The 121768-nt window shown below is 45.0% G+C and overlaps 1 protein-coding gene across 1 annotated transcript; it reads left to right on the plus strand.

Moving 5' to 3' along the window:
• Positions 1–1265: 1265 nt before the first annotated feature.
• AFG3L2 (AFG3 like matrix AAA peptidase subunit 2) lies at positions 1266–86067 on the plus strand. Its single transcript, XM_082258303.1, has 17 exons — positions 1266–1388; positions 9060–9150; positions 17727–17795; positions 33681–33787; positions 34092–34244; positions 38214–38288; positions 41065–41189; positions 42725–42995; positions 55690–55827; positions 57978–58131; positions 60333–60440; positions 60527–60652; positions 67857–67967; positions 77114–77229; positions 84145–84345; positions 84693–84887; positions 85595–86067. Exons 1-17 carry the CDS (start codon positions 1281–1283, stop codon positions 85835–85837), a joined length of 2391 nt encoding a protein of 796 aa, XP_082114429.1. The 5' UTR covers positions 1266–1280; the 3' UTR covers positions 85838–86067.
• The last annotated feature ends 35701 nt before the right edge of the window (positions 86068–121768 follow it).

Consider the following 121768-nt stretch of genomic DNA (forward strand, 5'->3'; position numbering starts at 1 on the left):
CAACGGGGCACCATTTCTCCCACTGACCAGCAACGGGGCACCATTTCTCCCACTGACCAGCAACGGGGCACCATTTCTCCCACTGACCAGCAACGGGGCACCATTTCCCCCACTGACCAACAACGGGGCACCATTTCTCCCACTGACCAGCAAAGGGGCACCATTTCCCCCACTGACCAGCAAAGGGGCACCATTTCTCCCACTGACCAGCAATGGGGCACCATTTCTCCCACTGACCAGCAACGGGGCACCATTTCTCCCACTGACCAGCAACGGGGCACCATTTCTCCCACTGACCAGCAACGGGGCACCATTTCTCCCACTGACCAGCAACGGGGCACCATTTTTCCCACTGACCAGCAACGGGGCACCATTTCTCCCACTGACCAGCAAAGGGGCACCATTTCCCCCACTGACCAGCAAAGGGGCACCATTTCTCCCACTGACCAACAACGGGGCACCATTTCTCCCACTGACCAGCAAAGGGGCACCATTTCCCCCACTGACCAGCAAAGGGGCACCATTTCTCCCACTGACCAGCAATGGGGCACCATTTCTCCCACTGACCAGCAATGGGGCACCATTTCTCCCACTGACCAGCAATGGGGCACCATTTCCCCCACTGACCAGCAACGGGGCACCATTTCTCCCACTAACAATGGGGCACCATTTCTCCCACTGACCAACCATCGGGAACCATTTCTCCCACTAACAATGGGGCACCACTGGGAACCATTTCTCCCACTGACCAACAATGGGAACCATTTCTCCCACTGATAAACAATGAGGCACCATTTCTCCCACGAAAACCAATGGTGAGGCATTGTTTACCCCCGATAACATTGGGCAATTTTCTAATCCCACTAGCCCCCCTAAAGCCCAAAGGACAGTAAAGTGTCTCTTTGTTTGGAGACCCCTGCCCTACATGATGGAGTATTATTCCCCTGTTGTACTCCAGTCATATTTCATCCCACCATCACATTCTCTCCTCAGCCTCCCTCTCTGTGACCCCTGCTCTTTGCTGGTGAAGCGATGTCATTGTGTAGAAGGCGCACAGTCACGGTGACTGATCAGTGTTACGGACACCTGATCACCGCACAGGAAACAGAGCTGTCACTGGGCCCCGCCCCCTGTCTGTCGTCACTAAGCAGGGACACGGAAAACGAGCCGGTGATTGGTGCGGCCGGTGACGTCATTGCTGTGTTCCTGTAGGCTCCTGTGGAGGTCGTGTTATATATAATAGATGGAAGTGTGAAGTCTGTGTAGTGAGTCCAGGCTTCATGGCTCACCGGTGCCTGCAGCTGTCAGGGCTCTGCCGGCCTCTGAGCGGCGCTTTCCTCCCTCTAGTGTCTCATAGCCGGCGCCCTGGGGTCTGCTGTGTGAGGAGGGTGAGTAACCGCAATGACCAGGGCTGGCCCTACTGACATATGAGCCTGACTGTACACAGGGCAACGTTCTATTCACATGTCATAGTCTGCTATGGCCATACAAGTGGGTGAAGCCACCTCACCACTAGACTCTGTTAGGGGTACATTGTGGCCTCATCTCTTCTGTCACATTGGTGCTCTGAGGATACAAAAGTGGCTGAAATCACAGAAAATATCCATGTGTCTGACAGGCATTAGGGACAAACTCCACCTGTGATTTACAGTAGAACTAAAGGCATTCCTTTATGGATAAAGTTAGGGAGGGTTATAACCCCTGTCAGATATTTTTTCCATCTATGTCCCATTGGGGATATTTCCATTCACTTCCTGTCCCATAACCAAAACAGGAAGTCGGAGGAAATTCTTCCAAAGTGAGGGAATCCCTGGTTGTCACTAGATCTAGTGTCCCCATTGGAAGATTTCCCCACATGTCCTGTCCTAGGGACAATTCAAAATTTGGGATTTTTCTTGGTGATGATGGTAAACAGGACTGATTAGTCGGAGGGTGTGACATCACTACTCAGCCTCACCCAATCACAGAATGTTCTGCGTTCATTGAGAAATCTCAATGTCTGAATGGTGCTCGTGCCAAGCAACCGACCTCCTGTGTTCACAATGCAGTAGGCCAACTGCTTGACACGTGACCCAGACGCAAGTGGACATCACTGGAGGAGTGTGATTTCCTATTTCTATGGGGGTCCAAGATGGAGCAATGGAACTATGTCAAAATACCCAGACCTGGAATTCAGTATTCAGTCACACCTGGACATAGGATCTGATGCCTGCCAGACACATGGACAAGTTCCACTTTAATAGTTTCAAAACACAAGATGAAGTCACAATGTATACTATAGAGTATAGTGGTGAGGTGTATTTACCCTCCAGTGCCCAACCCGTGGCCCAGAGGCCCTTTTTGTGTCATCCCTTGGGGCCCATGCAGACACTAATTTATGTTTCCCTATTGCTCTGTTATAGTAGTGGTATTTAGCCTCATGTTCTGTCTTCAGTATTTGACAGTCTCCTGAAGCATGTCCCCAGTCTCTAACAACTCCTATAGCATGTTCACAGTCTCTGACAGTTCCCTCTACATGTCTGCAGTCTCTGACCATCTCTTGTATTCTGTCTGCAGTCTCTGACCATCTCTTGTATTCTGTCTGCAGTCTCTGACCATCTCTTGTATTCTGTCTGCAGTCTCTGACCATCTCTTGTATTCTGTCTGCAGTCTCTGACCATCTCTTGTATTCTGTCTGCAGTCTCTGACCATCTCTTGTATTCTGTCTGCAGTCTCTGACCATCTCTTGTATTCTGTCTGCAGTGTCTGACCATCTCTTGTATTCTGTCTGCAGTCTCTGATCATCTCTTGTATACTGTCTGCAGTCTCTGATCATCTCTTGTATACTGTCTGCAGTCTCTGATCATCTCTTGTATACTGTCTGCAGTCTCTGACCGTCTCTTGTATTCTGTCTGCAGTCTCTGACCATCTCTTGTATTCTGTCTGCAGTCTCTGACCATCTCTTGTATTCTGTCTGCAGTCTCTGACCATCTCTTGTATTCTGTCTGCAGTCTCTGACCATCTCTTGTATTCTGTCTGCAGTCTCTGACCATCTCTTGTATTCTGTCTGCAGTCTCTGACCATCTCTTGTATTCTGTCTGCAGTCTCTGACCGTCTCTTGTATTCTGTCTGCAGTCTCTGACCGTCTCTTGTATTCTGTCTGCAGTCTCTGACCATCTCTTGTATTCTGTCTGCAGTCTCTGACCATCTCTTGTATTCTGTCTGCAGTCTCTGACCATCTCTTGTATTCTGTCTGCAGTCTCTGACCATCTCTTGTATTCCGGCTGCAGTCTCTGACCGTCTCCTCTGAACTCCAGCCGTGTCTTGTATCATGCTCATAGTTTTTGACTAATTCCTGTTGTGTGTCCACTGTCTCTGATAATGAATATTCATAGAATTTTATGTGCAGCCCTTTGGTGATGTCAGGGTCCATGCTTGAGACCCTCTCATATAAAGAAAGTTGACCAGCATTGGTTTAACCAATTACTATAGTGATTTCCAGCTTATAGAGGGATCATACTATGGAATATGCATAGTTACATTGGTTCAAGCTGGAGCAATGTAACTAGGTAAAAATGACTCTGCTTTAATCACAGCCTTTGCCTTCTGGGTCCATTCACACTTTTACAATTGTGTGTTGCACTTAGGTTTAGTTTATTCCAAGTGAACAGGATTTTTTTTTTTTTAATTTTTTAATTTATTTTTTTTTACACTGTGACTGCTTTTACAGCCATGACGGCGGTAAAAGCACTACTTTTTCAAGCTCTCCGCCTGTGTTCCTGCAGCAATTGAGAAATACTGTGATAGCTGTGATTGGCCACATCTATCGCATGGTACAGGGCTGCTGTGAATGGCCCTACACTATGTGATCTCTGCAACCAATCACAGGGATCCCACAATAGTAAACAATGATACCAGGAAATGACATATTGCTTACTACTGTCTAGCGCTGCACGATTCTAGCAAAAATGAGAATCACAATTTTTTTGCTTAGAATCAAGATCCTCTCACGATTCTCAAAATCTTTTTTATTTTAATTTTATATAATTTTTTTATTTTTTTTATTATAAACCATTTGCAATAAAGCTGTGACTAGGATTACCCCCCTCTGTCATGAATTACCCCTGGGTACTGCTGGCTGGTGGGTACTGCTGTGGGTGCTGCTGGCTGGCACTGTTGGTGGTGGGTACTGCTGTGGGTGCTGCTGGCTGGCACTGTTGGTGGTGGGTACTGCCGTGGGTACTGTTGGTGGTGGGTACTGCTGTGGTTGCTGTTGTTGGTGGGTACTGCTGGCGAAGTGTGAAGATCGGCGCAGAGCTGATGCTTCTTGTAGCTCGGCTTTCCTTGGTCTCCTCTCACAGGCGGAGTGCATTTGATATCACTCTGCTTGTGACAGCACAGAGCCGGAACTACACAGGAAGCATCGGCTCCGTTCTGTCAGCTGAGCTCTGACATAGACAGCCACAATATCGCCCGGGTGTCAGCCAGACATCCCAAGTCTCTGGCATGCGGGCTGCAGCTGTGTGTGTCATAGACACATATAACACTGAGAATCGTCAGCATTCTGGATTGAGATCGTAGGGGGGGAATCGAGATTGCGATTCTTATACAATTAATCGTGCAGCTCTATTACTATCCATGCGATCGCTTATTAGCTATAGCGATCACGAAGGACCAGGGCTGCCCACAGCAGCCTGGTACATTGATCAGTGTTTCGCCGAGTCTGGTGGACACAAGGGGCACAGATCGTGCCTCTGCACGCTCCCAGGGAGCAAGCACAAGCGGCTGGTGGAGGGGGTGTACAGGTGTGTCCTCCCACGTTGGCACTTTTCCCGCCTGGCTGTTTATGTACTATGGCCGGACAGGAAGGTCGGGGGCAGTAAAAATAAGAGGTTCAGATGTAATTTTACCACCCTGTAACCTCCCTTTTTAAACTGCAAAGACAGCTGGATGGGGTTGTACCGATGCAGGACAAATGATCCCCCGTTTCATTAGGTGGGCAGTAACACCGCCAAATGGGGCCATTCTATACCTGAACCAAACGCTAGGATCATGATAGCAGCATTGTATTTCCATTCAAAAATTAGAGTTAGCTATAAAAAATAAATAAATAAAATGAGTATTCAGTAGTCGGCATTATTGACTCCTGAAAGCCTATCAGCAGCACTTGTGAAATGCAATCACAATGCATCAATATAAATGTAGATGAGCTTTTAGCAGCCCATTCATTTTCAGTAGGCTGCTAACACACAGGAACGGACATGACGAACATGCTGCCTTTTATAATTAAGCTGCACAACACATGGCACTGCTTTCCTGTATGCTGATTACTGTGATAGCCAATCACTGGCTATCGCAGCAATCGTGTGATTGAGATCTGTAAGCATTTGTCAGGGAAGTGTTGCTTCTGTATTTCCTATTCTGACTGTGATTTCATGTTGAGACACTGTAAGCGTCTGATCTGCAGGAACAAAGGCCTCTAGGTGACTTGCATAATGCGTTGTGTAACTTGACTGCATGAGCTACATAACTTCAATCCTAGGATGATTTATAAGGTCACTCAGCTTAAAGCAGTGTAAAATATGTAAAGGATATCTAAAGGCAAAACTTGTCTTTAGTTTTGGACAAAGTGAAGTTGGGTTAAAATATCTGTCATGCTTTTATTGCTACCTCTGCCCCTTTAGGGAAATTTCACCCTCTCAAAGTGTCCTGTTTACAATTATCATGGAAAGTGAAAGTAAAAGAAAATCCTAAATTCTGGGTTGTCCCCAGTAGATTCCATTCATTTACAGAGATTCTCTCACTGGGGTAGTTAGGGAGGGTTATAACCCCTGTCAGTTTTTTCTTTGCCATCTGTATCCCATTGGAAAGTTACCTTCACTTTCTGTAACATGTCTAGGTAACTCTCTAATGGGATGCAGATGGAAAATAAAAAACTGACAGGGGTTTTAACCCTCCCTAACTACCCAAAATAAAAAAGGTAAAGAAGAAAACGGGCGAAGCGCCTCTAAGTGCAGTATTTTTATTGAAGTCTAAGCACACAAAAACATGGCAACTCACAGAAAAGTGGAATATAGTTGGCTCGATGCGAAGTCAAACGGTGAGATGTCCATAGCGCCGCTGCCAAGAGGGAGGATAAGATGGAGGAGTCCTATCGGGTTGATGGAAGCGGAGGACAGGGAGATGCCGGCTGCCGTCCTCCAGGACCGGCTCGTTCTCTCGTGGCAGGCTGGGACGCAGCGTCAACCGCATGACGTAAGCAGGGTCAGAGTGTACACGACGCGTTTCAGAGCATGCGCCAAGCTCATACGGAGCATGCGCGCTCTTTTCTCAAGTGTTCCATACAGGGACCGCTCTGAGCCAGGAGGTTATATACACATGATCTATCGGTGGGAGTGTACAAGGGACAGGCAACCAATACAAATACATGGCGGCCATTTTAAAAAACAAGCTCTAATAAGCTGCAATATAGTAATATAAACATGGTAAATACTCATGATATTAAAATAAAGAAATGATCTATATATATATATATATATCTAATATGGAAATATCACATTGGATGGAATAAAGGACTGTTGTGTATTACCTACTATAGCACTGATCGCTCAATGGGCTAGTGGGTAAAAATATATAATACATTAGGTCCATTCAAAATTAACAATTGGTTTAAATAAATTAAACTGAATGTATGTAGCCTTAACAAGAATATTATACCGAATATCAACAGATGGAAATATTCATGAAATACAGTCACACAGAATAATAAAAAAGAGGCATGCCAAATATTAGAATATTAAAAGGTTAAAACATATTTATGTACATATGATTAAAAAATATGATTAAAAATTATATATATATATATATATATATATATATATATATATATATATATATATGAGTTGAATAAAATTATAAAGATTATATATATATATATATATAGATGTAAAAACATAAACCACTAAATTAATAATAAAAATATATATATAAATAATAATATCATATCGAGCCAACTATATTCCACTTTTCTGTGAGTTGCCATGTTTTTGTGTGCTTAGACTTCAATAAAAATACTGCACTTAGAGGCGCTTCGCCCGTTTTTCTTCTTTCTCTTTGTTCACAGATTGACTTCCTGTGTGGAGGAGCTGATCCTTCGTGCAGATTTACATTTTTACCCCCCAGCCCACTATCTCCATGGTTCTTCTACTTATGGACTTCACCCATTTCTTGTAACTGTTACATAGGTAACCCCAGTGTCTTTTTATCATTCAATTGTACTATTGAGAGCTCGACACATCCCAACATTGACCCATTACACTAGACCAGAGCGTCAGCATATCCTCTTTTCCCAAAATAAAAAAGGTGTCCTGTTTAGTTCTACCTTATTGTGTTGCAGCTTTGCCATTCTTAGATGTACAGGTTGTACTGGATTTTAGCCTGTTTTTCCTTTATCTTCACTTGATAAACCAGCCAGTAAGTCTGTTGTTTTTAAACTTTAACAGACCAAGCTGTCCAGACAAAGTAGCAGTTAGTGTTGAGACAAACCATTTACTACTGACGGGTGTGTATAATGGTCAGCGTTTTTTTATTCAAGCAAAACCTTTTGCCCAAAAGGGGGGAAAAAAGTATGTTGCTGTAACTACCTAAGGCGTAACTAAACCCTTCTATCCTTTAGCCCTCATTCGCATTGACTGCGGCTTTGAAATTGTGTGACTTCATCTGAAACTGCATGATTTTAAAGCCGCATGTCAGTGCGACTTAGGATGCGACTTGGAAGATATCTGCGCGGCTTCATGCACAAATGTCTATGCAAGTCGCACCTAAAATTGCCAAAAGTAGTGCAGGAACTACTCTTTCAATTTGGTGCGGCACCGCAAAGCGGGCATTGCACTGATTTGAACAGTGCGATTACCGGCAGTAGGATGCAATTTGACCTGTGAAATCGCATGACAAGTCGCTCCAAGGTAAACGAGCGCTTACAACCATGGAAGCTACCACCTTAGCCTCTGTTTGATCTGCAGTTGCTATTGTGGTGCACATATGATCATTTATGACACCAGCCATTCGTTGGCTTGACAATTTGGTTGAGAGCGCAAGCAACTGTGACAGTTATCATTCAATGTATGCCTTAAATGTAACTCTTTTAGGAAATTGTTAAATTGATGGGTTTACTTCCATTTAAGTGGACATCTAGTGGTAGAAAAAAGTACTACAGGGGGCAGCTCTGAATTAAAGGTGGATAATACAGCAAAAGCTGGTTTTATTTTAGGCTATTGATTTTTTTTTTTTTTTTTTTTTTTTGGAATTCTGTTTTGACTCATAGCAGCCATCTTTTATTGTTCTGCAGATGTGTTTGTGGTTTAAATAAGAAAATACATGTCATTGCTCTTAGTGTCTTGTTACTGAGTGCCGGTTCACATTTCTGCGATCACAGAGATCGCATGTAATTCGGAGCGCGCTGCTCCTAAAATTGAATGCGATCTCTGTGCGGTGCAAATTCAGCCATACAGTTTGTATGGCTGAATTTGCACCACAATGGCACCCAACACCCATAGGACCCTTTTTTTGGTCTGCAGCAGAATCAGATTGCATGGTGACTCACACTAGTGCGATCCAAATTTGTGCGAACTTTCAGATCACACTACGATATGCGATCTGATCGGTGGGTGTCGTTAACTTTTAATTGACACCCCCAGCGTATCGCATATGGCAGTGTGAACTGCCAGGGGTGCGGATGCGATGCGGAAACACTCTGTATATTCGCAGCCTTCCCGCATCGCAGAAATGTGAACCGGCACTTAAGGTTATGATTGTTTCATTGCAGGTGGGCTAGTATTAGTGTTGCCAGTTTGTAATATTTACAGGAAATCGAAGGAGAAATATGTTTTTGTAAATTTGATGTACTGTAGTTAAATTTCCTAATTAATATACAGTATGTTGCTCTCTTGCATTCTGACTTTTTTATTTTTTTATTTACATTTGTGTTTTATTCACGATATACACATAGAGTATGTTTATGTATTTGTTTGAGTTTGCAGGATATTTTGTAATTCATAGTAAAATTGATTTATGTTTTTCAGATTCAAACTCAAGTCACAAGATTACACAGGAACTCCTTACTGGCTAATGTGATATCTGCGTACACAAGGTTTTGTGCCCAGCCTCCTAAAGGTAGGTGGTCAGTAGAGGCAAAGAGGTTTTATATATTTTTTTTATTTTCTTTTTTTTGACAGCTGTGAGTGACCAGAGAACAGCTCTGTAAGAATCGAGCAAATGTACAATATATAAAGTGTCGCGTAAATTGCTATTGCTTTTGAAATGCCTGTAATAAAAAAAATATAAGTAGAGCTGCACGAATAATCGTTAAAAAAAATTAATAAAAATCGCAATCTCGATTCACCCCCCTCACGATCTTAAAACTGCATTCACATCCATTCCTGCCTTCCTAACCACTTCTGGACCGGAAGGTTTTACCCCTTTATTGACCAGGCCATTTTTTTGCAATTTGGCACTGCGTGACTTAACTGGTAATTGCGCAGTCATGCAATGCTGTGTCCAAACATAATTTATGTTCTTTTTTTCCCCACAAATAGAGCTTTCTTTTGGTGGTATTTGATCACCTCTGCGATGCTTATTTTTTGTGATACAAGCAAAAAAAGACAGAAACCTTTGAGGGAAAAAGTTACATTTTCTTCTTTTTCCTATAAAAAAAATATCCAATAAACTAAATTTTTCTCATACATTTAGCATTTAGGCCAAAATGTATTTAGCTACATGTCTTTGATAAAAACATTTCAATAAGCATATATTTATAGGTTTGCGCAAAAAATTATAGCTTCTTCAAACTACGGTGTATATTCTGGAATTCATGCAGCTTTTACTTTCCGATTGCCTATCTCATTTCTTGAAGTGCTAAAATGGCAGGGCAGTGCAACCCCCCCCAAATTACCCCTTTTTGGAAAGTAGACCCCCCCAAGGAATTTCCTGAGAGGCATGTTGAGCCCATTGAATATTTAACTTTTTTGTCACAGGTGTTTGTGTAAAAAAATAATTCTCTTTTTTTGTCATTTTTCAAAGTTGTCATTGAAATGATATATTGCTCATGCATGCTATGGGTATATGTGGAATTACACCTCAAATTACATCCTGCTGCTTCTCCTGAGGATGGGGGTACCCCATGTGTGAGACTTTTTGGCTGTCTAGCAGCGTACAGGACCCCAAAAACCAATCACTGCTTTCAGGCTTTCTAAGGGCGTAAATTGTTTATTTCGCTCCTCACTACCTATCACAGTTTCGGAGGCCATGAAATGCCAAGATAGCACAAAACTTCCCCTCAAATGACCCTTTTTTGGAAAGTAGACACCCTAAGCTGTTTGCTGAGAAGCATGTTCAGTCCATGGAATATTTTATATTCTGCCACAAGTTTTGGGAAAATGACATTTTTTTTTTTTTATACACAAAGTTGTGCTTTAAATAATATATTACTCTTAACATGCCAGGGGTATATGTGAAATGACACCCAAATTCACATTCTGCTGCTTCTGAGTACAGAGATACCCCATGTGTGAGACTTTTCGGCAGCCTAGCCACACACAGGACCCTGAAATCCAAACACCGCCTTCAGGATTTCTAAGGGCGTAAATTGTTGATTTCACTCCTCACTACCTATCACAGTTTTGGAGGTCATGAAATGCCAAGACAGCCCAAAACCCCCCCTCCCCCCAAATTACCCCTTTTTTGGAGATCTCGCTTTTTGTCACAAAGTTTTGAAAAAAGATTTAAAAAAATGCATTTTATTTTCTTTCTTCATCTTCCAAAACAAATGAGAGCTGCAAAATACTCACTATGCCTCTTAGCAAATACCTTGGGGTGTCTACTTTCCGAAAAGGGGTAATTCGGGGGGTTTTGTGCTGTCTTGGCATTTCATGGCCTGCGAAACTGTGATAGGTAGTGAGGAGTGAAATCCACTGCCTAAAAGTCTCACATATGTGGTATCCCCATACTCAGGAGAAGCAGCAGGACGATTTTTGGGGTGTCATTATACATATACCCATGGCATGTTTGAGCAATATATCATTTAGTGCAGGCCTCGACAAATCCCTGGCGCCAGGTCGCATTTGCGACTAGAATTAGCGACCTGGCGCCTGGGGTGCCCTGCGGGACGTGTCCTGTCCCTTTTGCGCCCCCCACCTCCTCTTCGAGTTCACGGACTTCCCGCCGTCCAAAAATTGAGTCCCCGGCTTTTCGGCCTTCTTCTGTGAGATGAGAAGCTAGGGGAACTGGCGCCCTCTTGTGGTGGCCGGGAGTAATGCATGTTCTCAATGCCTTCCCTTCTCCTTCCAAAGAGGAGAAGAGAGGGAAGTTTTTTAAGGCTTCATCTCTCTGTCCAGTTACCTTTGCTTAAAGGTAAGTGGACAGGGAGTGTGGTTATTATTATTAATTTATTTTTTAAATGTAAAAAAAATAAATAATAATTTTTTTCTTTTTTTTAATTATTAAAAAATAAATAAAATGTTTTCTTTTTTTTTTTTTTCAATTCTTATTAAAAAAATAATATAATAATAATAATAATAAAAAAAAAAAAAGTATATGTGTATATATATATATATATATACTTTTTTTTTTTTTTTTTTTTTCCTCATCGCCGTGCCACAGCCGAAGGCCCCTTTCACACGGGCTGTCTGATCAGGTCCGCCTGTCAGTTTTTCAGGCAGACCTGACCAGACCGTTCAGTCTCCTCTATGGAGCGGTAATCTGCCGCCATCTGACCCTGCCCGCCAAAAACAGCTTGATTGTTAGTTTAAAAAAAAAAAAAACTGGCTCCTAACTTTTTTAGCTGGCTCCTAGATTTCAGGCAAATTTGTCAAGCCCTGATTTAGTGACAACTTTATGTATATATTAAAAAAAAAAATTGTAAATTTCCCGAAACTTGCGGCAAAATATAAAATATTCCATGGACTCAACATGCCTCTCAGCAAATAGCTTGGGATGTCTACTTTCCAAAAAGGGGTCATTTTGGGGGTGTTTGAACTGTCCTGGCATTTTATGCCCAATATTAGAAGCTTATGCCACAAATCACCCACTCTTCTAAGCACTTGAAGACCAAGCCTTTTCTGATAGTTTTTGTTTACATCAAAAAATATTTTTTTTTTTTACTAGAAAATTACTTTGAACCCCCAAACATTATATAGTTTTTTTTTTGTTTTTTTTTTAAGCCGAGGCCCTACAGAACAAAATGATGGGTGTTGCAATTTTTTTTTTTTTTTTTTGTCACACTGTATTTGCGCAGAGATTTTCGAAATGCAATTTTTTGAGGAAAAAAAAACCTTTTTTTTAATTTTAATGCATAATTACACTATATATTGCCCATTTGTTTGGTAAAATATAAAAGATAATCTTATGCCAAGTACATAGATACAAACATGATATGCTTTAAAAAATTGCACACACTCCTGTGCAGCAGCGACAAACTACGTACATTTTTAAAAGCCTTTACAGGTTACCACTTTAGATTTACGGAGGAGGTCCACTGCAAGAATTACTGCCCTCGATCTGACATCGGCGGCGATACCTCACATGCATGCTTCAGTTGCTGTTTACATATGGCACCAGACTGATGCTTGAGTTCAGAAAGGGAAAGAATCCGCGCTTAGAATAAAGATTTTGATATGAAGATTGGCTGCAGCCTACCTCTAAACTGTTCACAGAATGTACAGTAAAGGTATAAGGACAATAAGGAGGTAAGTGGCGCTGCCAAAAAAGCAAAACGGGGTAAGTGGCGCTGCCAAAAAAGCAGGGACAAAAAGAAGTACTAAAGTGTCCACAACATAGATAACCAATTCCGAGTAAACATACAGATATTAAAGTGACCTTTAGGTGACATACATAATTAAATATTCTATACATATTATGCAGAATAATCACAGGTCCTTATTGGGTTCCTCTGGTTCTGGTGTCAGTAGAAGTCATATCACCCTTGTTTGGTTGGAAATATAATTGGGGGTCTTTAAAGTGGATGCTCTCAAATGGCCACGTGTGTCCAGGGTATATGTATAAGGAAAGAGACTTGTATAGTGAAGTACCGTTTGAATAATACAAAGTTTAATAAAAAATGGTCTCACATATACACAGTTAAAATCAGGCAATGAAAACCGCATGAGCCCTGGGATATCAGCCGCGGTCTATCAGTTCTGGAACGATGTGCGTTCCACGCGGTCCAGAAGTGTGTTCCAAGTGTAAATATATATAATATATATATATATTTTTTTTATTGTTATCACAGGGAATTTAAATATCCCCTATGACAGCAATAAGTAGTGACAGGTACTGCACAGGTACAATTTGGAGTCTATTAGACTCTAGATCTCTCCTCTGCCCTTAAAGCATCTGACCACACCAAGATTGGTGTGATAAGATGCTTTCCCAATTTCCCAATGGCGCTCTTTGTATCTGACAAAACCGAAGTCATGAAATGCTCGTAGCTTCCGGTATCTTAGGCCATAGAGATGATTGGAGCCATTCTGGTCTTCAATCAGCTCTATGGTCTACTGACGGAACCACCGGCTGCAGTCTCGGGTTACCTGGTGGGACAGGGGAGCCCAAGAAAACCATGGAAGGCGTATATGGTAAGGTTATTTTTTTCATGCAGCCTGTGGGCTGAATGAAAAAAGAGAACCTAACAGATCCCTCCATTCACATTGATTAATGCAGATGAAGAAATGCCCAGCATTTGGCCCTCCAGCATCCACCCACTTCTAATGATGGGCATACATGCACTGTTTATTTTTCATTCAGCCCATGAAAAAGAACAGAAGAAGATTCCTCCATTCGCATTGATCGATGTGGATGAAGAAATCTCTGCCAAGAAAAGTGTTAAAAAATATTTGGCGAAGCATAGGGCAGACCCCCCCCCCCCCCACGTGTAACCCATCCCATCCCCTATGCTCTTCTCCTGCTCCTACAGCGCTGCAATCATTGATTTTCGTATATGCTGAGAGAAAACGCTGTTGCTGTCAGAATAAACAAATCAGTGCTGCAGCTGATGGACATACCTGCAAAGCAAACAGTGGTTAACAATAAAACACAGTAACAATAAAACATTACATAATAATAGTATACAGTACAGTAGAATGGTGGTATCTGCAAAGAAAACTATGGTTAACAATGAAAGACAGTAACAATAAAACCTTACAGTATAACAGTATATTATAAAGTACAGTAAAAGAGTAAGAACAGAAAATTAACTCAAAACGACTACCGTATTTTTCGCCGTATAAGACGCACCGGCATATAAGACGCACCCAATTTTAAAGGAGGAAAATCTAGAGAAAAAAAAAAATTCTGAACCAAATACTGCAGTAAAATATTTTATATCAACAGGTGATGGTACAGGCATGGTACAGGCATGGCACAGGTGAGGGTACAGGCATGGCACAGGTGAGGGTACAGGCATGGCACAGGTGAGGGTACAGGCATGGCACAGGTGATGGTATAGGCATGGCACAGGTGATGGTATAGGCATACAAATGATTAAAATGTGTAGTGCGCTAATTCTGTGAAACTTATAAACATAAATATGTGAACAATAGGAACACCAATGTCCTTAATAAATAGGATGAGATATAAAACATAAAAGTCCATGAAGTTCATAAAAGGTCCATATATGCAACAGTTCACATAAGTCCTTGAATGAAGAAATCCCAATACCAAACAAGTGATTTCAATGAAAACGAATGAGGGAAAGGTGTTTCAAGGTGCTTGTTAAAGTGCAGGTATTCCCCTTACCAGACGGGTGAAAAATTAAGTGCAATGTATCTCCAAACAAAAAGATGCGTGCAGTGATATAGATAGCCCAGCTCTGCCCACCTCGTGGCCGGTTTGAGAGTAGATAAACTCTTACCAGATGACATAAAACTTAAGGTGTATGGATAACTTCTGGATATCTTTCAGCTCAATGGTAATGACCGCCCCCCAAGCTTGCGGCTCCCTGTTGTCCCTTGGAAGTGAAACTTCATCCAGGTGTTCACAGGTGATTTCCCAAAAATAAACAAGGGGGGACTAATAGTGCATTATCCTTATAACTTTTATTGCTGATACTCAAAGATGCACTTACAGTTAAGACGATATAATAAGCTTGCTGGAACCCTGTAGATCCGTGGCCGCCTGCAGTGCGGACCGCGGATGTAGTTAGTGACGGCGTGCCTTCTTTCTGACGCGTTTCCTCCGAGCGGACTTCTACTGAGACAGGAGGGATCCCATAGAGCTATATTTACACTGCAGGCGGCCACGGATCTACATGTTTTGGTAAAAAAAAATCGCAAAAAGCGTATTTTGATTGGTTTGCGCAAAAGTTATTGCGTTTACTAACTAAGGGAAAGATTTTTGTTGTTTTTTTTTTTTTTTTAAAGCGTAATGGCGGCGATCTGCAAATTTTTTTTTTTTTTTTTGCGGTACTGCGACATTGCGGTGGACAGATCGGACCCTTGACTGACATTTTTTACCCTTTTGGGGGTACCAGTGACATTACTACAGTAATCAGTGCTATACATATGCACTGTTACTGTAAAATGACACTGGCAGTGAAGGGCTTAACTTTTTTTTGAGAGGCAGGGGTTATGCGTGTCCCTAGGGGCGTGATTCTAACTGTGATTGGCTGTGGCTTGAGGTGTAGGAACAGTGATCAACGGTCCTACATAGTAGAACCGTATGATCACCATTCATACACGGGGGAGAATGACAGGCGGCTTGTTTACATCAGCCGCCTGCCTTTCTCCCGCTCTAACGGACGATCGCGAGTGACCGGCGGACATCGGATCCGCCGGGCACACGCGTGGGGGGGGTGCCTCCGGCGGCGCGCGCTCGCTCCCTAGACCCTCACAAGCTAGCGACGTAGACCTACGTCTCTTTGCCTGTGAGGGGCTGACTGCCGACGTAAATAGTCGTGCGGCGGTCGGCAAGTGGTTAAGTAAATCAACCACACTGGCAAAAGTGTTAAGAAAACTTCAGCATCTTTTACAAAAATGGAGGAACAAAGGGGTTCATTTGTTTTTTTTTTTTTTATGTGTAAACAAGGTCATGTTTAAAGCTAAACCTTAAGGCTACATTCACACCTGAGCGTAGCGTTTTCGCGCGTTTTTTACCGCGATTTTTACCGCAATTTACAGGCGTTTTTACAAGCGTTTTTTGTACAGGCGTTTTTAGATTGAATAGAAACCAATGGAAAACGCCTGTAATCTGCCCAAAAAGAAGCTCATGTACTTTTTTGAGCGTTGGGAGTTTTGCTTACAGCGTCAAAACGCTCAGATGTGAACAGGGGCCATTGAAATGAATAGGATTTGTCTTGTTGGGCGTTTTGAGAGCTGATCATAGAGCAGAAAAACTCCCCAAAACGCCTAGATGTGAACGGAGCCTAAAGTAGAACTATAAGCAAAACATTTTTTTTTTTTTTGTTTTGAATACAGCAAGGGAGGGTTATAATGACCCCTGTTCGATTTTTTTTTTTTTTTTCCCGCCATCTGTGTCCCTTTTTTTGAAGATTTCACTTCCTGTCCCACAGCCTAACAGGAAGTGAGAGGAAATCCCTGCAAATTAAGGGAATTTTGTGGGAACCCCCAGGTCACCAAAACTAGTGTCCCCATTGAAGATTTCCCCTCTATTACTTTTCTGGGAACAACCCAAATTTTTTTTTTTTTTTTTTTTTACTTCCAATGATAATGGTGAATGGACAAATCAAGAGGGTGATCTCCTCTTTAATGGGGGCACAAATAGCAATGAAAACAGGTGTTCTAATCCATCTGCACGCTATCCAAAACCCCCAAAAATGTTTTGCCTTTAGTTATACTTTAAAGCATTCTGTAAGTGGAACTTCACTCTCCCAAACAACATTGATTCTTTTTAATCTTCCTGCTGCTAGCATTCCTGAATAGATGGTAAAGTATATTATTATTTACTTGTGTTTTAAACTTTTTTCTTTAGTTCCTTTCTGGTTTCTTGCCTAGGAAAATGTCATACATCCCAGGAGTCTTCAGGAGGGGAGGAGAGAAGGAGGGGTTTTCTCAGCTAAGCACCCACTGCATCCATACTTGAGCTCTGCCTTTACTCAAGATGGCCATGGCTAGAAATGCTAGGGGGTTGAATTTTAAAGTGATTTCTCAACAAAATAAAGCATGATACCTGGATGGATGGGGGGAATTTGCTTTAAATATTAAAAATGAATGTAATAGCGTTTTTGGTTTTTGTGCTGAGATGCAGTGAAGATCCGCTTTATTACCACCCCTGCCCCACCCACCCCACTTTGCTTCAGCTAATAAAGAATTCAATGCTTGTTTTATCTAAGGGATAAGATAATAAAGTAATTTTGATGTGATCCAGAATTGTGCACCAGTCAGTGCTCTGGTCCTTTTCTCTTCAACACCAGAATGTGGTTGGGCACTTCTGCGTCGCCATGCACAATGCAGGCCAAGCATTCCATTGTACATGATGATCTTGAGGGGGGCAGCGGCAAGACTGTTTGAAGACCAGCAAAAAGATCAGTTTTGGGGGACTGTTTATTTCAAGTGGAACTGGTGGCGAGCAAGGTTTAAGGTTGGCAATGCTCTGTTTTTATATCATCCCCTAGAAAATAAATGGCTGGGGGCATTCTAGGCTATAATGTTGGGTGAATTTATATTGCTGCACCTTTCAATGACCTAAATAGTTAAAATGTAAAATTGAATGCCCACTTTAAACAAGACATGTTAATTTTTCAGGTTTTGAAAAATACTTTCCAAATAGGAAGAATAGCAAGAAAGCAAATGATTCCAAAGTGGAGCTAAAAGGTAAACTTTTTTTCTCTAAAAATAATGCATGAACTAGGTTTTATGAATCCGGTGGCAACTTTCATTCTTTGACTGGCTGGCCGCAGCTTGGTTGCCAGCTAGAAATGCTGATCTCCAATTTATTACAAGTAAAGGCAATGTTTTATAAGTAAAATGGCAGCTTCCCCTTATCCCAAGTGCATACAGCGGGTGGGCTGGATTAAGAGTTACTGCCTGCACGCTTTGGGCCCAGAATGACACCAAGTTCTTTAATACAAACATGTTAAGTATATATTTAAAAATCATCTTCTTTCAGGCTGATATGCAACTATGTGCAAACAATTATTGCTAACTAGCAACAGGTCACTAACGTCATTGGATATAAAACAGTATCTTGGAGAGTCAGAGTGTTTGAGAAGTAAAGATGGGCAGAGGTTCACCAATCTGTAAAAATTGTCAAACAATTTCAGAATACTGTTCCTCAATGTAAACTTGCAAAGATTTTAACTATATCATCATCTACAGTACATAATATTATAAGTTTCAGAGAATTTGGAGAAATCTCTGTGCACAAAGGACAAGGGCGAAACACAACATTGGATGCCTCAGATCTTTGGGCTCTCAGATGACACTGCAATAAAAATAGGCATGATTCTGTGAGACTTCATTGCATGGGCTCAGGGAGACTTTTAAAACACAGTTCACCGTGCCATCAAAAAATGAAAGGTAAAGCTCTATCACTCAAAAAAAGAAGCCACATCTGAACATGATCCAGAACTTCCCCTGTTTACTCTGGGCCAAAGCTCATTTAAAATGTACTGTTGCAATACTGCATGGTGACGACACTAAACTGTCATATATGCTGTGTTGGGAGGAGGACCTAGATGAGAGCCTAGACCGAGCTGATTGGAACACTCTAGCACAGTTTAATTCTAAATCCATCCTTAACACCTCCCCAATAGAAGCTAACTACAAGGTATTCCTGAGATGGTACATGGTCCCGGTCAGGCTGGCAGCAGCGGTTCGCACTGCATCCCCCAACTGTTTTCGGGGATGTGGACTAGCAGGCACTGTCCTCCATACTTGGTGGACCTGCTCGAAGGTGCGCCGATTTTGGATCCGTGTCTATAACTTCATTTATTCATTGACGCAAGTTAACTTGACCAAAGATCCCCAACAAGCTCTCCTGGGTAAACCGATAGCGGGGATACCTAAGCATAACAAACGTCTTATAGCTTTTGTGTTTATAGCAGCTAAGATTACAATCGCACGATCCTGGCGCACCCCAGTAGTGCCATTCGAACTGCTTAAAACCAAGCTGACTTGGATTATGATAAATGAATGGATGGTAGCCTTATTGATGCCTTATTGATGAATGATAAGATGAAATTATTTGACAAGACCTGGGACCCATGGATCCGCTACTTGGCCGGTCCCTCTTAGGAGAGGTCTTTCGGTGCCTTGATACTTTCGGACCGCACGCTCCGGGGACTCATCCCCTAGGGGGGTGCTGGACCTGGATGTCGACCTCTTCCCTTTTTACCCAGTCGCTGTTGCTCTCCTTCCCCATCCCCCGTCCCCTCCCTGATACCTCTCTTTGCTCTTTGGATCTTTTGATCCCGTCTTGCCTTCCCTTCCTTTCTTATTTTCCCTTCTTCTATACCTTTTCTTTTCTCTCACAGTGCATTGATAGCGGGATGTCGCATTTCACAGTCAGGTTCGCTAGAATGGGGGTGGGGGTCGGGGTCCGCTTCCCCCTGGGGGCGCAGTGTGTTCCCGTAGGGGGCGCCCGGGGGGGGGACCTGGACAATCCGCTCCTTCGTGTATTGAAGAGAGCAATCAGTACCTGCTCTAACTTGGTTCGGCTGCCAATGTTCCTATTGTTTTGTTTTTCCGACTCCTGCTGTTAACGATATTTCTCTATCGCTCATTGACAGACGTAGTCCTCGGTGATACAGCACCTTCGGGTTATGTTGCCTCCACAGGAGTAGGACTAGACAGGAAATTAAAATGCTCTGGCCACACCCTAGGGGCAGTCCCAGAGGGTATATCCTCTCTCTCTCTGCCTCAGCAAATCAGTTATTTTCTGTCTAGTTAGGAGTAAGGACCTAGATACCTTGCTGGGATCTTCGGTCCTGGCAAGATTTTTTTCTTAAAAAGATTTTTTAGACAGCTTTTTTCTCCAGTGTTCCTGTGAGATCTTCAAGCAAGAAAGCTGAACTGGGCGACGGGCTGGATGTTGAGATCCGGTGGTCACCCCAGTTCAGCCTACGAGCGCGTGCAGGCCATAGCTCCGCGCTGGGTCGGCCGCGACAAAGTCCCATTAAGGGACTGACCCCGCGAGTTAAACGTCTCGCTGAAACGCCAAAGACCATGAGTCACGGCGTCCGTATTGGTCGACAGCCCTCCCGCCCCGGTGGAGAGGGGTACTGTCAGGAGTTGGTGCCCGCCTGGTTCCGGTATGGTGAGTAGTATGTTCCCCCTTTTCCCCCTGACGGGTCTTGTGGTGAACGCGGGCCCCTCTCTGTATGGTAAGATATGGTAGAGTCCCCCTCTATCCTATAACATGGCACAGATCCCCCTACTTTGAGTCTAATTTTATGTGCAAAAAGCCAGGAGGCTTGGTTTGGGAGCTAACAATCTAATTGTATACATGTTTAAAAGATTGTAATCAGTGGCAGTCTGGGAATCTTACTGTGATAAGAATAAGGTACCTACCAGTCAGAAGCCACGGACATGTAGACTGCCTTCCTAGTCAAATCTCCAGCTATAGCAGGCCTTCCGAAGGCCATGAGGTCCGCCAGGGCCGTTACCCCCAACCACGCCAAAAATCCCCATGCAGAGATAGTGTTGTGTGCCCTGCAGCACACCGCTATTCGGTACAGGCCGCCGCCATTTTTTTGCTGGATTGCACGAGCCGCCATTTTGGCGTAGCCTCGTGTCTCCAGCATGGGGGCGGCCATGTTTGAGGTGATCCAAACACCTCGTGGAGCTAGGGGAGGCGCCGGAAGGCGTGCAGAGGGGCGGAGCCGCCTCCTTTCTTCCTGGGCAGCCAGCCAAAAGACTTCCTGTTTGTCAAGACAGCGCTGTAACCTGTTAAACTCTGAGCATCAAGTGGTGAGCCTGGGGGTCTATCTCTCTCTCTCTCTCTCTCGATCGATAGGGATCCCTAGCAGGTAACACTAAGGGGCTTTTGTGGCGCTGGGGGTCTGTGAAAAAAAAAAAAAAAAGTTTTTTATTTTTGAATTATATTATCCGGGAAGTTACTGGAATAATCATGGACCCTGCCACACAAATTCCCCCACCTGTTTCCCTCGAGGGGGCCACGGGACCCGCCGGTGCAGTGTAGAGGCATTTACAGCAATTTTGGAGTCTATGGTGGCTCGGGTGGAGGCGGCCTGTCAGGGACGAGGGTCAAGGAAGCGACCCCCGCCTACCCCTATATTATCTGACACCTCTGACTCAGATTCAGAGATGGTCACTGCAGTTGCAGGTCCCTCTGCAAGGGCTGTTACCTCAGGTAAAGCTCCCTCAGACAGTGAGGAGGACGTTTCTTCTCCCGCTATAATTCAGGAAGAAGCATTGGTGGACGCACTAGTTGTGGCAGTGCAGGAAACCTTAAAACTTGAGGTTTTACCGGCAAAAGCAACTGATACAGAGATTCCTTTTGGTACTAACAAGCCCATCAAAACGGTGAAGGTTTTTCCTGTACCCAAGTGTTTTGGTAATAAGATTAAAGGAGAATGGGAGCATTCTAAACGTACCTTTACTATTTCCAAGCGTATTGCTAGACGCTATCCGTTTGAGGAATCCATCATTAAGAAATGGACGGTACCACCAGTGGTGGATCCACCTATTTCCAGGCTGAATAAAGCCACGGTTATCCCAGTGGAGGACACTTCGTCCTTTAAGGATCTGGTGGATCGAAAGATGGAAGCAGAGTCCCGCACCATCTTCTCTCTGATAGGGTCAGCATTTAGACCAGTAATTGTTGTTGGTCTAGTTTCCCAGACACTTACGGAATGGGCGAGATTGGTACGCCAAGACCTTAGGGGAAAAGATATTCCCCAGGAAACATCTGATTTGATGGAACAGATTATACAAGGGCTACAGTTTATCTGTGACGCAGCCTTGGACACTACTCCCCTATTAGGGCATGCATCTATGTCAGCGGTAATCCTCAGACGTGTGCTGTGGTTAAAATGCTGGTCAGCTGACCTAGGTTCCAAAAAGACCTTGACGAATCTCCCCTTTCAGGGGAATCGTCTATTTGGGGCCACCCTAGATGAAATCATTAAGGATGCCACTGGGGGCAAGAGCACTTTTTTGCCACAGGCTGCTAAAGCTAAGGGACCTCGCAACAAGCGAGGACCTTTCTTTACCGCCCATAAAGGGTTCGCACGCCCGGCTGGAACAAGCGGGAAAGGCAAGACTCCTCCAGGAGGGTTCAAGAAAGGCTGGTCGGACAAACAGAGGACCAACTCAGCCAAACCCGAAGCAAAGGAGTACACAGCCTGAAGGTGCGCCCCCACCCGGTTTGAGGGTGGGGGAACGTTTTCACCGGTATTCAGGACATTAGATCGAGCATCAACTACTACTACCGGTGCGATTCTTCCCTTCCAACATTTAAGTACTACAGGGAGCGGTAGTCACGGTTCCCTGAATAGATCTTTTCCTTTACCTTTTCCTAAGATTAGTCTCAATTCCCCACAGGAATCGGATCTGGTTGACCAGACAGGCCAAGAAGCCTCTAGCCGGGTGACTTCTGTCCCTGAGGTTCAACCAGAAAAGATCACCCTTCCTTATAGCAATCAGGTATCTGATAAATGTGTGGGAACAGAAAACGACCAGACTTTCTCGGATGGTCGGGGCCAGATAGCTCTAGGGACGCCTGGTTCAGATCCAGTCAGCACCAGTGGTCCTAGAAATTCTAGGCTGGCCTCGTCAAGCCGGCCTGGACGACTTGGACAGGCTAGTCGCAGACGTTCTGTGGGAACTTCGTCTCAGGGAGTGTCTGTGGTCTCAAGGACCAATTTACCATCGTGCTTTACAGTCGCTGGTTTTAATGGCCTGGCCATTGAGACCCAAGTACTGAAGGACAGAGGGTTGTCAGCTTCAGTCATTCCTACCCTTATTAAAGCAAGGAAAGCGACTTCCAGCAAGGTCTATTATCACACATGGAAGACTTATATTGCGTGGTGCGAATCTTTAGGATTTCCTCCACGTACCTATTCGGTGACTCGAATATTGGCTTTTTTGCAACAAGGGGTTGAGCAGAAGCTAGCCTTGAGCACCATCAAGGGTCAAGTTTCAGCTTTAGCAATCTTCTTTCAGAAACCTTTAGCTACCAAGTCCTTGGTGCGGAATTTCATCCAGGGGGTGCGGCACCTGGCTCCACCAGTCCGCGCGCCCTTACCGCCCTGGGATCTTAATTTAGTTTTGTTGGTTCTACAGAAACCTCCCTTTGAAAACATCAGGGAGATTCCCTTGTTTACTTTATCCCAGAAGGTGGCCTTCTTGGTGGCTATCACTTCTGCTCGCAGGGTGTCAGAACTGGCTGCATTATCATGCCAGTCCCCATACCTAGTGATTCAGAGGGATAAGGTAGTACTTCATCCTAAGCCATCCTTTCTTCCTAAGGTGGTTTCAGATTTTCATCTGAATGAAGATATTGTACTACCTTCCTTGTGTCCTCAGCCCAAGCATCATCGGGAACATGCGTTGCATTCCTTGGATGTGGTTCGGGCAATCAGAGTATACCTGAAAGCTACGGAATCATTCCGTAAGACGGATTCACTTTTTGTGATCACGGATGGCCCCAGAAAGGGTTTGCCTGCATCTGCCGCGAACATTGCCAAATGGATTAGACAGACGGTGGTACAGGCTTATTCTATTAAGATCAGAGTCCTCCGTTCCCTGTTAGGGCGCACTCCACTCGAGCGCTCAGTACTTCCTGGGCCTTTCGCCATCAGGCGTCAGTGGTCCAGGTATGTAAGGCGGCCACCTGGTCGTCGGTACATACCTTTACAAAATTCTATAAAATTGATGTGACGGCATCGGCGGATGCTTCATTTGGCCGCAAGGTTTTGCAGGCCGCAATTTGAGGAGACCGGTGGTCTACCTCAAGAGTTTTTTTCTGTTTGAAAAATTTCTTTTTCTCTTACGTCCTCCGACAGTCGCCGCCTCTTCATATTCGTCACATATGGGGTATTAGACTTTGCTCCGAAGGAGTAGCTAGGCAACAGAATATGTTAACATTAAAGCTTTTAACATATCCCACCCTCAAGGGGTGGTCCCCTCAGTCAATACCCTCCTACTTCCTGCAACCATATCTCAGTTTTAATGTCTAGCTTGTCAGGAGTGGCTGGCTTTTCCTGTGCTGGGGCTTTCTGCCCCAGACTCTTTCTTCTTTTTGATATTTTGTTTGAGTTTTCTCTCTACCTTTACTTAGCTGTTATTTTTGTCAGCGTTAGTTAGTTCTTCTGATGAAGAGGATCATGCGGGCTGGGTCTCGGGCTGATCCCCCTGGTCGCAGGTCGTGGGTCAGTGGCTTCCCAGCCTGCCATCGAGCGTTCAGCCAGGTAACGCTCCTGGCACAGTGAACGACCCATCCCTGTTCGGTGCAGGGATGATTGGTGAGGTGGCTACCTCACTGGACGCTGTGCGGTTTCTTAACCCCCATTTTGTGCGTCTTGAATTGCGACTCTCCCTGCCTCATGTGCAGCGGCTTGTTCGCCTGTGCGGGTCCCCCACGCCATTAAGAGGTAAGTGTATCTATGTGGGGACCTTTCTGTCTGGGGGGGTGTCAGTCTGGGACTGTGTAACCTGCCTCTATTCACACTGCTTGTCTCCCTATCTCTCGGCTGCATGCTGTGGGCTGCAAGGGGGGGGGGGGGGAGCTGTGTGACACTGTGTGTGTCAGTCTGGTCAGTGTGAAAAGCTGTGTGCTGTGGGGCATGTTTTTTTGGCATGTTTGGGCATTTACAGCGATCGCTGCGGCGATCTGACATGTGTTCTTATACATGGATGACATGTGTGAATTACTACACTGTGGAGCGGCGTTTTCGGCGCCAAACGGCGCCATTTTGCCTACACTCGCTCCGGCCGCATGTTTTACATGCATGGCGGCCATTTTCTTGTAGCCTCCATAGGCTTTCATAGAGCGCCCTGGCAGCATCACTTCCTCTTTCCAGGAACACCGATCGAGGCAGCAGCAGCGGCGAGGGTCTCCTCAGGTTTTATCCTTCTGTTCTTGCTATCCATTGCCTGTGTTCAGTTTGCATATTCCCTGTGGGGGTCTCATTGTGCTTGAGTGTGGTGCGGTGGGCTGCGCTTGCCGCGCTTGCTTAAAGGGGCAGTTAACCCTTTATTGTCTGGTATTACAGGGGCAATGGATTCTCAGGAGGGCAAATTTCCTACCGCCTTGGTGGAAAGCCAGGGGACCGCTGTTTCCCCCCCAGGGGGGGATTTAGCCACTATTGTGGCTGGCCTTGCTGCTCAGGTGCAGATGCTGGTGGCTGCTTAACCTACTAAAAGACCCAGAATTGCTCTTTCCTCTGATTCTGAGGGTGAAGGGGATGGGGTTGTTATGGCGGGGGCCTCCTTATCGGTGTCCCGCTCCTCCCTAGATCTAGTGGGGTCCGAAGTGGAGGCTGAAGTTGAGGGGGTTGATAATTCTCCCCCTGGCTCGCCTGAAGAGCTTGCAATCATGGATGAATTGATTGCTTCCATAAAGCAAACATTGCGTTTGCAGGATGAAGTGTGTCCCCCCGCTGCCTTGGCGGCTTATGGGACGCAGAGAAAACGCAGGACACCGCAGGTTTTTCCCTGCAATGATGATTTTCAGCGCGCTGTTAAGGAACAATGGCGCAATCTGCGCAAACCTTTTGCTGTACCAAGTAGGTTCAAGCTGTGTTATCCTTTCTCGCCTTCCACTGATGAAAGGTGGTGTGTACCTCCCCCAGTGGATCACGCAATTGCGGTTTTGAACAAGGCCACTGCGATTCCTGCAGAGGATTCCCCTGTGTTCCGTGATGCCACGGATAGGAGATTGGAGTCTCTTGCCCGTCATACTTATTCTGTTACGGGTTCTATGCTTAAAGCTCTGTTTGCCTCTCTCATGGCGGCCCAGGCGATCGCAAGTTGGACGCAGATGCTTAGGCGCGTCCTAGTGCCCGACTCGGCCTCGCCGGCGACCCTGGATATGGTGGATCAAATCCACCAGGGTGTCATGTATCTGTGTGATGCGGACCTGGACCTGGTTCCATTGGCTGCACGTGTGCACAGCGTGGCGGTGTTGTCTCGCCGCCTGGTTTGGTTAAAATGTTGGTCGGTAAACCAATCTTCGCGTAAGACCTTAGCCAATCTACCTTATGATGGGTCTCGCCTTTTTGGGGAGTCCTTGGATGTGTTGATTAAGGGGATCACCGGGGGTAAGAGCACTCTCTTGCCCCATTTCCCCAAGGCTAAGGGGGCTTCTGGGAAGAAGCATGCTAATTTTCGGCCCCCTCAGGGGTCCTTTCGTGCCTTTCGGCCGCACTACAAGGGCAAGCCGTTCAAAGGTCAAGGCTCTCAGAAGAAGCCCTGGTCTGGGAAACAGAAGTCCGGCCAATCCGGATCTGCAGCCCATAACAGTTCGGCCTGAAGGGGCGCCCTCACCCAGTTTTGGGGTGGGGGGACGCTTGCTCGGTTTTCTTCAACCCTGGTTGGCCCGTGTGCGGGACAGGTGGGTTCAGGAGATCGTTCGGTCTGGTTACAAGATCGAGTTTCTCTCTCGGCCGGAGAGCAGATTTTTTCCCTCAAATCTTCAACTGTCTCCAGAGCGTTTGCGGGACCTGCACCTGGCGGTGCGGGACCTGAGGGCTCAGGGAGTGGTGGTTCCGGTGCCTCATCGGGACAGATTTCGGGGGTTTTATTCCAATCTGTTCACCGTGCCCAGAAAGGAGGGCAAGGTTCGTCCAATTCTGGACTTGAAGGCTCTGAACCGCTCTGTGAGGGTTCGCAAGTTCCGCATGGAATCCCTGCGGTCGGTGGTGGCTGCCCTGGTTCCGGGGGAATTCATGGCCTCCATCGATTTGAAGGATGCGTATCTTCACATCCCCATTTTCGAGGGTCACCAGAGGTTCCTTCGATTTGCCATTGCGGAGGATCACTACCAGTTCGTGGCGTTGCCTTTTGGTCTCGCCTCGGCTCCGCGGGTCTTCACCAAGGTGCTTGCACCGGTTCTGGCATTACTGAGGGCCCAGGGCATTTCTGTCCTGGGGTATCTGGACGACATTCTGGTTCGGTCTGCGACCAGCCAGGGTCTGGAGAAGGACCTGTCTGTCACGATGCAAACTCTGCAGGAGTTTGGTTGGTCGATAAATTTTCCAAAGTCGACACTGAGTCCGTCGGTTCGTCTTCCCTACCTGGGAATGATTCTGGACTCGGTGCAGGCGAAGGTCTTCCTGCCGGAAGACAAACTCAGAACTCTTCAGGAGGAGGTCAGGTCCCTCAGGGACGTTTTGCACTCGTCTCTGCGGACGTGCATGAGATGTCTGGGATTGATGGTCTCGGCTTTCGAGGCGATTCCCTTCGCCCAGTTTCACACGCGGGGTCTCCAAGCGGAGATCCTGTCCAGGTGGGACGGGCGACCTCAATCTCTGGATCTTCAAATCTCGTTGAGTCATCGCACCAGAAGAAACCTTCTGTGGTGGCTCCAGTCCCCGATGGTGTCCGGGGGCAAGTCGTTTCGTCCTGTCTCGTGGACGGTGATCACCACGGATGCCAGCCTGTCGGGCTGGGGTGGTGTTCTGGGCGTTCTGTCCGCCCAGGGAACTTGGTCAGAGGGGGAGTCTTCCCTTCCGATCGACATTCTGGAATTGCGTGCGATAAAGCTCTGTCTTCATCGCTGGACGGACCGGCTGCAGGGCTGCCCGGTTCGGGTGCAGACGGACAATGCCACGGCGGTGGCCTACATCAACCACCAAGGGGGCACCAGGAGTGCCCGAGCGGCTCGAGAAGTGGCCGACATTCTGTCTTGGGCCGAGACTCATGTCCCGGCGATAACGGCGGTTCACATTCCGGGAGTGGAGAATTGGCAGGCGGACTATCTGAGTCGCCAGACCCTGGATCAGGGGGAATGGTCTATCCACCCGGCTGTCTTCCGGATGTTGTGCGCGAAGTGGGGTCTTCCAGATGTGGACCTGTTCGCGTCTCGTCTCAACAACAAGGTGAAAAGGTTCGTGGCAAGGACGCGCGACCCTCGGCAGACGCGTCGGACGCGTTAGTGGCCCCGTGGCATCAGTACAGGCTGATGTACGCGTTTCCACCGATTCAGTTGCTGTCCAGGTTCCTTCGGTGGCGTCTGCCTCTTCGAGACGATCTACTGTCTCAAGGACCGATATACCATCCTGCTTTACAGTCGCTGGCTTTGACGGCCTGGCTGTTGAGACCGAGGTCCTGAAGGAGAGGGGTCTCTCTCCAGAGGTCGTTCATACTTGATCAACGCGAGGAAGTCTTCCTCGGGGAAGGTTTATTACCGTACTTGGAAGGCCTATTTTGCCTGGTGTGAGTCCGGGGGGTTTTCACCCCGCACGTACTCGGTTTCCCGTGTGCTGTCTTTTCTTCAAACGGGTGTTGATCAGCGTTTGGCGCTGGCTACGATAAAGGGTCAGGTGTCTGCACTGGCCGTTCTGTTTCAACGTCCCGTGGCTTCCAACTCCTTGGTTGGCACTTTTGTTCAGGGTGTGCGGCATCTGGTTCCTCCTAGGAGGGATCCTTTGCCCCCTTGGGACTTGAATCTCGTTCTGTCTGTGTTGCAACGTGCTCCTTTTGAACAGATCAGGGAGATCTCGTTGTCTATGTTGTCCAAAAAGGTCGCCTTTTTGGTGGCGATCACTTCGGCTCGCAGAGTGTCGGAGATGGCAGCTTTGTCCTGCAAGTCTCCGTACCTGGTTGTTCATTTGGATAAGGTGGTCTTACGACCTAATCCTTCTTTTCTTCCGAAACGAGTTTCGGAATTCCATCTTAATGAGGATATTGTCTTACCTTCGCTGTGCGCGAAGCCTAAACATCCAAAGGAGGTGAGATTGCATTCTCTGGATGTTGTTCGGGCGATAAGGGTTTACCTTAAATCGACTGAGTCTTTTCGAAAGACGGACTCCTTGTTTGTTCTTCCAGAGGGTCCTCGGAAGGGCATGGCGGCTTCGGCCTCTACCATCGCCAAATGGATCAGGCAGACCATTGAACAGGCCTATGCTTTGCAGGGGAAGGTTCCCCCTGTGCCTGTGAAGGCGCACTCTACTAGATCTTTGAGTACGTCTTGGGCCTGTCGTCATGGGGCTTCTGTAGCCCAGGTGTGTAAGGCGGCGACCTGGTTGACCGTGCACACGTTCACAAGATTCTACAAAGTAGATGTCCAGGCATCGGCGGATGCTTCCTTTGGCCGCAAGGTTCTTAGTGCGGCAGTTCCCTAGGGTCCCTTGTTAGGGACCTCTGGCTGTTGGGATAAGTTTTTATATCCCCTGGTTTTTTGTCTTTTCCTGGGTTGTTGCTCCTGTTGAGCACTTGTTTTTTTTTTTTCTGTTGCCCAGCTGGTTTCCTTCCTTTGGTAAGGTTCCTTTCTTTGATGCGGAGACTGCGTTGCCTTTTCGGCGCGGATGCGTTTCCCACCCCTCATGTTTGCACTGCTTTGGGACGTCCCCATATGTGACGAATATGAAGAGGCGGCGACTGTCGGAGGACGTAAGAGAAAACGGAATTTTTGTAAAATCTTACCTGTAAAATTCCTTTCTCTGAGTCCTCCGACAGTCGCCGCCCCCGCCCCTCTTTTGGGGTTTGGTTGTATACTCTACTGCTATTCCACTAAAACTGAGATATGGTTGCAGGAAGTAGGAGGGTATTGACTGAGGGGACCACCCCTTGAGGGTGGGATATGTTAAAAGCTTTAATGTTAACATATTCTGTTGCCTAGCTACTCCTTCGGAGCAAAGTCTAATACCCCATATGTGACGAATATGAAGAGGCGGCGACTGTCTGAGGACTCAGAGAAAGGAATTTTACAGGTAAGATTTTACAAAAATTCCGTTTTTGTTGAGTCTCATCATTAAGGATGAGCATTGTAAACTTCTAGTTGGCACCGGTTGGGCCTTCTAGATTGGGATTTGATTTCCATTTTCCCACCCCTCATTTGTGATACTGCTCTGGGACGTCCCGAAGGTGCTGTATCACCGAGGACTACGTCTGTCAATGAGCGATAGAGAAAAATGGATTTTTGTAAAATCTTACCGTAAAATCCTTTTCTCTTAGCTCATTGACAGACGTAGTCCCCGCCCCTCTGTTTTGGAGTTGGGTTGGGTTAAAATCTCTAAAGACTGCTTTTTGACATAACTGATTTGCTGAGGCAGAGAGAGAGAGGATATACCCTCTGGGACTGCCCCTAGGGTGTGGCCAGAGCATTTTAATTTCCTGTCTAGTCCTACTCCTGTGGAGGCAACATAACCCGAAGGTGCTGTATCACCGAGGACTACGTCTGTCAATGAGCTAAGAGAAAAGGATTTTACGGTAAGATTTTACAAAAATCCATTTTTGCTTGTGCATATTTCATGTTTTATGTACCATATGTTCCATGCTGCTTTCAATTTCTATGGTTGAGCCAATTTGGCTCGTTATGCACTGTTGTACCTTTTCTGAAAACTCAATAAAAATTATTGAACATTAAAATGTTCTGTTGCAAAGTGGAATACTGTTCTGTGGTGAGATTAATATAAATTTGCCATTCTGGCAGCTAGGGGCGCAATGTCTTCCTGACTAAATAAGAGAGGGACCTCCTGGCTTGGTATCAGCGCTCAGTTCAAAAGCCAGCCTGCATCTCTGATAGTAAAGGGGGTGCATTCGTGGATATGGAACAGATATCCTCAATGCAGAAGGATAAATCTGGATTTTAGAACAGCATGTGTTTCCATCCAGATGACGTGTTTTTTCATGGAAGGCCTTGCATATTTCAGCAGGACAATGATAAACCACATACTACCTCTATGACCATAGCATGGCTTTGTGGTAGAAGAGTCCTGGTACTTAACTGGCCTGTCTGCAGTCCAGACCTTTCACCAATTAATGATGTTTGGCGCGTCTTACATGAAAGAAGACCCATGGCTGTTGAACAGTAAGAATCCTATATCAGGCAAGAATAGAGCAACATTCCTTTTCTAAAACTCCAGCAACTGGTCTCCTCAGTTCCCAGATATTTACGTAGTGTTGTTTAAAGAAGAGGGGATTCTACACCGTGGTAAACATGGCCCTGTGCCAACTTTTTTGAGCTGTGTTACTGCCATCAGTTTCAAAATTGCCCTATTTTTTTTTCTTCAAATGGTACATTTTCTCAGTTAAAACATTTGACATGTTTTCTATTGTAAATAAAATATGGGATTATAAGATTTGTAAATCATTGCATTTTGTTTTAATGTATATTTAACACAACCTCTCAACCTTTTTTGGAATTGGGGTTTTACAATGAAAAAAACATAAGATAAAGAGAAATATTTTAACATAAGAGAAGTATTTTAACATATTCAAAGAGGCAAAATAAAGAACTGCATTCAAACAGCATCTACAGATAAAGATTATACCTGAATAAAAACACAAGAAAAACTTTTCAGTCCTTATTCAACCAAGATAGCAATATATGTAATGTTGAGTGAAAAAATGAAAAATCTGCACTAATTCATAAAGCAATATAATAACAATGGTGCAAAGACAATGTGATGTAATCAAACATGCACAAAAAAGATATGATGCATATGAAAATCAAAAAGCATGATACATAAAAATCATAATATGTAATGTTCAATCCAATAAGGTAAGTGATGGGTGCACAAATGGAATGATAAAGTCTGATGATAAAACCGTGCACAAGCAATAAGCCAATATAGAAGTGTCTGAAGTGATGATTCCTCAAATAAAACAAGTGAAAATGTAATTCCAAAACAATGTTGCTAGAAGATAAAATGTGTCACTCCTGTGAATAAACGTAAAATGTGTGCAATGGCCGCTCACCTCAATACACACTCAAGTGAGCGTGGATGCTCCTTAAGATGTACCCCGGACTGCTTATACTGTAGGATGGATGGTGGGGTAACATATGCTTTTTGATTTTCATATGCATCATGTCTTTTTTGTGCATGTTTGATTACATCACATTGTCTTTGCACCATTTATTATTATTATATTGCTTTATGAATTAGCGCCGATTTTTTATAACTTTTTCACACCTTACTGTACACGGTGGAGACACCAAATAGAATTGGCTGCTTTTTCTGTTCTATTCTATCATTTTTTCTTTTATTAGAGTTATCACGTTTTTTGGCACATACCATTGGTCTTGCTCATTAGTCTTACCCCTCAGGTAGCGCATTGGTTCTCCCACATTTCTGATATGTAATGTTGTACTGTGAAGTATGGAAGCACCCTTTGCCTTGGAAACTGATATTGTCTCCTTTAGCAGAAGTTAGTTCCTGTAGTCAGGGTCTGTGACATTGACTTGGTGACATTTTTGACCACTCCAACAGTTCTTCAGTTGCAAAATGTTGTGTGTTAACTTGCATGAACTGTCTGTTTTCAAATAAATGGGATTTTAATCCAAGCTGTAACCGGCCCTTCCATAATCCTAATGTTTTTTGTTTTTGAGCATTACTTGCTGGATTAGCTAATGTCCTTTTGGATCATTCTTGTGTTTGAAAGATCCCTTTCAAGCTTAAGTTCAACCTTTTGAACAGATGGCCTCACATGCTCATCAAGCACACTTTGATATGATGCAAAATTCCTTGTTGATTCAATAACTGCAAGCCACCCAGGCCCTAAAGCTGCAAAGCAATGGCAAACCATAGCATTTCCACTATCTTGCTTCCCAGTTGATATGAGGTTCTTCCCATTAAATGATTTCTTTGGTTTGTGCCGAGCAATTCTACTGTCATTGTGGTCAAAACCCCCACCCTATCTTTAATTCACCAATCCACAGTACATTGTTACAGAAAGCCTGGCCTTTTCCTATATTTAAAGGTAAACATTTGTTTTGTTGTAAAGTTCTTGTAATGTCACCTTTTCCTGGAGCTCATCTCATGCAGGTTAAATTGTCCAATTATAGATAAATGCATTTTGCCACCAAGTTACCTGCACATCCCACAATAAAATTTTAGGGCTCTTGAAGACTTTTAGAATCAAACAGCTCTTGGGCAAAGGCCAGTCCTGGAAAAATTGGCAGCTTGAAATCTACTTTACTTGTAGATTGTTTTCCTCACAGTGTATTGATTGGCTCAGAATGCTTTGGTGAAAATATATATTTTAATCAGTCATGGAGTTTGTGTGAGCTCTGTTAAGCACCTCTCCGTGCCTAGCTGTAGCCCGTGTCAGTAGTCCACTTTCCCAGCATATTCATTTTCTTTTTCTTCACCTGAATACAGATTATGGATTTATGAGCGCGAGGATTTATAGTTTCAGGAACAGATGTAGAGTGAGTCAACCGCACCTGTAGCACTGGTAACTGGAGGCAGAGCAAATCGACTACACCTGTACCCTACTTGTTTTCCACTTGTGCTGTATTGACAGAACCAGCATTTGGGTATCTCTGTTGCATCGGCAGAGCTTGCATCTTTTTATCCATATTGCTACTTGTACTGCCTGTGAACCAGAACAGAGTAGCTGCACCTTACCATCTGTACCAGCATCAGCGCTGGCACTGCTACCTGTACTGTCTGTACTGGTATCTGCACTGTAGCTGTACTGTATCCAGTGTAGCAGCAGAGCCAGCATTTAGCATGCCAGCAGAGTGAGCAATTGTTACTAGTATGGTATTTCTATATTTTGTTACATGCAAATCCTTATTTATTTATTTATTTTTTTTCCTTTTAATCCCTTAATCCCTCTGTGTAGATACTGAAGGTAATGAAAAGCATTCCTCTGGTGGAAGTGGGGACTCGGGAGGAGGTGGCAAAAAAGGTGGGAAGAAAGATAAAGATTGGTGGTCAAGGATGTCTAAGGTGACTTTCCCTTCTTCTGCTTTTAATTTTGCCTTTTATTTTTGCTATTTTGAAAGAAGCAAATAAGACGGCATAGTATGGGTACAAAGTACTATGATATCCGACATTTTTGATAATGGAAGTAAACAAAATCTGTAAATCCTCATTTGTCCCAAGTCTCACTACCGCTGGACTTTACCAATTGAGCTTACATCTACCTAAATAATAATGATACGTCTGCATATACATTTTATTATTTTATTGACAATTTGTCTAATTATAGCAGCTTAGCATGTTTTGTATCTCTTGATATTTTAATTTTCAGGGGGAAATTCCTTGGGATGATGATCAATTCCGAACCTACTTTCTGAGCATTTGTGGGTTATGGGTTGCTGCTACTTACTTCGTCTTCTTTAGGAACACTCAAGTAGAGATCACATGGAAAGACTTTGTTAACGACTACCTGTCGGAAGGCCTGGTAAGTAGGAAAAGAGTGCTGACTATGTGACTGGAAGAATTGAACTGTTACCAATAAAGCAGTATTAAACTCGAAACCAAAGTTGTAATAGATTGCAGCTTACCAATCATTAGATATGGTGGCGGCATTAGTGTGTTTTTTTTTTTTTTTTTTTCACCTGATGATCTGGCCAGTAACACACCACCTGTATCATGAATGAACATGGGGGACAGCAGCATTGTTAGTTTGGGGGAAGGGGTGTTAACTGTATTAGTAGATTTAAATACAGGAACTAGTTGAAGCCAGACTCCAGTTCACACTTTATAATTCGTTACAGCAAACTATTGTTCCTTTTTGGGATAAAGGGTTTACGTGAATAAATAAAAGCTGAACATTGTAAGCCCCCCTGCCAGTGTTAGCCACCTCCCGCCCTGCCATATTAGAATATGGTGGGGTGGGAGTGCCATTATCCTGGGAGGACATCCTATGAAATCCTCGCACTCATGCGTTTGGCACATCCTGAAGACATCGCTATACCAGGCCGCCACTGGTACCATGTGATTGCTGTGACCAATCACAGCGATCACATGTCAGGTGGACACAGTGGCTTTCATTAAAAGCAATTCATTGTGTTCTATTATGATCTCTGTGATTGGTCACAGTCTCATGGTACAGAGACCAATCGCAGTGGACCTGTACCATGTGACCAATCTCGGTAATCACAAAAGTACACAATGGCACATAAATGCCATTTTTAAAAATGATTGTATAGAACTACGGGGACTCTTTCCTGCTCCCTGATCACTACCACACCAGTCATGATGCTGTACTGCTCTGGTGAAAGTAACCAAAATAAAAATAAATACAATTGTTAAAGTTTTTTTTTATTTAATTTGTTCTTTTTCAAAAAATTGTGGCAAAAAACTACAACTTCAAAAAACTCACCAGGCCCTTTCTAAATACCTTGAGGTTGCTACCAAAAAGGGGTAATTTGGGGGGTATTTGTACTGTCCTGGCATTTTCGGGCCTCAAGAAATGAAATTGGTCATCAGTTTAACAGGATTGGGTGGTTATGTCTGTGTTTGTGTGTGTGTAATATATAAATATATATTATATACACGGGTGCATTTCAAAATAAAAATCTCAAAGTTTTTATATCAGTAATTCGATTTAAAGAGTGAAACTCATATATTTTATATAGATGTGTTGCACACAGAGTGTTTGTTTATGCAGCTAGTGAGAACCCAAAATTCAGTATCCCATGAAAATTAGAATATTATACAAGACCAATAAAAGAAAAAGGATTTTTAATACAGTAATGTTGGCTTACTGAAAAGTATGTCTATGTACAGTACAGTCTGCGCTCAATACTCGATCGGGGCTCCATTTTACATGAATTACTGCATCAATGCTGCGTGACATGGAGGCGATCAGCCCGTGGCACTGCTGAGGTGTCATGGAAGCCCAGGTTGCTTTTGATAGTGGCCTTCAGCTCATCTGCATTGTTGGGTCTGGTGTCTTTCATTTTCCTCACACCACAGATTCTCTATGTGGTTTAGGTCAGGTGAGTTTTCTGGCAAATTAGCACAGGGATACCATGATTATTAAACAAGGTATTGGTAGTTTATGCAGTGGGGGTAGGTGCCAGGACTTGCTGGAAAACAAAATCAGCATCTCCATAAAGCTAGTCAGCAGAGGGAGCATGAAATCCTCTATAATTTCCTGGTAAAGGGCTGCGCTGACGTTGGACTTGAGAAAACACAGTGGACCAACACAAGCAGATGACATGGTGCTTCATGCAAGATCTCACCTCATGGAGTTTTAATGATCATGAAAACGGTGAGGAATCAGCCCAGAACTACATGGGAGAATCTTCTCAATGATCTCAAGGCAACTGGGACCATAGTCACCAAGAAAGCCAATTGGTAACACTAACACACTACGCTGTGAAGGACTGAAATCCTACAGTGCCCGCAAGATCCCTCTGCTCTAGGAAGCACATGTACAGACCCGTCTGAAGTTTTATAATGAATATCTGAATGATTCAGAGGAGAACTAGGTGAAAGTGTTTGTGGTCAGATGAGACCAAAATTGAGCGCTTTGGCATCAACTCAACTCACCGTGTTAAGAGGAGGAATGCTGCCTATGACCCCAAGAACACCATCCCCAACGTCAAACATGGAGGTGGAAACATTATGCTTTGAGGGTGGTTTTCTGCTAAGGGGACAAGACCATTTCATCGCATCAAAAAGATGATGGAGGGAGCCATGTACCGTCAAATCTTGGGTGAGAACCTCCTTACCTCAGCCAGGGCATTGAAAAAGGTTCATAAATGGGTATTCCTGCATGCCAATTACCCAAAACGAACCACCAAGGCAACAAAGGAGTGGCACGAGAAGAAGCACAATAAGGTCCTGGAGTGGCCTAGCCAGTCCCCAGACCTTAATCCTATAGAAAATATGTGGACGGAGCTGAAGGTTTGAATTACCAAATGTCAGCCTCGAAACCTTAATGACTACTTGGAGAGGCTTTGAACAGAGCAGCAAAACAAAATCCCTCCTGAGATGAGTGCAAACCTAGTGGCCAACTACAAGAAACGTCTGACCTCTGCGATTGCCAGCAAGGGTTCAAATACTTATTTCACTTGTTTAAAATGCAAATCAATTTAGAACTTTTTTTTTTTTAAATGGGTTTTTCTGGATTTTTTTTTTCTGTCTCTCACTGGTAAAATAAACCTACCATTAAAGTTAGACTGATAATTTCTTTGAAATGATTGCTCCTAAGAGCTTTACAAGCTTTGTTTTGTCCACCCTTTTTTAATTTCACCTAAAGAATCTGAAGGCAAACATCTGAAAAATCATGATGCTTTGTGACATGGGGCACCCTGTATTAAGAGTTTGGTAAAAATAAAAAGTTTTATATAAATGGTAAAGAAATTAAATAAAACCACATTGTAACATCTATAGGGCTCCTATTTGCAGCCCTCTACCTATAATGGTCAGTTACTCTTTAAAAGGTAACTCCATTTTCCTGAAAAAAATGAAAGCAAATAAAAAGAAAATAATGCCATGCTACACCACCCATTGTAATTTTAATGTTAACAAAAATTTCCTTTCCTTTTCAATCTGCACCCTCTTTACATTTCGGTTAAAGTCAATGCAGTATGGCAACCTGAAGTCCTTCTGTACACAGTTGGTCTACAGAACTTTTGTAGAAATGTAATTTCCTGCTAGTGTGATTGGCTTACTGATTTTGTCATAATTCTGCACCAAGATACAAATGAAATTTGAAGGCATCCTCTGCAAAAGGAATTATATTTTTGGTAAGACACTCTAAGGGTTAATTGATTTCAAAAGGATGCAAACACTACAACTTTCCTCATCGGAACACTGTAAGTGCACCAACTGATTACAATGAGCACAGACACCCTAATTTGGGAACCAGTCTTCCAAGGACATCTTTAAGCACACAGATTTTTCTTAAAGTTGCATTCCAGCCTAACACAAACTAGTATTAAATATGTCTCCTCCCCTCTTCTGCTACCTATACTGCCCAACCTGTGGCTGGAATTTTACTTTAAGAACAGTAACAGCAGGTAGGACTGTGCTACAAAATTTTGTTAAAATCCTTGCGATGAACACCCAAATCACCCAGAGGGGATTTTTCTTAACCTAAATGGAGTTACTAGTCAAATGCTTAATTGGCGTCAGGACAAGGAAGATGTAATTACTTGGTGAGTTTAGGTCTGCTCTAATTGCCATTTATTTTTTAGTTATGAAGCTATTTCTCCCTTCACCATCTGCATCCTTCATAAATACGTAATTTGTATATTATTAATCCTAGATGGATTTCTCCCATCTGTAAACCATGTTCATGTGACTACACTTGTTCTCTGCTCCTTCTTGGGTGTTGCCCCATACCATGTTCCTATTTGTAACGGATTGTGCACAAATGCAATTTAATGATACGAGTGCTTTCTATTGTATATAGGTGGATCGACTTCAAGTAGTGAATAAGCGCTATGTACGAGTTATCCTTCCATCTCACAAGACACCTTGGGAAGGGGTAATTTTACTTTTTCGACGTGAATTTGTAAAATATAATAAATATAATATTGTTGAAGCGGAATATTTAAAAATACGTTCATCCTGTTGGATTGATGGCAAATATCAGTATAGTAATGAAGGTTTTGGTGCAGCATATCCTCACTTAAATTTTCAGAACTTCAACACAGGAGGCATAGACTTGCAGAAAAGTCACACAGCTCACTTCTTATAGTCCCATATTCCTGCCATTCATGAGATCTACATTCCAGTATACACATCTCACTTTAAAACATCCGATGCCACCAGAGTGACCTGCACTTAAGAACACATACCTCACTATCCATTATCTATGCCACCAGTGGGTCTGCACAAAGGCACGCCAATCTCTCTTCTCAGTATCCTTGCTAACAGTGAGACCTACATTTAACCTCAATTTTCAGTAAGTATGTCACTAGTAAGTTCTGCACTCCAGCACACATGCCTCAATGTACAGTATCCATGCCATCTGTGAGATTTGCACTCCACCACACATACCTCATTTCCCACTTATTTCATTTCCTATGCTGCTAGTGGGACCTGCACTTTTAGGGAAACATACCTCACTCTCCAGTATCTATGCAATCAGTGGATCTGAACACTGGCACCTATACCTCACTTTCACAGTATCTATGCCACCAGTAAGACCAAATACTCCAGCACACACCCCTCACTCTTCAGTATGCTCCCAGTGAGGTCTTCAGTCCATCTCACATTTCTCACTCCACAGCACGTGTAAACACAAGGCCCATGGGCCAATTCTGGTCCGCCACGCCATTTAATGTAGGCCCTCGCACCTGCAGAAGCGGCACCCCCCTAGTCTCATCCCCACGTTGTCTCAGCAGTTGTCAGCGAGAGGAGGGCAGAACTCTGCTATGTCCTGCACTGCTCACTGCAGCCACAGACGGGCTAATCTTTGCCCCTCGTCTCAGCATTTAGCAGCAGAGAGGAGGGCAGAACTCCTACAGATCCAGCGCCTCTCTGTGCATCCACAGCACCCCCTCGTCTCTGCCTCTCCTGGTCTCAGCATTTAACAGAATCCAGCAGCATCTGATTCTAGTCTTCCCCTGCTCCTCCTCCAGACCCTGAAATTTCTGCTTCCCAGCTCCGCCCCAGCTTAATTCTGGCTGCAGCACAGAGTAAGGCGGGTGCACTGTGATGTAAAAGAGGGTGGGGGCCTCTTGACTTCTAAAGTTGGGGAGGATGTGGGGTGCTCTGGACATCTTATAACTATTATGAGAATAATACAAGTCTAAGCCAGTTGAAAAGCAGGGTCATACACCGCTGGTATCATCCACAAGAAACTTAATTGGAGACTGCTCAGACAGAACACCATGGCAGAACCATGTTCTGTCTGAGCAGTCTCCAAAAAAGTTTCTTGTGGATGATACCAGTGGTATGCAACCATCCTTTTCAGACTTGCATCATCTGCTAAAGGAGTGGGAGTGGGCTCCCTGATGGTCTGCACCTGCTCTTCACAGCTTAGGTCCTAAGTTATTACTAAAACCAATAATAATTGATTGCAGAGGCAATTATTTAATAAGATAAAGAGTAGATACATTTTATATAGTCTTACAGATCCAACTGGTCATTTAAGGGAAACCATAATGCTTATGCGGCCTGAGAACAACTCTGGGCTACAGTATCTATGCCACCAGTGTGATCTGCCTTCCAGCACACATACCTCACTTCCGACACGCCTAATTTCCTATTCTTCCAGTGAGATCTGTACTTAAGCACACATACCTCATTCCCAGTATCCATGTCCCCAGTGCGAACTGCACCCCAGCACACACCTCTCACTTCACTTTCTATGCTGGCAGTGAGCGTTGCACTTCAGCGCGCACACCTCCCTTCCCAGTACCCTTGCTCCTACTGAGATTGGCTCTCTAGCGCACATACCTCACTTTATTGTATCCATGCCACCAGTGAGATCTGCATACCTCACTTCCCAGTTTCCATGTTGCCAATAAGATCTGCACTCCATTACCTATGCCTCTCTCCCCATTATCCGTGCTGCCAATGAGATTTGTACTCTAGTAACATCACACTATAACCAATCCTACACATGAACTTATTTCTTTCTCTGCACCAGCTTGTGATTTTGTCTGGGAAGCAGCCTTGTATGATTTACTGCCTTTGCTTACCCTTCTCTTTCCTGTATCACCCTTCTAAAGTAAGCTTGCAGTCCCTGCAAGGAATACGTGGGGTTCTCATTCTAATACTAGGCCCTATGAAAGTTAGTAATGTGTCTTTTTATAAGAGCTGTTTTGTTGACTAGAAACATTTATAAAGGCCTAGTTCACCTTTACCAAAAACCTGCTTTTGCAGGTAAGGGCTGTAGATCAAAACAAACTGTACCGCTTTGACCAAAGTAGAATAATGTTCCTGCTATAGGTGTGGGACGTTTTTATGTACCTCCCAAAGCCTGGCTTAAAAATTCCCAGGGATTGTGTCATCCCCATCCTGTCTTGTTGCTAGGATGTTGCTACGAAACCCCCTGCTGTTTTATTTACCTCCGCCATCACAGGAGGCTTTGTTTAGGCTTCAGGAGGTATGTAAATGGCATTATCCAACTTTGGGCAAAGCTGCTCAGTTTGTTTTTATTTACAGACACCCCTTACCTTACCTAAGCATTTTTCTGGCAAAGGTCAACTATGCCTTAAGTCTAGCAATTCTATTAAAATAAAAGTGGCCTTATCTGTTCAGTTGGTGATATGTTGTACTTTTTGTTTTTGTTTTTTTGTTTCTGTTTATAGAAAACTGTCTGGTTTAATATTGGCAGTGTGGACACTTTTGAGAGGAATTTGGAAACAGTACAGCAAGAACTTGGAATAGAGCCAGAGAAGAGAGTACCTGTGGTGTACAAAATTGAGGGTGATGGGTAAGCTTTAAAGTCTAGTTTTTATGCTGCATTTATGTTCATGTTTTTAAACCGAAAATGTGAAATTTGTCCACAAGATTGCTCCCTGCCACTACTCCTGACTGATGGAGGCATTCCCACCCAAGATCCCCACTAATTGGGGAAATGCTTTCCTATTTTGTATTTGGACATAGACTCTATATGGTAGATTACAAATTATGATTCTTTTGTAGCTGGAGCCAAGCACATGAACATTTTTGCTCAGGACAATCCTGTGTGAAGTCCAACTAAGGTTCCAAAGGTTTTGCCAAAGCATTTATTGGTCCTTCCAGTTTTTATTTATATATATATATATTTTTCCATTCCCCACCCACCCCATGCCCAGGCTATTGTTTGCGCAACTTCTCTTGCTGCTCTCTTCTTGCCCTGCCAGTACCTCCTTCTGGGACTTCCCCGTAAACATTTATTTAAAAGTTGCTTCCTTTAGCTTTACAATCTACATTACATTACTGGTGTCCAGTAACTGGTCCAAAGGTTAGTACTGTGACAAACACTTTGCTTCCACAAGTGAGGTCTCACATTTGACCCATTAGTACTCCACCTTACATGGGACAGCAGAAAAGCTTTTTGAAAGCACTAAATGCTTCTCATATTAAAGATTTTCCACTAGATGTTCCAAACGTCCATTTCTTTGGACCTGCATGGTCCTCTGCAGGTATTTCCATGTTTTCTAGCTAGGGAAAACACTCTATGTAGATCAGTGTTAATTTCGTCGACTAAAACCGACTAAAACGTTTTCGTCGACTAAATTAACACAATTTTAGTCGACTAAAATACGACTAAAAATAAAACAATTCAGATGACTAAAATACAACTAAAACTAAAATGGCATTTTAGTCTTAAGACTAAAATACGACTAAAACTAAAATGGCATTTTACTCAAAAGACTATAACTAAAACGAAATCGAAATTTGCGTCCAAAATGAACACTGGTGCATGCTCAAAGCTTAATACCATAAATAATAACATATTAGATTTTTCACTCCAGGACCAGCAGTAGTATATAATGAGTTTGGAAATTGTAGAGAAATGCTTAAATAATGCATTACAAATTACAATTGAACTAGACCCATTCAATTTATTGATGACTAAAATGAGTTGTAGTCGACTAAAATGTAGGACGTTTTAGTCGACTAAAATGTAGGACGTTTTAGTCGACTAAAATGTAGGACGTTTTAGTCGACTAAAATGTAGGACGTTTTAGCCGACTAGAGTTTTAGTCGACTAAATACGACTGAAACTAAAACACTTGCAGAAGACTAAAATGGGACTAAAACTAAATTGAAATTTGCTGCCAAAATTAACACTGCTGTAGATGGGTTCATGAATATCCTCACAGCCTCCTAAAGACTTTTGATCAGGAAGGCAACCTCTTTCTGTGAACTTCATTCATTGCAACTTTTTAATTCCTTTTAATTGGAGTAAGCATGCAGTTACTATCTAACGGGGTTTAACAGTAGTGATTTCAGGTTTAATGTATTTGTTTTTTTTTCTAGAACCTTTCTTCTGAATATGCTTCCAACTGTCCTCATCCTTGGCATCCTTTTCTATATCATGAGAAGAGGAGCTGCTGGTGCAAGAGGAGGTCGAGGTATGGGGGGGCTCTTCTCTGTCGGAGAGACAACTGCTAAAATACTCAAGGATGAAATTGATGTCAAGTTTAAGGATGTGGCAGGATGTGAGGAGGCAAAACTTGAGATTATGGAATTTGTAAACTTCCTTAAAAATCCAAAACAATATCAAGATCTAGGGGCAAAAATACCAAAGGTAATGTAGTATATTTAAGTTTTTTTTTTTTTCATTTCTCCTTATTGTTTTAAACTTCTAGAAATTTGCACAATGTTATGATCACTCAGATCACATGGTTCTTTAAAATTTTATATAATTTTTAAGTTTTATTATTCTACTTTACACCTACGGTAAATGGCCAGGCATCATCCCAGGAAATACACCACTAGGTAGAAATTCCCTTCTTTGCTCACTTCAGAACAGCTTATCCTTTCCTCCCGGGGAGTGTTAATGGACTTGGATCTATCAGGATTTGGATGGCCACTGCCCTGGACCTGTTGAGCATTCTATATTGCATTGAACTGCTGTACCAAGAGTGAGTGCTAAGTACAGAGCCCAGTTCCAAAGCCACCAATACAGGCTGGCCCCACATCTTCCATACGGCGGGGTCCTAGGTGAGATACTGCCGAGGGATGACCGATCCAGAAGCTGCGATCTTATTGATTCAATGGTGTTAGTGCAGCTAGGTGGTGAAATGATTTTTCCATAAGAAGAGGTAAGGAAAGTCTTCAATCTTCCAGTATAATTTGAAATCATAAGCCATGAACCTTCTGTCAGTAGAGAGAAGGTTGTCCATCACCTAAGAACACTAGCAAAAAGATGAAGACTGCTGGGAGTGGCAGGGCTTTTCTAACCGCTTTATTTGCCGTTGTCCTCACCTAAAGGTGGCAGCATATAACCCATGGTCAAGATTTAAAGGAGGCTGTGTCTAGACCTTCTACATAGGATACAACAATAAACTTTGATCTGGACAAAAATGTTAAAGCTGGTGCACTCATGTCTTTCTTGTCCATTGAGGGACACAGGAATTCTTAAGACTTTCGGATTTTACTGCTGCCTACAAGACCAATGGACTTCTTTGCCATTGGCCAGCATGGGATAAATTCAACCATAATCATCATGCCTTTAGCTAGGAAGGCTTCTGCCTGTAAGGTTCATATCCAACATGGAAGTCTTGGGGCTTCCACGCTATGATTTTCTCCATTGGAAAAATCCTCTCCTTCCTGAAGCTGAATGTAGACCAGAGTTTGGCTCGCAACACTTTCAAGGGTCTGGTTTCTTTCAAGTCTGTCTTGTTTCAGAGACTTCTGGTCTTTCACTCCTTAATTTATTTATTTGTGCAGGGGGTTTCCAATGTAAATTCCCCTGTGACTCACAGGTATATGAATCTGGTGGCCTTATCCTTGTTTTGCAAATGGACACGGTGGGCTTGGGGCCCCTGGACTTCCTTAACTTGTCTATGGTAGTTTTTGCCTTTCACCTCAACCAACATTGCTTTCCTGCCTCTCTGTCCAGTCTGGTTCAGCAGAAGGAAATTTCCCTCCATTGTCTGAATTTGATTTGAGTTCTGTATCTCAGACATTGTTTCTTCAGGAAGACCGCTTCGGTTTGTACACAGGCTTCTATCTCCACCATCTTTAGGTGATTAGAGTAGGCCATCACACAAACTTCTGCTCTTAAGGATCGGGTTCCACCATTTTCTGTCAAAATTCATTCTACTAGATGAGTGAGTGCTTCCTGCTCTTTTCGACATTATGCAGGTTTTCCAGTTTTCAAGGCTACCACCTGGTCTACTGTGTTTAGAAAAACCCCCCAAAAAAACAAAGTATTTTTATAGGCAAAATCATAAAAATGCATATATGATACATTCTATCACTAGTGTAAACAAAGCAGTCTGTTTTCTCTTTCATTCATTGACGGACACAGCTACTGCTCTTCTTAACCATTGTGTTATACTGCCCCCTACAGGAGTAGGTCACTAGGCAGAAAAAAGTCTGGCTACGCTTATGGGCAGTCCCAGGGGGTATACTCCCTCTCTCTGCTATAGGTACACATTTCTTTTCCCTGCCTAGTCAGAAGTAAGGATCTAGTTCCTTGCTGGGATCTCTGGTCCTTGCAAATTTTTTATTTTTATTTTTTTTCAATTATAAATTTTATTAAGGGTTTAAAGTAGGGTTGTACAAAAAAAGATAACGACATAGTCATGCAAGTAACAGGAAAAATAAATAAAGACAAAAACAATTTCTTACATAAGCAACTAGAACCCACAAATACCTAGTGGTCCAGACCTCGTGTCATATATTACCTTACGGCTAACTCTATCTTCTCCCGCTATCCCACTACGGCATAATCTTCAAAACATAACCTAAAGAACACAACCTCTCTCCATCCTATCTTTTTTCTACTTTTCTACATACGGAAAAAAAAAAAAAAAAACCCCAACACACACAAAAAACCCCCCAAAAATAAAACACAGAAGGGGGGGAGGTGGGGAAGGAAAAAAAAAAAGGGGGGGGAGGGGGGGGGGAGTCCTTTCCTGCACCTGCCGGACTAACAGTCAGTTAGCTCAAGAGTCCATCATACCATCACAAGAATATCGGTCTACATTTCATAACCCTAAGATGGTTGTCCCTTCACCCAAGAGAATAAACATATTCCATGCATCCCACGTCTCAGTATAACTCTCCTTTTTATGTTGAGCTGTTAATATCAGATCCTATATTCTATTTATTGCCTTGACTTTCCGTATCCAACACGCTATTGTTGGAGGTGTTTGCTTTTTCCAGCTGAGAGGAATACAGGATCTAGCCGCATTCGAGAGATGGCATAATATAGATTTTCTGTATCTTTTCACCTGTACGTTAGTTAATTGTAAAAGAAAAAATGCCGGATCTTCTAAGATCTCATCTGTACATTTTTGCATAATCTCTCTTCCTCCAAACAACGCCAACATCGATCAGAATTATTAGTCAATATTCTATGTAACTTATACATTTTTTTTTTTTTTTTTTTTTCTCCTGTTGTGGTTTTTTTTTTTTTTTTCCTGCGAGATTTACAATCAACTGCCGGACTCGGCGAAGGGCTGGATAATCTAGATCCAGTGGTCACCCCAGTCTGGCCAGCGAGCACGCTCGGACCACAGCTCCGCGCTAGGTTGGCCGCGACACAGCCTCACCGGACGCCTGCGAGTTAAACTCCTCGTGAGGTCGCATTTGACAGAGTCTCGGCCCGAGTCGCAGCTTTCCTCCTTGCCGACAGCCCCTTATTTTGATGGTGAAGGGTTCTGTCTGGATTGGTGCCCGTCTGGTTCCCAGTTTGGTGAGTAGCTGTCGTCCCCCCCCCCCTCTCTCTCCCTTGAGGGTTTTGGGGTGGGCGTGGCCCCCTCCAAGGGACGGTTGGACCCCCAGTTTCCCCTCCTTCCTGTCAGGCACCCCCCTCATCTGTCCCCCCCTTATGCTGGGGCTGTGTGGGTGGTCCGGCGTTTTGCTGGCGATGGGGGGTGCGCCGCCGGTGATCGGATGATCGACTGTGCGGGGAGGGGGCTGCACTTGGGGGCTCCTGCTAGGGCCCGCAGTCCAGCCTGGGCCTGTCCTTTGAAGCCTAGGGATTCCTCCTGGGTCCCACGTGGTGCCGCCATTTTGTTGTAGCCTTGTGCTGACATGCACGGTGGCCATGTTTGTGTAGTCCGGCAGCCATTTTGTGGTGGTTTGCCAAAGAAAACAGCGGCGGCCATGTCTGTGGAGCCTTCTCGGCAGCATTTTTGGCAGTAGGAGCCCCTCCTCATCCCCTGGTGCTGACTCCTGGACCCTTTCATTTCCTGATTGCCACTCTTGCAGTGTAGATTCTCCTGGTGACTGCGGTGCCTGGTTTATGCGGGGTGGTGAGTCTCTGGTGGGGTCCTCTCCCTCTCTGCTGAAGATCGATTGGTGCTCTGTGACTGGCAACCAGGTGGGCTGCTAGATCAGTGGGGGTTGTCCCTTAGCAGTGCTTTTACAATTTTGTGGGGTCCCCCTGGTGACTCATGGAGCCTTTGGAGCACCCCCCCCCCCCCCACCTGATACCCTCCTCTGAGGCTGCAGGGCCCCCTGGGGCCCATCTATGCATCGAGGCATTGACGGCGGTCCTGGAGTCCTTTGTGTCCCGGATGAAGGTGGCTTTTGGGCAATGGGCTGGCAAAAAGAGCCCCCCGCCTTCCCCTGCCTCATCTGTCTTATCAGATCCTGAATCAAATTCGGCCACCGCGGACGTGGGTCACCCTGCTGGGTCTGCGACCACGCACCCTGAATCCTCAATTAGCGAGGATAATTCCTCCTCTTCTGCAACTGCGTATGAAAAGGCGCTGGTGGACGCATTGATTTTAGCTGTGCATGAGACCTTAAAGATGGTGGTCGCAGCTGCGACAGAGGGGCAGGTTCCCTTTGGCACTCGCAAATTATCCAGAGCAGAAAAGGTGTTCCCTTTACCCTCCTGTTTGGACAGAATTGTCACTAAAGAGTGGGTATGACCAAAGCGTCCCCTTGGGGTCCCTAAGCGATTTGCTAGACGATACCCCTATGAGGAGTCCCTTCTTAAGAAGTGGACTGTTCCACCAATGGTGGACCCTCCGGTTTCCAGGTTAAATAAGGCAACCATGATTCCGCTTGAAGTGTCCCCGGCCTTTAAGGACCCAGCTGACAGGAAGGCGGAGGCTGTGGCCCGCAATATATACTTGCTGGCTGGTTTGTCACTGAGGCCGATATTCATCATTGCCCTGGTGTCGCCAGACTCTGACCAAATGGGCTAGGCTTTTGTGCCGTGACCTGGAGAGGAAGTAGCTCCTTCCTGCCTTTGCTGAGCTGGCGGACCAGCTGGTCCAGGGGCTGCAGTTTATCTGTGATGCCTCCTTTGGATGCGGCTCGGCTCTCTGTTTTTGACAATGGTCCTACGGCTTTTCTTTTGGGTCAAATGCTGGTCTGCGGACTAGACTTCTAAAAAAGGCTTGACTGATCTTCCCTTTCAAGGAGATCGCCTGTTTGGTGCTACCCTGGATGACATCATTAAAGGTCTCACGGGGGGGGGGGGGTAGAGTACCTTTCTTTCGCAGGCCACTAAGGGCAAGGATGCTCGTTGCTCATAAGAAGTTTTTTGGCAATTACCCTTTTGGTCTCGCCTCTGCTCCTCGGGTATTCACAAAAGTGTTTGTCCCCAGTGCTGGCAATGGGGGATCGCAGTACTGGACTACTTTGAGGACCTCCTTCTGCAAGCAGTGTCTCCTACTGCTCTGGTGGAAAACCTGGAAATCACCAGCTTGAGGGAGTTTCGCTAGATTCTGAATTTTCAGAATCTGCTCTGGTCTGTCCACAGAGCAGGACTATCTGGGTCTGACTCTGGACTTCGGCCTTAGCCAGAGCGCTCCTTCCTCTGGACAAACTCCAGGCTGCAATTCGTCTCCTGCTGTCCAGCAGATGGTCATCCCTCCAGACTTGCATGCGGGTGCTGGGCCTGATGGTGTCTACCTTTTTTGGGGCGGTTCCCTTTGCACAGTTCCATACGAGGTCCCTACAAGGGGAGATTCTGGCCAAATGGGACAAGAATTTGCAGTCTCTGGACAATTCGATCCGGCTGAGCCATTTTTCCATTGTCCAAATTGTCCATATCAGGGACCCCTGAGGAAAGAGTCCCTGATATAGTGGCTTTGTTCTCTGGTGCTTTAGCTTGGCAAATCCTTCCTCCCCTTGTATTGGACAGTGGTCACCACAGATGCCAGCCTGTCCGGCTGGGGAGTCGTCCTCGGGGAAAAAATTCTGCTCAGGGGATCTGAACACTGGAAGAGTCCAGACTACTGATCAATGTCTTGGAACTCCAAGCGATCAGACTGTGCCTGGAACATTGAACGAATCGTCTTCAGGGATGTCCAGTGTGCATTCAATTGAACAATGCCACGGCCGTGCCTTATGTCAATCACCAGGGGGGAACAAGAAGTGTCCTGGCAGCTCTGGAGGTAGCCGGCATTCTAAGGTGGGCAGAACGGTTCGTTCCTGCCCCCTCCGCCGTACACATTCCTGGGGTGGAAAACTGTCAGGCAGATTACCTCAGCTGGCAGGCGTTGGACCAAGGTGAGTAGTCCCTTTATCCGGAGGTGTTTCAGCAGTTGCGTCTCCAGTGGGGCATCTCCGAAGTGGATCTGTTGGTGTCCTGGCTCAACAGAAAGGTGCAGAGGTTTGTAGCTCAGTCACGGGATCCTGTGGCGGACGCCACAGATGTGCTGGTGGCCCCATGGGGTCAGTATCGTCTGATTTACGCCTTCCCTCCTCTCAAGCTTCTGCCAAGAATTCTATGCAGGATCGAGGCAGAAGGGATTCAGGTCATCTTAGTGGCCCTGGACTGGCCTCGCCGGGCTTGGTACAATCTGAGGCAGCTGGTCGCCAATGTTCTTTGGAAGCTTCCTCTCGGGCAGAATCTGCTGTCCCAAGGACCGATCTTCCATGCTGCTTTGGTCGCTGGCTTTGACTGCTTGGCTGTTGAGTGCCAGGTGTTGATGGATAGAGGTTTGTCTGGATCAGTGATTCGCACACTACTGAAGGCTAAGAAGTCTACTTCTAGGAAGATCTACCAGCGTACGTGGAAAGCGTACATTGCGTAGTTTGAGTCTCTTGGGGTTCATCCTTTCTCTTTTTCAGTGGCTCGGATCTTGACCTTCCTTCAACAGAGGGTTGAACAGAAACTGGCTTTGAGTACTATCAAGGGACACGTGTCGGTCTTCTTTCAACGGCCCTTGGCCTCATACTCCCTGGTGTGTACTTTTCTTCAGGGAGTTCAGCACATGACCCCTCCAGTGCGGTTCTGTAGCAGCCTTGGGACCTCAGTTTGGTGCTCTCAGTCCTCCAGAAGCCTCCTTTTGAGAATCTTCGGGAGATTCCCCTGCTTACGCTGTCCCAGAAGGTGGCCTTCAGCTCTGAGCGCAGGGTATCGGAATTGGCGGCGTTATCCTGTCGTTAACTTTACTTGATTCACAGTGATAAGGTGGTTCTTCACCCATGTCCGTCGTTCAGGTTGTCTCTGATTTTCATTTGAATAAAGACATTGTGTTGTCGGGCAATTAGGGTGTACCTGTCAGCTACGAGGTCTTTTTAAGTCAGACTCGAAAGGGTTGTTAGCTTCCTCTGCGATCATTTCAATATGGATCAGACTGTGATTCAGGCCTATTCCGTCAAGGGTCAGGTTCCTCCTTTCCCTGTCAAGGCACACTACTCAGGCGCTCCGTGCCTTCTGTCATCAGGCGGCCACCTGGTTGTTGAGCACACTTTCACAAAGTTCTATAAAGTGGATATAAGAACCAATTGTGTACTCCCCTAGGGGTGGGACTTTATAGGCAACTCAAAATTATAAAAAAAATCTTTTTTTCTCGTTCATAAATTTTATTAATATATACAAAAAAAGAGAACATACAAAAAATGCAATAGATGCATAGTAAAAGTTGTCAGAACTAATGGATAAAATATGCAAATACACTCAACCATCTACTCCAGATTTATCCAACGTTTCGAGGTAATAAACCTCTTTCTCAGGGATTGTGCTGGAGGTTGTTAGTTCTGTAGATATTGAGAATAGCATATATGTCACATAAGACAACAAGAGAATGCAACTTTTTAGACATGTTCTAATCATGCGAATAAAGCCATGAATCAGTTATAAATAAGAATACACTTACATGATTTCTTAGCATATGAGCATATATAGTAGTTTTGCCGCTGTTTAAAAACAGGGAATTTGTAGAACACCCACAGAGAGCAGTGGTTCTTGCAACTGACGTCTATATGAATATAGATCAATATAATGCAGGAAGAGGGTAGAGCAGGTAAGTTGTGCGTCCCAGACATAGATGTCACAACTGGAGTCCAACTGTGCTTAGCCGGTCGGGTAGGGACCAATCACATCTGACTGAAAGAATATGTATAGTAGATGTGTGTTAACACTTAAATGTTCTGTTTATATGTCAGGCAAGATATGACAAGACAGATAAATATGTAGGGAGCAGGGTCCAATACGTGTGTTACAATTACTCATTGGTCAAGTTCAAATATTGTTGCAAATTGTTTCAAAAACACTCCAAAAAATGAGGAGAGAAAAAAAGCAAGTGATCTCTTAAAATTGTCCAAAGCAGAGTCCAACAAGGTATCCCAGCTTTGTTTGGCCAATAGCGAAGTATTGAACACACCGAGTCCCATCTGAGCATCAGATACTGAGCGGATCAATGATGATCAGTGGATTTCTCCCAGTGAATAAACATTGCTCCCAATAAATATAAGGGTAAAAAGTAAGTGAAAAAACCGAAATCATATAGTTGTAATAAACGAACCTTGGATGGTAACTGTCAGGCAGCCCTCTCCCAGCGGTGGATGTCACAAATGATCCACGCTGGGAGTTGCATATAAAGGCAGAGAATGTGACCGGTGAGAGCAATCAATATGATTGCTCACCACCCGCCGCCAGCTATGGGCTCCCTGGGCGGCGCTCGCCAGGCCCGCCCCCCGTGACCCTCGACGCGCCCAGGAAGTGCGTCATAACGAGGGGCGGGAGCGTAGCCGGCAGGGCATCCGCCGGAAGTGAGGTGGACACCAAGATTGGTGTCAGCAGGATATGCCCTGACCTCCGGGAATAGTCGGGGCCACATGCAGGGGTCCCGATCACCGTGCCGGGTTGGACAAATATCTCCGGGGCGCACAAGAGAACCTGGATTAATTAAAGGAGAAAAACAATTATATTGGAACTACATGAGAATAATATTTATATGTAATGTAGTGCATAAGGCAACCAAAACAGTTTATTCCTATAACGATGCACATGATCATACACTATCTCATGAAATAGACATTGTACTTAAAGAACAAATAACAGAATTCTTTTTTTGTTTTTATTTCGGGAAGTAAAAGAAGGAATGCTCTGTGGGTGGTACATATCCCCGCTTTTTTACATAGATAAGCGACATAGACAATTTGAACATAGAGGGCAAGAGAATATACAATGGCTTATAAGTAGATGATCGATATAAGACAAGTCACCAAATAAAACTAAGATGATGTCAAAGATTGAGACACGCATTGGCTGGGGGGGCACCAGAGCCAATGGAAGATGTTTTACTTTTCCATACCACCTGAATCAAAACCCTCCAAAAAGGGTCTAAACGAAATTAAATCGTTGAGACCTGGGGGTTCTGTTGCCTTTAGAAAATGGATCCACCTCAGCTCCAGTTGGAGGAGGCGCTTGTTCCAATCGCCCCCCCCTGGAGCTGGGGTGGACGCGATCCAAGGCCAAAAATTTGACCTTTGGAAATTTGCCAAAGTGTACTGAAGATACGTGACGGCCCAAGGGTAACTCGGGGTCACATTTGCGCATGCTTCTTATATGTTGGTACATTCGTCTCCAAAATTCAAGTTTTGTCTTGCCAACATAGAAGCATTTGCAATCGCACAACAGCAAGTAGACAATTCCATTGGTACGGCAATTTGCAAAATGTCTTGCCTTAAATTTAATGCCGTTTGGAAGAATAGGGTTTTGTTCAGTATACATAAATTTGCAATAATGGCATGAACTGCACATATAGGTGCCTTTATGTTTACATGGGTTGAATTCAGACTGTACTTTAAGTTCACTTCAAACTAATTTATCTTTAAGAGCCGGAGCTTGCCTGTAGGTGATTTGAGGCCTCTGGGGAAGATGTGGACTCAAAGTCGGATCTAGGGCCAATATATGCCAATATTTAGTGACAATTTTGCGCAGGTCCTGGTGTTGTTGAGAGTAACCTGTGATTATTCTTAAGACGTTGTCAGTTTTCGATGTTTTGGGGGCTAAGAGTTGTTCTCTATTACTTGTTAAGGCCTTTTTATAGGCTGACTTGAGACGTTTATGGGAATAACCCCTTGATTCCTTCTGTAAAATAGTTTATTACCTTTTTCATCTTGCCAGTAGGTCTGTTATTTTTCAACTTCCTTTTAACTGCTTACTTACCGCACTATAGCCAAAAGACGGCTACAGCACGGCTCTGTTCCAGGAGGGCGTTCATTGACATTCCCCCTGGGGAGTGCATCCGACGTTTTCTGTAATCGCTGTGTCCTTCAGACACAGCCGGTCACAGTTTAAGGTATAGGGCCAATTACACCAGCCCCTTACCAGGTGATCAGCAGTGTCTGGTTATCGGCAGTACTTTCCTCATGCACGGTCACAGCATGAGGAAAGCAGAGCTGTTAACCGTTCAATGTCACAGGGAACACGTACAGATAAGCAGGGCACTGATCATCAGTGCCCCATCAACGCAGCCTGTCGGTGCTTATCAGTGCAACCTCATCACCGCACATCAGTGAAGGCGAAAAATTACTTATTTGCAAATTGTTATAACCAGAACTTAAAAAAAAAAAATGTGTCTAACTACTTACCCACTTCTGGACTGGAAGATTTTCCCCCCTAATGACTAGGCTATTTTTTGCAATTGGCACTGCGTTATTTTAACGGACAATTGCCACACATGTCCTTTTTTTGCCACAAATAGAGCTTTCTTTTGGTGGTATTTGATTACCTGTGTAAATTATATATATATATATATATATATATATATATATATATATATATATATATATATATTTTTTTTTTTTTTTTTTTTTTTTCTGAGCTATAAACAGCGACAATTCTAAAAAAAAAAAAAAAAAAAACATTTTTCACTTTCTGCTATATAACATTCCCAAAAAAATTAAAAGATCACATTTTAGGCAAATTTGTGTTCTACTACATATTTTTGGTAAAAAAAAATCACAATAAGCACATTTTGATTGGTTTGCACAAAAGTTATCACGTCTCCAAACTAGGGGAAAGATTTGTAATTTTTTATTTATTTTCTTTTTACTAGTATTGGTTGTGATCAGCGCTTTTTAGCGGGACTGCGACATTGCGGAAGACCGGACCCCTAACTGATATTTTTGACACTTTTTGGGGGCACCAGTGACATTACTACAATAATCAGTGTCAAAAATATGCACTGTTACTGTAATAATGACACTGGCAGGGAATGGGGTTAACCTAGTGGCGATCAAAGGGTTAAATGTGAGCCTAGAGGGTGTTTTCTAACTGTGGGGGGGGGAGGGCTTGTGAAACCAACAGAGACAGGTGTTCCTAAAATGGGAGGAACACAGGAGCCCTGTATTGATTCCTGAGAGAACAGCAGTCTGCTGTGTTTACAACAGCAGACCACCGTTTTTTCTTCACGGGGAGCAATTGCGGGTGCCTGGCGGCAATCACGGCGTCCGGGCCTCGTGGATTTGCTTTCCAGCTGGTGAGTGGGCGCATACAGGTACGGCAATTTGCGGGAATCTGCCTACCTGCTGCCGTATAACTGCAGTGGCTGGTCGGGAAGTGGTTAAAAAGTGTAAGCTGGAGTTAGGCTTTATTTTGTTTACTTTAATTTAGTCACTCAGGTAAAGTTCATCTAAATCTACAGTTAATCTAACATTGCCCTTGCCAGACAAGGCTGCTATCCAAAAGTGTCTGTTTCTCCTCCATAGAGGAGCCACCCTAAGACAGGAATTATTACTGGCCAGGTGAAAATAAGACCTAAAAAAAAAATAAACTAGCTGCTCTATTGCTTTTACAAGCAACGGGAGGAGACGTACCCTTCAACCGCCCCTCTTCCCCAGCCCTCCCCCGCCGCCTTCCTTGACTTTGTCGGGCCCTCTCACTCCACCGGGATCGGCTTTGATTGGTAACCCCGAAGCGATGACTTGACCTAGATGTAAACCGCGTCATTTTTAAAAACTCAAAAGCATTCGAAAACTCTGATATTGGTGTGAATTAAATGCAGAGGGATTTGAGGCCTTATAGATACGTTATCTATAAATAATATTTAAAAGTGATCACATTTTCTTTTTTTCTTAGTGTGTAAAAAAAAAAAAATGAAATGTCCTGACAAAAAAAAAGTATTGGTACATGTGAACAATAAGTGCCAGAAAAAGCCTTGACCTTAAGTGGTTAAAGTTGCTTACCTGCCTGCCTAGCAATTTACTGAGCTGGCCAGAACCAGCTCTTGAGGGAGTCTATTCTACATTTTCACAGCTCTTACTGTTAAGAAACCTTTCCGTATTTGGAGAGTAAATCTCTTCTCCTCTGGACATAAGGCATGCTCACTTGTCCTCTGTGATGACCTTAAAGTGAATAACTCAACACCAAGTTCACTTTTTGGACCACTTATGTATTTATACATATTGAACCAATCCATGTATGACCAACAGAGAGCCTTTTAGCATCTTTTGTTTGTTACAATAAAGTCTATTCAGTAATGTTCCACAATGATAAAGGGGTGCAAGAAACGATTACAGTAGAATTTAAGGATAAACCTAGGCAGTCTTACAAAATGCTCCCATTCCCCCTCCTAACCTCTATGCTGAGTAACCTGTGAAAGAAAGATGTATATACTTACCCATTTTGAGCCTGCTCCACGCTTGTCACGTGATGCGGCTCTCCCGTTGTCAGTCAGTGGTGGCAGCAGGGGAGAGGAGAGTGAGCAGACAACAGATGGGCCATATGAGCTTATGAGTGATGTTTTTCTGCTATGGGCTTTACCAGCCATTGTTTAGTGCTTCCCCCCCCCCCCCCCCCCATGCAGCCAGCCGCTAGCTGACACAGGGGATCCTGGGACCAGACCAGAGCGGGAGAGTAATAGGTAAGTATGTACATCTTTCTTTAAAAATGTTAGTCGGACAGGGAGAGCATTTTTAAGGCTAGTTTTGTTTAGTCTGGAATTCTACTTTGGGTACAGCTACATATATTAGTGATAATGTCATTGGTGTAAATACATTTGACATGCTGCAGATTTGTTTGCATCATACCTTTTTAGATTGGTTGGTTAATGTGTTTTATGAATTCCCAGGGTGCAATTCTTACCGGTCCTCCTGGCACAGGAAAAACACTGTTGGCAAAAGCTACAGCTGGCGAAGCCAGTGTCCCATTCATTACAGTCAACGGCTCAGAATTTCTTGAGATGTTTGTTGGTGTAGGCCCAGCACGAGTAAGTCTGTTATATAACCAAACATTACTGTGTACATTATATGCAAAGAATTATGCAGTCTCTCCCTCATCCTGCTAATTGGCTAGTGAATAAATATTAGCACACTACTGACTCAGTGTCCAGTCTGCATACTGGCTGTGGTGCCGGTGTAGCATGGATGTATGAATCGCATATCTAGCTGAATAGATTTACTAGTCCTTTGGCATGGAAAATAATCAATAAACAAAACATGCATTTCAACTGTGTGTTTAGCTTCTTGCCTGGATTTCGGTTTTACCTTTTTATACAGGTTCATGTATTTAAACACAGCAAAATATTTTTTTGGGGGGAGGGGATAATGCATCCATATCCCTTTTTTTTTTTTTTTTAACTGCCTCCTTTTGATGTTCAGTACTTTTTTTTTCCTTGCATAAATACTTGCAACGGTTACTGATTCCCATGTGAATTACTTCAGAATATGCGTATTTGGGATTCATTAAATTTCCAAATATTCAGTATTAAAGAACAAAAATCAGTAAATTATTTTAAATGCGAGCTGCAAATGTCCCTATAATGAGGTTTATAACCCACGTGCTCGGATTATAACCATAACCATTTTTGTTTAATTAAAGGGGTGGGAATCCTTTTTGAGATCAGAACATTAGAGAGAACATTTTGTAACTTACAGACATCTCTACTATATCCCTGCCCAGTATGAATTCTAATTGCAGTATGTGGACATGATCCTATGGCTGGCCAAGAAGCCAATGCACTAGTACAAAGCATTAACTGAGGGTTAATAAGAGGCTAAAATAGTGTAAAGGCCCATACACACATATGAGACTAGCATGCAACAAAAAAAGGATGAAAATTCATCCGATAATCTGATCGTGTATAAAAGGCTTTCGTTTTTTTTTTTGTGGTTTGTTTTTTACACATAATAGTCATTTATAAATGAAAGCTACAGCTATAGTTTTCATTCATAATTGAAGGCAGATCTGGACCAAGCTGCCATTCTAACAAATATAGTTGTATATTACACAGAGAGAACAGCTCTCCCTATGTATTCATCAGAGCTCTGTCACAGCTGTTATCTCTGGTATTTATTCTGATGCAGTATGGACAGCTGTCTCTGACAAAGGAGCTCTGCTGGTTACAAATGGTGATTATACAGGCTGGGCTTTCCTTGTGTAATCTGCAAGACTGTAGGAAGTGTCCTACAGCCCCCATTCACATTGGCGCAATTTGACATGCGATTTATCAGGTCAAATCCCATTACAAATTGCAGCCTATTGCGGGCAATGGCACCATCCCAATCATTGCGACGCCGATTTTGCGGCGCCACAACAATTTCCAAAAGTAGTTCCTGCACTACTTTTTGGCGACTTCAGGGGTGACTTCAACAGACATCTGTGCATGAACCCGCACAGATGTCTTTAAAGTCACCCCCGAAGTAGGACTATAATGCAGCTTTGAAATCCTGAAAGTTCAGATGAAGTCGCACAATTTCAAAGCTGTGTTCAATGTGAACGAGGGCTAAGCCTGGGTTTACACTAGTGCAATGCGGCACATCACATGTGATTTGCACAGGAATTGCACCGCATTCCTGTGCAAATCACATGCAATTTCTGTGCATCTATTCAATTTGTATGGCTCAAATCGCACTGCTTCTGCACAAAAAAGGTGCAGGACCCCTCTTCTCTCTTTTTTTTTTTTTTATATATATTGTCTGAACTGGAATATGATTGCATGGGTGTTCACACCCATGCTATCTATATCAGGCAAATTTACTACATTGTGCAACCTGCGTTTGGGGTGTCATTCATTTTTATTGGCACCCGCAGCAGATCGAATGAACACAATACTATTGCTATGTGGTGCAATGTGGTGAATTATCTTGTGCATTTTCTGCATTGCACTAGTGTAAATCTAGGCTCAAACTTGTGGCTCTTAATCATCAGGATATTGTCTGGATTTGGGGGGCCCCTAGGGTAAATGGAAATTTTAATGTAAAGATATATGCAGGCATTCCATTGTTTACTGTCAAAGTACTCCTCCCAGTTTGATACATTTTAAGGAGGTTTCTGAAATGTCTTACATTGTCTGTCTTATTCCATATCTTCATGGCTCCATTGGTTCATTAGAAATTTTTTTGGCACTTACTATTCCAGGTAAGAGACTTGTTTAGCATGGCCAGAAAACATGCTCCCTGCATTCTCTTCATAGATGAGATTGATGCTGTTGGTCGGAAGAGAGGGCGAGGGAACTTTGGAGGTCAAAATGAACAAGAAAACACATTGAATCAACTCTTGGTGGAAATGGATGGTAAGTCATTCAACAACATTTTGCTTACCTGACAAAATTTACAAATCTAGAAGTGACATACTTGATAGTGGTATTAAACCCAAAACCAAAAAATGTAATCCATTGCAGCTTATCAATCATTGGATGGGGTGGCTGCGTTCGTTTTTTCTTTTTTGGCTTTTTCCCCTCTGTTTAACACATCTCCTGTATTTTACTGACACCACTCTGGAAGAATGAGCACATGGGGCACAGCAGACAGTAGCATTGCCAGAGGGGGAGGGGCGGGAGTGAGTGTTAGATTTATTAGCAGATTTAAAAACTGTAACTAATAAAGCCAAAATCCAGCTCACACTTTGTAACCAGTTGCAGCAAACAGTTTTTTCCCTTTTTGTAGTTAGGGTTTGAGATGAATAAAATGTAATAATTTTAACCACCGCTGCCACCGTTGGTTTGTCTTTTCCTTGTAAGCAGATACACTATATTGTCAAAAGTATTGTGAAACTTGCCGTTACATGCACATAAACTTTAATGGCATCCCAGTCTTATTTCCAGAAGCGCAATTGTGAGGTGTGGACGAGAAGGCTTGGCTCGCAGTCTCCGCTCATAATTCATTCCAAAGATGTTCTATTAGGTTGAGATCAGGACTCTATGCAAGCCAGTCAAGTTCCTCCACCCCAAACTCGCTCTTTCAAACCTTGCTTTGTGCACTGGTCCAAATCATTTGGTGGAGGGGGGGATTATGGTGTGAGGTTATGTTTCAGGGGTTAGGCTTGGCCCCTTAGTTCCAGTGAAGGGAACTCTTCACTGGCGTCGGCATACCAAGACATTTTTTCCAACTTTGTGGGAAAAGTTTTGGGATGGCCCCTTCCTGTTCCAACAGGACTGCACACCACTGCACAAACAAGGTCCATAAAGACATGGATGAGCAAGTTTTGGGTGGAGGAACTTGATTGGCCTGCACAGAAACCTGATCTCAACCCGATAGAACACCTTTGGGATGAATTGGGAGCAGTGACTGCGAGCCAGGCTTTCTCGTCCAACATTAGTGCCTGACCCCACAAATGCGCTTCTGGAAAAATGGTCAAAAATTCCCATAGACACACTCCTAAACCTTGTGGACAGCCTTTCAAGAAGAGTTGAAGCTGTTATAGCTGGAAAGGGTGGGCCAACTCTATATTGAACCCTACAGACTAAGACTGGGATGCCATTAAAGTTAATGTGCGTGTAAAGGCAGGTGTCCCAATACTTTTAACAATATAGTATATTTGCTTACAGGGATGAGACAAACCAACGGTGGCAGGGGTGGTTAAAATGATCACATTTTATTCATGTCTCAATACTTTTGACAATATAGTGTACATTTTGATTAATCATTTTTTTTAAAACCGACTTACTGGGCTGATCACCAGATGAAAGTAGAAGAAACAAAGCTAAAAAAGAAAATGAATGCAGATATCACATCCTAAGATTTTTAAGCTGCAGTAGAATAAATGTCTGCTTTTGTGTTTAATACTGCCTAAAATCTAAAAAAAAAAAATGCAATGTATTGCAGCTTACCAATCATTAGATGTGGTGGCTGCATCCGTTTTTTTCTTTTTTAAGGCTTTTTTTCCCTCTATATTCTTCTGGTGTTCTGACCACACTGACTGTGTTGATGGGGAACTCAAGCATTTTTTATTTCCTGCACCCCATGGCTGCATAAAGGAAAACTCTGTCTATGGCCTGCCAAACTAAACTCCAGCTAACACTTTAGAAGTAATTATAGAAAACCGTTATATTTTCTTTTTGGAATAAAGATTTTACATAAATGAATTAAAATTGACCATTGTAAGCACCCCTGTCAGTGTTAAATTGTTTTTCTCAACCCTCTGACTGAAACTTTGTCTCGACAGTTTGGTCTGTTAAAGAAAGTTGAAAAATAAGACTTACTGGCTGAAAAGAGGCAAGAAAGCCTAAAAAAAGAAAACAAATGCTTCCATCACATCTAAGAATCAGTAAGCTGCAAGTTGAAGTGGTTATAAAGCCTAAACATTTTTTACCCCCCAGTGTGCAACTTTGGATAGATAATTGAATAATTAAGTTTAGTATAAATTTCAGACCAAGAAGAAATCCTGTTGTTTACTGTACACCTATAAATATGTGAAAGACGACTGATTACTGATATGTAGAACTGTAATGTACCTTGCATTTTCTATATTTATGTGCTGTGTTTCTCTCTTTAGGTTTTAATACAACAACAAATGTAGTTGTGTTAGCTGGCACAAACAGACCTGATATTTTGGATCCAGCTTTATTGCGACCTGGTCGGTTCGACAGGCAGATATATATTGGTGAGGCTTATGACAGTTAAGTGTATATATCTATTTTTAACATCGGAATCTTACTAACTACTATACTCACTCTATTTCTCAAACAGGGCCGCCAGATATAAAAGGCAGAGCATCTATATTTAAGGTTCACCTGCGGCCTTTGAAGTTGGATAATACTTTAGATAAAGAAGCTCTCTCAAGGAAAATGGCTGCTTTAACACCAGGGTTCTCCGGTAAGAGAGAAAAAAATATATAAAGCCAATAATATGGGCATTGTGCTGTTTGACATGTCTATCATGCATGTACCAGGGTTCGTACGGTCCTGGAAATCCTGGAAAAGTCATGGAAAATTTGTAAACCCCACTAGGTTTTGGAAAAGTCATGGAATATGAATCAGAACTCACCACTGTGGAGGAGCGGATGTTTAATTATTTTATTCCACATATTTAATTTGGTGTAAGCGTCTATGTCCTTCCAGGTCCGCGGTTTGCCTTACTGTCACTTGCCAGCAGCAGCCGCAGCCGAGGAGATGAACCAATCAGGCAGCGGGGAGGGACGGCCGCGGTTTGCCCTGAGACTGTGACTGGCCAGCAGCAGCCAGGAGATTACAACCAATCACGCAGCAGAAGCGCATATTCACTGGAGGGCGGGCTGGCCGCATGAACGTGATGACGGGGGGGTGCGGTAACCAGAACGGTTAAAAGCCTTTAGGCTCCTTTCACAAGGTCTGCTCCTTTCACAGGACTCCATGCTGCTCAGCGGGGGATCGATACACTGATCCCTGCTGAGCAGGCGGGTGACAGCTCCCTCTCCGCTCTGTGTGCGGAGAGGGAAGTGTCAGAGCCCCACTGCTCTCTATGGGGAATCGAATGAGAGCGAACCGCCTGTTCGCTCTCATCCGATCCACTAGACAAATGGAAAATAGGGTTTCCATCCGTCCGGATTTCGCAGATGGCAGCGGGTGTCAGCGAAGATGTCTCCGCTGATATCCGCTGCTCCATAGGGATGTATTGAAAATGACAGGCGGATCTGATCGGATCGTTCGTGTGAAAGGACTCTTACGGTTTACCAGCATTACACAAGAGGCCTGGCACTAGCATTATTGCTCTTGCTCTGATGATGCCTCACATGGTTGGTGCAATTACCATTTACATATGCATGCAGGACCTACATGCACGTGACCACAGGGGGACAGGCGCTTTAAAATTTCTCTTTTGTTCATTGACGGACACTGCTCCTGATCATCTTAACCATTGGGTTATACTGCCCCCTACAGGAGTAGGACACTAGGCAGTCCAAAAGTCTGGCTACGCCTATTGACAGTCCAAGGGGGTATGCTCCCTCTCTCTGCTATAGGTACTCCAGTTTTTTTCTGCCTAGTCAGGAGTAAGGACCTAGTTCCTTGCTGGGATCTCTGGTTCTGTCAATTTTTTATGTTTTAGATAGAGTTTTTTTTTTTTTTTTTCTCCTGGTCTTTTTCCTGTGAGATCTACAATCAACTGCCGGACTGGGCGACGAGCTGGCCTGCGAGTTAAACACCTCGCAAGGTCGCATACGACCGGGTCTCTGCATTTCCCCTGGCCGAAAGCCTCCCATTTAGATGGAGAGGTGGCTCTGTCTGAAATGGTGACCGCCTAGTTCCTGTTATGGTAAGTAACTGTGGTCCCCCTCTCCCCCTGGAGGGTTTTGGGGTGGATGTGGGCCCCTCCATGGGACGGTCGGACCCCTGTGTTCTCCTCTTTCCCTCATCGGTCTGGTGGTCCCTGTGTGCCATCTCACCCCCTCCACTTTTTTGCTGGGGCTGAGGGGTGGTCTGGTCCACCTTCTGGGGTGGGTGCTTTGCTGGCGATGGGGGTGCGCCTAGGAATCCCCCCTGGGTCCATGGCATTCTAGTGGTGCTGCCATTTTGTTGTAGCCTGTGTGCTTAATGCACACGGCCATGTTGGTGTAGTCCGGCGGCCATTTTGCAGTGGTTTACCATTGAAAATAGTGGGGGCTATGACGGTGAAGCCCTTTGGGTGACGATTTTAGCAGGTGGGAGCCCTTCCTCATCCCCTGGTGCTGACTCCTGGATCCTTTTATTTCCTGATCGCCGCACGTGGAAAGCAGATTATCCTGGTGGCTGCAGGTGCCGGTTTCTGCTGGGTGATGAATCTGGTGGGGTCCTCTCCCTCTCTGCTGGAGATCGATTGGTGCTCTGTCACTGGTGACCGAGTGGTGCTGCCAGAACCGTGGGGGTGTCCTTTAGCAGTGTTTTTACACTTTTTTTTTTTTATTTTTTATGTGGGGTCCCCTAATGACTCATGGAGTTTTTGGAGAACATTTCCCCACCTGATCCCCTCTCAGAGGCTACGGGGCCCTCCGGTTCCCAACCATCCATTTATGCACTGACTGCGGTCCTGGAGCCCTTTTTGGTCCCGTGTGGAGATGATCTTTGGGTGACGGGCTAGCAAAAAGCACCCCCCCCCCTGCCTTCCACCGCTTCATCAGATCCTGAATCTGATTCAGCTGCCGTGGAGGTGGGTCACTCTGCTGGGTCTGCAACCACGCACCCTTAGTTCTCAGATAGTGAGGATGATTCCTCCACTCCTGTAGCTGCGCATGAAAAGGCATTGGTGGATGCACTGGCTGAAGGTGCGCAGAGGCGTCAGTTCCCTTTTGGCACTCACAAGCCTCCTATTTTGACAGAATTGTTGCTATAGATTGGGTACGACCAAAATGTCCCTTTGTGGTCCCTAAGCTATTTGCAATGCGGTACCCCTATGAGAAGTCCCGTCCTAAAAAGTGTACTGTTTGGGTGGTGGACCATGATTCCCGGTGAAGAGCCTCCGGCCTTTAAAGACCGGGCTCACAGGAAGGCGGAGGCTGTGGCCCGCAATATGTAGGCTGGTATTCACCATTGCCCTGGTGTCACAAACTCTGACCGAGTGGGCTAAGCTTTTACGCTGTGACCCTGGAGGGGGAGCAGCTCCCTTCTGCCTTTGTTGAGCTGGCGGACCAGTTGATCCAGGGGCTGCAGTTTGTCTGTGATGCATCTTTGGATGCGGCTCCCCTGTTTCGGGTCTCTGTTTCAACAGTGGTTCTTTGGCATATTTTTTGGCTCAAATGCTGGTCTGCAGGCAAGGCTTCAAAAAAGGCTTTGATTGATCTTCCCTTTAAGGAGATCGCCTGTTTGGAGCTACCCTGGATGACATCATTAACTCACAGGGGGAAGAGTACCTTTCTTCCACAGGCTAGTAAGGTCAAGGACTCTCGTCGTAGACGTGGGCCAGCTTTCTCAGCTCATAAGAAGTTTTTTCGTCCCTCAGGGGCGACTGACAAGGGATCAAAGCCTTTCAGGACCTCCTCTGGTGGATCCAAGCGAACTTGGTCTGGCAAGTCGAGAGTGGGCTTCTCCAGGTACACGGACAAGGCTCCTTCAGAATGAAGGTGCACCCTCACCCGTATCTGGGGTGGGGGCACGTCTTTGCTGGTTTCCGGACATGTGGACTTCCCTGGTACAAGACATGTGGGTCCATGAAGTCTTACAGCCTGGGGACAAGATCGAGTTTCGCTCTTACCCTCCGAAAAGGTTCTTTCCTTCCAACGTTTGCCTGTCCCCGGACCGCTTACAGAGTCTTTTTGGGGCGGTGCAAGACCTGTTACTTCAAGGAGTGATTGTCCCGGTTCGACATCGGAACCTTTTATATGGGTTTTACTCAAACCTCAAAATGCTGAACTGCTTTGTGCGGATGCAGAAGTTCAGAATGGAATCTATTTGCACGGTGGTGGCATCTCTTCATCAGGGGGATTTTCTTGCCACTATCAACATCAAGGACGCTTTCCTTCACATTTCAATATGTGCCGGTCACCAGCGCTTCCTCCGCTTTGCCGTGGGAGAGGAGCATCATCAATTTGTGGAGTTACCCTTTGGTCACACCTCTGCTCCTCGGGTCTTCACAAAAATGTTGACCCCGGTGTAGTATTGTTAGTGGGGGATCGTGGTACTGGGCTACTTGGACGACCTTCTTTTGTGAGCGAAGTCTCCTACTGCTCTGGTGGAAAACCTGGAGATCACCGTATGAACTCTGAGGGTGTTCGGCTGAATTCTGAATTTTCAGAAGTCTGCTCTGGTTCCGGCCACAAAGCTGGACTATCTGGGTCTGGCTCTGGACTCGGCCTTAGCCAGAGTGCTTCTCCAGAAACTGCAGACTTTCAATTCATCTCCTGCTGTCCAGCAGATGGTCATCACTCCGGACTTGCATGCGGGTGCTGACCCTGATGGTGTCTACCTTCGAGGCGGTTCCGTTTTGCACAGTTCCATACGAGGTCCCTGCAAAGGGAGATTCTGTGCAAATTGGACAAGAATCCTCAGTCTCTTGACAAAAATCCTCAGTCTCTGGACAATCCAGGCTGAGCCATGGAACAAAAGGGTTCCTGATATGGTGGCTTCGTTCTTCGGTGCTTCAGCTGGGAAAACCCTTCCTCCCCTTGTATTGGACAGTGGTCCCCACGGATAGGTGCCTGCCTGTCCGGGTGGGAAGGAGTCCTCGCCAAAAATTCTGCTCAAGGGGTCTGGACACTGGAAGAGTCCAGACTAACAATCAATGACCTGGAACTCTGATCAGAGTGTGCCTGAAACATTGGACAGATTGTCTTCAGGGATGTCCAGTGCACATTCAATTGGACAAAGAAATGGCCTTTGTTAATGTCAATCACCAGGAGGGCACCAGAAGTTTTCTGGCAGCAATGGAGGTAGCCGGCATTCTAAGGTGGGCAGACCGTTTAGTTTCAGTCCTCTCCGCCGTGCACATTCAAGGGATGGAAAACTAGCAGACGGATTACCTCAGTCAGCAGGCGTTGGACCAAAGGGAGTGGTCCCTTCATCCAGACGGGTTTCATCAGTTGTGTCTCCGGTGGGGCATCCCCGAGACGAATCTGTTGGCATCTTGGCTCAACAGAAAGGTACAGAGGTTTGTGGCACGGTCATGGGATCCTCTGGCGGACGCCACAGATGCGCTGGTGGCTGAAGGGATTCCCGTCATCTTAGTGGCCCCGCCGGGCTTGGTACACTGATCTAGTGCGGCCAATCTTCCATCCTGCTTTAGTCGCTGGCTTTGACGGCTTGGCTGTTGAACATCAGATGCTGAAGAATAAAGGTTTGTCTGAGTCGGTGATTCCAACGCTGTTAAAAGCTAGAAAATCTACTTCTAGGAAGATCTGCCATCGTATGGGGAAGACGTACATCGCGTGTTATGAGTATCTTGGGGTTCATCTTTTTCGGTGGCTCGGACCTTGATCTTCCTTCTACGGGGGGTTGAACAGAAAGTGGCCTTGAGTACTATCAAGAGCCATGTGTCGGCCTTGGCAGTCTTCTTTCAGTGGCCCTTGGCCACACATTCCCTGGTGCGTACTATTTCTTCAGGGAGTTCGGCAGTTAGCTCCTTCAGTCCAGTCTCTGTTGCTGCCTTGGGACCTCCAATTTGGTGCTCTTAGTCCTCCAGAAGCCACCTTTTGAAAATCTTCGGAAGATTCCTCTGCTTACGCTGTCTCAGAAGGTGGCCTTTTTGGTGGCCATCACTTCTGCATGCAGGGTATGGAATTGGCTCAGAGATAAGGTGGTTCTTCACCTCTGTCCGTCGTTCCTTCCAAAGGTTGTTTCTGAATTTCATTTGAATCCAAACATTGTGTTGCCTTCCCTGTGCTCCAGGGCAAAACATTCGAAGGAATTTGCTTTGCATGCTTTGGATGTGGTCCAGGCAATGAGGGTGTAGCTGGCGTCTTTTAGGAAGTCAGACTCGCTATTTGTGCTTGCAGATGGGCCTCGGAAAGGGTTGTCCGCTTCCTCTGTGACCATTTCCAGATGGATCTGACAGAGGGTGTTTCAGGCCTATTCCATCAAAAGTCAGGTTCCTCGTTTCCCTGTTAAGGCGCACTTTACGTGGGCGCTCAGTGCCTCCTGGGCCTTTCATCATCAGGCATCATAGATGCAGGTTTGCAAGGCGACCACCTGGGTGTCAGTGCACACTTTTCCAAAGTTCTATAAAGTGGATGTGTTGGCATCTGCGGATGCTTCTTTTGGCCGCAAGGTTTTTAAGGCTGCTGTTTAGAGGACCTGGTCCTCTGAGGGTGTATTTTTTTTTTTCAGGTGGGCTCCAGTTGTTTTGGTTGAGCTCCTGTTTACCTGGTTGGCTATAGTTTAGCCTAGGGAATTTATTTTTCACTCTTCCCACTCCTCATGTTTAAAACTGCTTTGGGACGTCCCAATGGTTAAGATCAGGAGCTGTGTCCATCAATGAATGAAGGCGAAAATGGGATTTTTGACTTAGCGTAAAATCTATTTCTCTGATGTTAATTGACAGACACAGCACCCACCCCTCTGTGGAGTTGTAATTCTTCTGACACAGCTTGTAACAAAACTGAGTACCTATAGCAGAGAAAGGGAATATACCCACTGAGACTGCCCATAGGTGTAGTCAGACTATTTTTCTGCCTAGTGTCCTACTCCTGTAGGGGGCAGTATGAAGATCAGGAGCTGTGTCCGTCAATGAACATCATAGAAATGGATTTTATGGTAAGTCAAAAATCCCTTTTTTTTTTTTTTTTTTTTTTTTATTGTATTTTTTTATCAACTGTACATTTCATTTTTTTTTTTTTTTTTTTATCAACCTTATTGCTATCACAAGGGATGAATAACATCCCTTGTGATAGCATGGGCCAGGACAGCTCTTTATAGAGAGATCTGGGGTCTTTTAGACGCCTTCTCTTTTCTGGCCTCCAAAGCATCTGATCAAACCAAGATGAGTTTGATCAGGTCTTGTACAAGCTGGTAATGGCTTGTAAATAAACCGAAATCAGAAGTGACAAAATCCTTGTGACTTACGGCTTCTGATATCACACAGTGTGAGAACAACGTAGGTTCCCCTCATTGTGTGCAGGGAAGCTGATGTTGCCGGTCGCATCAGTACCTGGCTCCCCAATGGTTTGAGAGAGCTTAGTAAAGGCGGGGAGGACCCCCTTTCTGCCACCTGTAAATAATGATTGAGCAGCTTTATACCCGCTTGGATCACTTTTGCCATATAGGGAATCCCACCTATATACAGTCCACTGGAGGAAAGTGATTAATGCACCCAGAGCACTTTCCTCCTTACCCGCACTTAGTACATCACGTTTCCTTAATACAGCAGAGAGAATTCTGTGATTGGAGGAGATGCATGTCATGTGACCAGGCTGTCCTCTTGGCTGCTTTCATTTTTTTTTCTTTTTTTACTGCACTTACTATGCTTATTACAAAGTTATATCTTTGGTTAAATGATATCTTAAGTACAAAAGTAATGGGTATTTCTAAAAATATTACTGTGTGCCATGTACTAGTGTTAGCCATTACAAACTAGTGTTAAATTGCTGAACCTTACCAGAACTGCAATGTGTTCAATTGTTACTTTTCTCAATACACAGGAGCAGATATAGCAAATGTGTGTAATGAAGCTGCTCTTATAGCTGCCAGACACCTTTCAGATGCTATAAACCCAAAACACTTTGAGCAAGCAATCGAGAGAGTGATAGGAGGTAAGTGGCTTTACACTGGGACTTGCCATATCCTTCTGATAAGTACATTTTCTTTTCTTTTGGAAATTGGTGCAAATGACAATTTACTATTAGTCATACTAGCTAGATTTCCTCAGCTGGGGGTCTTTGAGCAGTTATTTCATAACCATGGCTCGCATAACTGCCAGGCAAACAGCATTTCCATTAATGTGAGGTAAGTGATTGCAGCTTTTTTAGGTTTCTCAAATGATAAGTTACCATTTTATTTAACCAACATATTTTTCTCTTTCATTCAATAAGGGACAAAGGAACTCTGAAACATTCTGGGTATACCGCCATCTGCAGAAATGGACACTGGCAAACAAAAAAAATAAATAGGCCAGCCCTGGGTAAAATCCCGATTACTACCAGCATGCCTCAGTTTTTTTTTTTTTAATTGTATCCTAGGATGAAGGACTCTATATTTAGGAGAGTATGATGCACTTCAAACAGCCTCTCAACCTTCCAGATAAGTGCTGCAATGATTTACCACAAAGTTTCTGTTCTTATTCCAGAAATCAGTAGCACATAATCTACTCAAACATAAGAATTTTATTAGTCACGTAATAACCAGGTCTCCCCACTTTTGCAGCTATCCGACAAAGTTATCCTCAAGCTTGGCTTTTTAGTCACACCATATCCAGTGAGCTTCACTTTTCTGCCCTGGATAAATGCAGGTCCCTGCAAAGTCACAGAGAAAATGTGCCACGTTCACACTACAACACACATTAACACATACTGTATATGCAAGGCAATGCACAATACTGCAAATGCATTTTAGTGTATTATGGTGTGAAAGAACCCTTAGACATTCAAAGCAGTCTGACCCTGCTGGATTGGACATTGCAGGGTGAGCCTGGAACTGACCCTTCCGGTATTGGTCTCTGCTTGAACACTTTCCAGACTGATCCTGGTTATGTTTGCTGCAGAGTTCTTTCCAGTTCGAGCCAAAGTCATTGCAGTGTGCCTTCCCTGTCTCTGAAGACTCACTCTTGTTAGTAGGCTGTTTGGGTCAGGCACTCCTCCATTTTTATTAGTCGCTAGATTCTAAACTTGATTTTGCTAGGAGAAGCTGACTGGAAGCGCTTTCTATGGCCGTGTTTTCTTTAGCAAGCTCTGCTTTACACTCGGTTCAGGCATTTTTACTCTGTCAAGTCATTGCTAAATGGTCCAAATCCCAATAAACAGAATCTGATTGATGCTGACATTGACCAACAAATCATTGATTGCATGGATCAGATATCTCTGGCTCTATAAAGTTTTGCTGTGATGGGTTGTGAGAAACCTCCATTCTTCTGTCTATTAGTCTCTTGTCTGCAGTTGCGTGCAGGGATCTTTGGCTGAAGTGCTGGGCTGCAGAACTCTCTTGAAAGAAGTGTTTGCACAAGATGGCCTTCGAGGTACAACATCTTATAGGGTCAACTCTGGATGTAATCAAGGACGATAGCAGGGCAAGAAAACATATCTTCCTCAATGGAAAAATCCTAAGGAGCATATGTACAAGTAATCTCCATCATTTACTTCCAAGAATCATATCTTTATTTTTTACTTTGTCCTCTACTTGCCCCCAAGCTTGGCTCTAAAACCTATCCAAGTGCAGCAATAACCCCTTACTAAAACATTCTGTAAATTCATTGAATGCATAAAATTGTATCAATCAAATATTATAACAAAACAAGTTCCATATAAACACAGTGATCATGCAGAACTTCAGTGAATTACCTCTTTTGAAGTGCTCTTGCATGTGCCAAATGAGGTGAAACAATGTATAAAATAACCAATTACCGTATATTTTTTTTAACGCATCTTCAAAGTGCTGGATACAGACAACATGTGGGCTGCTCCCTTCCAAAATATTTTACTTATTACCAACATTTTAGGCTCCTTACCATCTAACAGTGATCAAATGTGCTTATGGTGTAGGGCAGTCGGCATCCACAGAGAGCAGGACAGGCAGATCGCTCAATACCACTAAGATCGTCCAGGAATTGCTCAGTACAGTATATACCACATGTAAGGGTCAAAATAAGAAAAGACCCTTCCAATAGCATAAAAGCATATAAAATCCTTTATTAATAAAAGTAAGGAAAACTCAAATTGTGCAAGATGAAAAACAAAAAATTGGGATCTAGCCATGTTAGACATTGGCCAACACATGCGTCATCAGCTCCCAACATACACATTTTGTCACACGTGACTTCATTGGGGGATAATTTTTGATTTGATACGATTATATGCATTCAATTAATTTACACGGTGCTTTTAATAATAAGGGGTTAGCACTGCACTTTTTGTGTTGGATAGCTTGTAGTACTTGGTGTTAGTGTACAGTGCTAGTGGCTTTTCCTTTGCACCTGAGCACAATTTATGAAATTAGGGTTTTGGCTCTACAACCACCACAAAACCTGACATTTAAATTCTTCTAAATCCACGAACGAGCCCTTCTCAGCAGAGGGGAGATATCTATTGGTCCCTGCTACATAATGTTTATGCTGCAATCTGATCAAGGTTACCAAGCCCAAAGGGGGCATTTGCCCCATCTTAGCTATATTGAAAAGACACCCTACCTCCATGCTCAAATGCACTCTAGGGATGCCAGTCTTGAACAACCTGGCTTCTGTACACCTCCAAATTGCAAAGGCTTGAGTCCACTTATGATCCTTAGTAATGCTTTATTCAAAAAATCGTATAAAATGATCAGCAATCTTGGGCATCCATGTGAATGAGACGCTAATGCATTTCAGCCAAATCCTAATCATAGCTAACTAGTTGTTTCCACTCCTTTTCAAACACAGCCATGTGTACAGGAAATCGACATCTTAGCCGCACCTTTTCCATTTATAATTAAACAGGCTTCTCCATGCAACGCAATCATGTTCAAAGGTCCAGGATCAAACTTTAACAATCATAATCAATCTGTATATACAAAAGTATATTACACAAACATGCATGTAAAATGATACAAAAAAGCACTAGTATTAAATATTTCTCCCAGAAATGCAAAAGTATAAGCAAAGGGGCAAAGAAAAAAGGTGAGCAAAAGAAAGGGGAAAAAAAGAGAAAATGAAGTAGGGGAAACAGAAAAAATAATATAAAGTATTATGGTAATTAATACCCTTCCTCCATTTTGTATATACTTATGTACTGTACAAATATCTGACCAACAAATAGACAGTATCCATATTAAAAGAGGAGAACAATACCCCTGGAGTCCCCTAGGGATACTAAAGATCTCCTGAGAAAAGGAAGACACCCCCAGGGTTTTTTTTAGCAGCAAATATCAATATAACTATAGGTGTATAAAACTGTGTATAAAAATATTAATCTTTATTGAAAAAAAAAGATTTCATAATAAAAAAACCTTTTAAAATACAAAAGCGTAAGATATGAGCTCTGGTTACAGAAACTGGATAAATCATGTCAATTATCACACATAGCTACAAGCAAAGGATGGTGTCACAAGATCATCACATACAAATAGGAGGGACCCCAACACGTTTCGACCTCTACTGTAAGGTCTTCCTCAGGGGGTATGTGATGTCCTATGGGTGATATGTAGCTAATAACCAGAAACCATTTCCATGACTAAACAGATCCTCCCAAAGGAGAGAGGGTTTCTCCCATATTCCCACAAAAAAGGCAGGTATGGTGCACACCGGCCTGCAAGGAGTCACACCTGAGGCTCACCATGGCGGGACAGAACACCTGTCTATATTGCAAAGATCCTGATAGTATCCAGTAAAATTCACAAGATATTATAGGTGGTTGATGAGGACACGCTCCCCACACTCCCACCCTATCTATAATATCTTGTGAATTTTCACTGGATACTATCAGTGTCTTTACAATATAGACAGGTGTTCTGTCCCCGCATGGTGAGCCTCAGGTGTGACTCCTTGCAGGCCGGTGTGCACCATACCTGCCTTTTCTCTCCTTTGGGAGGATCTGTTTAGCCATGGAAGTAGTTTCTGGTTATTCGCTACATATCACCCATAGGACATCACATACCCCCCGAGGAAGACCTTACAGTAGAGGTCAAAACGCGTTGGGGTCCCTCCTATTTGGATGTGATGATCTTGTGACACCATCCTTTGCTTGTAGCTATGTGTGATAATTGACATGATTTATCCAGTTTCTGTAACCAGAGCTCATATCTTGCGCTTTTGTATTTTAAAAGGTTTTTTATTATGAAATATTTTTTTCAATAAAGATTAATATTTTTATACACCTATAGTTATATTCATATTTGCTGCTAAAAAAACCCATGGGGGTTTCTTCCTTTTCTCTTTCGACATACTGGGGTGTGCAGCCTCTCCATATCATGTGTTGCCTTTCTTAGCTACCAAAGATCTCCTCACCTGGAACATGTCTAGGGGAAAAAGAAAAAAAGATAGAGGAAACAAACCATGAAAACCTATTACAAAAAACTATATAAAAGGTTAAATTCTATTTGCTCATACATTTATTGTTACCCTAGGAAGGCAAGAGAACCCCACATCCACGGTCTTTTCAGATGCCTGGAAATCTTTCATCCTGGTGCCAGGGTGCAAGAAGTGATGTCTCAGGGTTTACAGTGTCGAGTTTTGTTTCCTGCCTTCTCCTTGCTTTCTAACCTCCCATCACCCTGTATCACCTTGTTGTCTTGCCAATCTTCATTGGGTGGTCTCTGAACTCTTCATCCAAGGTTTTTAGGATTTTCCTCCAACTTGTTTACTGCTCTCAAGACCAAAGGGGGGCATTTGCCCCATCTTAGACCTCAAAGCTCTAAATGCTTACATTCAATTCTAAAAATTCTGAATGGAATAAACCATTCAAGTGAACATTTCTGCATTTTTCTAATGCCAGCTTTAGGCATAAGGTCTTCAGGCAGGTCTTTTAGCTTGTTCTTGTTTCTTGGTGGGCCTATTTTTGGCTGTTTTTTTTCTTTTTTTCAACCCTTCATTTGAACAGTTTGTGGGTGCTCCAAATGTTTTAGATTTCAATGTCCATAAATGGGTAAGAGGGGAAAATTTAGGATTGGGGGAAATCAATTGAGTGACACGGGACCCACTGTTCTGTGTTTCTAACCATGCTTTTGGCACTACCTCAATAATAAACCGAAGAATGCTGATAGCAGGAGGGAATATATCCAGGGTACCCCACATTTTTCTTTTTCGTTTGCCCATGTACCTTACTCTTGTAGGCTGCAGTATAACCCAAAGGGTCCAAGATTCCTGTGTGTCTCGAAGTACTCTGAGAAAGCAATTTTATTTTTTCTTACCTGTGGAAAGGCAAACAAGAAGCTGTAATGCGGATGATATAGTAAGTCTCTTCCGCATTAAAAATCCTGTCTGATCAGAATTTTTTTTTTTTTAGTCCCCTAATGTTCCACTTTAAAATTACATTTCTCCAAGAACTGCTCTATGCTTTTTCATGATAGGTAGCAGCTAGATAATAACAAAAGACAAGTAAATTATGAGGGTGGATTAGAAAGGTTCCTATCTTCCTCACCAGAGGGCAGAACGAATACACATGATTTTAAATAGGGAAAGGCAGTAAAGCGTTCATTGTATGTGTTTAAATTTAGATATATGTTCAGTAAGGTGGAGGCGGGCATGTGATTTAAATATGTCTCACTCTGTAAGGTTATCAGAGGTACCGTCATTGATCGCAAAAAACGACTCCCATTCTGCAGCCAAGGCATCGAAATCTGGAATTATTGACAACCAGAAGGGATTCAACCGGCAATTAAAAGTAGGGGGCCTGGAAAGGGCCTCCATAGTTAGCCAGTAGGGGGCATGGTCTGATAGAAACCCGCCGCCTTTAACTTAGGGGTAAGATAGGACGAGACAAATATGTAATCTGTGCATGGGAGGTGGAGAAGCAGGAGTAAGCCTTCCTATCTGGATATAGGTGTCGCCATGAGTCTACAAGCGATACATCTGACATGAGGCGACCAAACCGGGTCACACGGCCTGGTGACTGTATAGGGGGGGAGGTCCCTGGTAAGTTTATCTAGCTCGGGATCGGTTATCATGTTAAAGTCCCCCAACCAAATACCAGGGACAGAGGGGTGCTTAGCCATGAAACCGAACCCGCTACTGAGGACATTAGCATTGTAAGGCGGTGTTGCATAGTAAGCTAACAGGAGGATAGGGGTACCAGATATGGTGGCAGAAAGAAATACAAACCTGCCCTGGGGGTCCGTCTCCACCGAGCATATCTCAAAGGGGAGTGTCTTGGCAATCAATACAGAAACACCTTGGGAATAACTAGTATGTGCTGCATGGTAGGACCAGCCAACCCAGGGTTTCCTAAGAGCACGGACCAGGGATCCAGTGGCGTGGGTCTCAACCAGGACAATTATGTCCGCAGATTGGGTTTTCAAAAAGGAGAAAATAGCCTTACATTTAAGCTTATCCCCAATGCCACAGACATTCCATAGTAAAAATTTCAAGGGGGCCATAAGGAGAGGTGGGGAGAAAAAGAGAGCCCAGCGGAGACAAAACCCCCCCCCCCCAGAGACAATAGGTGCAGGTATAGCAAAAAAAAAAAAAAAACAATAACATAGGCAATACAGAGCATCACGAAGGAGCATAAAGCATATACAACCAGATCCATAGCAGCGTTGTAGAAAGTAAAATAGTGCTAAAATAAAAAAACCCTAACCCACCCGGCTCTACACAAACCCCAACCTGTGTGAGCATAGATCCCAAAACATTCAAGTATACCAACAAAGTAGATCAGTCTCCAGCCAGAAGTCAGGGCCAGGGGAACATGCCCCGACGACGGCTGGGGCACCACACATAATGAAAAAGCCCATATAAACAGTGGTACACTGCAAATGTGGTACTCCTCTGAAGAACGATGGAGCGTGAGGGACACAACCATCTCCCCGCTCCCATGGGAATAGACATCCAGGAGCTGAGCAGATAGTTCAAGGTAGCTTTGTGGCGACCCAGGGATGGGCCATAGGTAATTGGTATCCAAAAGTCAATGTTCAAAACTGGTAAGGAGTCAACAAAATAAAGGCAGAAAACCAGTGTGTAATACAAAAAATGGCATATCCAACATCAGGGCAGCAGCTCTTCCGCAGCTAGCCTCAGGCAAGAAGGGGTGTATGGGTGTCAGAGTAGTGGAGTGGAGGTGACAAAGAGAGAACTGCAGGGGCAAAGAGTACTCACAGCTCAGGTAGGATTCAGTCTATCCAGCCACTCTATGGCGGCCTCCGGCTCCTCAAAGTGCACCCGATCCTCTCCCACAAGCCGGAGACGAGCTGGAAACATAGCATATTTCAAGTGGCATGTCCGTGTCCATTGTATGTGTGCTTGGTTTCATTGTGATACGTGCGTTCTTTACGCCACTGCGGAAACTTAATCACAGCCTATTCACTACATTTTTGAATATGACTTTTGACCGCTGATCAACGAGGTGTGCGTTTCCATGCATCTTCTGACTTGCTAGACCCATGAAATCAAATCTGTTCGTTAAGTTTGCAGGATTGCCTTGAAAATGTACTTGCAAGTAAGTCAGATGATGTCTGGAAAAGCACACGTTGTTAATCAGCAGTTAAAATCTATTTTTCAAAATAGTGTTGTGTTATAGGCTGTGTTTCAGTTTCTGCAGCAGCATAAATAACGCATGTTACCACAGTAAAACCAAGCACACATACAAGGGACACTTTACTGCCTTTCCTTATTCTAAATTCTGCCCTCTGGTGATGAGGCTAATAGTTTTAATGCACCTTTTGTATATAATGATGATAAAATGATTTGTACTTTTACCCTAGGGGTATACATGGTTGGTGCTTTGCTTGACAGGCTAGAGTTGGCACATTATAGCTTGCTATAATTTAAAAGTTATAAACATCCTATATGGAGGTAATCTTGGTTATAGCAATCTTCACTCTGTGCTTTATACTAGCAATTAATTTTGCTAGTGGATGTTTTCTTCAATACAATAAAGTTTCTGATGCAGACTTGCTTCCCAGCCTGCCTAGCGCTCTCTGGCAGTTAAATTTAATCTTACAGATGTGGTGGTTGCTGCCCTAGAAAGTAACAGATGCAACCTGCTCATGTGCTTGAGATGGTCATTTCCTCTCAGGATGGGTCGTAACTAGAACCTTCAGGGCCCCGGTGCAAGAAACGATGATCCTGGTGTCCTTCCCACTGATCTTGGAGTCTTTTTACTCCCATCACGGGGCCCTTTATTATGGTCCCACATGTTATGCAGCAGGCCCCTTTCCTGCCATCTTGGGTAGGGTTGCCACCTTTTCTTTAAGCCAAACCCAAACACTTTAGTGGTGCACTGCAAATTTATTATTTTTTTTTTTATATAGTATACACTTCACATATTTTGTGATTAAATTACATTTCTAATTATATGGATTTTAACACCTAAATTCCCCCCTGAGGTCTGAGTCTGCCGAGTTCCCCCCCTGAGGTCTGAGTCTGCCGAGTTCCCCCCCTGAGATCTGAGTCTGCCGAGTCCCCCCCTGACATCTGATTCTGCCGTGTCAGAGGCAGGAGAGAGAATGGAGGAAGGGTGGACATTTTAACACCATGGATGGTGTGCTCGCTCACTCCAGGAAAGAGTCTCAGGCTGGCTGCACGATCCTTCACAATCTAGTTTCCGGCTGCTGGGCTTGGAATGTTAGCAGGGCCTCTGCACACAGTAGGAGAGGGAGCGGGAGGAGCTCATCCAACACTCTCTCCTCTTCCGTTTGTGTGAGGAGAGGGGGATGGAGTGAGGGGGTGGGCTGTCGGTGCTGGGTCTTGATCAGCTTACAGCTGTAGCTGGGAACCCTGCCATGGAGCCTGAGTCGAGTCCAGGGCCCGTTTTGTGACCCTGGTAGTACTACCAGTGGGTCTTGAGCAATGTTCAGGTGTACAAGCCATGGAAAAGCCAAAAACTGAGAACTGTGAACACTTTTTCACTCTGCGTAAACGAGAACTTTGAGTCCATGAACCAGAAGTATGAAAATCGGATTTCACTTTAGGTTTAGTGACAACATGCTTGCATCAAGTCTGTGAGTCAAAGTAATAAAGCCAGAGAGCGCCAGGCAACTCGCATATTCAAAGAAGGTCAGCAATGAAGGCCTTCTATTTCTCTCCGTACAGGTTTCCTTTAATTATAATGTTTATGTGCAGGTTTGGAAAAAAAGACTCAGGTTCTCCAGCCGGAAGAAAAGAAGACTGTGGCTTATCATGAGGCTGGGCATGCTGTGGCAGGGTGGTTTCTGGAACATGCAGATCCTCTGTTAAAGGTAAACCACACTGCCTGACTGAGCTGTAGCCACAGGCATTCACAACTTACCGCACTTAGACTCTTTAGGCTTGTTGGTGTGCTTTTTCTGAGCTAAAACGCACCTTTCAATAGCAACAAAGCCACATGAAAAATTGTCCCCTTTAATTCCTCTGTAACTGTTCACATCACTGCACTGCGGGTGTGCTGTGGATTAAAAGGTCCTGCATGCTGCATCTTTGGTGCCTTTTTTCAAAAGTGCACCAAAAACACACCTTCTATTATAGTCAATAGAAATGCAAAGCGGTATGTTTTTTTTGGTGCATTTTTTGAGTCACATGTCCATTTTTTTTTGGATGAAAATGCATGCAAAACACATCTGAAATATATATGTGTAGTGTTAAATTTTACCACCACGCATTAAAAATGATGATGCGCAATTTTGAAAACCGCATACCACGCTTTTAAGCACACCAGTGTAAACTGACCCTTCATGTGGTCATAAAGGATAAGTTCACTTTTTTGAAAAAAATAATAAATGCACATTTCTCTTTTAATCATCAACGGACACAGCGCTCCATAAATCATAACTACTAGGTTATATTGCCTCTTCTAGGAGTAGGACTAGGCAGAACAAAAACGCCTGGCTACGACCATGAGCCGTCCTCCGCTTGGTATATAACCCCCCTCTCTGCTCTAGGTAATCAGTTTTAATCTGTCTAGTCAGGAGTAAGGACCTAGGTTAATGGCTGGGATCTCTGGGACCTAGGCTCACGGCTGGGATCTCTGGTCCTAGCATTTTTTTTCTCCTTCCTTACATCTTTTATGTTTTTTCTCTCGGGAGATCTACAATCAACTGCCAGGCTGGGTAATCTAGATCCAGTGGTCCCCCCCATCCCAGCCGGCGCATGCAGACAGAGGCTGGCCCACAAGTTAAACGTCTCACAGGGTCGCATATGACTGGGCTTGGGTCTGAGTCACAGTGGTCCCTTGTCCAACAGCTCCCCTACTTCAGTGGCGAGGATTCTGTCTGGAGCGTTACACGCACCATGGAAGGGTAAGTACAGTCCCCCCTCTCCCCTTTTGGCAGTTCTTTAGGGTGGACACGGATAACCTTCAGGGACGGTTGGATCTACCTGCAGGTTCCCTCCTCCCATCTTTAAAAATCCCTCAGTGAGCTGGGCTTCCCCCACTCCTTTTCCTCTGTCTGGACCTGGAATCTGGTGGGGGCCTTAGGGCAGAGGATGCAGCAGAGACCCCTGGGGTCTCCCACACTATCCCCACTCTGTAAGGGTCCTGGGATAGTGCGTCCTGCCCTGGTAGTCTGGAGGGGTCCCAGTGTAGAAGACCCCCAGGTGCATGCCCCACTGTTTGCAGTGTGGGTATAGTGCAGGGGGTCCCAGTGCAGAGTGCGCAGCGGAGTCTCCCCTAACGTGTGTCCTACCTTTAGGAGGGGGTCCCCTTGCAGAGGGTGCAACGTTGCAGAGGGTACAGGGAAGATCCTGGTAGCATGCTGTCGCTGATGTTGGCCTGATATCACAGGGGCCATTTTCCCTTAGTCTGGCTGGTCTCTGGTTGGCGGCCATGTTTGTGTAGCCCCATGTCACAGGGGCCATTTTCCCTTAGTCTGGCTGGTCTCCAGCTGGCGGCCATGTTTGTGTAGCCCGATAATGTCACGGGGCCATTTTCCCTTAGTCCGAGAGACGCTGGAGACGACCGAAGCCTCGTGGGGATGCCGAACCTCTTCCTCCTCAGTTTCCTCTTCCTGTGCCCAGGACATACGAATGGGGATGGTGTCCATGGTGATGCTTGGTCCGAATTCTCAGTGCTCCTCCGATCGGTAGGGTGAGTCCTTGGGGTTCCCTGTTATCTCTCTGCTGATGGGTACCCTGAGCCATGGGGGGATCCTTTAGTGGTGCCAAAAGATTGTTTTATGTACTGCAAGGTCTTCTTTCCTTCAGGGTCACATCTCCCCCACTGAACCCTTCATGGAGATGGCAGGTCCCTCGGAACCCCAGCTTCCCATGGTTGCACTGACGTTGGTCCTGCAGTCCTTAGTGTCCCGGGTGGACATGGCATTAAGGCAAAGGCCCAGGAGGAAGCTTCACCCACCTTTCCCTGCTCAGTCTCAGTCTGTCTCCTCTGATTCTGAGCCTGATGCAGCCATGGATGCAGCCCGTCCAGGGGGCTTAATATCACACCTCCAGATCCATCCGAAAGTGAGGATGATTCCTCCATGGTCGTAGCGAATTAAAAAGTGCTGGTAGACACACTTATCACTGCAGTGTGTGAGGCTTTAAAAATGGAGGATGCGGCTGATGTAGCCATGGACGTGGCTGTGTCATTTGGTACGCACAAGTCACCTCACACTCCAAAGGTGTTTCCTTATGTGCCTTATTTTGACAGGTTTTCCTGTAAGGAATGGGAACAACCAAAATTACCCTTTGTGGTCCCCAAAGGTTTTACTGTATGTTACCCTTTTCAGGAGTCTCTTTTAAAAAAGTGGACTAGTCCACCAGTAGTGGACCCTCCTGTTTCAAGGTTGAACAAAACTACCATGATCCCAGTAGAGGAATCCCTGTCCTTTAAGGACCCGGCTGACAGGAAAGCGGAGGCTGTGGCACACAGCGTGTTTACTATGGCTGGTTCAACATTGCGGCCAGTCTTTGCCTCAGCCCCGGTGTCTCAGATCCTAACTGAATGGACCAAGCTTTTGCGCCAGGGCTGTGGGAGTGAGCAGGTCCCCACTGCTTATGTTGATTTAGCAGACCAGTTGGTCCATGGGTTGCATTTTATTTGTGATGCAGCTTTGGTTTCAGCTCCTGTGCTGTCCAAATGTTCTGTTTCAGTGGTGGTGATTAGGCGTGTGCTGTGGCTTAAGAATGGGTCCGCAGACCAAGTCTATAAGAAAGCTCTCATTGATCTGCCCTTTCAAGGAGATTGCTTGTTTGAGGCTACCCTGGATAACATCCATTAAGGGTATCACAGGGGGAAGAGTACCTTCCTGCCATAGTCTAAGAAAGGGATGGAGCCTCGTCGAAGGCAGGGGCCCTCATTTTCAGCACATAGAAAACTCTTTTGTGCTTCTGGGATGGAGAATAAGGGAAATAGATCTTTCAAATTTTCCCCGGGAGGTCCCAAGCATCTTTGGTCTGGTAAGCCTAGAGCTAGCTTCCCTGGACCCTCAGGCAAGACCCCTGCAGCATGAAAGTTCTGCCCTCACCCATTATTTGGGTGGGAGGACATCTTTGCTAGTTTCCAGCCTCGTGGACCTCAGGTCCCCCCTTATCCCTGTCCAGGGAATTGATTTTACCTAGGTCTGATTCTAATTCTGACCAGGGTGGTCCTTCCTCTGTACAAACTTCAGGAACCACAGGCCATGATTTACCAGCTGCTGTCACATAGATAATTCTCTCTCCCATTTTGCATACAGGTTCTGGGTCTGGTGGTATCCAAAAGACGACAACAACAAAAGAAGGGCGCACCGACCTTGTGCATTACCACTAAAAAAGGTTTATTAAGATCCAAAGACAACACATATTATACTCATAAAACACAATGGAACCGGTCGGGGCCCAGCCATACAGTTGCTGACACCATCACATCATCCAGTACAGGGGTTCCATGGATACTTTGGAGACGACCAGTTCCATTGTGTTTTTATGTGTTCTATCCTCACTCGTTTGCGAGTATAATATGTGTTGTCTTTGGATCTTAATAAACCTTTTTTAGTGGTAATGCACAAGGTCGGTGCACCCTTCTTTTGTTGTTGTCTTTTAGTGTACTTTGGATACCCTTGGTCCAGAAGGGCAGCAAGACCTTGAGTGGTGCATACCAAGACCATATATAAAAGTATTTATCCTTCATTACACATCACCCGAGCGCATGAGAATTTTTGTTTTGGTGGTATCCACCTTCAAGACCATTCTGTTTGCACAGTCCTACATGCAGCTCCTTTTAGCAGGTTCGGCTTCACAGGAGGATACCAATGGTTCGTGGCGAGATCACGGCTTCCTCTGGCAAAGGCCACAGGCTTCCAAGGGCCACGGTATGGCCAGTATCATCCTATGTTCAGGCTTCTTCCGCAGTTTCTGCAAGGATCTTCCAATCAGTCTGGTGGCCATAAATGTCCCTTGGTGGCTTCCTCTCAAAGAAGACCAATTGTCCCAAGGGCTGATCTACCATCCTGCTTTACAGTTGCTGGTTTTAATGGCTTAGCTATTGAAAGCCAGGTACTGAGGGATAGAGGTCCGTCTGGATCAGTGATCCCTAATATGGTGAAGGCGAGGAAGTCGTCTTCCAGCAAGATACACCATTGTACATAGAAAGCGTACATTTGGTGTGAGTCATTTGGCGCTCCTCCTCGATCCTTTTCTGTGGCTCGGATCTTAACCTTTCTTCAACATGGCATTGATCAGGAGTTGGGTACCATCAAGGGCCCGGTGTCTGCCCTGGCAATCTTCATTCAGTGACCCCTAGCCAGGCACTCTTTAGTTCATACCTTCATTCAGGGGATTCGACATGTGGCTCTACCTGTATGGTCTCTTTTGCCGCCATGGGATTTAAATTTTTAGTACTTTCGGTTCTCCAGAAACCTCCATTTGAGATCATTCGTGAGATTCCTTTGCCTAAGTTATCCCAGAAGGTAACATTCTTGGTGGCTATTACCTCGGCCCGCAGGGTTTTAGAATTGGTGGCATTATTCAGAGGTCCATAGGGATAAAGTGGTCCTTCATCCCTGTCCATCATTCCTGCCCAAAGTTGTCTCTGACTTCCATTTGAATGAGGACATGGTGTTGCCTTCCTTGTGTCCAAAGCCGGCTCATCCCAAGGAATTTGCTTTGCATACCTTGGATGTGATTCGTGCGATTCAGGTGTATCTGGCAACTACTGAGTCCTTTCGGAGGTTAGACTCAGTTAGATTTTTTTGTGGTTACGGACGGACCAAGAAAAGGGCTGCCGCTTCTTTGGCTACCATCTCCAGATGGATCAAAAAGACTATGACTCAGGACTATTTTATTAATGGTCAGGTTCCAACTTTCCCTGTCACGGCGCATTCTACTCTGTGCTAAGTGCTTCTTGGGCCTTTCGTCATCCAGCATTAATATCGCAAATTTGCAAGGCAGCTGCTTGGTCGTCGGTGCTTTTGGGCGCAATGTTTTGCAGGCTGCTGTTTTAAGAGGGGCTGTTCCCTCTTGACGGGTGTTTTTTCTTTAAACCTTTATTTTTCTGACGGGGCTCCTGTGGCTCGGTTAAGGCTCCTGTGTCCTGGTTAAGGGCTCTTATGTTTGGCCTTGGGTTATTTTCCCCACCCCTCATTTTCCTTTTGGCACTGCTTTTGGACGTCCCAGTAGTTATGATTTATGGAGCGCTGTGTGCGTCGCTGAACGAAAGAGAAAATGGGATTTTTGTACTTGCCGTAAAATCCATTTCTCTGAGTTCATCGACGGACACAGCACCCACCCCTCTATGGAGTTCTGCTACTTCTAATACTGTTTGCTACTAAACTCATTACCTAGAGCAGAGAGGAGGGTTCTATACCAAGCTGAGGACAGCCCATGGGCGTAGCCAGGTGTTTTTTGTTATGCCTAGTCCTACTCCTGCAGGAGGCAATATAACCTAGTCGTTATGATTTATGGAGCGCTGTGTCCGTCAAACTCAGAGAAATGGCTTTTACGGTAAGTACAAAAATCCCATTTTTTTTTTAATTTTATTTTTTGCAGGAAAAAAAAATATACATTTAACTATTATTATTATTTTTTTTTTTTTTTTTTGGAGCCTGTAAAGCATTGCACCAGCGATCAGCAGATCGCTGGTGCCATGGAGGTCTCCTGCAGATCTGCCAGTGTATCTGCTTCCCCTTACATCCCGTACGGGCAAGCAGATACCATCTGATAGGAAGCATGAATGAACTACCACGGTGCTCCACAGCACCATGATAGTTCATTAAAAAGTAAACGCATGCTATAGGCTGGGCGGGAAGGTGTTAATCAAAAAGTGATAATCAAGTAATGGTGCTCTGTGCCACTTCAAAACACATTAAACTCTGGTGCAACATCTGTGATTTAACCTTACAGTGTCTTCCACTGTGCCTTCCAACACCTTTACACCACACTAACCAAAAGGAATTGACCCCTTTCCTCATCAACATGCAACGTCTTCAGAAGCAGATGTGCCACGTCTCTTAATTTCTTTCTGTACCTGCCATGTAATTCTGAGTTGCAGTATGAGCTACTGAAGCTAGATAAAGAACCATGGCGGAATACTGATTGGAGATATTGGTCATATTCATACCTTGAGCTGATTGGCGATTTTGACTCACTTGTAAACGCAAGGGGTCAATTCCTTCTGGTGAGTGCAGTGTAAAGGTGTTGGAAGGCACTATGTGGATGAATCACAGATGTTTAGCAGAGCTTTGGAGTGTCATCACTTGATTAAGACTGATGTTGGACTGATTACAGCATTTGAACACTATCATTGTTATTTATGTGTTTTATTTTTATAGTTTATATTTAGTTAATGTTTTTTTAGCACTGTACCCTGTGTTTTGGGGTTCCTTTTAATATATCCTTTCAGGGTGTCTAGGCACCTTGTGACAGCAGCTGACAATAGGATTTTATTTATTTATTGTAAAAAGCACAGATGTATTTGCAAGGTTTTGATTAAGGAGACATCTGCCTGTGTATGGCAAGGCTTAGTGGGGAAGAATACAACAAACAAGGACAACATTCGATTAACGCATGTGCTGTTTATGTTCACATAAAGAATTGTGTTTAACAAGTAAACTAGTTATGTAAACATGCATAGAATCATGCTTGTGTCCAAAAGATTGTGGTTTTCGTGATGACAGTAATTTGGTTTTGGAATTTGAATTTATATATTTTTGAATAATTTCTTGAGTGAACTTGTGCCCAGAAATGTTGATTCTGTCTTCCAGGTTTCTATTATACCACGAGGGAAGGGATTAGGCTATGCACAGTATTTGCCTAGAGAGCAGTATCTGTATACAAAGGAGCAGCTGCTGGATAGAATGTGCATGACACTTGGTGGCCGAGTCTCTGAAGAGATATTTTTTGGAAGGATTACAACAGGAGCACAGGACGATCTGAAAAAAGTGACACAGAGTGCCTATGCACAGGTATGCCCTCTCTGTACTTCGCACATAAAATTTAGTGCCAGTATAATGTCTACTGGGACCTTTGATAATGTATACCTAGGAAAGATAAAGCAATAGTGTTCAAACGAAACACCTTGATTGCTCCTCCTAGAATGTTTTCATTGTTGCACCGGCTTTTTATGACGTGCTTTTTAACAATCATTTTGCGTTACCTACCCAATATCTGTTTTCAACTTTGGTAAATGTTTAACCTTCAAGTATGCATCTGTTTATAAAGTCTTCTATCTTGACATGCAAAAAACAAAACCCATCTGTAATTGGAAATTAATCAAAATGTTCATGATGTGTTTTTTTTTTTTTTTGCAAAGGTTGTCCAATTCGGGATGAGTGACAAAGTTGGGCAAGTTTCTTTTGATCTCCCTCGGCAAGGTGAAATGGTGTTGGAGAAGCCTTACAGCGAGGCAACTGCGAGACTGATTGATGATGAAGTCCGTAAACTTATTAACTTTGCTTATGAGAGAACTGTGACGCTTCTGAAAGAGAAGAAATTAGATATCGAAAAGGTAGGCAGCTTACCAGAACGATTTTTTTTTTTAAGTTTATGCCATCTGGCAGATTGGGAATGGTGAAAATTGAGTATTATCTCATAATGTTTAAGGCTGGCCATAGACAGACAGAGCGATTTCCAGCAGGAAAGAAAATCGCTTGATTCCCCCCCCATCAACACAGTCAGTGTTGATAAGGGAATCCCCACCCCCTATGGGTCTATGGGTCGGTTTAAGACAGAAGAGTTAATCTTGCCTTTTGAAAAGCAGCATAGATATGACATGCTTAAATAACTTTGGTTTACCCTTTTGACTGCCAAAGGTGTGTCCTTCACAGAACTGCAATTGGAGGTGAAAACAAGTTCACGGCTGAATTGGCGTCTCTGAACGAGTTCACAGATGCTATAAACAAGGACACTGGAGTAGCAATAAAGACCTGTTTTTCCTATATGGCGTTCAATATCTAAACAAGAAACACCCCCAGTTGGTGACATGTTTTTCATTTTTAGAAGTAACCTATTATGCTGTGTTATCAAGATTATATATAACTCATTTTTGTTTTACCTGTGATCAGGGATTTCTTTTTTCCCACATTGTCCTATTTAGCTGGTGCCTCATATATGGTGATCATAGTGGTGACTTTAATGTAACATCTGTTTTATGTTTGTCTCTATTTCCTTTTTTCTTTTCTATTTTAATGACCATGATCTGTCCCAAATTTTTAGATTGCTCTCCGACTTTTAGAAAGGGAGGTGCTGGATAAAAGTGATATGGTTGAGCTTCTGGGGCAAAGACCATTTGCAGAAAAATCTACATACGAGGAATTTGTTGAAGGTACTGGTAGCTTGGATGAGGACACAACACTTCCCGAGGGTCTGAAGGACTGGAATAGAGATAGAGAAAAGGATAAAGAAGAATTAAATGATGAACAGACTGCCCGGCACATCAGTGGAGGAATGCCATTTTGAGTGGTTTATGACACATTGAATAGAGCAAATGCTGTTTTTATTTAAAAATTTGTAACTGGACTTGTTTTCACCAAAAATAAGAGCATACACTTGTATGTTAAAAACAGGATTACCAGGATGTTTCCACACTCCCAATAAAGGTCCTAAAAAGATATGCGAGTATGTGATGACCTTACCTTTCCACTATTACAAGGTAATCATTTGATAACAACATGGCCATTATATTTATTGTTAAGAAAAATAAATATGAAAAGCTGCATAAAAGTATTACAAATAGGTGTTTTAATGCTATTAAAAAACAAAAATTAGAGCTGTGCTCTATTCAGATTAGGTTTTACCTGTCCGCTTTCTGTTATTAGATCTTTCTATAGATCTGCGGCTGTTATCTAATACCTGTCATTCTAGTAAAAATATTCATATTTCTTTAATTCACAAAGAACATAGTAAAGTTATTTAAATTCTAGCCATCCAGATATGTTAATAGATACTCAGTATGGCCAAAGGGAAAAAAAGCACTTAATGGGTTGACGTGATTGAAATGATTGGAAATTAGGAAGTGTGGGTGTGGATTTTGCATCTTGTAAATAAGTGTGACTTTCTGCTGCTGTACAAATGTTTCTTGGAATAAAGATAAAAATGAATTTGTTATTATGCTGAGAAAACGCATTGCATTTTCTTGTGGAAGAAAACCTGATCTGGACCTTGGGCATACAAGGTGCACCCCACAAACGTTTCATCTGAAGACTTCAATCATACCTCTATGCACTTTTAGTGCTGATTCACACTATAGGGATGTCAGACATCGTATGTGATTCGCACTGCACTGCGATGCAAATTCAGCCATACAGATTGACTGAATTTGCATGGCATTCGGACCAAAGTTGTGCAGGACCCTTTTTTTGGTCCGCACCAGAATCGGATCGCATGAAATTCACACCTATGCGATCTGATTCTTGTTAGAATTGACAGTTCGCACTGTGATGTGTGAACTAATCTGGGGGTGTCATTAACTTTGTATTGACACTCCCAGCAGTTTCGCATATGGCAATGTGAACTGCCTGCGAGTCGGGTGCGATGTGGGAACCCACAGTGAATTCGCAGGATTCCTGCATCACAACGGTGTGGACCGGCACTAAACTAAAATTTGTCCTTTATGTAAACTTCATCATTAAGACCTCATCTAAATTTTTATATGGTAATGTAATCTCAGAAGTTCTTTTCAATAATATTAAACCTGCAGTTTTTTTTAACCATCTCAATACCGGGCACTTTTACCCCCTTCCTACACAGACCAATTATCAGCATTCAGCATTGTCCCAGTTTGAATGACAATTGCGCGGTCATGTAACACTACCCATAAGAATTTTTTATCCTGTTTTTCACAGAAATCGAGAATTCTTTTTGTGGTATTTAATTACCACTGGGTTTTTTTATTTTTTGCTAAATAAATGAAAAAAGACCGATTTTTTTTTTTTTTTTTTTTTTTTTTTTTTTTAAAAGCATTTCTCTTCATTTGTTATAGAATTTGCAAATAATTTAACCTTCATGCATTTTGAAAAAAAATGTATTCTGCTCCATTTCTTAGGTAAAAATAACCCAAATCAGTGTATATTTAGTCTGTGGGGAAGTTTTTTACAAACTATGGTGTAATGTAATATAAATAAAGAAAAAAAATATATATCTATCTGAAATGAATCAATCTTGATGTACTGTTAGCCGATCTCATTTCTTGCGGCCCAAAAATGCCAGGATAGTACAAATACCCCCAAAAGACCCTTTTTTTTTACATATTATGATTGCTTATACCAGTAAATTGGTTTTTGAATGAAAAAAGTGAATTGGTATAAGCAACCATTTTGACTGAATGAAACTGATTCATTTTTTTTTTTTTGTTGTTGTGATTGTTTAAAGCTAATCACAAAATACAGATGGGCTGTGGTTGGCCCTGTCTGTACCATGTGATCACTTTGACCAATCACAGCTAGCAACACAATTGTATACAATGGATGGCATGAAAGGAAACCATCCATTGTTTACTCCGGTCATGTGATCTGCTGTGATTGGTCATAGCGATCAAATGATACTGGCAGCAGGCCAGTACAGTGGTCAGTCAAGGGCTGCGTGCTCGGCCCTGTCTTAGAGAGGCGTGTTCTGGGAGGACGTCCTCCCAGAACTGTGACCCCACCCGACTATCAATTTACTTTAGGCCTGGCGGGAAAGTGTTAAATATTACCTGATGATCGTGCCATCAATCTCCTTGTTCAAGTATCCTGTTACAGAGTGGCTTGCTCTGTCCATGCCCCTCAGTTGTGCTTTTACCTTGTTATCCTGTCCCATGCACTTCCTGAAGTGGTCATTTCTCAGGTATGGTCCACTTGTTACCATGAGGAGACCCACCCTGAGAACTGCCATGCATCCATCGCTAGAGTAGATGCATGTAGACCAGAAATAACTGCAAAGAGATCAGCAGCACTGATGTAACAAATTTAGAAAAAAAAAAGTAAATTTTTAAAAAAAAATGCCATTTGTTTATTAAACAGAGTGCTTTAGCAAACAAAATGTAATTCAGTTAGAATTTACTACTACTGTACATTTATCCCTTGCTTAGTTAAGATTATTTAGCCCTAATAAACTCCCCTACTCTTCCAAGGTACTTTTTAATAGAAAATAAATTATTTTTGGAAGACAATACAGTAATACCTTGGATTGCGAGCATAATTCGTTCCAGAAATATGCTTGTAATCCAAAGCACTCGTATATTAACGCGTATTTCCCTATAAGAAATAAGGAAAACTCAGATGATTCAAGCCACAACCATTTATTCATATAAAAATGATTACGCCAATACAAAATACAGTATAAAGTGTACTGTAAAAGTTAACCTACACTTCAAAATACAGTACTGTAGCTCATATCAGTGGTAGGAATACTGTAGAGCAGGGCTCAAAATTTTAAGTCCTGAGCTACTAGCCAGGCCTTAAAGTTACTCGCCACTTGTTGCCCCACCCAAACCCTACACCACCCCTAAACACGCCCTCGTAAAATATCTCCTAAAATTACACTGTTAAATGTTTTATTCAGAATTAAGTTACAAAATTAAATATTAACAACAACAACCGAGAGAGGGTTCAACAGAGAGAGAGGGAGTTTGACAGAGAGAGAGGGGGGGGGGTTGACAGAGAGAGGGGGCTGACATAGAGAGAGAGAGGGGGGGCTGACACAGAGAGAGGGAGAGGGGGGGCTGACACAGAGAGAGAGGGGGGGCTGACACAGAGAGAGAGGGGGTGGGTGACAGAGAGAGAGAGAGAGGGTGGGTGACACAGAGAGAGAGAGAGGGTGGGTGACACAGAGAGAGAGAGGGTGGGTGACACAGAGAGAGAGAGGGTGGGTGACACAGAGAGAGAGAGGGTGGGTGACACAGAGAGAGGGTGGGTGACACAGAGAGAGAGGGTGGGTGACACAGAGAGAGAGGGTGGGTGACACAGAGAGAGAGGGTGGGTGACACAGAGAGAGAGAGGGTGGGTGACACAGTGAGAGAGAGAGAGAGAGGGTGGATGACACAGAGAGAGAGAGAGGGTGGGTGACACAGAGAGAGAGAGGGTGGGTGACACAGAGAGAGAGGGTGGGTGACACAGAGAGAGAGGGTGGGTGACACAGAGAGAGAGAATGGATTTTAGACTCCCCAGAAATAGATGCCTCCCCACTTTCATGGAACAGGCACATATAGCATGTGACAGAGGGACAGAGAGGAAGATGACAGGGACAGAGAGGGGGGTGAGAGGGTAGGGAGGAGTAAGTCCGGTCATTTTATACTCACTCAGTTAGAGATGTTCATGAAGCTGCTGGCTTCTAATTAAACTTTCCCGCCCACACATCTTCACACAGCACGGACTGCACTGAGTGTGTGGGCGGGCACAGGGAGAGAGAGAGAGGGGGCGGGAGAAAGCAGAGCAGATTCAGCCTCTCCCATTCCTGGAGGGGGGGGGGAAGCTGCTCACTGGGCTATGAAACACACACACACACACACACAGCTGCATATTCCCCCTACAGTACAGCCCTGTTCTTACTTGCCCAGCTCATCAATTCACTCGCAAAATGCGAGCAGGCGAGATGAATTTTTGAGGGCTGCTGTAGAGTACCTCTGTGGTGAAGGAAATATAAAGTTATGTAAAAATCTGCTGGTGTACAGTATACAGTACTGTATGTGGCCAGAGGTCTGGGGGCACTGGTGGCTCCCAGCTCTTCCTGGAAAACTTGGAGACACTCAAACTGTTGACACTTCCGGGTGTTAACACTCCAAAATTAGGTAATTTGGTGGGTGTTTCTTCTGTCCTTGTGCTCCAGGGCCCCCCGCAAATGTGATCAGTAATCAGGAAATTAGATGGGTAATTTTTGCCCCTGGAACGCCTGAAGGTGCTCCTTGGATTTAGGACCTTTTCATAGCATCTAGGCTGTGGAAAAAGTCTCACACATAGTATCTCCATACTGGAGGCATAGCAGAATGTTTTTGGGGTGTAATTGCAAGCATGCCTTTGCCATGTGTGAGAAAAGCTTGTTAAAATGACAACTTTGTGAAAAACAAAATGTATTTCATTTATTCATTTTCCAAAAAACTGTGACAAATTACAAGTTCAAAAAACTCACTATGCCGCTTACTAAATACCGTGCACTGTCTCCTTTTCAAAAAGAGGTAATTTGAGGGGTATTTGTATTGTCCTGGCATTTTAGGGTCTCAAGAAATTAGATTTTCAAATATATGTATCATAGTTTGTGGACTATAACTTTCACACAGACTAAATAATATACACTATATTGGGTTATTTTTTACTAAAGAAACGCAGCAGAAATACATCTTGGCCTGATTAATGAGGAAAGATTATTTCTTTGCAACATTTTTATAACAAAAACTAAGAAATTTTTTATTTTTTTTTTATTTTCAACATTTTCGGTATTTTGACATTTATATAGCAAAAAATAAATGCAGTGGTGATTTAAATACCACAAAAAGAAAGTTCTATCCGACTTAAAATTATAAAAATGTATTTTGGGTGCAGTGTTTCATGCCTGAGAAATCTTCACTCACAGGTGAAAGTGTCCAGACTTGAAGTGGTTAAAGAGGAAGTAAACGCAGCCAAAAAAAATTAGAAAAAAAAAACCATGTAAAGACAAAGGCATAATGAGCTAGTATGCATCGCATACTAGCTCATTATGAAGTACTTACCTTAGAACGAAGCCCCCGACATGTTCGGCCATCCTGGTTCGCGTCCTCCGGCCATCTGATTGGCGGAGGCGCAGGTGGCCGCTCCTTCAGAGCGCATGCGCCGATGACGTCATCGGCTGCATGCACTGTAAATATCTCCTAAACGTTGCATGTTTAGGAGATATTTATAGCACCTATAGGTAAGCTTTAATATATAGGCTAACCTATAGGTAGAAGTCTTTAAAGTGGGTTTACAACCACTTTAACTGAATATGCGGTCAAGCAACGTTGTACCTACATGAAACTTATGTCCTTTTTTTTTTTTTTTTTTTTTTTTTTTCTTTTGATGGTATTTGATCACCACTGATTTTTTAATTTTTTGCGCTATAAAGAACAAAAGACCGACAATTTGGAAAAAAATATAAATTTTTTACTTTCTATTATAAAACATATCCGATAAGGAAATGTCTTTATAAATTTAGACCAATTTGTATTCTGCTACATATTTTTGGTATAAAAAAAAAAAAATCCCATAAGTGTATATTGATTGGTTTGCGCAAAAGTTAGAGCGTCTACAAACTATGGTGTATATATACCGGGATTATATTATTTTTTATTTTTTTTACTAGTAATGGCAGCAATCAGTGACTTATAGCGGGACACTGATACTTTGCAGGAACCTGACACTAAGGGCTCGTTAATAGTGTTGAGCGAACACGGACTGTATTATTCGTGTTCGTACCGAATAATTGGATTTTTTGTACCCGAACACAGACACGGACACTTTACTGTATGTTCGGGTAAAAATCCGCGTTCGGTCGTTTTATTTCCGGGTTTTGCATGCTTTGGCGCTCTTTTCATGGCGGGCTTTCAACAGCCAATCAACAATCGTTTAACTGGTGTGCCTTAAGCCATCCCAGCCATGCCTGCAAATGTCTCAGTAGCTGTGATTGGCCGTCTGAAGCATGTGACCAAGTCTTTATAAGTTCCAGGCAGCCGCAGCGTCTTCATTCTGCTGCTTAGATCAGGGACAGAGCACACATCAACGTGCTGGCTGCTGATTAGGGAAAGACAGGCAGGAAAAAACCATTTGTGTCCGGATAGAATTGAGGGACAGGTCGGAGTGTTTAGGCAGGGCGAGTTGTAGGCATTTTAGGGATAGAGTCTGCTGAATTATAGGGTCAGTGTCTTCTACAAACTACAATCGATATTGCTGTGTGGGGGGTGGGGTCTGCACTCAATCCTGATCTACGATCTCTTCTCAATCCTGTTAGGGAGAGGCTGCTGCTGAATTTTAGGGTCAGAGTGTTCTACAAACTACAATCGATATTGCTGTGTGGGGTCTGCACTTAGTCCCGATCTACGATCTCTTCTCAATCCTGTTAGGGAGAGGCTGCTGCTGAATTTTAGGGAAACTGTGTTCTACAAACTACAATCGATATTGCTGTGTGGTGTGGGATAGGAGATAGGCAGGTGTCAGTGATCCACATCCATTTTTCTGTGTGTGAGCTGCAGTGAACACAATCTTTTTGGGGTGCAGTGAACAACGTCCTTTTTGGGGTGCAGTGAACAAAATCTTTTTGGGGTGCAGTGAACAAAATCCTTTTTGGGGTGCAGTGAACAACATCCTTTTTGGGGTGCAGTGAACACTATCTTTTTGGGGTGCAGTGAACAAAATCCTTTGTGGGGTGCAGTGAACACAATCTTTTTGGGGTGCAGTGAACAACATCCTTTTTGGGGTGCAGTGAACACAATCTTTGTGGGGTGCAGTGAACACAATCTTTGTGGGGTGCAGTGAACACAATCTTTTTGGGGTGCAGTGAACAAAATCCTTTTTGGGGTGCAGTGAACACAATCTTTGTGGGGTGCAGTGAACACAATCTTTTTGGGGTGGAGTGAACAAAATCCTTTTTGGGGTGCAGTGAACAACATCCTTTTTGGGGTGCAGTGAACACAATCTTTTTGGGGTGCAGTGAACACAATCTTTTTGGGGTGCAGTGAACAAAATCCTTTGTGGGGTGCAGTGAACACAATCTTTTTGGGGTGCAGTGAACAAAATCCTTTTTGGGGTGCAGTGAACAACATCCTTTTTGGGGTGCAGTGAACAAAATCCTTTTTGGGGTGCAGTGAACACAATCTTTTTGGGGTGCAGTGAACAAAATCCTTTGTGGGGTGCAGTGAACACAATCTTTGTGGGGTGCAGTGAACAGAATCTTTGTGGGGTGCAGTGAACACAATCTTTGGGGGGTACAGTGAACACAATCTTTTTGGGGTGCAGTGAACAAAATCCTTTTTGGGGTGCAGTGAACACAATCTTTGTGGGGTGCAGTGAACACAATCTTTTTGGGGTGGAGTGAACAAAATCCTTTTTGGGGTGCAGTGAACAAAATCCTTTTTGGAGTGCAGTGAACACAATCTTTTTGGGGTGCAGTGAACAAAATCCTTTGTGGGGTGCAGTGAACACAATCTTTTTGGGGTGCAGTGAACAAAATCCTTTTTGGGGTGCAGTGAACAAAATCCTTTTTGGGGTGCAGTGAACACAATCTTTTTGGGGTGCACTGAACAAAATCCTTTGTGGGGTGCAGTGAACACAATCTTTGTGGGGTGCAGTGAACAGAATCTTTGTGGGGTGCAGTGAACACAATCTTTGGGGGGTACAGTGAACACAATCTTTTTGGGGTGCAGTGAACAAAATCCTTTGTGGGGTGCAGTGAACACAATCTTTGGGGGGTACAGTGAACACAATCTTTTTGGGGTGCAGTGAACAAAATCCTTTGTGGGGTGCAGTGAACACAATCTTTGTGGGGTGCAGTGAACACAATCTTTTTGGGGTGCAGTGAACAAAATCCTTTGTGGGGTGCAGTGAACACAATCTTTGTGGGGTACAGGGAACAGAATCTTTGTGGGGTGCAGTGAACACAATCTTTGGGGGGTACAGTGAACACAATCTTTTTGGGGTGCAGTGAACAAAATCCTTTTAGGGTGCAGTGAACACAATCTTTGTGGGGTGCAGTGAACAAAATCCTTTTTGAGGTGCAGTGAACACAATCTTTGTGGGGTGCAGTGAACACAATCTTTGTGGGGTACAGTGAACACAATCTCATACTTCTGAAGATTTGAGGGTGCTGCCTGTTCCATACTCCTCCTCCTACTGCTCAACCATCCTTTTAGGGGTACAAACAATAGTAATTGGGGCCTAGTGTGGTGGTGTACGTGTGAGATACATACACTTTCTTTTTGATCATATTTTCTATTCCGCTATTCAATTAAAACCTTTGGGGATCAATTAAATTGCGTGATAGTCTGTGTCGGTACGTGTGAGATCCACCTTTCCAAGTTTTTGGGGTTCATCTCATACTTCTGAAGATTTTAGGGTGCTGCCTGTTCCATACTCCTCCTCCTACTCCTCAACCATCCTTTTAGGGGTACAAACAATAGTAATTGGGGCCTAGTGTGGTGGTGTACGTGTGAGATACATACACTTTCTTTTTGATCATATTTTCTATTCCGCTATTCAATTAAAACCTTTGGGGATCAATTAAATTGCGTGATAGTCTGTGTCGGTACGTGTGAGATCCACCTTTCCAAGTTTTTGGGGTTCATCTCATACTTCTGAAGATTTGAGGGTGCTGCCTGTTCCATACTCCTCCTCCTACTGCTCAACCATCCTTTTAGGGGTACAAACAATAGTAATTGGGGCCTAGTGTGGTGGTGTACGTGTGAGATACATACACTTTCTTTTTGATCATATTTTCTATTCCGCTATTCAATTAAAACCTTTGGGGATCAATTAAATTGCGTGATAGTCTGTGTCGGTACGTGTGAGATCCACCTTTCCAAGTTTTTGGGGTTCATCTCATACTTCTGAAGATTTGAGGGTGCTGCCTGTTCCATACTCCTCCTCCTACTCCTCAACCATCCTTTTAGGGGTACAAACAATAGTAATTGGGGCCTAGTGTGGTGGTGTACGTGTGAGATACATACACTTTCTTTTTGATCATATTTTCTATTCCGCTATTCAATTAAAACCTTTGGGGATCAATTAAATTGCGTGATAGTCTGTGTCGGTACGTGTGAGATCCACCTTTCCAAGTTTTTGGGGTTCATCTCATACTTCTGAAGATTTGAGGGTGCTGCCTGTTCCATACTCCTCCTCCTACTCCTCAACCATCCTTTTAGGGGTACAAACAATAGTAATTGGGGCCTAGTGTGGTGGTGTACGTGTGAGATACATACACTTTCTTTTTGATCATATTTTCTATTCCGCTATTCAATTAAAACCTTTGGGGATCAATTAAATTGCGTGATAGTCTGTGTCGGTACGTGTGAGATCCACCTTTCCAAGTTTTTGGGGTTCATCTCATACTTCTGAAGATTTGAGGGTGCTGCCTGTTCCATACTCCTCCTCCTACTCCTCAACCATCCTTTTAGGGGTACAAACAATAGTAATTGGGGGCCTAGTGTGGTGGTGTACGTGTGAGATACATACACTTTCTTTTTGATCATATTTTCTATTCCGCTATTCAATTAAAACCTTTGGGGATCAATTAAATTGCGTGATAGTCTGTGTCGGTACGTGTGAGATCCACCTTTCCAAGTTTTTGGGGTTCATCTCATACTTCTGAAGATTTGAGGGTGCTGCCTGTTCCATACTCCTCCTCCTGCTCAACCATCCTTTTAGGGGTACAAACAATAGTAATTGGCGCCTAGTGTGGTGGTGTACGTGTGAGATACATACACTTTCTTTTTGATCATATTTTCTATTCCGCTATTCAATTAAAACCTTTGGGGATCAATTAAATTGCGTGATAGTCTGTGTCGGTACGTGTGAGATCCACCTTTCCAAGTTTTTGGGGTTCATCTCATACTTCTGAAGATTTGAGGGTGCTGCCTGTTCCATACTCCTCCTCCTACTGCTCAACCATCCTTTTAGGGGTACAAACAATAGTAATTGGGGCCTAGTGTGGTGGTGTACGTGCGAGATACATACACTTTTTTTGATCATATTTCCTATTCCGCTATTCAATAAAAACCTTTGAGGATCAATTGAATTGCGGGATAGTCTGTGTCGGTACGTGTGAGATCCACCTTTCCAAGTTTTTGAGGTTCATCTCATACTTCTGAAGATTTGAGGGTGCTGTCTGTTCCATACTCCTCCTACTCCTCATCCATCCTTTTAGGGGTAGAAACAATAGTAATTGGGGCCTAGTGTGGTTTTGTACGTGCGAGATACATACACTTTTTTGGATCATATTTCCTATTCCGCTATTCAATAAAAACCTTTCTAGGGCAAGATCTTAAATTACAGAAATATGAGGAGACCGTCAAATAAGGGCCTTGGCCTGGGTCGTGGTGCTGCTGGTAGAGCTCCTGTTGCAAGGAGAGGACGTGGTCGATCTGTGCCAGCTACACGCACAAGTGAAACACCTTCCTCAAGTGTGAGTAGGCGACAGAACCTGCATCAGTATTTGGTAGGGCATCATACGCCCCTAGAAGTGATGAGGCCAGAACAAGTGGAGGCGATAGTAGATTGGTTTGCTGCTGACAGTGCCTCCAGTTCCTTCACATTGTCTCCCACCCAGTCTACTGCAGAAAGGTCACAGTTGGCACCTGCAGCCGATGTCCAACCGTCTTTCACCTCACCCCCTTGCAAATCAGGCAAGCAGTCTGAGCCCCAAGCCATACAGCAGTCTCTTCTTCTTTTTGATGACTCTGTCAGCAGGGTTTCCCAGGGCCATCCACCTAGCCCTGCCCCAGAAGTGGAAGAGATTGAGTGCAGCGATGCCCAACCACTTATTTCTCAAGATGAGTACATGCAAGGATCATCGCAGCACGTCTCCGATGATGACGAAACGCAGGTGCCAACTGCTGCGGCGTTCAGCATTGTGGAGACCGACAAGGAGGGCAGGGGTGAAGACTGGGTGGAAGATGATGTGGAGGACGATGAGGTCCTCGACCCCACATGGAATGAACGTCATGCAGGTGACCTGAGTAGTTTGGAGGAAGAGGCGGTGGTCGCACAGAGCCACCAGCACAGCAGAAGAGGGAGCAGGGTGCAGAAGCGGAGCGGCCGTGCCCTAGACACTACGCCCGCTACTGCCCAACGCAGCAAGGGAACGAGCGCACCAAAGTCAGCTCAAAGGAGTTCTCTAGCGTGGAAGTTCTTTAGAAAATGTGCTGATGACAGGACACGAGTGGTTTGCACCCTGTGCAATCAGAGCTTGAAGCGAGGCATAAACCTTCTCAACCTGAGCACAACCTGCATGATCAGGCATCTAAGTGCAAAGCACGAGCTGCAGTGGAGTACACACCTTCAAAACCAAGAAACGTCTCTGGCTCATCCTGCTTCCTCTTCTGCTGCAGTCTCGGCCGCTCCAGCCACATCTGTAGTGATACCGGCACCTGCCACCCCGCAAACAGACGATCTGTCAGCAACACCACCACCTGGGTCACCAACAACCATCTCCACAATGTCCCGTGGAAGCGTTCAGCTTTCCATCTCCCAAACACTTGAGAGGAAGAGGAAGTACCCCCCTACCCACCCGCGATCCCTGGCCCTGAATGCCAGCATTTCAAAATTATTGGCCTTTGAAATGCTGTCATTCCGTCTGGTGGAGACACACAGTTTTAAAAACCTTATGTCGGTCGCTGTCCCACAGTACGTCGTGCCCAGCCGCCACTACTTTTCCAGGCAAGCCATCCCTTCCCTGCCCAACCAAGTGGGGGAAAAAATCAGGTGTGCACTGCGCAACGCCATCTGTGCCAAGGTCCACCTAACTACCGATACGTGGACCAGTAAGCACGGTCAGGGGCGTTATATCTCCCTAACGGCACACTGGGTAAATGCAGTGGCGGATGGGCCTGAGGCGGATAGCAATTTGGCGCATGTCCTTCCACCACCGAGGATTGCAGGGCGCTTCAGTTTGCCTCCTGTTCCTAACTCCTCCTACTCCACTTCCTCATCCTCTACCGCCTCCTCATCCGGACAGCGTAACACCTTCACCACCAACTTCAGCACGGCCAGGGGTAAACGACAGCAGGCAGTTTTACAACTTGCCTGTTTGGGGGACAAACCACACACCGCGCAGGAGTTGTGGAGGAGCATGGAACAGCAGACAAATGAGTGGTTGCTGCCAGCGAGCCTCAAGCCCGGCCTGGTGGTGTGCGATAACGGGAGAAATCTCATAGCAGCTCTGGGCCTAGCCGGTTTGACGCACATCCCTTGCCTGGCGCATGTGCTGAATTTGGTGGTGCAGAGGTTCCTTAAAAACTACCCCGATATGTCAGAGCTGCTGCAGAAAGTGCGGGCCGTTTGTGCGCACTTTCGGCGTTCTCACCCTGCTGCTGCTCGCCTGGCAGCGCTGCAGCGTAACTTCGGCCTTCCCGCTCACCGCCTCATATGTGACGTGCCCACAAGGTGGAACTCCACCTTGCACATGCTGGAAAGACTGTGCGAGCAGCAGCAGGCCATAGTGGAGTTTCAGCTGCAGCACGCACGCGTGAGTCGCTCTGCGGAACAGCACCACTTCACCACCAATAACTGGGCCTCCATGCAAGACCTGTGTGCCTTGTTGCGCTGTTTTGAGTACTCCACCAACATGGCCAGTGGCAATGACGCCGTTCTCAGCTTAACTATCCCACTTCTATGCCTCCTTGAAAAAACAATTCGGGCGATGATGGAAGAGGATGTGGCACAGGATGAGGAGGAGGAGGAGGATGAAGAGGTAACATTTCCAAGGCTTTCAGGGCAGTCATTCGCAAGGGGCTCCGAGGGTGGGTTCCTGCACACACAAACGCCAGGGACACAATTGTCCAGCAGGGGCACAGTTCTGGAGGATGAGGAGGAGGAGATGGAACCATGTTCACAGCAGGGTGGCACCCAGGCCAGCTCATGGCCATCACTGGTGCGTGGCTGGGGGGATACAGAGGACACGGACGATACACCTCCCACAGAGGACAGCCTTTCGTTGCCTCTGGGCAGCCTGGCACACATGAGCGATTACATGCTGCAGTGTCTCCACAACGACCGCCGAGTTGCCCACATTCTAACTTGTGCTGATTACTGGGTGGCCACGCTGCTGGATCCCCGTTACAAGGACAACGTACCGTCCTTAATTCACTCACTGGAGCGCGATCGCAAGATGCGCGAGTACAAGCGCACGCTGGTAGACGCCATGCTGCTGGCATTCCCATCTGACAGCGGGGCCGCAGTGGAAGCACAAGGCGGAGGAGGAGGAGGAGGAGGTCGCCAACGCAACCAGGGCACCGCCAGCACCTCAGAAGGCAGGGTTAGCATGGCCGAAATGTGAAAAAGCTTTGTCAGCACGCCACAACAAACAGCAGCACCAGCAGCTCAGATGGAACGTCTTAGCAGGAGGCAGCATTTTACCAACATGGTGGAGCAGTATGTGTGCACACGCCTACATGTAGTGAATGAGGGGTCTGCCCCCTTCAACTTCTGGGTCTCCAAATTGGGCACATGGCCTGAGCTTGCCCTTTACGCCTTGGAGGTGCTGGCGTGCCCTGCAGCCAGTGTATTATCTGAACGGGTATTTAGCACGGCTGGGGGCGTTATAACAGACAAACGCAGCCGCCTGTCCAGAGACAATGTGGACAAGCTCACGTTCATTAAAATGAACCAGGCATGGATCCCACGGGACTTTTCCGTACCTTGTGCAGAATAGCAATGGATACCGACCTTACCCACCCATTGTTCCATTTTTGCTCTTTCTCACTCTTTTGGGGTGTACCCTCATTTAAAATTTGTGAAAAGAAGCAGTGTTGGCTACCTCGTCCTCCTCCTCAGGGCCAGATTAACGTAGGGGCTATTGGAGCTGCAGCTCCAGGCCCCTACCTTTTATATAGGCCCCGGGTTGGCCATATTCACTGTTACCGCTCTTCTGTCACTTGTAAACACAGAAGTCTGGCTTCTATGCTCGCTTCCCCAGGCAGCACCCTCAGAACCTCCCCACACAGCGCGAAGGCCGGACAAGGAGGGACAGTTGCCGATGCATGGATGTGTTTATGGGCTTCAGAGACAGCATCCCATGTTGAATTAGGCATGCATGGCTGCACCCTTCCTCCTCTGGGTGCATGGCAAGGCACGGCCCTTAAGGCCCTTCAAAATCCTCAGCACCAAGCCCATGATGCTCTTAATCCGGCCCTGGTCCTCCTCCACCGCCGCTTCCACCTACACCACCCATAGGTGTGCGCAGCCTATTGAATTAAGGTGTGCACCCCAAAGTTGAAATACACATGCATGTGTTTGCCAGCAGGGAGAGTAATGTATCGGGGCCATGTACCTGTAGGCAAAGAGAAATAGAGCAGAGCAGGTCCGAGGGAGATCTTTCCCATCTCCTCACTGGCAATGCTATGTGCCCTAGGTGATTAGGGTGTGCCCAGGCACACCCGGCACACCCTGTGCGCATGCCTATGTCACCGCCACATCCACCACCACCTCAACCTCCCTCCTACTCCATATGGGCCTCGTCCTTCAGAGATGAAGAAGAACATTGTTTAATTTTTCTGTTTTTTTTTGTTGTTTTAAGTTATTTCCCTATCCACATTTGTTTGCAGAGCACTTGCCATGCTCTTAATTACGTTTTGCTGCCATTTGCAGCACTCTAGCCCTTTCCTTTGGTGTTTTAGAGCCATTTTAGTGCCTTAAAGTTCGGGTCCCCATTGACTTCAATGGGGTTCGGTGTCCGGGAAAAGTTCGGTAAAAGTCCGGGACACGGACCCGGACTTTTTTTTAAAGTTCGGCCGAACCCATCGAACACGGACATCTAGGTGTCCGCTCAACCCTACTCGTTAACACTATACGTGCATTAAATCAGATTGGAAAACCATGCAGATTTCACTTGCAGAGACATCAGTCTTCATGCGTGTTTCAGTGAGTGTTTATGCACGTTGACATCCGTTTAAATGTATGTCAGATATGTGCCTTATTCAAACCAACGTTGATTTCATGACCCTTTTTTTTTTGTGTGCAGAAAACTGATTACACGTTGCAGATTCTCCTGTGCAGAAATAATCCACATGTTGTGGTGTGAACAGGGCACATAGAGAACCATTGATTTCTTGAGCCCTGGCAAAACGTGTGTAGAAAGACTGACGTCTCTGCACCATGGTGTGAACGAGGTGTGAACGTAGGCGGATCTGTGCTGCTCAGCGGGGATCGATCCGCTGATCCCCGCTGAGCCGGCGGATGACAGCTCCGTCTCCGCTTGCAGTGCGGAGAGGGAGGTGTCACAGCTCCCGCTGCTCTCTATGGGGATTCGGATGAGAGCGGACTGCCTGTCCGCTCTCATCCGATCCCTAAACGGATGGAAAAATAGGTTTTCCATCCGTCCAGATTTCACGGACAGGATCGGATACGGATGGCAGCGGGTGTCAGCTGAGGTGTCTCCACTGACATCCGCTGCCCCATAGAGCTGCATGGAGGATCCGATCAGATCCGCCTAAAAAACTGACAGGCGGATCTGATCGGATCGCCCTTGTGAAAGAGCCCTAATACAGTAATCAGTGCTACAAATATGCACTGTTTCTGTACGAATGACGCTGGCTGGGAAGTGGTCAAACATCTAGGACGATCAAAGGGTTAACCATGAGCCGAGACAGTGTTTCTGTGTACTGTATGTGCTGCTTTTACTAGGGGAAGATATGGTTTTTATTCCCTGATTTGCAGATCCCTGTCAGAACCGAGATCTGCCTTGTTTACATAGGCAGATCTCCATTCTCAGTCTCTGCCTGACGAGCGGCAGGTGGCAGTGGACATCCAGTGCCTGGGACATGCAGATCGGCTTCTGCTGTGAATAATCACAGCAGAAGCGGCTCACGTACGCCCCCTGTAGGCGTAGGAGCTGTAGTAGTAAATCTGCTATGGGGAGTTCAGTAAGTGGTTATTTATCTATTCGTGTGTAGATAACACTAGTAGACCAGAATTTACTTTTCACATCATTGGATATCTGAAGTGACTATCCAAACATTTTGTGTGGAGAGACTCAAATCCATTAGTAAATAGGCCTCCATATACATTGCCTTGAAAAGGTATTCATACTCCTTGAAATTTTCCACATTTTGTCATTATACAACCAAAAACATAAATGTATTTTATTAAAATGAAAAGCTTAAGAGTGTGGGCACTCTTAATAAAGGTGGTCTAATGCTGGCAATATCACAAGGTGAAAACTGAGGGGGGAAAAGCCTAAAAAAGATGCTTACATCTAAAGCAGGCATGTCCAACCTGCGGCCCAGAACCACAGGCAATGCGGCCCACTGCCCCCTGACTATTATTTTTTTGCTGGGGAGGAAGGAAGTCGAGTCGGGGGCATGGCCACAGCGGCTTCCAACTAAATGTAGGCAGAGGCTGCCTTGGAGCCTCTGTCAATGATAGACGGCACATTGGTGACGTCTATCATAGGAGCCGGTCCAGGAGGCAGGACTTCATATGACAGCGGTCACCGGGTAAGCGGGAGATCCCTGCTCTGTGTAATCCAGCAGCTCTCCTCTCTCTTCATTGCAGACTGCGTTGGGTGGGCATGCACTTGTAAAGACTGCATTGGATGGGCACTGATCAGGCTGCATTGGCTGGGCACGCACTGGTGAAGCTGCATTGGATGGGCATGCGGGTAGGGCGCGGCGACGTTTTATTACTTACCAACCTTTTTGCTTCTCTGGGCCACATTGAGTATAGAGAAATTTTCTTGGGCCGCATATAAAATATATACTACAGTTAAGGTATATACTGTAGTATATATTTTATATGCGGCCCAAGAAAATTTCTCTACACTCAATCTGGCCCAGAGAAGCCAAAAGGTTGGAAACCTTTTGGCTTCTCTGGGCCACGCACAGTTGGCCCAAAAAAAAAGTATATATATGGTGTACACATCATCTGGTAAATGATATCAACCACTGCAATGTCTCGTATACACCCTAGATATAATACAGTGTTAGTGAACCTGTTAGCATTTTTTGTGGCTGATTCCACTTCCTCAGGACCAGGTATTACAGTTGCGAATAATAGGGATGTTGTTCAGTGGTTAATGCATCCATTTAACAGACATTTGTAACATTAAACAGCACATTTGGAAGTACTCAAGGATAGTGTAATGCCTCTTACACATGATTAGATAATCGGACGACTTATTGTTTGCATTTTATTATAGTATTGAATTCAACAATGCGTACTAACAGTATGATTTTTTGTTTTTCATACAATTCTGGAAAAGCTTCCTGGTTGCGTAGCTACGTATCGGATAGTGCAAAACAACAACAATGACAGCCAGGCTTTTTCTGTGCTATTTTAGTGTTTCTGATCATGCATGGTCTTTGTCTATCGATTTTTAGCGAACGCATACTGTACTGATTAAACAATTGTTGTGCGCTAGGCTATCGTACGACAGAAGTTTTCGTGTTCGTCCCTTTGGATTTTGTTGGACGAAATGTTGTGATTGGCTGTCGAAAGCTTTGTACTAATGATCAGATTATCGTGCGATCAATTCAAAAGCGATTATTTTTGTACGATTATCTGATCGTGTGTGTAGGAGGCATTAGAGTATAATACCATTATAACAATCCCATTTCTGGGTATTCCAATAACAAGATTACTCACATGTTATAAAGGGTAAGACTATATCCCCCCTCCCTTCATAAATTCAAGAGTATGTAGATGCTGTAAAAAATTGTTAAAGGCTAACACAGCATCCCAATAAGAGAAAGTTCCCGAAGACCAAAGGCCTGTGGGGATGGTGGGACACAAACTGGTTTATTGTGTATGTTTTTTTTTTTAACATCGTAGTATTTCTCCTAACAACCTGGGCAGAGAAAAAAAAAAAAGGGTGATTACTGTAAACCTATTAGCTGTGCTTGCCCATAGGAGCAGGGGATGGGGCTAATCAGAAAATGACTCCCCTAATTTTTCCTTAATACACTCTGTAGAGTACACCCTCAATAATGGGCGTTCTTTGCTGTCCAGAACAAAAAAATGTCTTAGGGGGTTGGCGCCTGCACGATAAGATCTGGCCACAAAGGAAAATCTGCTGGGTACAACTTCCAACCAAGCACTAGGCTAGGTTCACATCTAAAGCCCCGTACACACGTACCGATTGTCGGCCGTAAATATTCGGCCGATGACCGTTCGGCCGATTGTAGGCTTGTTAGTATGATGCTTCCGACAGCCGACAGCGCATTTTCAGCCGAACAGAATCTGTTGTGCAGGCATTAAAATTTTTGTTGGCCAACACCAGAACGGCCGATTGTTCTCCAGTCAGTACAGAATTCGGCCGACAGACAGCAGATTAGCAAGACTGGGCATGCTCAGAAAAGAAAAAAGACAAGGAAAGGTAACCATCACATGACATCACTTCTGCAGTCGGCTGTTGTTGGCCGACAAAATTCGTGTGCAGTCTTTTGCAGTTTTCAACAGACACGACAGCCCTGGACAAAAGACGGCCGATCGTTCGGCCGACGATCAGTACGTGTGTACAGGGCTTTACAGCTGAGGCATGGTGCATTACATTTCTGTCACTCTTTTATGTGTGTTGCACTAGGCAGCTCATTCAATTGGACCTGCGCCTTTTTTGACAGTGTGTTGCGCTGCTGCACAGTATACCTGTCAGCAAGGTGTGTTGGGGTGCCATTCCGAATGAATCGCATCGCACCTTTGCAAGTAGCATGCGGTGCCTTGTGCTGTGGTAACATGTACAAGAACATGTGCGTTCCCACAATGCAATAGTGTAACTGGGCCTAACAGAGTGGGAGAGCATGGAAGTCACAGGCCGATCACCCCTGATGAGGGAGGAACCGCAGAACTTTCCCTATATATCTCACCCAAATAGTAGCGAATTGAGAAAAAAAATAGAAAGCAGTGAAAAGGTCAAATAAAAGAAAAAACAGAACAGTATTCACCCACATTGCAGCTAGACCTTAGTGTTAAAAAAGAGAAAGAATAGTAAATCCCTTGTGTGTATAATCTAATTAATATAATCAGGACTCGCAGGGTATATACTATATTGCTATAAAGTGTACAGTCATCCCTATCTGTATGACTCAAGTTTACAAAAAAAGTGCAAACCTTAAAGTGGACCTTACCCTCTTTTCATTACAAATTGTTCAGCATGCAGTTCTGCATGCTGACATGAAATCATCCTTCATTTATTAGTTAAACATTTTTGTTTTTCCACTTCCTGGTTTCTTAAAGCACTGGTGACATAGCCCTAGCCTCACAGATGCATCCTGGGAAATGCCTTCCAGGGAAAACTCCTCTGTAAACTGCAAATGGAACATAGGCCTTTAGTTGATAATGATGGCGATATGCAAAATGTCTTGCTACAGGACCATGCAAATTCCTTTTCAGAATATCATGAGTGGCTAAATACCTTTTACCACCATCTGTACTTGGTTTTTGTCAACCTGAAGGTCATGGCGACCCTGGGGTGTTTGGTATTGGATGAAGTGAGAACTTGTCCATGCACAGTATGGTTTTTGTAAAACATGGAATTTCTCCTGTTTGTGCCCCCACCACGCACCCGCACACACTCACCAACCAGGCCTTTTGAGTTTTTGTCTCAGAGAACTTTCACACTGTGCGACCTAAAAGTCACGCAACTTTACTGCGATTTTGACTTGACTTGAAGTAATAAGCAATGACTGTGTAATCTTGGGTCTTGGACCTCAAACCGCATCAAAGTCAGACCAAAGTAGCGCAGGGACTATTTTGAAGTTGTTGCAACTTGAAGTCGCACAGATATGAAAAGTGCTCATTGGAAATCATGGAGTACAACTTGTCATGCGACTTTGCAGTCCCAAGTCGTAGGACAAGTCGCACAAGTGTGAAAGACTGGGATTGTGTGTTATTTTCTGGCGCCTACCTTGCATTTGTGAGTGGGAAGGGGAGGGGCAAATAGTCCCTTGAGCTTTGAGCTGCTTTTATTCTTGGAGTACAAGTGACTTTGTTATTGTAAACTCTGAGTTTGTTATAGTTTTAAATGATTGCAGTATCATTGTGTGCTTCCAAACCTGCTGTTTAATGTTATACTTTCATTGTTGTATATGTCTGTTTTTAGATGGATATGTAAACCATTGTACCACATCCCTGTTATCCACAACTGCAATACATGATCTGGATGAAGCAGAACCAGACTCAGAACACATCACAGATACTGTATTATATCTAGGGTGTATATGAGACGTTGCAGTTGTTCATATCATTTATCATATGTTGTGTACACTATATAAACTTGTTTTTATGTGCTAACTATGCTTGGCTTTCATTACCCATCCTATTAGACTGCGATGGTGTGCTGGTAAACCAAGACATTGAATCATATGAGATTTTTTTGTTAAATACTGAAGCCAATATATTCATGGAAAAAAAGTCCCTAAGAATTAAAGACATTTTTCATGGCTGAAGAGAAAAGTTTAGGATACAAGGCAAAGTAATAAAATCCCCAAACATTCATGGTGAAATTTCATTAATGAAATAAGAGGAAAGTTAAAAAAATAGTTGCAAAAAGGAATAAAGTTAATCAAGATTGAATGTAAAAAAAATAGATTGCTAGTGATGGTGAAATTCTAGGCAAACTGTAACATACACAGTCTAAATACATGTCACCATTTATAAACTCATACTATGTCTCTTCTGCAATAAAATAAACGTACCTGCGTGTTGGTGGTCTTATGCAGAATGTGCACTGATCTGCACTGTGTACATCCATCCTGCAGTGTGTGTATCCCAGCATGAATGTACTCCCACAGGAGTTACTTTATCCTGGGTCAGCCAATCAAAACAGCCAAGGACCAGCACCTGAAAGAAACCACGGAGAAGATGCGGGTGCCTGGATCCTGCTAGACTAGATGCTGCAGGTATAACGCGGAAGTGACCTTCAGACAACTGGGTTCCACCTAGGGTGCTTTCCAGACTCCATTGTCCTAGAAAGCTAGTAGCTGAACACTTTCCAGGTTTAGAGCCACTAGCATTGCCTCAGCACTTGCTCTTTCTCTTAAGACACACTTTGTGATCGGGTCGGTTGGTTCGAGTACAGGGAGCTACCTCAAGTACATAGGTTGATTCAACGTTTCTACCGCAGGAGTAAATGCATGCTTTTGTATGAGAGTCTTGAGTCTTTATAGTAGCTTCCTTCAAGGCAGTCCTGTATGTCTAGTTTCACTCCAGGCCTCTACAATGCAACATTCTCTTGGGAGACAAATCATTCCAGTCTCTTCATTTGACATCAAGGACCAAACTGTCCCTGGCTTAGGACTCTGTCACTGGAATCAGAAGTTCTTCCTTCTCATCTTTGGAAGATCCTTATGACAGATGCCATCCTGTTGGGCTGGATGGAGTCCTGGACACCTTTTTGGTGCAGAGGACTTGGTCTTGGAGGAGTATCCTCTCCCAATGAACATCTTGGAACTTTGAATGATTTGGCTGCCTTTGCCACATTGAACCATTCTTCTGAATGGTCATTCAAACCAGACTCTCTGGACAACATAGCAATGGCATTCATCAACTCTCATGGATGAACTGGAAGTCTTGCCAAAGCAAGATAGGTAGATTGCATCCTATCTTGGGCAGAACTTCATGTTTCCAGCTTGTCTGCTGTGTACATCCAAGACGTGGACAATTGGCAGGCAGACTACCTCAGCTGGCAACATCTGTACCAAGGGGAGTGGTCCTTACACCCAGAGGTTTTCCAGGAACTATGTCAAAGGTGGAGGACACATAATATGGCCTTCAGATTCAGATGTCTTTAGGCACAGGAATTCTCTAGCTGAAGCAGTGGATGCTCTGGTGACACAGTGGGATATGTACACCCTAATCTATGAGTTTTTCCCCCCTGAAACCTCTTTCTCATCTACTTTGCAGTATAAAACTGGAGGGTGTTCCAGTGATCCTTATTGATCCAGATTGTCCAAGGCAGATGTGGTATGCTAACCTTTTAAGACTTCAGGTGGACGCTCGATGGACTTTGTTTTGACCTTCTGTCTCAAGGACCAATTTAATATCCTGCTTCACAGTTACTGGCTATAACAGCCTGGCCGTTGAAGCCCAGGTTCTGGGAGACAAGAGTATCTTTCAGCTGGTGACTCCTACAATGTTAAAAGCTAGAAAGTCTGTTTCCAGCAAGATCTATCATTGGACATGGAAAGCTTACTTTACTTGATGTAAGTCTCCAGGCTTCCACCCTAGAAGTTTCTCTATTGGACGAATCCTTCCCTTTCTCCGGCTGGGTCTGTCCCTTAGTACTATCAAAGGTTAGATTTCTCCCATTTCTAACTTTTTTTCACAGACTGTTGGCCTTTCATTCTTAGATTAAAACTTTTGTGCAGGGAGTCACCTATGTAGATTCCCCCTGTGAGTCTGTGGGATCTGAATCTAGTTCTCTTTGCACTTCAGTAACATCTATTTGAACCTATTAGAGACATCCTCTCTCTACTTTCACCCCCACAAGGTGGCATTTCTTGTAGTCATCACCTCTGTGAGACAAGTGTCTGAATCGGTGGCCTTTTCCTGCAACGAGAGTTTTCTGGACTTGCATAGGGATAAAGTTGAAGTTCAGGACTTCCTTCCTGCTTAAGGTAGTTTCTGCATTTCACTTCAACTAGGACATTGTTCTTTCCTCCCTCTGTCTGGCTTCAGTTCACCAATAAGAAAGTTCCCTCCATTTTCTGGGTGCTTTGGGCTATAAGAGTCTCTCAGCTTCTGCTTCTTTCAGAAAGACTGATTCGTCATTCCAGATGGTCCCCCGTAAGGGTGCATCAACTTCTCATTTCACTATCTAGGTGGCTCAGACAGACCATCATCCAAGCCTTTTTTACAATAGTGCCTACCTATCAAATATTAAAGATCCATGCAAAATAAATGAAATAAATAAATAATGTGTATTATAGTGTGATAAATTGAAATGAATATTATGAAACCACAAATTCGAAATATTAATGAGAGTGAAACATAAAAAACTGTGCACTTTCAATAATGTGTCATTCTTGCCACATTCATTAAAACGTCACAAAAGTTCCACAAAACAGCTGTAAATAATAAATCTCCAATTTGCGTTGCCAACTCCAACCGGCTATGTGAATAAAAAGTCCATCACGAATATGTGCAAAAGGACTGCTCACCTCACTTATTAGACCTCAAATTATAGATGTCTATTAGCACATGTTTCTTTAAGGAAAAGATCAGCTCTAAAGTGAGAAATCACTTTAATTTTATTTGTTTCTAAGATTTGCAAGGCTACCACTTGGTCTTCTGTTTGCTTGTTCTCTAAATTCTACCAAGTGGATGTTGCGGCCTCACTAACTTCCTGTGTCCCTTATTAGACAAGAAAGAATCAAATTTTCATACTCGCCGTAAAACCCAGTAATTGAAGGAAACAGGCTCTAACTCTGCTTTTATGATCAGGTTCTCTGTGCTGTTTTGTTGCAAATCTGAGGCATGCTAAGTGGGAAGGGTTATCTTGGGCTGGCCTACAGCTTTTTTGTTTGTCAGTGTTCAATACTCCTGTAGGCAGCAGCCTAACCTGAAGGTAATAGACTGTAAAAAATGGATTTTACAGTAAGTACAAAAATCCTTTATCTTCTAAGTCAATGGTCCTCAGGGCCCACTAACAGGCCATATTTTAAGTATTACCTTGGGGAGATGCAGACTAGAGTACTGCAATCACTGAGCAGCAAATTATATCCCCTGGGATGTATTTCAGTTTTCTTGCAAACCTGGCCTGTTAGTGGGCCCTTAGGACCAGGGTTGAGGACCACTGTTCTAAGTAACCAATGCCAGACAATATGGTGTAGAGAACACCCCATTTTTAATTTTGGTAGACTAACACAGGAGCAGGTGTCCAAATTTAAGATCAATAACTCACCTGGCCCATATTACATCTTTTTCCATGGGTTAATAGAATGTATCTCATTGTATCATTAATGTTGTAAACATTTTTTTTAGAAGGTTAAAGAGCATCAATCAAGTACCTATAGATTAGTAAGCCTGACTTCTATTTTGAGTAACTTTATTGAAAGTATTCTACCAAAAGACTTATCCCAAGCCCTGCACAAAGGAACAGAGAAACGTGTGTTAGAATTGGATAGAGAAAAGCAGATTTCTCTTACGACCACCGACAGTCGCCGCCCACTCATACAGTCTTCACCAATGGGTATTGACCTCTTATCCATAGGAGCAAGCTAGGCATAAGACTTGTTAAAAACAAAGCATTTACATAGACACACCTATGAGGGCTGTCCCACTGGTCCAATACCCCCCCTGCTATCAGCCATCCCAACTCAGTTTGTCTTCTGCTTAGAGTGAGATAGGCTCTCCCTGTGCTGGGGCTACAGTCTCAGCCTTCTTTCTTTTTTCTTATGATTTTATTTCAGGGAATGTGTTTTTTTCTTCACATTACTAGCTGTTATTTCTCTATCGCTCATTGACAGACGTAGTCTTCTTGATTCTCAAGAGCTGGGTTATGTTGTCTCCGCAGGAGTAGGACTAGGCAGAAAGACAAAACGTTCTGGCTCCACCTTAGGGGCACTCCCTGAGGGTATATCCTCCCTCTCTCTGCTACAGGGAATCAGTTTTTTTCTGTCTAGTCAGGAGTAAGGACCTAAGTTCCTTGCTGGGATCTTTTGGTCCTGGCAAGACTTTTTTCTTTAGAAAAAGACATTTTTTAGGTAGTTTTTCTTCAGTGTTTTTCCTGTGAGATCTTCAAGCAAAAACGCCGGACTGGGCGACACTTGTGGTCACCCCAGCCGGCCTACGAGCACGCGCAGACCATTGCATTGCGCTTGGTCGGCCGCGACACATTCAAGTAAGTATGCGGGGCCGGGCGACGGGCTGGATGTTGAGATCCAGTGGTCACCCCGGTTTCTGCCTACGAGCGCGTGCAGACCAGAGCTCCGCGCTGGGTCGGCCGCGACGGAGTCCCAGTGGAGGGACTGACCTTGCGAGTTAAAAGTCTCGCTTGGACGCCAGGAACCAGAGAGTCGAGGCGTCCGGAGTGGTCCACAACCCCCCACCCCGGTGGAGAGGGTATTGTGAAGAGAGGGTGCCTGTCGGTTTGGTATGGTGAGTAAACGTTCCCTTTTTTCTTTCCTCGTTATGAGGCAGTATGAATTATGGGCCCCTCCATACATGGTCAGTATATATCTGATACTAAAAAGTCCCCCTTGTAAATACAGTATGTGTTTGTGGGAAGTGGTCTTGGTTTGAGAGCTAACACTCTACCCAGCAGACTGTAACATTACAGCAGACATAGGAGGTATAATCCTACCTTATTTGTAGTGTATCTCCTGTAGATCCATATATCGCCACTTAGCAGAGATGCAGGTGGATGTGCTGGGAAAACGATTTCGGCGGTCCGCCGCCATTTTGCCGTAGACCAAGTGCATGTATGTCCTCAGGTCACGCCGGCCGCCATGTTTTTGGAGTCTTATGTCTCTTCTATGGGGGCGGCCATGTTTCATGAGCCCAGCTACCTCGTGGAGAGCTGGGAATGCCGGAAGGCGTACACAGGGGGCGGAGCCACGTCCTTCTACCCGGGAAAAAGCAACAGCTCCCTCCAGTCTGTAAAAGACAGACGCTGACTGCAGTTGGTTGGAAACTTCCCTGCATCGGTTGGTGAGCCTTGGGGGTCCCTCTCTCTCTCTGTGAGGATCGAGAAGCAGGTACTCTGAGGGGCGCTATTGCGCTAGGGGGAGACACACAAAAAAAAAAAAAAAAAAAAAGTTTTTTTGTTTTTGCTGGCAAAGGTGTCCTGAATTAACATGGACCCTGCCACTCATGTATCTCCTCCGGATCCCCTCGAGGGGTCTGCAGGATCCTCCAGCACCCCACTGACGATTGAATCATTGTCAGCTATTATGGAAACTTTTGTGTCCCGGGTGGAAGTGGCTTGTCAGGGACAGGGCGCAAGAAAGCGACCCCCGCCTAACCCCTTATTAGCTGAAACCTCGGATTCAGACTCTGAGCCTATTTCTGCAGTTGCAGGTACTTCATCTGGGATTGGTGTCTCGGGTACTGTCTCTTCAGACAGCGAGGAGGATGTTTCGGCATCAGCCATAGCCAGAGAGGAAGCGTTGGTAAACGCATTCATTGTATCTGTTCAAGAAACCTTAAGATTACAGGGTATTCCATCGGAAATAGCTGAAACTGAAATCCCTTTTGGGACTAAAAAACGCATCAAAGTGGCGAAGGTTTTTCCATTGCCCAAATGTTTTGGCAATCCAATCGAAGAAGAATGGCGTCTGCCAAAACGCACTTTTACTATTTCTAAACGCATTAACAGGCGTTATCCGTTTGAGGAAACCCTCATTAAGAAATGGACAGAACCACCTGTGGTGGATTCACCAATTGCTAGATTGAATAAAGCCACGGTTATTCCTCTAGAAGACGCTCCGTCTTTTAAAGATCCAGTGGATCGCAAGATAGAAGCTATGTCTCGCACCATGTTTTCCTTGATTGGATCAACTTTCAGACCTATAATAGCTATTGGTCTGGTTTCGCAGGCTGTAACTGAATGGACCAAGTGGTTACGCCGGGACTTAGAAGAGGTCCCTCAGGCGGTATCAGATTTGTTGGAACAAATGATACAGGGGTTACAGTTTGTGTGTGATGCGGCGTTAGACGCCACTCCATTATTGGCGCGAGCATCAGTCTCAGCAGTGGTTCTCAGGCGTACACTGTGGCTAAAAGGTTGATAGCCGACCAAGGTTCCAAAAAAGCATTGGCTAATATCCCCTTTTTAGGAGAGCGTCTATTTGGAGCCAACTTAGATGAGATCATTAAGGATCTCACGGGTGGAAAGAGCACCTTTTTACCGCAAAATTTTAAAGGTAAAGGAACTCGTCAAAGACGAGGGCCTTCTTTTTCTGCTCACAAGAGGTTTTTTCGTCCCGCGGGTGAAAAAATTAAGTCCTCCAAAGCTCCTTCAGGAGGCGTCAGGGGTCGTTGGTCGGGCAAGCAAAAGCCCGCCCCCTCCAGACCTGAAGATAAACCGTCCAAAGCCTGAAGGTGCGCCCCCACCCATAACTGGGGTGGGGGGACGTCTTCGCCGGTTCCCAGATCCACGGCTTTCCAGAATCCCGGACAAGTGGGTTTGCGAAGTCATAAGGTCAGGGTACAAGATCGAGTTTCGATCTCTCCCACCGGCGCGATTCTTCCCTTCCAATATTCGACTATCCCCGGATCGTTTAGAAGATCTGCGGAGAGCAGTCACAGATTTACTACAACAAGGAGTGGTAGTCCACGTTCCTTGGACAGAACGGTTTCAAGGGTTTTATTCAAACCTATTTACAATACCCAGGAAAGAGGGCAAAGTGCGTCCAATTCTGGACTTAAGGGCACTCAATTCTTTTGTCAACATAAGAAGATTCAGAATGGAGTCCATTCGCACAGTAGCAGCCTTCCTGCATCCAGGGGATGTCCTAGCGTCCATAGACATCAAGGACGCATATCTTCACATTCCCATTTTCGCAGGACATCAGCGGTTTCTACGCTTTTCCGTAGAAGAGAACCACTATCAGTTTGTGGCGTTACCTTTCGGTCTCGCCACGGCTCCGCGGGTCTTCACGAAAGTGTTGGCCCCAATGTTGGCACTTCTGCGCCAAAGAGGCATATCGATTCTTGGTTACCTAGACGATCTTCTGCTTCATGCAGAGTCTCCTCAGACCTTGCTACAAAACATAGAAATTACTATGATTTCTTTACAGGAATTCGGGTGGCTGGTGAACCAGCAAAAGTCATTTCTGGTTCCCACCCAGAGGCTCGAATATCTGGGTCTAATTCTAGACACAGTCAGGACAAGAGTTTTCCTTCCGGTAGGGAAACTCCGAAAGATTCAATCAGCAGTCCAGTTGTTACTGTCCAACAGCTGGTCTTCCCTTTGGATTTGCATGAGGGTTCTGGGGTTGATGGTGGCTTCCTTCGAAGCAGTCCCATTTGCCCAGTCCCATACCCGAATTCTTCAGCAAGAGATTCTTCTCAGATGGAATCGGAATCCGGAATCCCTGGACAATCAGATCCGATTGAGCAAACAGACCAGAGAGTCTCTGGTCTGGTGGCTTCGGTCTCCGATGCTCAGCCAGGGAAAGTCATTTCTGCCAATATATTGGACGATAGTGACCACGGATGCCAGTCTATCTGGATGGGGAGGAATTCTCGGTCAGTTATCTGTCCAGGGACTTTGGTCCCCGGAAGAATCCAGGTTACCGATAAATGTATTGGAACTGAGAGCGATCAGACTTTGTCTGATTCACTGGACCGAGCAGCTCCAGGGCAGCCCGGTTCGGATCCAGTCGGACAATGCCACGGCCGTGGCTTATGTCAATCACCAGGGGGGCACCAAGAGTGCCCGAGCGGCCAAAGAAGTGGCTTGCATTCTTCGCTGGGCGGAACGATTTGTTCCAGCGATCTCTGCGGTGTTCATTCCGGGGGTGGAAAATTGGCAGGCAGATTATCTCAGCAGTCAGACTCTGGATCAGGGGGAATGGTCTCTCCATCCAGACGTTTTCCACCAGTTGTGCCTACGGTGGGGCACCCCGGATGTGGATCTGTTGGAATCACGATTCAACAGGAAAGTTCAGAGATTTGTGGCTCGCTCCCGCGATCCTCTAGCAGAGACCGCAGACGCACTGATCGCCCCGTGGGGGCAATACCAGCTAATGTATGCCTTCCCTCCTCTCGCGTTACTGCCAAGACTTCTTCGCAGGATAGAGGAGGAAGGAATTCCAGTAATTCTGGTAGCTCCGGACTGGCCTCGTCGAGCTTGGTACGCCGACGTGGTCAGACTGGTGGCGGACGTCCCGTGGAGACTTCCTCTCAGGGAGGACCTACTGTCTCAGGGACCGATCTTCCATCCTGCTTTACGATCGCTGGCTTTAACGGCCTGGCTATTGAGACCCAGGTGCTGAAGGACAAAGGTTTGTCAGCTTCAGTTATTCCTACTCTAGTTGAAGCAAGGAAAGCGACTTCCAGAAAGATTTATCATCGTACATGGAAGTCCTACATTGCATGGTGTGAACCTCTGGGGTTCCGTCCACGGTCTTATTCGATTAGTCGAATATTAGCTTTTCTGCAACAAGGGGTTGAGCAGAAACTGGCCTTGAGCACTATCAAGGGTCAGGTCTCAGCATTAGCTATCTTCTTTCAGAAGCCTTTGGCTACTCATTCCTTGGTGCGGAATTTCATCCAGGGGGTGCGACATCTGGCTCCGCCAGTGCGCGCGCCGTTACCACCCTGGGATCTTTATTTAGTGTTGTCGGTTCTTCAGAAACCTCCCTTTGAAGATATTAGGGAGATTCCTCTACCTATGTTGTCCCAGAAGGTGGCCTTCTTGGTGGCTATTTCTTCTGCACGCAGGATGTCAGAACTGGCCGCATTATCTTGTCGTTCACCATATCTGGTGGTTCATAGAGATAAGGTGGTTCTTCGTCCGAATCCATCCTTCCTACCAAAAGTGGTTTCAGAATTTCATCTGAATGAAGAAATTGTGTTACCTTCCCTGTGTCCTAAGCCCAGTCATCCTCGGGAGTTTGCTTTACACTCCTTGGATGTGGTCCGGGCGATCAGGGTATACTTGAAAACGACAGACTCGTTTCGCAAGACGGATTCACTTTTTGTGATCCCGGATGGACCCAAAAAGGGGTTGCCTGCATCTGCCGCGACCATTTCCAGATGGATCAGACAGACGGTAGTACAGGCTTATTCTATTAAGGGTCGGGAGCCCCCGTTCCCTGTTAAGGCGCACTCCACTCGGGCGCTTAGTGCGTCATGGGCCTTTCGCCATCAGGCGTCAGTGGTCCAGGTGTGCAAGGCGGCTACCTGGTCGTCGGTGCATACCTTTACAAAACATTATAAAGTTGATGTAATGGCATCATCTGATGCCGTGTTTGGCCGCAAGGTTTTGCAGGCCGCCATTTGAGGAGACCAGTGGTCTGCCTCGAGGGTTTTTTTCCGTTGGAAATTTTTCTTTTGAGTCTCATTCTTTGTTTATAATGAGCCTTTAAAACTTCTAGTTTGGCACCGGTTGGGCCTTCTAGATTGGATTTGATTTTTGTCAATCCCACCCCTCATTTGTGGCACTGCTTCTGGATGTCCCAGCTCTTGAGAATCAAGAAGACTACGTCTGTCAATGAGCGATAGAGAAAAATGGATTTTTGTAAGATCTTACCGTAAAATCCTTTTCTCTTAAGCTCATTGACAGACGTAGTACCCGCCCCTCTATCATTGAGTTGGGTTGGGTTAAATTCTCTGTTACTGCTTTAGAACAGAACTGATTCCCTGTAGCAGAGAGAGGGAGGATATACCCTCAGGGACTGCCCCTAAGGTGGAGCCAGAACGTTTTGTCTTTCTGCCTAGTCCTACTCCTGCGGAGACAACATAACCCAGCTCTTGAGAATCAAGAAGACTACGTCTGTCAATGAGCTTAAGAGAAAAGGATTTTACGGTAAGATCTTACAAAAATCCATTTTTTCTCAGCTTTTTAGTTAGTCACTTCTTCAAGATGATGACGGCGTTGCGGAGCTGGGAGTCGGACTAGTCGTCCTGGTTTTCCAGGACAGAGGGCCTGATGGAATCCCAGCCTGCCATCGAGCGTTTAACAGGCTATGTGTTCGCCCTGGCCTCGCAAACGACCCATCCCTGTCCTCAGGGATGCAAGCCTGCGAGGTGGCTACCTCGCCTGGACGTCCCCTCACGGTTCTCCGTGTACTGTTGGCGTCCTGCGTTTTTTGGCTGACGGCACCCCTGCCATCTGAGGGTGGGCGGTTTCCTGTTGATGAGAGGCACCCCACGCCATCGGGTACAGGTAAGTACATTCTGTGTGGGACCTCTGTCTGGGGCTGGCAGTCCTGTGTGTCTGTGGTATCCCATCATGTCTGTGCGTTTTTTGGGCGCCCTGATCCCGGTCCCTGCGGGGGTTTTTTTTCTCACAGTCTGTGCGCTGTGTGGGTTGTGGGGGTCCCTCTCCTGTGTCACCTTAGGGTGTTTCTTGGAGGTACAGACACGTGTGGCGACCGCTGGGAGGTAAAACTCCGCCGGTCCGCCATTTTAGGTGTGGGCAGCATGTCTGGCTTCACTGTGGGCGCTTATACAGCATGAATGTAGTGTGTTTTTGGCGCCTTGCGGCGCCATCTTGTGTGTGGCAAAACGTTCGTTCCGAGCACATGTTGGTGTCCATCTTACGGAAGCCTCCCATTACCTTCTATAGGCAACCATTTTTCCTTGGCCTGCAGTCTCAGTTTCAGTCTCTTGCGGTGACATCACTTCCTCCTTCTGCTCAGAAGAGATCGGCTGCGGTGGTAACACTTTGTGGGGGTGTCTGCTGTCCTTTTTTTGTGTGCAAATCCTTTTGGCTGTCAGTTTATCCTGCTCAGGGGTCTGTTTGTTACAGTCTTGTAGCGGTGGGCTGCGGGGGGTCCGCGGCGCATTTAAGGGGCCAGTACCTTTCAAAAAAAAAGAGTTCTCTTATTTACCATGGAATCTCAGGACAGCAAATTTCCCTCAGCCTTAGTGGGGGATTCGGGTTCCTCTGAATCTTCTGCTCTGACCACATTGGCTGCTGCAGTGGCGACTTTGGTGTCCAAAGTGGATATTCTAATGACTGAACGTGCTGACAGAAAAAGGCCTCGTTTTTCCTTGTCTTCTGATTCTGAATCTGACATGGTTGCCGTAAGTGGCGTGTCCCTTGCAGGGTCTCGCTCTTCTCTGTCTGAGGGGGAGGCGGAGGTTGCAGTGGTGGATGATTCCCCCCCTGGGACGGCTGAAGACCGCGCAGCGATGGATGCGCTGATTCTTGCCATTAAAGAAACACTACATTTGGAGGATGAGCCCAATCCTCCGGGAATTGTGTCCTCTTTTGATACACACAGGACCCGCAAGGCGGTGCAGGTGTTCCCTTGCCCCGCGGAGTTTCACGCTACTGTGAATGGTCAATGGCGTCATTTGAAACGCACCTTTGTGGTGCCTAAGAAGTTTCAGCTCCTTTATCCCTTCTCGTCTCCTACAGATTGTGTGCTCCTACTGTGGATCACACTGTGGCCAGGTTAAACTAGGCCACTCTGGTACCCACCGAATAGAAGGATGGAATCCCTTGCCCGCCATGCCTACATGGTGGCGGGTTCCCTGCTGAAGCCTATTTTCGCCTCTGTCATGGCGGCTCAGGCTGTGGCGGATTGGACTAAGGTGCTAAGACGCAACCTCGTGGCTGATTCTGCTCCCCCTACTACCGTGGCGATGGTGGACCAGATTTATCAAGGGGTCATGTATTTGTGCAATGCGGCCTTGAATGAGGCCCCTTTAGCTGCGCGCCTGTCCAGTGTCGCGTGATTAACCGTTGCCTGATATGGTTGAAAAGCTGGTCAGCTGACCAGACTTCAAGGAAAACGGTGGCTGACATCCCATATGCGGGGTCTTGCCTGTTTGGGGAATCCCTGGATGAATTGGTTAAGGGGGTCACAGGGGGCAAGAGCACTCTGCTGCCCCAGAATCCTAAAGGCAAGTTTTTCCGCGGTAAGCGGGGCCCCTCCTTTAAACCAAATCAGGGGTCCTTTCGTGCCTTCAAGGCACAGAACAATGGAAAACCCTTCAAGGGCGAGGGTGGCCAGAGAAAGCCCTGGGCGGGCAAACCTAAATCCGGCCATGCTGGTGCGGCGGCCCAGTCCGCCTCTGCCTGATGGGGCGCCCTCACCCATTTCAGGGCTGGGGGGACGTTTGCGTGTTTCCCTCCAACCTTGGCTGCTCAGAATTTCGGACAGGTGGGTTCAGAAAATCATTCGATCAGGTTCCAAGATCGAATTCCTTTCGCGGCCGGCGGACAGATTCTTTCCCTCAAATCTTCATTTGGCGGTTACAGGACCTGCATCAGGCAGTGCAAGATCTTCTCGCCCAGGGGGTGATCGTCCCGGTGCCTCATCGGGACAGGTTTCTGGGTTTTTACTCGAATCTGTTCACTGTGCCCAGAAAGGAGGGCAAGGTGCATCCAATTCTGGACTTAAAAGCTTTGAACCGCTTTGTGCGCGTTCGGAAGTTCCGCATGGAATCGCTCTGCTCGGTGGTAGCCTCCCTGAGTCCAGGCGAATTCCTGGCCTCTATCGATCTGAAGGATGCGTATCTGCACATCCCCATTTTCGAGGGTCATCAGAGGTACCTCCGATTTGCTATCGCGGAGGAACATTATCAGTTTGTGGCGCTATCTTTCGGTCTCGCTTCGGCTCCAAGGGTGTTTACCAAAGTGCTGGCTCCTGTTCTGGGCCTGTTGCGGGCACAGGGCATTGCGGTCTTGAGATATCTGGACGATCTCCTGTTAAGATTGAGTGCCAGCCAGAGCCTGCTGCGCGATCTGTCCACTACAGTTCAGACGCTTCGGGAGTTTGGATGGACCATCAATGTGCAGAAGTCGACCTTGTCTCCTTCGGTTCGTCTCCCATACTTGGGAATAGTTCTGGACTCTGCTCAAGCAAAGGTATTCCTGCCGGAGGACAAGCTCCGGACCCTACAGAATGAGGTCAGGGCCCTCAGGGACAACGAATCCTCGTCACTCAGGACCTGTATGCGGTCCCTAGGGTTGATGGTGTCAGCCTTTGAGGCGATACCGCTTGCACAGTTTCACACGAGATCTCTCCAAGCGGAGATCCTGGCCAGATGGGACAGACTTCCTCAGTCCTTGGATCTGAGGGTGTCCCTGAGTCGCCAGACCAGAATGGATCTTCTGTGGTGGCTTCAGTCCCCGGCGATGGCGGATGAAAAATCCTTCCGGCCGTTACTGTGGACAGTAATTACCACGGATGCCAGCCTGTCGGGCTGGGGTGGAGTCCTGGGAAATCTGTCTGCCCAGGGCACTTGGTCGTTGGAGGAATCCTCCCTCCCCATAAACATATTGGAATTGAGAGCGATCAGGCTGTGCCTGCTCCATTGGTTGGATCGTCTCCAGGGCCGTCCTGTACGGGTGCAGACGGACGATGCCATGGTGGTGGCTTACATCAATCACCAAGGGGACACCAGGAGTGCCTGGGCGGCCCAGGAAGTGACAAGTATTCTGTCTTGGGCCGAGACTCATGTCCCGGCAATATCGGCAGTTCACATTCCGGGTGTGGAGAATTGGCAGGCCGACTATCTGAGCCGCCAGACCCTGGACCAGGGGGAATGGTCCCTGCACCCGGAGGTTTTTCAGATGTTGTGTGCGAAATGGGGATCCCCGGATGTGGATCTGTTCGCGTCTCGGCTAAACCACATGGTGGGAAGGTTCGTGGCAAGAACGCGCGATCCTCTGGCAGACGCCTCGGATGCGCTGGTGGTGCCTTGGCATCAGTATCATCTGATATATGCCTTTCCTCCGATTCAGTTGTTGTCCAGGTTCCTTCGCAGATTGGCCTCGGAACCAACATTGGTGATTCTGGTGGCGCCCAGACTGGCCACGCCGGTCCTGGTACGCGGACATCGTTTACCTGGCCGTCGAGCCTCCTTGGCGGCTACCAATGCGGGAAGATCTACTGTCTCAGGGACCGATCTTCCATCCTGCATTACAGTCGCTGGCTTTAACGGCATGGCTGTTGAAAGCCAGATCCTGAGAGACAGGGGTCTCTCCTCAGAGGGCATTCCTACCTTGCTCAAGGCTAGAAAAGCCTCGTCTGGTAAGATTTATTACCGTACATGGAAAGCTTATTTTGCCTGGTGTGAGTCCAGGGGCTTCTCTCCTCGTTCATACTCGGTGGCGAGTGTTGGCTTTCCTTCAGTCTGGTGTGGACCAGCATCTTGCGTTGACCACGATTAAGGGCCAGGTATCTGCTCTGGCCGTTCTTTTCCAGCGCCCCGTGGTGTCTGATTCTTTGATTCGCACCTTCATTCAGGGTGTGCGTCACTTGGCCCCTCCTCGAAGGGCGCCCTTACCTCCATGGGACTTGAACTTGGTTCTGTCCGTGTTGCAACGTTCCCCGTTTGAAAACATCAGGGAAATCTCGTTGTCTCTGCTGACTAAAAAGGTTGCCTTTCTTGTGGCGATCACTTCTGCTCACAGAGTGTCGGAGTTGGCGGCTTTGTCCTGCCGCTCCCCATACCTGGTGGTTCATAGGGATAAGGTGGTCTTGCGACCTAATCCGTCCTTTCTTCCAAAGGTGGTTTCTGATTTTCACCTTAATGAGGACATTGTTTTGCCTTCGCTCTGTGCGAACCCTAAGCATCCTAAGGAGTTTGCTTTGCATTCATTGGATTTTGTCAGGGCGATCAGGGTTTACCTGTCGTCAACTGAATCCTTTCGAAAATCGGATTCTCTTTTTGTCCTTCCTGAGGGACCTCGGAAGGGTATGGCTGATTCTGCGGCGACCATTTCGAAATGGATCAGACAGACAATTGTACAGGCCTATTCATTGAAGGAACGGGTACCGCCCTTCCCTGTCAACGCGCATTCTACCAGAGCGGTGAGTGCGTCCTGGGCCTTCCGGCATCAGGCTTCGGTGGCCCAGGTGTGTAAGGCTGCGACTTGGTCGTCAGTGAACACTTTTTCCAAATTCTAAAAAATTGATGTTCTGGCATCAGCTGATGCCTCCTTTGGCCGCAAAGTTCTCTGTGCGGCAGTATCATGAGGGGACCCTAGTTTTCCGGGTCCCTGGCTGTTGGGGTTGTTTTCCCCCTTGGTTATTTGCTCTCCTGGGTTGTTGCTCCTGTTGAGCCTTTTTTGGTTACCCAGAGGGTTACCTTTCTGTTCATGTAAGTTTCCTTTCTCTGATGTGGGTACTGCGTGACC

The sequence above is a fragment of the Pelophylax lessonae genome (genome assembly GCF_965119305.1).
Source record: "Pelophylax lessonae genome assembly, chromosome: 5".
In the NCBI taxonomy this organism is placed as follows: Eukaryota; Metazoa; Chordata; class Amphibia; order Anura; family Ranidae; genus Pelophylax; species Pelophylax lessonae.

Coding starts and splice junctions, on each gene's coding strand:
- AFG3L2 (XM_082258303.1), top strand. CDS start 1,281: ATGGCTCACCGGTGCCTGCAGCTGTCAGGGCTCTGCCGGCCTCTGAGC. Junction 38,289..41,064: donor ACAAGACACCTTGGGAAGGG/GTAATTTTACTT, acceptor TTCTGTTTATAG/AAAACTGTCTGGTTTAATAT. Junction 77,230..84,144: donor ATGCAGATCCTCTGTTAAAG/GTAAACCACACT, acceptor TCTGTCTTCCAG/GTTTCTATTATACCACGAGG.